The 144179-nt window shown below is 42.3% G+C and overlaps 1 protein-coding gene across 5 annotated transcripts; it reads left to right on the top strand.

The window, feature by feature from the left end:
- The first annotated feature begins 53808 nt into the window (after positions 1-53808).
- On the top strand, positions 53809-117496 carry TENT5A (terminal nucleotidyltransferase 5A). Of its 5 annotated transcripts, none has more exons than XM_075747571.1 (6): positions 53809-53897; positions 77716-77806; positions 79337-79449; positions 80676-80775; positions 111074-111591; positions 112589-117496. In XM_075747571.1, the coding sequence occupies exons 5-6, from the start codon at positions 111157-111159 to the stop codon at positions 113366-113368; spliced, it is 1215 nt and encodes a 404-aa protein (XP_075603686.1). In that variant the 5' UTR covers positions 53809-53897; positions 77716-77806; positions 79337-79449; positions 80676-80775; positions 111074-111156; the 3' UTR covers positions 113369-117496. The 5 variants fall into 5 exon arrangements, with proteins under 5 accessions (XP_075603686.1, XP_075603687.1, XP_075603689.1 ...); XM_075747572.1 differs by lacking the exon at positions 53809-53897 and adding an exon at positions 57776-57832; XM_075747574.1 differs by lacking the exons at positions 53809-53897; positions 77716-77806; positions 79337-79449; positions 80676-80775 and adding an exon at positions 110015-110146.
- Positions 117497-144179: the final 26683 nt, after the last annotated feature.

Here is a 144179-nt window from a genome sequence, read left to right as displayed (position 1 = left end):
TGATCTGTATTGTGACTACTGCTGTGTCCAGGATATGGACTCATCTGGAAGGACTCTAGCTGCTCTTCTGAGAGGCCTGTGGCCATCTCTGGGATGCTTGGCCCCTGCCTGGTCCTGCTCATGTCCGTTCCTGGGACACCTTTTTTCAGAGGTCTGCCCCATATCTGAGCAATCCTGTTAGTCCTGGGAGGGCCACATCCTCCCTCTCTACTTCAAGTGTGGCCTCTTCTGCTCTGGGCATGCAGCACTTCTCATCCTAGAAATGGTCTGAATTAGATAATGAACTTTTCAGGTGAGGACTGACTGGGCTCTTTTTTCACTCTTTTTCCAAACATTGCCATGAAGGAAGTGCAGTACAATACAGACAAGCAAAAAACCAAGAGACAATGGACCTGTATAGGGTGTGCAAAAGTCATGAATATACTGTTACTGGAAAAAAACACATTTCAAAGAGGAATCTGATGGGAAAGAAAATGGGTATTCAATCAACCACAGCTGTAGCATTCTTCCATTCCAGTGGGCTGTCTAATGGTCTGTTGTCAGAGCAGAGTGGACATGAAACAGGTACTAACACATTTTTCTGCATTTGTTGCTGCAAGGAGAGTAAGTTGTGCGTTTAAATGAGATTCTTGTAATAAAACGGAATGTTGCTGAAATTGAGATGCTGTTTGCATGGAGTGGAATTGCTCCTCAGACATGAAGAGCTGCTCTTCCTTTTTCTATTTCTACTGACTGTGCCTATGGGATATCATCTGGTGGATTCAGTTGAGTCTGTAATGCTTCAAAAGGCTTTCAAAACTAGTATCGTGAAAAGGGACTGTAAAGCACAGAATTGCGTGTGAAGAGACATGTAATGATCTCTGAATTTACATCAGATACTGGAACAAAGAAGCATGAACTTAAAAAGAATGTAGCAAAACCAAAGGAAATCTCTTTCTGATAAAGCACAGAAATTAGTTATGGGAAGATCTCTTATGTCTGCTCCCCACTGCTAAGGCTGTGCTGCCTTTGCAGCAAATGTTGTCCAGTCTTGTCTTAACTGCTTTGAGCGGTGATGCTTCTGTTGTTCTTTCTAGGAAATCATTCTAGCTTTAAGAAGCCTAAAAAAAATGACCATCAAAAAATGAGCTGAAACATCTGAAATGTTTTGCAGATAGACATAAACAATTTGCAGTAATTTCAATCTGGGTTAAAGTGTAATCTGTTAATTTTGCGTAGTTCAAGTGTCCACATGAACAGAGTTTTGCTCAATAGTTCACATTTTGTCTTTGAGCACCATGGATTGATCTCTTCTGAACAGCCTTTCTCATTTGCTTTCTGCACTTCAGATGCAGGGAGAGGGTGTGCCTGGAATCGACTCACCTGTACAGAAAATGCTGCTGCTTTACTTTGATTTGAGTTTTCCTGAGGTAATTAGTGGATGCTAGACCAATGCACTCCACAAAAATCTCTCTTCTCTCTCATGCTGCCCTACCATGTGTGAAATCGATTTTCTGACTCAAAGCCAGCATCCTCATCTTGTATACTGCACCCCTGAAGATTCACTATTTATATAATGTGTGAGGAAAACTAGCTGTCATGTTATTTGGTGAGTAATATAGTTGTATAGTACTTGTTTCTGTGGAGAGAGTGGACTCAATGCCAGAAGACTAGTGTGGAAGAAATACAGAGAAGAAAGACTGCAGGCAAGTAACCCTGTGTTCACCAAATGCCTTCAGGTGCTGAGATGCCCCTATGCTGAAATAGATTATAATTTATGTTAATATTAAAAGCCAAAGGGGCTCATTTCCTTTGACAAAGTCATGTTGGTTGGAGATAAACTGCATTTCAATGCATGGTTTGAGTTATTGAATGCACCCAGAGCAATACGACCTGACTACTCTGCCTCCCCTGGCAGTGTTTCTTATCCTGGTTGGCTCCACCTGAAATTTCATGCACATACATACCCAGAAAAGTGATTGGTACCTCTCCAGTCTTCACAGGCAGCTGCCCAAGAGCTGCCCCCATGTCAGACTGGGCTGTAGGCTGACATGATTTCATAGTGTGCATACAGCTACTTGGGCAACTGGTAAAAGTTTTTTTGGGGCCAGAAATACGAGTCCTTCCTCACTGGCTGCAGTCACTCATGACCAAAGTTATTATTTCTTATGCTAGAAAGTAAACTACTACAATTCATAACCTTTCTTCATTTTATATCCTTCAAATATTTACAGGGAAGATGATTATCATGCCTTTTTCATAATTTAATCCATGCTTAGTCAGACAAGTGTGTTGTATTTGTTTTATAAAACCTCTCTTTTTACAGTAAATCAGTCTCTCTAGCCCCTTAATCATGTGTGCTACTCTATTCTAAAATTCCCTCTCATTTGTCTGTGGGATGGATCTCTGCTTTATGCATGAGGTTCCTCAGGAGGTGAGTAGGAAGGACTAGCATTCTATGTGAAAGGGAAAAGAAGAAGGGAAGAACTTTGTGGGGTGAAAAAGCTGAGTGAAAGCAATGAGCACCCATTAGGTGGAATTCACTTCTCTCCATAGATCGACCCTTTTAGTGACCACTGCAATTATCAGTCTTTTCATTTGAGGGCTCAAGTGTGTGTGTGGGGAGTTTAGTTTAAGGGTGATCAGGATGTTATTTTATGTTGTACGCGGGCCTGTTGGCAGGTTACCTTTAAATCCCCCTTGTGGTCAGGGGAAAAGGGAAAAGGCTCCTGAAAACAGGCTAAGAGTGACAGATGGTTTTCAAGCCATGGTCTGATGACTACTAAGGAATTTCCAAAATGTAACTAACAAAAGTACAAGTCCAAATTTGCTATACAGGGATCTGTAGTTTCATTGGATAGCTTTGAACAGATCTGTACCTTGAAAAAGGTTGACCAAACAATGCTGTAGAGAATAATAAAAGCAATTTATTTTTTTTTAAAGGTAGAATATTGCAAGTACTGATCAGCTTTTATATGTACTAATTTAGCAAATTAGTACCTGCAAAGTGTATGGGAGTCAAGACTGGGTGATGGAGTGGATAACCCTGCACATGGATTGCTGCCTGCTACTCACCTGTCAAACATGAATGACATTTTACATGAAGAGCTGTCACTGTCTGAAAACATTTATGTGCCAAGAGGTAAAATTAATACTGTTGGACCTCTATCTAGCATCAGTTCAGGACGTCTGAATGACATTAATGGCTGGAAATTCAGCTGTTGAGGAAAGGATTATGAACTATAATGATATTAATCCTAGACAATAAGGTATGAGATATGAACTTAAGTACCTAAGTTGAAAACTGAGATTTACTTGCAATCTGTTCTACCATTTTAAACTGTGCATTATTGCCATGTAAGTAGTGTTTAGATCAACCCCGAACAGAAGCGCCCATTCAGATTAATATGGTTTGTACACTTCTATTCATGCAGCCTCCCTTTTATTTTTCTATAGCCAATTATAGCAATATGACAGATGAGAACACCCACATACACACCACAACTTTCATTTAGTCTTAACCTTAAAGTAAGGCAAGGACCATCTAGATGAGCTGGGAAAGACTGTTCAGGGCAAAAAAAAGGAGATCCACGTGCAGCAGGCTGGTGCTAGAAATGCCTGCTTTTGAAATAACGGAGAACAGTGAAATGCATGTCTCTAACTGGATGCCTAAGCTGTTCCCCACCACTAACTTTTTGTCCACTGTTGCTTGCACTGTTAATTAACTGCTTGGACAGCTTCTGCAGCTCTCCTGCACAGTAATTTTAATCTCTGTAATATTTTATTTTAGTTTGGCCAATATTAACTCAGCTTTCTGTAGAGTTAATATTGTGTAGTTCAAGGAGCAATCACGCATGCATGTGTGATATGTCTCTTTTCTCTGCAAGATGACCTTAAATACCTTCACTGGAAATATTACTATACTGGCAAGCAGCAGAAAGTTCATGTCAAGTAGCAATGTATCAGTTAGTGGATTCACCCTGCTTTTTGTGCATGTTGGCTGGGTGTGTAATGTTCTCCTCTGACATGCAATTTACGCATTAAAATCTCTTGGGATTAAGATAGTGAACTCGTTCTCAGGAGAAGGGAATATGCAAAAGAGATGCTGGATTTCAAAACCTGGCCAATGCATTACTACTTCTGGAATCTGAGAGGCTAACCCTTTATTCCCAGGCATGCAGAATGAGTTTGTAAAAGGCACTGAAGGCTCCCAGGGCAGGCAAGTCATGCAGGCAGGAGGAATGAGTGAGAGAGCAGGCCTCCTGCCGGCACGCTGTACTGCATGCGGATAAGAGCAGGGGAAAGACACTCTTAGGGAAAAGAGCCTGCTTTCCTTCTGGGTGCTTCCACTGAGGTTCTGCTCTATGGATCACTACAGACACATGAAATACTGGACGTCTCAGTCATAGCCCTGATTTGCTCACCATAGGCAAAAACGCTCCTATTTTAACTACTCAGGAGCCTTTAAGCAGGCTGATCCTGCAACATTTTAAGTGAAATAACTGTATTTGAAGGTTGAAAGGTACATCCATCGACAGCTAATCCACCATCCCCTTTGAACAGCTAATACCAAAACGGACAGGACAACACACCACCTGTGCAGGGACTGGAAGGCCCAGCAAATTTACCAGCAAACTCCCACAGGAGTTTGGTGACAACAGAATCCCCAAAGGAAGAGCTATTAAGGTGGTAACAGAGAAATCAGATTAAACCTGAAACAACACAATTTTAATACTTCTATTCATGTTTTACTCCAGTGTGTTGCATCAGTAAAATGTTAATGCAAGCTAGGAGGTCTAGGAGTGTAGAGCTAGAATTTTTTGAAATTTAGAACATCTGTTTTGCAAAAAACCTTAAAAACACAACCCTGTTTTCTATTGAAATAAGTCTGTTTCATTTCTTTATCTAAAAATATGTTCCCCTGCATAGAAAGCAAAGCACAGCATTGCTTATCTGCGCAAATCTGAACAAAAAGCAGCCAATGTCTTACAATTTCCCTCATTCTATTCGAGGAAAGCACAGCCCTACATTACTTTCTCCAGGCAGTGCTGCATGAAGATACATGAACAATTTCTCACTCCACCTTCCCCAAGGTCTAATGTGCCTTGCGAGAGATTCTGATTCATATTGATTATGAGAGAAAACTTAAAGATGGAAGATGATGCACCCAGCTAAAACTAGACAAGATTCTGCATTGTAAGGTAGATGAGAGGAAGAAGTAAGTAGCTAGCATGTGCCATGCTGTGGGTGTTCCTTGACATATCCTTGCTCATTTTTTAGGGACTGATAAAACTATTAATGCCCTCTTGGGCTCTGCTCTTTGAAGCTTATTGATATCCCTGAGTTTGCCCACTTCATTCTACTTCACAGAAGTATTTGCTGTATGATTTCAGTTGTCAGGCTAAAATCTAAAACAGGTGGGTAGAAAACTAACTGGAATTTGTACCCTTGCATTTTGCAGATGTAAAAAAAGCAAAATCCCTTTTTAGTACTGTCACAGGTGTACCTCAACTGTAAAAAAGTTCAGATTGTTTCTATGTCATGGGATAGTTCCTTTTTGAAACTATCTTATCTGGCATAAAGCCTGTTTAAGAGGTGCTGCCCTTCCCCAGGCATTTGTTCCTACCTCTATAATGCTGCTCACAGCTGCCTCAGTTTTGCTGGTGCAGCTGTATTTAGGATTGGGATAGAAATGGGCTTGGGGATGGAAGGAATGGCTAGTGAAAAGGGAGGTGGGTGAGGGTAGGAATGAGTGGTCATAGGAGATCTCATGCAAGTGAAGCTACTAGCAAAAATCTATCTATGACTATGCCTGTGGTCACTGGCATTTGTTTTGTTGAGCATGGCACGTATTAATTTGAATCCTTGTTCCCAGATTAGGAAAACTGGGAGGTCTGTGGAAAATGGATACTTAGGTCATGGGAAGGAAACAATTCTGGTGGCTTGGTTCTGCAGTGGTCCTGTTACTTGACATTCAGTGCATATGTGAATGAAGAAAGTGTACAGCATCCCTGTGAAAAGGAAGTTAAATCATCTGCTGGTAGATGTCAGCATTGGTCCTGGTATGTTGGCCTCTATCAGCTGTTCGTTGGTTTCGTCCTGTTGCAAATACTACCTGTGGAAATGGAGTCTGTCTGAATGATGCAGTGTAAAGTGGTCCCTGCGAGCCTTAATCTGGATGGTCCTACATGTTTTCAGTGAGTCAGTTTACTAGACTGTCAGACACAAAATTAGCACGTTTAACAATAATGTTCACTTGAACTGGAAAGCTCTGTAATATTCTCATCTGCCAATGTTTTAATTACAGGGTAGCGTTTGCTAGGGGAAACTAAAATTAGAAGTGGATGAATGGATTTTGATATGAAGGGGAAGATTTTCTTTCTTTTTTTTTTTTTTTTTTCTTTTTCTTTTTCCTTTTCCCAAGGAAATTACATTCTTGGGAGAACTGCAAAACCAGAAAGACCGAAATGGCCTCTCCTGAGCCATAGGGTGGAGAAGGCTTTGCAAACCAAAGGTCAGATACAAAAAGACATCTATTTATAAGTGAAAAAACATAACAATGAAAAAGAAAAAGGGATAATGTGCAAGTGGGGAAGGGACTGAGGAGAGAGGGCAAGGAAAGCAGGGAAAATGTGATTTGTAGTTCTGTCAGGGGTGAGTGAATGAATGTTTGTGCAAAGTAGGTCAGAAGAAAACTGTATCGGTGGAAGGGTCCAGAGAGGTAATGCAGGGAAGGGTGTCTCAGTCTGCAACTGATGGGATCGAGAGATGCCAGTGCTTCCACAGAGCTGGGTTCGGTGGGGAGGTCCCGGCATGCTGGAGTCTTCACCACCTCCTTCTGAGAGCTGTTCCTAAATGAGCGCCAAGTCTCACGTTAGCTTACAGGGTGAGGGCTGTAGCTTCCAAACCGCAGGCATATAAAGTGCTGTCATGGCGGGGAGGACTGAATAAATGTGAGTACTTCAAGATGAGGACTCAACATTGTTATGGCATACACCTCCAAAATGGGAAGAAGAATCTCCCTTGTGCACAGCTCATAAGCAATCTCTGGTCTCTGTCTATTTAGTTGATTAATCTTTATTTTCTCTTGCAATAATACTTAGTCCTCTTTTTTTGGATATGTATAGCTGCTCTGGGAAAGGGAATTAGAAATAAAGTTTGATTTACTAAAAGAAAGAAAGGTTTAAGATACTGGACAGTCATTTAATCAGACAGGATGTCTTAATGGATTAATAATATGTATAACATATGTTACTGTAGATATTCTGCTGTTGTGACATATTTTTAAATTACCAGGAGATAATATGGTATCAGTAGCATAAAGTGTTTCTGTGTGGTGAGCTACTGACTGTTTCCTAAAAGGAATTACTGTAAACATTCAGCAGAACTTGTGTGATTCTGCTGATGACAAAATCAGCTCCCAAGATAGTTTTCCAAGAGCAGTTTTTCTCTGCAGACTCTCATCAAGTCTATGCAGAAGCACCAGGAGCCAGTGGGAGTTTTGAGTGTGTGGGCAATGTGAGCTTGGACGCCATGTCTCTACAGCAATGAAGATGACAAACGTTGAAAACATTGCTCTTGTTTGACATCTCTCAAGTAGCTTAAGGTAACAATTTATGCCCACAACATGCCATATTCCTCCAGACATTTGATACCTCACTATGTTTAAATTAAGAGAGAGGCACGAATCCAGTTCCTGGATCCAACCTGTTCCCTGGACTGTGGGAAACATACCTTATGCAGAATATACAGCCTGAAAATCAAACTGACATGTGACTTTGGGGGCTGAGGAGTTAATGGCATTGGCTCTTGTACTTAGTATTTCAAAATTAGGCATGCCTAGCACTCTACAAAAACAAACAAAGACAAATGTGAGAGAAGCAAATAGTTCATACCCTGAAGAGTTTACCTTTTTAAGTTTCACAAGACTATTGAATAAATTTCTGCATAAATCTGAGCACTTACTGAAGAGGTAGGGGACAAAGAACCAAATGGAACTAACCATGAGGAGGAAAGCATGAAGAAAATGGTAAAGATAGATAATGTAGTTACACTGGAAATCAGTACAAATACCTAAGTGTATGTGCAGCCTGGTGCTTATGTTTGTCTATTTTTATAAATAATATAAGCCTATGATATTAAGGCGGGACACCAGAAGAAAGGAAAGTGCGAGGACTGTGTCTGGTAGTCCCAGAAAGTAGATGCTAGCAGGAAGCTACAAGGCAGACAGATGTATATTAAGGAAAATTTAGAGAAAATCAGAAGAATCTGTGAATCGAGAGAAGAAATCATTTGCAGATATGTAGGTGGCAGAAGTAAGAAAAGGCCTTGTTTGATGGAAGTGGTGAAGGCTGCTTATGACAAAAAGTTAATTTGGATACCAGGCAGCCATGGCTTGTGATTTATGCAAAATTAGAAGGAATGCTGAAGCTTAGTCCAAATACAGTAGCTGTCGTAATAGATGTACAACTCTGGAAAGACAGCAAAACATAAATATAAAAGAACTGAAATGAGGTTAAGCGCCGGCATAATTGTAACAGTATTTCTGCCTGCGGTTTTACTAGAAAGCAGCACCCACAGTCAAAAGCTCAGATGACTGACCCATGATATGTCTCACGTCATACTCATACACGTGACACACGATGTAGTAGTAAGCATACACAGATCAAGGGTACTTGCAGTGCTACTTTGAAAATTTCTCAGCAAATCTGGGTGGATGCATGGCTGCTAGAGTTATGGTTAGAGTCTAACTTCCAGTCCAATTTTTTTTTTTTTTTTTATTGCTTATAGCATTCACAAATAGATTGTTTTCAGCTGAAGCCTTCTCCATTGAATGTTTGTTTTGCCAGATCCTTTAAATTAAATCCATGAGCCTACTTAAGGAGTTTTCAATTATGGAAAAAAATGTCTTTTCTTTTATGATCTGCTAAGACATTTCAGCTTTAGAGGCAGAAGAACACGTACCCACTGAGACTTGCAAATGAATTGAATCTTAGAAAGTCAACTTATTAAAGCAGTTGACTAATACCTGTACTGCAATAGTACTCTGAGACTCCTGTGGATTTTCATTTAGTGGAATTTGCTGACTCTCACAGAAAAAAATCTGGATTTTGTATGTATTTCTTTACAGAAAAGTCAGTGACACAAATTGTTCTTATAACTGAAAGGTTATATTAGAATTTAACTTAGTGCAAAGCTGAAGGCTAAAAAAAAATTTTTCAATGTTTTTCTCCAGTAATGGACTTTGCTGACTTTTTCATTATACATATTATAATTAAAAAATCCCAACCAACCAACCAAACAAAAAAACAACCCACAAATAAACCTGAAAATAAGAAACAAGAAAATATAAAGAATAAAGAACTTCTATGATTTTCATTAACATTGCCTTTGTGAACTCGGGAGATTATCCTTATATTAACCTTTGCTGTAATACCTGTATCTATGAAAGGGAAAAGGTAACTCCATGTTCGTTAGCCTGACTTGAGTGATTTGCAGAGTATTAGAAGAAAGAATGAAAGCTATCGCAGTGAAAGAAAACCAAAAAATGCAATCTATTTACCAAAGGAAGACTGTGCCAAGCTAATATGATATCTTGATGAGATAACTTTATGTCAAAAGATATGTGCTAGTTATTGAAGATTTGCCATTAATAGTGCAAAGAGCTTTATCATTGACAGTGTCAACATATTGTAAAGAGATTTATTTTTTCCCAAGGCTGAGAGCGGGATAGACCTTTTCTCTGTAAACAGCAGAGGGGGAGCAGAGAGATTTCAGCAATGACAATGACGACTTGAGGAACAACGGTGTGCACTCGCTATGAATAACTTCAGTCTGAAAATTAGAAGAAGGTTTCTGACTGTCAGAAAGCAAAAATTCAAGAACATCTGTGTCTTGGAGGCAAATAACCTAGTTACGAAGAGGAAGCTTGATAAATGGCTGGAACCATATGGCATGGTCAGCTGTAGTTGCAGATAGCTGAAGCCAATGGTCCAGGAGATCCCTTCCACCCTTGAGTTTCTGTATATTGACTATTGCCATGTAAGATGCCTTTATCCTGTGGTTGTTTACATATGTATGCTGATAAGTGAAGCTGTTAAAGCCAGCTGTCTTGCCAATTATTTTACAAAATGCCTGTAGTTATTATAGAAGCAATATACCATGCAGTTTCCTAGCACCAATTTAAAAAAAAAAAATAAAAAAAATATATATAATTAGAAGAAATGGAGTTTTGAGAGCATCTTATGTCGTGGTGTCTCCATGGTTGCTGGTACCTGAAAAACAATTTATGTTTACAGAAACTTTTATTCCAGTTTCATAGCATTTAAACTAGGGTAAATGGGAGCAGATTTTTTTTTTCTCCTTACTTTGTTTAAAATGGCCACAGAATGCATAGTTTGCACAGGAACCTTTAAAGCCTCCCTGTTTATTTTGTTTGTAGCTTCTTTTCTTTCTTTTTTTTCTCTTTTTCTTTTTTTTTTTTTTTTTTTTTAATTTGTAAGTCGTCTCCTCACAAATCAGAGAAAACTAAAGGAGTGAAAACCATGCTCGCCACTATGGATATGATGCCCCAGCATCCCGAAGGCTGTTTGGCTTTAGATTACTCAGCTGAATACTTTCTATGGCTTGGCTAGTGCAAGCCTATTCCTCTGCACATCCATTGGTACCTGGGCTTGCCTGAGCTCCTCTAGAGCTCTGCCCACTGCAAAGATCTCCAAGTATTGCACATGCAGTGAGAAATATTAAAAATGGTACTTTCCTTTATCAATTCATTAGTATAGTTTCAAGTGCTCAGTTTGCAGTGCTCCCAGGATAAAGTAAGTAGTGTGCAGTTTGACTTCCAGAAGCTTTTTGATCTCTGAAGGCACTCTTAGGATGCAGTAGATGAGAAGCACTTTATGCCACTCTGAGAAAGAAGTATGCTTCATGAAAGCAGCAGCTTTTTTTTTTTTTTTTTTTTTTTTCTTCCAGTTGCAGGCTCTGACATTACACAGTGCCAGAAGACAGGCCCAGGCACTAACATCATTGTCTATACTGTTAAATTGTTTGAGCGGTCCCTGGAATGGTTTTTGCCTGGCCAGGCAGCCCAGGCCTCTTCCAAACAATTCCTGGGCATGTTTTGAGAATTAGCACGGACCAGGCACCATGCCCAACATGTAGTTTGGATGCGGGCACCCTTTTTTGGATGATAATGCACTTCACTAGTGCCAGATGGCCTCAGAGCCAGAGGGAATAAACATAGCCTGAGTGCCTATGCCATGTGCAAGGGCAGAGGATCTCTTGTGCTGTAAAATGATAGCTTAGCTTATGCGTACGTGAGTGTCTCCATGTTAACAAGCTGTAACCTGAAGGACTACATTTTTTTACAAAGGGTAACCTCAGACTAGGACTTTGTGGCATCCAGGAAGACAGAGTGGACATTAGGCAATGCCAGTGTCGCTGAAGAAATCACAGCCACAGGTCAAATCCTTGGACCAAATGTCCAAGGCAGTGGCTCAAATGGACCTTAAGCAGAAATTGGCTTTAATCTCCCCTGGGCTCGCTCTGGCCTGAAGACTTTTTTATGTTTCTTTGCAGTTCAGAGTGCCTGAAATAATACAGGGGCTGTTACAACCCACCAGACGGGTGTTTTTAGCATACAAATTAGAAGGTATATGTTGTATGCTTTAGGATGTGGTGTGTGTTCAAAGATGCAGCATCTACTGGGATGCTGTTACAAGGCTGTGTAGATGGCAGAGAGCCAAAACAAATGCACTCGTGTCCGTTATGAATTGGGAGCAGCTCCTGTTATCTTCAGGCAATGCCTCGCAGAGTGCTTGTTGAAGTGGTCCAAATTAGAGGCAAGGACTGACTTCACAAGAAGAGTGATCAGGGGGCCAGTGTGTGGTTCCCACACTGGTCCTGGCTTACTGGGAAGTGCAGCCATACCCCAAGATGCTGTGTCCGTGGGCACAAGACCCTAATCCCTTGAAAAAATCCTTGCAGATTTTAGGTTAACTGTGAAATCTGTGAGTGAAACTACTTTTTTCCATGCAGGTCAAACTGATAGCAGGATGAGACAAGATGTCTGCACTGAATTCCTTTGTTGTTTTCTATGATTACCAGTTAGTAGGGCTCAAGTAATAAAAATTTATTATTATAAGTTGAAGAAACTAAGCCTGCTGATAACACAGGTGTGTCCTGGCATGTAAGTATTTCTGCTGGGTTATAACAGTCCCAGTTCCACTGGGGAACACCAATAAACTCTGCTGAGAGTGGTTTTAGCCCCATAGTCTTTAGGTCAGACAGTGAGCCAGAAATGCTTTTATGTTCAAAATCTTCTCCCAGTTTGAAAATTTCGGATTAAATATAAAGTGGCTTCTCCTCAGCTTTTTTGCTTTCAAAATGATAAACCTGTGTGAAATAACAAAACTTCCTAGAGTATGTTAGCATTAAATAAAGAATACTTCAGGAAAAACTTCTTATTAAGGGAAATTAAGAAGTTAAAACATGCTCTAGATGTCAAAAAGTTACAGTAATGATTATTATAATTAGCATTAATGAGTGTTATTAGCCTTTTTTTTTTTTTTAAATAGTAGGTTTGGAAAATATGAAATTTTCAGGGGTAAACACTAAAACACTGACTGAGCTAAGACAGCATGTATCTGGGAGAAGCTTGTTACAATTAGAAGAGGCTGCTGAAATGCATTACAATATTGTGCATTGAGCAGCTCATTTCAATATTGAAGTTGTCACTGGAAATAGGCAAATCCTTTGCTGCTACAATTTTTGGTCTGGTTATTTAGATTCATCCTGATAGTGATGCTAGTTTAATACTGCTGTAGTTCAGGAGCTGATTTATGAGGTAGACTTCTCCACTTTTTTGGGGAAAGACAGGTGGCTGGAGATGGTAACTTACTTCTTCAGCCATGTGGTTTTTATCCACCAGACAAAGCTGCTGAAACTGAGATGACAAAGCCAACCGATGTGTGCAGAAAAGACTTGGCCAAAGAGAAAAATATAGGTAATAGTTATGTCAGAAGGAGATGTATTGATAATATGAGGTAAATTTTCAGTCCTTTTTTGGGGGGGTGTTACCTGTCAGCAAGAAAATAAAATTGCTACCTCTCCTGATAACAGAGGTGGTGGGGTTTTTTCCAAACTTTTCAGTTTGGCTTTGGACTATTCAACTTAATCTTCCTTCATAGAGAGAGATTGTGAAGAGCAAAGCCAGAAGCTCAAAGAGGATCCTTTTCAATGAAGCGGAAAAGTGCTGGCTACCTTGTGAAGAGATTTTCAGTTCAGAGGCAGTTGTAAAGTCCTGGAGACACTAGAAATTAAAAGCTGCTGTCTTCAACTATGTTAATTCAACTGAAGAAGGTCTACAGAATTTCAAGACAACTATTTAGCAGAGGAAAAAGTGCATACCTCTTCCATGTCATACACAGCATTTGCCAAATTTCTGTCACTTCTGCTGCAGAAGTGCTAGCAGTGCTCGTAAATGCCCTGGAAATGCTTGTTATAAATTTTTGTCACTGATTAGCAATAACACAGCATATATTAACTTTGACGGTTTGTTCATAGTCACAGTCATCTGGACATGCAAAAATGCAGTAATTTCTAGAGCTACTGGACAAAAGAAATGACTTTATGACCCAAATAAGTCTAACCTGTCAAGGCTTCTTCTTATGTACCCCTTTTTGCTATATCAAACAAAGAGGAAAATAGCCTTTGTCATCTTCTACAGATGGTTTATTTCTGTTTTCATGAAACAACATTATGAGATTGGTACAGTGGATATTTGAAGGTATGTCTGTGCGGGAGCGGTATGCTGTTGGCATACAGAACTAAGTATTCACTGGTGTGCTCTGTGATAACTCCTTGGCTGAGCAGTTGTAGTAAGCACTGCTGTAAGAAGAGAAGGCACCAGCCTTCCCACTGAACATAGTATAGGTATCATTTCAGATGCATATTTTACCCTCTAAATGCCTGCAATCCATGGTCACCAGAAATAACTGCTCCATGTGGGCAGTTGAGATGCAATCACATTATTTCCCAAGAACATGAAGAGGTAATTTCAAGTGCACAGCCTGCACACTCCTTTGGACATGTCAAAGCTACATACCTAAGTATTATCATTTTAAGGGTTTCATATGCAATGAAGTCACCACTTTCTCATAATTCACAGACAAATAAGAACAACCATCTTGTACTCAAACTATATGGTTTATCTCATTTTCTGTTTTATGACTCTGTTTTTACAATGGCCATGCATCAGCTCCCTCTGTGGTGACGGATCATAGATTTCAATCATTCTTTGGCTTACCACTTCCTTATTGTCCAACAAATTGAAGTCTTTAAAAGAAAAGACAGTTACTTAGGAAATCAAGTGGTTAAGCTTTGTGGACAGGCTCAGTTTTTATGTTGGTGCATACTGCAGTGCTCTTGTGAAAGAGGAGCCTAACTGTCACTTGCCATGGCTTTTATTTGTAATGTTTTGACCAAAAGATAATAAACAAATTTTAAACAATGTGATTGCATTTCTATTTCAAATTAGATTTTTTTTTTTTATATTTGCACTGGGTTTGGCTTCAACTTCTGAGACTTTGTTACACTTAGAAAATTCAGATCTTTATTTTCTTTAAAATCATATTCCTTTAAAAAAAAAAAAATCCCTTCCCTTTTCCAAGATAAACCTAATTATTTTTTTCTGAATAAAGAGGATAAATTCAGACAGTGATATTATACAGTAAGAGATGACAGAAAACAGTGCATGGGTTTATAATGTAATCCCACTTCAGCCATTAGAGTTGCAAAGAGGAAAAAATGGTAAACAGAAACTCCCCTTCATGGTTCTCCAGATATGAACAGAAAGTGTGAAAGAAGACCTTTCTGACTGCAGCTTTCCAAAAATTTGCTATGCCTCAAACTAGTATTGCAAGAGGAACCATATGCGAGTAGAGAAGGGTTAAAACCCATATTTTCATAACTTTAGCTAAGGTTTGTGCACACCATTGCTTTTAGCTGTCATGTTCCACACTTTGTCACATGAAGACACTATACCCCACTTCCTGTATGTTGAGTACTATAAAAGCACCAGTCATGATAACCTGTGTGAAACCATAATCGGTGGGCGGACCCGCAGCTTACTTTTCTCACGGAGAAAAAAATAAGAGGAGGTATAAAAAAAAAAATAAAAATAGAGGAGCTTTTAGAAAATTCCTGATATTGGGCAGGTCCACTTTAAAATGCTGGCTATGGCTAAGAGTAGCAAGCTGTCCTACATGGATGCAGGTGAAAGGTATTCGGTAATACACAATCAGGTGTTCATAATGGTAAGCATAAGACACATTTCAGTCACTAAACAGACCCTGTCATACTCAGACCCTGATTCCCCTTTCCTCCAGAAGAAGTAATGATTAGACCTAGTTTTTTGACCAGGAAACAGGTGAAGGGGCTTGACTTGTCCTGAAGTACTGGGGGAAAAGCTGTTGATGGAGGGGTGAGCATAACAACACTGATCGGAGTTCCTGGAGGTCGGCTGCTATGAGGTAATCAAAAGGGGGGGAATCATAAGGGTTTTGCCACAAAAGTCTTGGTATATGGTCTGAATCATGCTTAAGAAGATGACTAACATGATAAATGGAGGAATTGGGGAATTAAAGGGACAAAAATACTACTTCAGACAGGTGTATTATCATAAACTGTCATTGTCAGGTGGTTGTGAATTTGGCCTAGCACTTCCCCAGACTTTTTCTATACTGTATACCCTTAGTGCCCTGGTCTGTCTCTTCTTCATGCTGCTGTTTTCACTGTTTGATTGACACTCAAAATAAAGGGTGCTTGCACAAGGCTGATAAAACTTCCTCCTCCTAAAGCCACTGCTAGCTCCAGCTGTTGCATTGCTGGTTACTATGCTATCTTGAGTGCTACCTAAAGTATATATATCTAATCAGCCTCCTCCTCCTCTTATCTTGAACTGAAAGAGCTAGAGGTATGGGCCAAGTGGGCCAAAAGGAGAAATACTGCCAGTTTGGCAGTACCTCACCTTTGAACGTGGTTGTGGCTTTCTTGGTCTGGAGCTGTACACACCTTTCCATAGAGGCATAAAAGAGGGCAGCAACATCTGTCACCCCTGGCTGCCTGCCTGCAACTCTGGCACAATGCAGAAAGGTGAGAAGCGGTGAGTTAAATCCAGCTGATCTCCTTTAACTTACATCTGGGGAGAGAGCTGTGCACAGAGACTCACCCTCTGTGCACAGACACAGGCCTCCCATCAAGCAAACCAAAGTGTGACCGTTCCATGTAACGTTATTTGTTACATCTCTGCACAACCTGTGGCTAACCTCCAAGCTTCAAGGGTTATGGTGTTTTCATCATACATTGTTGTGAGGCAAGCTGGGGCCCTCTGTCTGTCAATGTCATTGCAGCCAGTTCTGCAACCTGGGCTGGTTTGCTGCAGATGGGCTGAGGCTTGCCTGGTTTTCTGTCACTTGTGCCAGTAAGTGCATGTGAAGCTGCTTTTGTGCCATCACTTCTCATTGATAAGGAGAGAAAACTCAGACCTGAACATGATCTCTTAGTCATGTTCAGACCATGACAAGACAGCTTATGAGTGTGCAGATGTGGGGGAAAGACCACCCTCCCTGCCGTCTCACTGCACCCTGGCCTCTTGCAAGCTTCCTCATCAAAAGCTTTCCTGTATCGTTCACAGTCATGTCTTGCTAATTGTTGTAGGAGTGCTTCGGTGTCTTTAAAGGGCTGTGGCGAGTGCTGACTGGGTATGGGGCTGCAGAAAGGGACAGGTAGTGCACTCATCAGGATCCTGGGCCAGCACCCACCTTCCCTGCAAAACTCAGCTCAAGGCTCATCCCTCCCTTGCTTCCTTGCTACACACTTTTGCCTTCATTGCCGGTGGAGCTTGAGCAGCCCCTGCCCCAGGGTGGTAATTGTAGGATTTCCTACAAGTCGTCTGTGTGGGCTAGGCAGGCTGTGCCTAGGAGGGGGCGGAAGGGTGCCTACTGCTAGGTGTGTACCCGTATGTCTCCCAGTATCTCTGTAGCTAGAAACTGCCCTTCATCCTGCAGCAGGAGGGATGTGATTTTAGGGGTACAATCCAGCCCTGACTTGTTCGGGTGTTAGAACTGGAAAGACTTCCAAAAGTAGCACCAAGCCCCCTTTGGTTGTAAGAGGTCAACGTTGTACTCTGGTATGGACATTTCTGGGATGGTGAAATGCACGTGAATGGGTACTCAATACATTTATGGCACGTACAAACACATTGACTGCATTTTCATTACCAGATTAAGAAATGTCAGGTAACTCTCAGGGTTCTGGAGCTTGACTTTTTTTCTTTGGTTACATTGTTAGAAAGACTCCCTAGCACAGATCTGGCTCACTTCAATTATTATTTCCTAACAATTTGTGATCACAGTCATAGTTAACAAGTTTGATTTACTAATACACATGTAATTATCATCAGATCCACAGGTAGATAGCACAATACCATTTAGAAGTGTTAATTGCAAAAGGGGTGTTTGTATACTTGAATAGTGATGGTAGTGTTGTTTGATTGGAGAGATATGCAGCTGGAATTACTGATATAAGAATTATTTCTCAAAATTTTTTAGAATGAGACAGATTAATTTGTTTGCAAACTTTATATGTTATTTACCCCAAGTTATTTATATCCTGAGGTTTTAATAGAAGTGAATGGGTGGGGGGTTTTGTTGTTTTTGTTTTTTTTTTTCCCAAATGTTAAGGTATAATACAGAACAGCCAAATTATACAGGAGAAGAATGTCACCCTGAGTTGCATGAGTGCTGGCAAGGCACAGAGCTGCAGGAGTGGGAAGATGGACTGGTTCAGGAACAGTTTTCCACCTCAGCAATGGGTGTACAACAAGGCACTCTTGCTGAGCTGAGATCTGTTCATTTCACCCTCTGGGATTATGCCTATTAACAGTATTGACCCTTATCAAAATGAGGTTTTTATTCACTGGCTGACATTTAGGCTTAAGTAATTTGTGCTCTCTTTATGTATGTGTCTACACAAGAGATGTAACAGTGTCTACAGCCAACCCCACAGTCCATAAGTACTTGTCACTTATTTGGCTGCTAATCTGAAGATTAGAATTGAAAAGAACCTAATAAAAATAAATTTTTGTTAATGAACCTGAGCTAGCTGGTTGGAAACAATCTTCTGTATTTAAACTGGGAGTGAAGACACTGGTCTGAAACTTGCCCTTGGAGCAGAAAGAAAAGGTGCTGGGAATAGTTGCCTGGCAGTGTGTGGGAGTTCTCACTGAGATGAGGAAAGCACAGCATAAACCCATGGGTTTTGCTATGGCAGAAAGCGGAGGTACAGAGTAAGCAGCTGCTAGAACTAATGCCAATGGATTTTGTTTGTGCTGTTCCCACATGAAGAATCATGGCTCAGTACCTTTCATGATATCTGTGGGAGCTCACTTTGGTGATCCAGCACTACCACCTCGTTCTCATGCTGTTCAAACCAGGCCTGTTTGTCAGTCCGTCAGAGAGGAACAGGAGAATTACATCTTTTGAAAGCAGAATTACTTTGTGGGTAATGCAAGACAGGGAGTAGCTGGTTAGTCAGCAGTATCACCCCTCTGCTATCACAAGGTGTAAGCAAGCTGCCCTGTTCTCCTGAGGTATAGGCAGTTCAGGGCCAGTGACCTACCTGATGTCTGTGGTAGCATATCAGTGTGTGATTTTGCTGTGTTAGTGTCACTGTCAGCTCTGCTGTGGCATCCAGGAAAGCTGAAAAACCTTCCCTTGCGATTCAGGGTAGCACACCAGGACAAATCCACCCCTGTGCCTCTCGCTCATATATTTTTTGAAAGACATGCTCTGCCAACTTTGACTTTTACAGAGGTGAGCCTGAATTCCAAAAAGATAGAATGGCAGAATTTGGCTGAAAAACTGAGCAAAGAGAAATACAGTCTGAGAAAGGGGCAGCTCTGCTTGGCAAGTGAAAGGAAAGCCACTTTTTCCTCTAATCTCGTTTTTAATGCAGTGATGCCTTGGCAGAAATTTTCCAATTCCCTTTAAGGTATTCCTGGAGGGCTGGGCTTGTGTAATAGTTTTGATCTCAGTGGGAGTTAAGAACTCTCGATAAATCATTAAATCATGTCCTTAGAAAGAGGAAAATACTCTATCTTACTAAGCATCCAGAAAGCAAAACCAAATACAGTTTTAAAGGCGAATCAGATCTGGGACATAAATGAAGCCATCATCCCATTTTCAGTATAATCCACTCCTTATCATAAATCAGAAAATGTATTTCAAGATAATTACAGCTTTTTTGAAAAGGTTAGGTTTAGTAAAATATAACACAGCATTCAACTAGCAAGGACACTTAAGAAAAACAAGTGGATCATTTTCATTTTTTTGAATAGGGAATTTAATTTTATTGGCCTTTGTGCGTCACTGTAACTACACACAACTCAAACAAGCATTTACCAAATTAGAGTGCAAATTTTATCTCTGCCTTCCAAGAAGGCTCCAATTCAGGAAGTATCTGAGCCTGGAGCTTTGGGTCAGCTCACTATAATGATAATGGGCATATGCAAAACTCTTTATCAAGGTCTGATTGTAATTACATGTACATTTTACACCTCCAGAGTAGATTAGTTAGGGTAAACCTGCCTTTGGACTGGCTGGCTGCAAGGTTGTTTATGTCACCCACGGTTAAGAGCATCTGAGGTGGTGACATTGATATCTCCCAACTGCCTGCTGCCCAAACCAAAGGTGCTCTACAGCTGTCTGGGAGACTCGTTACGCTGTGGTGGGTCAGACCTACTCATTCTCTGGTGCCATCCCTTTCTACACCTAATGGCCAAGTGGCACTTACTATTTCTTCAGCCCCAAGGAACCAGAAAAATAGGAATTAGTAGACACCACATAGGGGATGAATAGTAGTGAGAGTAGAGAAGGGAAAGAGGTAGAAAAAAAGGTGGCTGTGGGGACATCCAGGGAAAAAAGAGAGAGAAAGACAGTGGGGTTTCCAGGATGGACAGGTTTTTCTGAAGCATCTCAAGACCCATCCTTTCAACTGGGCTGTACAGCTCTGCTCTGAGGAGTCAAGCTTCCACGGCTTATGCTCATGGGTTTAGTGATGGCAAAGGATGATGTGTGCACTTGTGGTAAGCGGAATGCAGTTTCCAAGTAGTTTCACTGAAGCCATGAGAATTTGAATTAACTTGGGTTGCAGCTGGTTAAAGGTATATACTTAAATAGCTGCTGCCTACCAGCTGAGTCAAGCAGACTTGTAGCCACTTACCTGAGCTCTGGTGTGCTGTATGAGAGATTGAATTGGGAAGGGTTAGAGGCTCTTCTGGGTGCTCCTGTGAGTAAAGCTTCTTGTGGATGGACTGCTTTGAACGTGCCAGCACCTATTCTCTACTTTGGATTTTTCAATGGTTCCCAGTGAATTCTATTTTCTGGTTGTGACTGTATTTCTGTTCTGATCCTATCATGGGAAAGAAATATGTCTGAGACAGGGCTGCTGACAAAGATGAGTGAACAGTGAGATTGCTGGAGATAAAACTTCATTCAGTGAGCTAGTTCATCTGCAGAAGCTTCTGAAGGTCAAGACTCATCAAAATATGTTTCACCATGTGTTTGTACAATGTGAGATACCTTCATACCTTAATAAATGTTTGCTGCCCTGGTATGAGCAAAAATTCAGTTTTAATCTGAGGACTGTGAAGAAGACTCTCTTCCCATCTCTATGCCTGCCACTGAATGGAAAGAGGCTTTCAACTAACACTTGCAAGGGATCTTTGTCTACTTAGTCACAACTAATTAGCAAACAAAAAATGAGGATAAACTTTGGGAAAAGAATATCTACTTTTTTTTATAAGAGTCCCAGGTTTTAGATTTTTTTTTTTCCTTTCATTAATCATGAACTTTTCACACAGGTTATCCTGTAGGTAAAGGATAAGGAAGCTGAATTTCAGTTGGAAAGGTTTTTTGTTTGTTTGTTTTCTTTGCAAATCTTGGTCCATGTGTGAAGGCCTGTTTCCAAAACTGCATTTAGAATAAACACTCCATGTAGTCACTAGTGTAGACTTCTCATGAATGAAAGACACTGAGTTTAATCTCTGCCACATTAATAAGCTTCCTCTCATATGTTAACCCATGGAACTTTAAAATACAGCTTCTGTATATTAGAAACTGTAAATCTGGCAGCTGTGTTGCATCTCCAGGACTGAAAACGTAATTTGATTCCTAAACCTATGTTCTCTGTTTGATGAATTGTATTACCTACATGAGCTGGCTTTCCAGAATGAATTGGGTTTATTAGCTTGGGCACTGAATTGGCTCTGAACCTCACACTCTCAGTTCTTAAACACAGGCTCCCTGTAGCCCCCTGCCTTTCTTCAGTTTTGTAGAATTCTTCAGAGCTTCAGATTTGGAATGCCATAAAGCATTGATTTAAAGCTTTCCAGTTATTAGACATCATACTAAGACTTACTGAAGTAGAAGGTTAAGTGCTAGTAATTAATCAAGGCAACCTGGCTGTGCTGGTCCAATGGAAGTGAATGAGTTCCCAATAGGAGATTTAATTGAAAAACATTAAGTTTCAAAATGAACTGGATGAAATCAGGGGATTAGAGCATAATTCTTTCAATCCTGGCAATTTGAAGAAAGAGAAAACTCTTTCAGAGGGAGGAACTGCATAATGCATTGGTGGGCCATCAAACACTAATTGCAGGCTATCAGTTAAAAGTGACACCTGGATATTTAATATTGGCTATTTGGATACAGGCCACAGGATAAAGATATCTTCTTAAATGTGAGCAGAGGTGAATTTAAGCCAGCAATGCTTATTTGGTATGAATGACAGCCCAGCTATATTTCATTGGAAGTGAAAGATGGGCCTGAAAGTGCATTCAGGGCACTTTGTCTATTCAAAAGATCTAATCTTTGTCATTTCTTCATACAGTGAAGAAGTGCCACAGCCACTGAATGTTTCACTCTTCTCGGCTTATCACCTAGGTGGTGCTGCTCTCACTGGTGGATTTGAAAACTGTACAAATAATGCAAAGATGAAAGAACATTAGACAGTCATACACATTTTCAACCTCTTGCCCTTTTTCCTCTGCACAGCTCTTGCTTCTTGAGATCTCTGTGGGGACAGCAGGAGAAAGCATTGGCAAGAGGACCACTTTATTGTGACCCTACAAAATATAAATGACTGGAGACACTGTTATTAGTGACAGTAGAACACTTCCTTTTGGTTATTCTGTATAGCATTTATGTAAATGTTTTCAGCTACAGAAGTGGAGTTTTTCCATATTTCCTTTGTATTCTTTATAAGTTTGGTTGCATCATGTGAATTCCAGCAGCCAGTGAGGGTGATGTGAAACATATTTATTCTGCAAAGCCTAAAACTGGTCCTGTGTTTCACCATGTGGCCATTGTTATACAGCAATGCACATTATAGATGGAAACACAGGTGCTGGGAAATACCAAATAAGAGAATAGATGCTTCTGAGAGATGAAAATGAGCATTCAGCCTTGACCTTTTGGTTTGCTTACCATGAAAATGGAAATGTCTTTGTCTTGAGTATTTATAGAACACTGAAGTCTTGAACCTCTTTTATGCTTTTAGTGAGAAATTGTGAGCATCTTGTCACCTGTTGCTGAGGTTGAAACCGCAAAACCAAAAGGAAGGAAACAAGTATCTTTACATTAAACAAACTTCTTCCATCTTATTTTGACTGACTGACTGTCATGTGAGATTTTCAGTATCTTCAGTAGTAATGAGCTATCAGTTTTTGCGAGAATACCACCTGTGCACTTCAGTCACAACAACCCCATGCAAAACTACAGGCTTGGGGAAGAGTGGCTGGAAGGCTGCCTGGCAGAAAAGGACCTGGGGGTGCTGCTTGACAGCCAGATGAATATGAGCCAGCAGTGTGCGCAGGTGGTCAAGAAGGCCAACAGCATCCTGGCTTGTATCAGGAATAGTGTGGCCAGCAGCAATAGGGATGTGATTGTGCCCCTGTACTTGGCACTGGTGAGGCTACAGCTCCAGTACTGTGTTCAGTTTTGGGCCCCTCTGTACAAGAAGGACATTGAGGTGCTGGAGCGTGTCCAGAGAAGGGCAACGAAGCTGGTAAAGGGTCTAGAGCACAAGTCTTATGAGGAGTGGCTGAGGGAACTGGGCTTGTTTAGTCTGGAGAAGAGGAGGCTGAGGGGAGACCTTATCGCTCTCTACAGCTACCTCAAAGGAGGTTGTAGGGAGGTGGGTGTTGGTCTCTTCTCCCAAGTAACTAGCGAAACGACAAGAGGAAATGGTCTCAAGTTGCATCAGGGGAGATTTAGATTGGATATTAGGAGAAATTTCTTCACTGAAAGAGTGGTCAGGCTTTGGAACAGTCTGCCTAGAGAGGTGGTGGAGTCACCACCCCTGGAGGCGTTCGAAAACCGTGTAGATGTGGCACTTTGGGACATGATTTAGTAGACATGGTGGTGTTGGGTTGATGGTTGGACTTGGTGATCTTAGAGGTCTTTTCCAACCTTAAAGATTCTGTGATTCTATGATTCTGTTTTAGGTGGTTCAGGAGGTGCTTTTAGAGCTGCTCTGGGGTGAAGGTGCTGGGAAGGCTGAGTATCTAAAAGTCCTGGCCTTGTGGCAGAGCTTCGCAGTTGCTAGTAATTTGGAGGCTGGAAAATGAAGACCGAGTGTATTAAATTTCTGTAATTTAAAAATATTTGTATTCTGATCTTGATCACAAAGGGGTAAACTATTAAAGGGGAAACATGTTCTGTAACTGTCACAGGTGCTCAATATTGTAAAAGAAATGCTTTGAAATCATGACAGTGAGTTCTACATAAAAGCCGGTTGAGCAGAGGTTATATTGGAGAAAGAAGGATCAGCTATTTTCATCATTTCCTGCCATACACTTTAGCTCATCTGCCTGTAATTTTTTATCTTCGTGTCAGCCTTTTTGGGATAGCAGTGTAGTCCTTAGGACAAGAAGACCAAAGGTGTGTTTATTCCAGATTTCTGTCTCAGTGGCCAGGAATGTATGTGTAGAAAGAGTATAGAAGCTCATGTTATGTCATGTAACTCTTATGTAAAGACAGCTTTCATTTTTACTATCCTGGATAATTTTATATCACCTGTAAATTCATCACGTATCCCATTTATCAGTTCATATGTGAATATATTGAACAGTTTTCATTCAGAAACCTGCTGAATTCCTGAGGTAATTTCTTTATATATGCCCACTCTGGTTTCTGCGCTTAATTAATTATGAATATACAGTAAACCTTCCTTTCTTATGACATGACTGGTTAGTTTCTTACAATTTGATGGAGACGTGCCTTGTCAAAAGATTTCTGGGGATTCATGCAATCCTGTGACTCACACTGCCATTGTCAATATACCTGCTGACCCTTCAGTGAATCTTAATAGCTATGATTGTGAGCCTTGACTTTCTGCTGCAAAAGCTGCTCCAGTATAAGCAGGACATCAAGTGTTGAGCAGATCTATGATTTCTTATAGCTTCACCTGCACAGAAGTCAGACTTTCTGGTGTAGGTTACTTGCACCCTCTCTCAATTCCCTTTCAAAAAGGGGCTTTTCACTTGCTACTCTCCATTCCTGAGGAAGTTAATAGATTACCACCACAGCAGCAATTCAGTAGTCTCACACTTTGATTACTATACCACTTGGTGTTAAATGCAATGGAGCTCAAGTGATTCTTTAGGATTTATTTTATCAGTCTGTTCATAAATGTCCCTTACTCATCTTTGGTGGTTCCTCAAACTTGTCCCTTATAAAGAAAGTGACTGTGAATCTCTCTAAGCTCTTCTTAAGTGAACGTGGATAAAGAGAATTCATCTAACTTTTTTTTATGACTAACATTTTTTAGTTCTATTAGCTCTACAGACTGCACAAATTTTCTGCTAGGGAGCACAGAAGATCTTATTTACCCAAGTTAATCTTCAAAATCTGTTTTCATCTGCTTTTTGTAGTTTTACATTTGATTTATCTGAATTTATATTCTTTTTTGTATCCCTTCTTCAGATAAGACCTCCTTTTTGAAGTAAGTCTTTCTAACTTTAAATGTCTTCCTTTATTGTTGTTCAGTGGTTATGACTTTGGTGGGTCCTTTTTTGTTTCTCTTTGGTTAGAAGGTATTATTTACAGTAAGACTCCAGCTTAGTTGTCTTTAAATAATCCCAAGTCTGCCTGCAATAATTTTGTTCTTCTATGTGTTCCTTTTAATTTGTTTTTAACAAGCTTCTTCATTTTTATGTTGCTCTTTTTTTTTGAAATTAAATCTACTTCATTCTTGCAATTGCTAAATTTGAATATATAGTAGTCATAATTACAGAGCAACTCTTGAAAAGTAACGTTGCAAACCACATCTCATCCGCTCAAGACTAAGCCAAATTGCTTCTTTACTTGCAGGTTTTCTGACTAGCAAGTTTAACAAGTGGTCATTCATGATATTTAAAACTTGTATTTCTATGTCATTTCTCACTATCACATTCCTTCAGTCTACATGAGTGTAATTGAATTCTCACATTTTTATTACCTGTTCTGCTCTGGCAGCTTCTCTGATCTCTGTCTAAGCAAGTTAAATTCACATCACCATCCTCCTGGCTGGTAATACCAAACTTCCTATTAAGGTAAGACACTTGGAACTGTACAAATTGTTGTGTTCCTTCTGGATACACTTAAATTTTTTACCTTCTTTTTCTCATCTAACTTTGTCTTCTCCCCTTCTCTCACTTGTATTGCATTATAGCATCACTTTAACTTCGCATTCCCATTTCATTTCTGTCAGAGAGCAGCAAGTGTGCTGCTGCTCTATGACCCAGAGCTGGTGATGGTTACAGCTTCCATCAACAATGGTTATGGCTTCCATTTCAATAATTGGACAGGGCAAGACAATGACACAGATCTGATATGGAACAGCAGAGGACAAGGCTGGCTGCAAGACTACCTACAAGGCAGTTCAGGCCAGGACTGTGGACCAAATCCCGAGCTTAGCCAGAGCCCTGGGGTCCAAGGGCAGATGGTGAGGATGGGTGTCTCAGATGAGGCTGGTTGGGGCAATTAAAGCCTCTTGGGGCACTCAGGGCCATGGCAATTTTTACTCTGACATTATGATGTTCCACAGTTTGGCTTTCTTCTATTATACCTATAACCTCATTCAAAGCCAGAATTCCCCCATGTTGTTTTTTTCAGATATCTAGCATTTGTATAGAAATACATACATCCTTAATCTTGAAGGCCTACCAGTGGAGTTTGGCAGGGACCTCTCCTGGGACCTGTGCTGTAAAATTATTCATAAGTGGTCTGGAAAAGGGATGATTACTCAGATGCGAAAGTTTTTGGTAATACATTGTTAATTAGGGTATTATGGATGAGAGTTGACTCTGAAGAATTACAAATGGACCTTGTGAGGCTGGGCAGTAAAATGACAGATAAAATTCAATGTAGATAAGTCAAAAATGTTGCACATCTGTGAGGGAAATCATCCTAATTTCTCACATAGAGTTGTGAGCTGACCATTAATACTCAAAAGTGAGATTTTGGTACTATGATAAATAGTTCCATGAAAATGTCGGCTCAATGATCAGGAGTGGTCCAAAATAAAAGCAAAGCATATGGTAAGGGTCCTCAAAAAGAGAATTATAGATCAAAACCCAAAATATCATAACACCACTGTACATATCTGTGGTTTGCCTGCCTGTTGGTTACCTCATGTGGTTCTGGTTCTCACTTCTCATAAAATGCATGGTAGAGTTGGAAAAAACTTGGAGTAGGACAGTAAAGACAGAGCTGAGAAATGTGGACTGGATAAAGACATGAAACAAATGACTTGAGCAGGGGTGAGGAATGTCAGAGGCCTCCAAGATCACAGCTGTGGAGAGAGTGGACGTAGATCCACCATTCACTGTTTCTGCCAACAACAAGGATAAGAAAAAAAACATTGACTGAAGGTGGAGGAACTGAGTTCAAAGCAAACAAAATGAGGTGGTTCGTACAGAACAAGTAATAGGTTTGTGAAACTCCTTGCCAAAGGACGTTTTGGTTGTGGAAGCTTAAATGGGTCCAAAAGAATATCAGATAAACTCATGGAAGAGAAATTCATGGACTCTTCCCAAGTATATGGAAAACACTTCTAGCCCAGGAAATTTGGGGACTGAAATAACTGGTGATTGGGAAAGTATGTAGGGAGCACCACTTACGTTTGTTTTCATTCTTTATGTTGTTATTATTTCCTCGACATTATCAATCCACTCATGGCCAAGGATTATGCCAATTTATATTGGTTCACAATGAGTAACAAGAAGCAAAAGCAACAAAATCTCAGCAATATGTGTAGGTTTTCAAACATCCCTGTGTTTAGCAACAACAACAAAAAAATTCTCACCCTGCAGTTCAGCTCTGAGGGTCTGCCTAAACTAGTAAATTGAACAGGGTCAGTGCTTAAGCAATGGACCCTGATCATCCATATTGTTTAATTGCTAGCATGCTCTCTCTGACTGTTTTGACCCAGGCCAACCAAAGCTGTTGTCCCAGAGAGTGCTTGGCATTGGACCTGAGAGTGTTCCCAGCTGGGTAATGTGGATGTCACCACCCTCTTTTGCCAAGGAAGAACATTTAGTTGCAGGGACTAGTGCTCTACTGTAACCTGTGGTCTTCAGGATCAAAGGATGGTTTGTGGTCTGTTTTGTTTACTGGCACAGATGTAATCTCAGTGTCTGACAGCCGAGTCAGGCTCAGACTATACAAGTACATAAAATGGGCCTGGAGCTATTTTCTGACCCTGAGGCCACTGGGTACAGCACGCACGGCACCAAACTGCTCAACTCCCTTTCTCCTCATTTCACTTCCCCAAGCCGGGTGGCTCCATCCCAAATGTTTCCTAGGAAAGATCCCTTGCCTATGCCCATCCTGAACAATGCCCAGACATTGTCTGGAGGCATGCCTAATTGTGCTGGGTTTGTGCTAACAGTTTAAGAGTACGGATAATGATGAGTCATTGCATTTGTCTGCAGCCTGGACCTGTTTAGCTTTTAATACCCAATGTGCCAGCTGCAGAAAAGAAGCGGCATATGAAGGGTAATGGCTTTGTCTACTTTGTAGTAAACTGGGAATTAGCTGTCTCAGTGCTCTCCCAGCACCTGCAAGATCTGTACTTCTACCAGAATAGTACATGGCTCTGCCATGGCGATGTCAGGGCACAGCGGGGCTGGGAGCGGTGGTGACTCCTGGGGTGGCAGGGCAGGGCCGGGCAGCCAGGGCCCATCCTATGGCCCCAGCCAGAAGCAGGGCAGCCAGGGGGCACTGTGGCAACCCCAGCTTTGGGCATCTCCCTAGGGCCAGGGCCGGGCTGTGGGCCTGTGGGCGGAACTGACTTGGTGGGGCCCATGGCTGGGCTGGGCCGTGGGAAGCTAGGGACTGGCCCTGCTGTGATGCTAATGGAGCAGGGACCAATAGTCCTGGGGGCTGAAACATTGTCCTGGGCTCTGGACAGGGTAGGGAGATCCCCTGGGGTGGGCAGGGACAGGCAGGGCCCTCGGGGCTCTGACTTTTGGTCACAAGCAGTTTCATTTTGTTCTTCCTTCACTGGCCTTCTGGAGCAAGTGGCAGTAGTTTCTCAGTTGGTTGCACAACCCTAGCCCAGAAAAAAGACTTATAGCTAAGAAAGTAATGTACCTTGTTATACCTACAGTGAGATCTGAGTATCTACTGCCCTTTTATGTGGGTTGACTGCATTTATTTGCTTTGCTGATAACCATGAAACCTTCAACTTTGGCCTCCTCCATTCCCTATTGATTCCCTTGTTGAAACCAACAGTGGCCTGGGTCAATGTACGACACCCGCTGAAATCCTTAACAACTTTCAGTTCAGTACGTCTGTATCTTCCAGTGGACTGGAAGTGATAATTTTAACCTGTGGATCTTTGTTATATTTTTTTTATAGTTAAATTTCTGTATTGCTTTAATTTTTCCCTACTGGCACTTTAAAGATCAATAGCACTTTGCAAAGAGATTAATTCAAAATAGGAAGCTGGTGGAAGTCAGAGGTTTAGCAAGTGCACATAGTACTTTATATATCACCTCTGAATTTATAAATTGTTTGGGTATTGTTTCTAGAAAAAAACCCACTCTTTTTCCTTGCTCTCTGCCAGGTAGGAAGATCTAATCCAATTGTTTTATGGGAGCGTGAACAGCAAAATATATGCTGTTTAATGGGAAATTGCAGTTTTCACATGATGTAGGAAAATCAGGTTTTGTACTGTAAATTGACAATTAATTTGACAAAAATACAATTTTTTAGACATTAGGGAAATTTAACTGCCTTCTACTAACGTGTTAGAAAAGCATGCCCAGTGTAGTAAATGGGGTTGAGATTGTGTAAAAGATAATAATGTTTTTCTCTACATTTCAGAAAACATTTTTAAAAACGTAGGTTCTCTCACTGCTGTTTTTTGAAAGGTGATTAACTTAATTAATTGATAGGTTTCTTTTCTCAAATAGTGTATTTGAGTGGTAAACCATGAGATCCATGTTTGATTATGATCACACTTGTCCTCAGTTCTCTGCTTTTAACTTCTCCCTGAACATTCCTCCTTGAATCAGACTCCATTCAATACCTACAGGGTGACTGCTTTGGGGATTGTGCTGGACAAGTGAATGTACCACACATATGGCTCTTACTTTCACGTGGATGTTATAGCTCATCCTTCACGCCTCATCTTCCATTGATTCTTAGAGTGTTAGGTCGGGTTCACTAAAATATACAGTTAATATTAACATTATTTTAAAGCAGCCTATTTAAAAATACTGTGGTGAAGTTCTCATAGCATTTCCATTTGCTAGCAGCTGTCAGTGAACTGTACTGTCTCTTTCATAAGCAGCTATGATTTTCCTAGTTGCTCAGTGAAATTAATCTTCTGCTACTGTCACAGAATTGGTAGTGTTCTCCCAACATTTAAATAGGGTCTGTTAGATACTTTCCTCTAAGCCTATGATGAATTGTGAGTGTCATACAAAGAGTGCCTAGGTTTCCAGGGAGGAGGTTAGAGGCTGTTAGGGTGATTTTTTTTTTGCTTATATGGTAAAGAGCTAAAGGCATCCTTATAACTGAAGGAGAAGACAATGCCTTTTGGAATGCTCAGTTCTATTAACTGCTCCAACGGACTGTCTGACTTATTTCTGAAAACAATTAGCCTGTTCCGTAACACAGTGAATGTTTAAATATACTTAATTGGAGCATACTGCTGAGGCAAGAGGTGGCTTGAGGGTCTCTCAGGATCAAATTCAGTAGGACTTATAAACTGTGTTTATTACTACCCTTTGATAATTCTGTATGCTTAGCATATTGGACCCCCCCCCCCCCGCCCCAACCCACCACCCAACAGCAATAGCCTTGTCCTGGTGATATTTCAAATAGCACTCTGTCAATGTAGAAGTGCCTCTGGCACATGGGGGTACTGCATGGGTATGGAAAATGAGAGACTGAAAAGCTAACTTGATATCTTTCAGATAATTATTTTAGAAGAATTAACTATTTACTTATCTGCTACCTGAGGGTGGGATAGTCACTTCAGCACCCCCCAAAAGTCCCAAAGGCAAGACTCTCTCTGTAAGCTGACATTCTTACATACTATATACTAAACCTCTTGTTGACCTTTTCAAAGGAATCACAGATTCCTAATATCCTGATTCAGCTTTGAAAGGGCAAATACCTGTCAAAAGCCTGTATCATTTTCAAAGCGTTTGGAATAAAAAAATCATAACTTGAACTTCAGATAATATATTATCAGTAACAGTTAATTGAAGGAAAAAAATTGAAAATGGAATTTAACAGGACTAAGTTCTTGCTACAGTTGTACAAATTCAACAGGTAAATTTTTATTATTGCTTCTGCTGATGAAAAATAGTAAATACTTCCAAAAGTAGATCTCTTGTATTTATCAGAAGGGTTGGAAAAGGAAGGAAAATCTGACCTCGTACCTCAGAGCCTGTTGTCTGTGATCACTGGTGCAATCATTTCTCAAAAGCTAAGCCTATGAAGAACATAATATTTGGTGAACGTTTTCCAGACTTGTGCACATCTCCAGTTAAAAGCATTCATTCAATCATGAGAGTGCCATATGTGATGAATAGAATGTCACATCCTTTGCCAGTTCAGAGAATAAATTTTGCAAAATTAAATACTTTTGCTAATTGTTTTTTTTTCTTTCTTGCTTTTCATTGAATAATATTTTCACCCCATTTAGTTATTGAAGATGGAAACAGGGAAATAAATATGGTGCCAGTGAAATAATTTCCTGTCACGTCTCTCTGCTCTGGGTGGGCCAATTGAACATAGACCTCAAGAAGAACCAAAGCCTTGAGACAGAGATCAATCCTGATTTAGAAAATGAAACAGAAAAACCACTAAACTAAACAGGAAACAAGTCCCTAAAATTGGGTGTTTTAAGTACGAACTGTTTGATGGATTTGCTTCATTATAAAAATATAGACAAACAGTTCTATTTACTTGTCTTTTCTTTCTGGAATGTTTAAGGTGTTCCTATGTCATGCTTTGTAGTTTTACCTCAGAGCCATCCAGTTTCAAGTCTCTCCTTTGTATTTATAAAAGATGGGATTATCTCCTGGAGCTGAGCATTTTAAAAAAATATTATGAGAATCTTCATAACAACTGGTATATTCAGATGTCTAAAATTTATTATTATCTTACTGGTTTAAAGCAGCAGAGACACGAACAAGACTTTAAGACATAGTGGGGCATTGTCTGAGAGGCTTTGAGCCTTGCATTGCTGATTCTCGTAGTAAAACCTGAAGCTTCTTTATAAAGTAGATATGTGAGGGAGAAAACATATTTTTGTCTAGAAGTTTAATTATCACTGTTTGTGAAGAGATAGGGTACCTCCTTGGAACAGAAAGCGATAAAACACCCAAAACAACAGATCTCCAGAGTATGATACAGGCCAGACCCATGCATATGGAGGTAACAATCTTGCAATTGATCAACTTCAGTTTCTTTCCCCACTGGGGTTTGATATATGTAGCATGCTTTCCTAAAGGGCAAAGAGAGACCTCTATAATGGCCTGAAAAATTGGCCTAGAATTCACAGAGTAGATATGTGAACTTTCTCAGGGAAGCATCAGAGCTCCTCACCATCATTACTAGACTTCTTTCTGGCAATCCTCTCTTCATGTAAGAAATGAGGAACTGAGGCATAGTACTCAAGTGACATGACCATGGTCACTTTATCCAGATGTCTGATGAGCCAGGATCTTCTCTTTCAAATCTCTGCTCTGTTCATCAGACCACTCCATGGCCAGCCTGTTATCTAGAGATTGACTGTCTTTCTACAAAATAAGATGGCTCTTTGTGAGAATGAGTTTCTCTATGCCTGTGGATCTGACCAGCTCCCACTGATCACTGTTAAAACAAAGATGGAGAACAGCCACAAGTGGGACTTTTGGAGAGGACAGCAGAAAGCTTTAAAGACCTCCAGTGCCGATTTTTCTTCTTTAAAGCTTCATGTTCTATTGGGTTTTTCAGTAGTACCTGGTCATATATTCCTAAACAGTCTGTAAAACATGTGTAACGCTTTCAAGAAGGGAACGGAGATAGTTCATACCAAAGGTGGAGAAGCTTCATTTGTTTTCCTTTAGGAAGTAGTTGACCATTTTGTAAATTTTAGAGTGATCGTATCTTTCACTAAGAACTGAAGGATGTTAGTTCTTCATTTAGCAGTGGTCCAGTCCTGATTTCTGAGGCTGAATGGGGCCAGGGAATTCATCTGTTCTGGCTATGCACAGTAGATGACCCATGGCCTCACTCAAGCCAGGCAATTTGTATATGTTTAACATGCAAGATGTTTTCTAAACACAAAGAGTGTACTCCAGGAAAGATAAAGTAAGAAAATGTTATAGTCTGGAAGCAATGCAATCAGGTTAAGAGCCAGCTGATGCTTCTTCCTTTTTTTAATTTTTTTTTTTTCCTCCTTGGATTTGGGCAATTTTAATTAAACACCACAGTCTTCTGCACACTCTTCTTCTTCTGCCAACCGAGAGCATCTCCAGCTTTGGGATCCTGATTTGTGTGCTTTGGAGATTAAAAGCAGCCTGAAATGATGGATGTTTTTACTTACATGCAGCCATGATTAAAAATGAGGCAACCAACAATAACTTAGGTTACAAAGTTCAATGCATGATTCATGATGGTATGAAGAGTTGAAGTCTCAGATTTTCTCTTGATGTGGGGAGAATATAGGAAGATGAGGTGAAAGAAGGAAGTGGGACTTCTTTCAGCTTGCTGTTGCCATAGCTTCAGCATGATTTTATAGCAACAGTGCTGCAGTTTGTTCTCCCTCTCAAGGTATTTTGTTTATAAAAAATGCCATCCTGGAAAATCAAAGTGGAGGTATCTCTAGCGGTACTCTGGAATGTAGTCCTCAGTTTCCCTGCAAATCTGAAACTAAACATCTGCAGTGGAGACTTGACTCAGTGTGGGATTCCTTAGCATACAGCACCCTGTAAACTTTTCTAGAAACTCCATTTTATGATTCAGCATGTTGAGGTCAATATTTTACGGTAATAAGCACTAAGATGACACCAGTTTGTGTGGGCTGCATTAAATTTGGGCTAAAAAAAGTGAACAGTGAATCATATAATTACATAGGAATGGGATTCACTGTATGGTGGGGAAGGGTTGGTCAGACCTCCTGAAATGCAGTCATTATGAATGCTTTGGGGTTTTTTCCCTCCCCTTTCCCTTTCCTACAAGACCGTTTAGCTCCGCAAAGAAAGTTCTTCACTGACATATTTGCAAGGCTGAAGTTGGGTGTGTTCATTGGTAAAGATGCACTAAACTTCATATATGCAGTGGTAGCCAGCTCGTCTTTTATTTGTTTTTGACTATGGCATGGAGAAATGAGTTCTGAAGTGATGGAGAGGTGAGTGTTAATGTCTTGGCCGCAGCTGAGACTGCCTAGCGGTACGACAGCTTGTGGCAATTGCAATTTCCAAATATAGCTAGATGCTAGGCATGTGGCTGAGTATTGTGGCTTCACAAGTTATCACCATCAGAAGTGAACAGTGGCTACCAAACTGGCAGGACTGGTGTCATGTTTTGAAAGCATTAATTCACTTACAGCAATAGTTACTTCTGCAGTTCTTGTTTGCCTGGCTCTGGGTAATTGCTAGTTGGGATGGTTCCACCTATGTGCATTGTGTGTTCAGTTTCAAGATGAGCATTAACGTTTAAATCATTGACCTTGGCTTCAAATTAGAGGATGATTTTGTAAAATGTTCTCTCACTCCCTCACACATTGAACAACCTCCTTCACCTCTGGGGGTTTGATTTCCCTGAAATGCAGAGATAAATCTAACTTTGTTTCCTAATGGTGGGGTAATTTGTGTATTGTTTTAATATGATTTAAAATTATTTCTTCTCTCTATCACTGTTCATGGAAAACTTTAAAGTTTTTATTCTTTCTCACTACATTTTTTTGCCTTGTGCTCTTTAATAGGAAAAGCAGAAAATACTCTTAAAAAGATTAGAAAATATAAGCATCTGCTTTTTTTCTCTCTGACACAAGTCTCTATGAGAATCACTTGGAGTTATATCCCCTATCTTGCCCCCATCTTGTTGATCAACAGCTGGTCCTCCCCCTCCCCCAGTCTCTCTCTCACATCTGAAATAGTTTGTTTTGGACTTCTCTGAACCTTGAACATTAATGTGTTGTAAAACGAAGCAGAATACAGTGATTCTAAAGTTTCTGAGGGGTGAAAAGAACCTTTTCTACAGTGTCTGCTGAAGCTTTCCTGGTTTTGGCAGTGAGAAGAAATCAAAAGGTAGCAGTTCTGCTGGCACTGAAATTAACTACATGGAGTTTGTAAGCTTTCAGTATATCTATCCAAGACTACAAACTGCAGATTAAAGCTGGCTTATTCCACCACTCCCCCCCACCTCAGTATTTCTTATTGCACATATTGTTTGCCATTTATACATTTGCTCATATTGATAGCTACCTTTTTCTTTCAACTGTCATTTCCTTGTGGTTTGTTACTCGGAGATGAGAATCAAACCAAATGTTTTTGATAAACTATTACTGTTTGATCTACTGTCTCTTTTCTGGCCAAAACTTTAACTAGAGTAAGTTGGAACAGCTTGACCATTTCTGGTGAAGCCATGTTACTTCATGTTGGTCCTGATCACATTTTCAAGCTTGTTCCTCACTCCCCACCTAGTACTTGCTATTACCCCAGCATAAGAGGGAAAGAAACTTGTGGTCACGGCAAACTTTTTTAATAGTTCTCATTTAAGAGACGTTCTTATTATATGTATGTTTTCAACAGTACTTGATGCTACAAAGGAACACTTTGTAGGCTCTCATTGATGGCAAACATTGCTGCCAAGAGATAAGTTCTTCATATCACGGACTGCACTTCACTATCTATCTAGCCATAAAGCTAATTTGCATGCACAGGAATATTATTATTTAATTTTCAAAACTGTTGTTCCCTAACCAAATGCTAACTGTAGTATTCATACCTGTTAAACATGCTGAGAGTTTTTGTTTGTCAACTAAATATTTCACAGAATAACTGATAACTGAGTAACCAAAAATAAAAGGCAACCCTAACTTTAGTGTCAGCCCAAGGTGAATATTATTCTCTTCTACTTGGGAGTAACAAAGTCTCATCTGGAAGAATTTTCCCCACTGAGCTCTTAGAAATAGGGAGACAATTTGGATAACAGAAAAAATGAAAAACACAATTTAGGGAATGTCACATGAAGAAAAATGAAAGAATCGGGTTTCTTTGGTGGACTAACATGAACTTTCTGTTTGGAAGCAGCTATTAATGTTGCAATTTAAGAGTGGTGGGTTGTTTTCCATAGCTGCTGGGGAAGGATAAGTAGCCATTTGATTTAATATGCAACAAGAGTTTAAGTTGGATAATAGGAATAACTTTTTTAACTGTTAGGCAGGTGAACTGCTGTTCTGGAGAGTTTCTGAGCACCAGTTTGGATGAATGTCTCTCAGGAATGCTCCAAGTGTGCCTGATTATCTATCTCTGCTTGGACTAGATTAGAATAAAAAGCTAAAGTCCTGTGTTTTCTTTGTCATCCTAATACATATTTTTCCGTAAACATGTGAAAGGCTATATTATGTAAGAAGATGAACCTGTTGCCTTGCTACTAATATTCAGCATTCTCTCCTATGCATAAGTCCTTCAGTCCAGTGCTCATTTCTGAGCCATACCCTAAACTCATGTGTTTACAGTGCCAGGTTTTGTAGTATGGTCATGATTCTACTAAGACCAATAATTAAAGGTGATTTAGCTGTGTCTTTGTATCCATTAATGAGTTTGAGAGTGTACTTTATTGTCACCTGGAAGTTCACATTCAACATATATCCTTCCAGCTCTAAAGTAAACTTTGCTTTTGTTCTGCATCTGATTTTGTTAGTCCATCTGTCAGCATAATGACAGCAGGTCTAGAGGATGAGGAACAGGCAATAAAGAACAATTTTGGTAATCCTTCAGTTTTTATGGGAAGTGATTTTGCAAGGTGTTAGTGTTTACAGATTTTAGGAAACATGTATTTTAAATGCTGCCTTCCTTATTCATCCTCTTCTGTTTTCTGAATCTGTTCAAGGAGGTGCAGGCATATGTTATCATTTCTTATTCTTTCTGTTCATGCAGCAAAGATGAAACAAGTGAAGGTGTGCCTTTTTGTTCCTGTAATCCTTCCCAGCAAAGCTCAGTCCCGTTTTTCTAACTACAAGGCAAACCTGTCCTCTCACCTTCTTATATCGCTGTTTGTGCTGGGACAACCTTTTATACCCTAATCTACAAATAGCTCACCAAGCCTTGGAGCACTTGCTTTGACTTTGTTGTTCTGCAACCTTGCTGTGTTTCAAAAGCAGATCTCTCTGAGCCTCCCATCACTGCCTGTTGCTTCAGTCTGGTAGAGTACCTAGAAGTGAAGATGGCATGACACACAGGGTAGTGTGAGAGACTTGCTGTTGTCAACTACTGCTGTCTTTCTAGATTCGTGGCAATGAATACGATGTCACTTCTTTAAGCCAACAAGACCACAGAGATGCAGGAGGTATTTTGTCCTATATGCTTGGTACAGCGGGCAGCAATGAAGTGGTTAAATACACTTTGATATAATGGTCTAACAGCAGCAAGGGGATAACTTACAGTTTCAGCAATACAACTAGCAAAGCATAAGTGTCGGCACTATTGATGATTCAGAAGAATCTGTTCAGGTCCAGCCCTCAACCAATTCTTGTATTAAATATCTGTAAAGTATATGTCTGTCCACTGGACTACAAGGAACTAATTTCATATGTAATCTAAGTCCAGCAGAACCTCAAAAAGTGTCAGTAGGGATAAGCCTGACATGTTGCAATAGCCATAATGCATGGGATTGGGAGTATCTTGTCTATGCACTAAAATAATATTTTTATTTTCACTTTAAAATCATTAAATTCCCACTAAAATGGCATAGCAACTGAAAAGAAAAGAACAAAACTTGCATGAAATAACAACTCATCAAAAATAAAAGCAAGTATAGGTAAGTTGTTCTTTGTGTCTTAGTCTGGCTGTGCATGGGTTTAGCACAAGGACGTGGAACATAACAGCTCATTCTCAGCTGTGGTCCTTGCAGAACAAGGACACTGCAGCGTGAGTCATGGAGGCAACGAAGCAGCAGCAACACAGAAATGAATAGCCTCTGTTTTGTATGTTGTATCTGTCCTTTTGTCTTCTTTCATTTTAATAAGGAAATATTTACTGGTAGTTGGAATATCCTTGCTTGATTAACTGCACCTTTGCCATTTAAAAATTCCATATATCTCCATCTATTAATTTCTATTTGCTAGCTATGTTTTGTTTGTAAAAGTAGAAACTGAATGAAACCATAAAAAAAACCCCATACTTGAATAGGTTGAAAAGACTGTCAGCAGGTCTGAGTTCAATGCTCACCGTAAGAGAGCTGAGCACTGTTCAAGCACAGCTCCCTGACTCCATGCACTGGAACTATCACAACACTATAGTCAATAGTAATGATTTTTTCGGATTATGTATTTAGATAAATAAGGACAAATACTTATCTTTGGAAGGTGATGACATCCTTCCTGCAGTTGACAGTAGTGAAGGTTGTACATATTTGCTGCAGGGGAGTTGTCACTGAAATATGTTACTATGTTTCTCAAGGATAAACTTTCCATCAGTTATCCTTTGTTCTATATTTCTCCTCCCAAATCCTGCAACTGGTCTTGGTGGTACAATGCTTAGGCACATAGCATGGTGTTATTCAGGATATTCAGAGATACATACAGCTAATTGTTAGGAATTCACTGTACAGTGTTACTTATGTTTATCTCAAAGTTACTTCTTTTCATATATCATAGTATTTCCTTTGCTAATGCTTGGATCTTCATAGCAGGCAGAGAGAACTATTTTCTCATGATCTAATGTGCTGTCTTCCTTGGACTGAGTTTTCACTTCAGTTTTATAGCTGGTCCGAATGTATCATCCACTTGGGTTCATTATCCATTCACTGTCATTATTTGTGTTCTAATGTGTGGAGAGATTTGAGACATGAAAATGAACCTGTCTGAGGAGGGGGAGCAAGGCCTGTAGGAGGGCACATATAGGTTGTAAAAGAGTTCCATTTCCAAGTTCATGTTTCTGCAAGCTCCCAGTTTAATTCAGTGGTGGTTCAAAACTACACTCTTCATAGTGAAAGCCCCTCAGTTTGGCTCCCAGATGTTCTGGCACTGGCTTCCCATGAATATCCGGGCTGCCTCTACTTTCCTCTGATCCTCCGAAGTGAGGGTGTGCTCTTCACAACTCCTGCGTCTGACACAGCACTCCCAGTGCCTGCGACCTGTGAGTGCTTTTTACATGTCTTCCAAGAAATTTCCTCTGATCAGTGTTTTTGCCTCAGCTTGTTGTGGCTGCTGTTTGCATCTAAGTGCATTTTGTTCTATGGCCATGCTTTTCCTAAGCGCACAGACTAGTACGTGTGTGCAGTAGAGGGGTGGACTGAAAGTGGTGGGGTTGGGCTATTCTGAGTCACAGTAGTGTCAGCCACTGCCTTTTGCGGAAATGCTCGATCTCCTGAGGGAACCCATTTACTCTTAGCCAGGTCATAAAAGGGTCCCAAAGAACATCCAAAAAGTTGGATGGAGAAGGCCTCAAAGAGAAAATTTCACTCCTTGATAAGTTTTGGGCAAAAGTAAGGAGATGCTTCTCTCTTTTTCGTAGATAAACAATATTCACAGCACAAGAGAGTGTCTGAACCACATAGAGAAGTACCTTGCTGACCAATTTGGCACTGCATTAACACTAGGATTAGTGGGAGTTTGTATCCCCGTGGTGGTTACTAGTATTCTTCTGTAAGCTTGGAGCATTTTCTCTGCTCAAAAAAATTATACTGATGCAAGAAAAAAGGAAAAAAAAAATCATACTTCTAAATGGAACACACTACATATGCAAATCAATGTGTGGGACTGAGAGTAGCAGAGGTGGCAGCAGGTTGATGTTTGACTAATCAAGTCAGTCAGGTTAATCTCTTCTAAAGCAGCAGGCTTCAAGCCAGAGGAATGTCTACTGTTGATGCAGGCTAATTGTGAGTTTAATACAAAACAAATTTGGGGCAAAAAAGAGGTATCAGTTAGCATCCTATATGGTATTTATATGATTTTAACTTCTGTTGCAGGCATGTTATTCACCCTTCCAGGTTTGAATAACTTCCTGTGTAAGATTCCACATTGAGTACAATTTGAAAAAGCACTGGCTATCAGCTTAGCGTAGTTAAGTCCAGGTGTTTGAAAGCAGGGGGAATTAGCCTGCTTGCTAAAATGGCTGTGCTGTTTCTAGTATACTGACTTGGCTTGTTTTGAGTTTGGTCTCCCTATTCTGTGCTGCCTTTATATTTATAAAAATCTAAAAGTTTACGGGACAGTAAAGCAAGATGTAATAATAAGAATAGTCTTAGGATAGATTCTGTTTGAAGAGTGATGCTCATAGTGTAGAAATTCCCTAATATTGTAAATTGTGTGCATCTGCCTAAAGCTGCCTGAACAACCTCACCCACTCCAGGAAGATTTTAAACTCCATTTTGCTACACTTCTCTGTGAAGACTGTATTTAAGCATACAAAAATGACCTTTCCTGAATTAAGATAATGGTACATCAGGAGTAGCTATGCAACTTAATAGGAGACTAATAATATATGAAGAAGGGCATCTTTGCCTGTAAATGGTTATTTCTTTTTCCTAGAAGAGTGTGAAATGGTAAAACTAAGGATAGCATTTCAGAAAAAAATATTTTTAGAAAAAAATTCAAAATCAAAATGAAGGAATGCTGAATGGTTCTGAAGCTTCTGTTACTATAGAAAAGTGTTTAATTCCTGAAACGCCCTTGGCCAAAGCACCCTATACTTTTAAAGTTAAGTACACTTACTGCAGCGGGAACAGAGAAAGTGTGCTTATGTGTGTTTTTCTTTAAACCATGCCCTCAGCTGTACTGAAAACACAATGTATGTTTCTGGTAGAGTGACTGTTCCATTTCATTTTTATGGGTAAATCAGTACCCAAAACCAATGGCAAAAGCTAGTGATCTTGTAGATGAAGAAAACGCCCTGTAATTTGCTATTGGCATAGCAACTCTTGGGATTTTAATCTTTATTCAAAAAATATATGTATTTAAACACAGGATCTTCATAAAAATGTTCAGACCACATGTAGACAAACACTGACTAGACAATTTACCGCATCCTATGCAATTCACAACTCTAAAAAGAAATTTAGTCTTTTTTTTTCCTTCTTTTTTTTGTGAATATTTTTCAAAAAATGCTTTGCTTCTGGTTTTAGCAGCAAACAGTTTGTTTGGACATGAGTCTAGACATACTGTGATTTGAAGGGTACAGGTACATTCCACATCTGCTGCCAGAAAATCTATTGATTCCCTAGTTAGTGTCACTGCTGGAAAGAGCAGGCTGAACAGAACAACTCAGTGACTGAATGGCTTAGCTGTGCAGGGGAATCTGGCTTTTTGGATGAGACTGTGCTATTCAAATTATATTAAAAAATAGCAAAATCTGCTGAAGGAAGCATTTGGGTGTCTCTCTCTGGAGCCATTCTGCCTGAAGGCTAATGTTTTCAGTTTGACTGCCATTTATGCTCCAGCAGAGAGACACATACGTTGTACTTTGCCTTGGAGTCTTCATGTGTTTTATCAAATGACTGCTTAATGTAAAAAAAATAAACAGTCTCTTGGATCAGGGTTTGGAACCCAGGTTTTCCTATTTCCCAGAGAGTGCCCTAAATGGTTTGGCTGGAAAGTAGCATTCCTGGCCTACTAAATCTTGAATTCCTTTATGAAGGTGGAACAGCTCCAGTAGAAAGAACTAAAACCACCACATTTTCTTCTACCTCAAATAGTCTGTACATCTGCTGCTAGAGCACTCTTCCAGACAGTGAAGGAGGGCTTGAACTCCTTTTGCTGAACACACCCTAGGACCCAGGGTTCCCATGTCCTGTGTAAGTGTGCTAGTCATGGAGCTGTCAGTTTAAAAAACCACCCTAAAACTCAAATGGCTGTCCTGTCATGCTTTAAAGGAAGCCTAAGCTCTGAAGTCTCAGGACTGTCAAGGATTTAAGACATCATTTCTCACAGGCTCTGGTGGCCTTCTGTCGATGTTCTGCCTCTCTTGGGTCCCAGTCCTCCTGCATATTTATATACAACCACTGAGAGCTAGGATGAAGGGTCTGGGACTCAAGGTGATGTTCTCAGTCCTGCCAGTGAAGAACAAAGGTTTGAGTAGAATGGATGTATCCCACAGATCAAGGCCTGGCTATGTGACTGGTGTTCCAGGTATAGCTTTAGCCACAAGACCCTCTTGCAGAAATGAGGATTGCTGGGGAGAGATGAAATCCTTCTCACAAAGAGGGGCCAGAGCATCTTTGCCAACAGGCTTGCTAACCCAGCTAACAAGGACAGTTTTGAAGGATGTTCATTAAAGGATGGAGACTTTGGCCCATGGCTAAGTGAAAGAGCAGACAACAGAGGGGAAGTGTACATGGGGCATGGCAACCTGGAAAGTTCTTGTACTATACTTGAGAAGGCAGGGCAACTGGGGGCCTGTTGCAAGCACCTGTACGTAAGCACACTCAGCTTGGGAAACAAAGAGGAGATGCTGGAAGTCTGTGTACACTCACAGATCTCTTACATCTCTGAGATCACAGAGACATGGTGGGACAGCTCTCATGATTGCAAAGCTGCAGTGGGTGGGTGCAGGATGGTTAGGAGGGACATGCAGGGAAAATGAGTGTGGGGCTGCACTTGTAAGGAGCAGCTCAGTCGTGGGAAGCTCTTTAACAGAAGAAGGAAAGGGCCATTTGAGCTTACAGGTTGGGATCAGAGGGGAGGTCAATAAAAAGGATCATTGTGGTGGGAAACTGCTGCAGACTACCCAGTCAGGAAGAGGAGGCCTCACCTGTCTCTGGGAGATTGTGGAGCAAATCCTTCCAGAATTCATGTCCAGGCCCAAGACAGTGAGAGGGAAAAGCCAGCACAGATTCATCAAGGGAAAACTGTGGTTGACTTATATGAAGTCTTTGACATGAGGGGAGAGCAGTGGATGTCATTTCCATTGACTTTAGCAACAGAGTCAACACAGTCTCCATAGTATCCTTGCAGTTCAGCCAGGGACATATGGACTACATGTGGACTACAAGGTGGGTGAAACCTGGCTGGACCGTGCGCTCAAAGGGTTATGATTAGTGGTTTGAAATCCATCTGATTGCTGAGTACTAGTGACTTTCCTGAGGGTTTGTAACTGAGGCTGCTACTGCTTAGCATTCCTCATCAATGACCTGGGCAATGGGACTTCACGCTCAGAAAGTTTACAGACAGCACCAAACTGGGAGTAGTGATTTAAAAGCTGCAGATCAAAGCCAGCATGTAGTAAGACCTTGATAATTTGGAGGTCTGACCAGATGACCTCCAGAGGTTCTTACCATCCTAAACTACTCTATGACTCTTTTCCATGCCAGGAACCAGGTTCCCAAAAGTGAGATGCTGTGAAATGAGGGCAAGATCCTTCTCACATAACTGAGATGAGATTTATTTGCTTCTGAAGGGCTGCATTTGGCTGAGTGGCAATCTAATACTATGCTGAGGGGACCATGCAGGTCGTTGACAGAAAAAAAATTTACAATGAAAAATCTAATATTTCTTTATGTGCTCTGTTAACTCATTTGATAAAGAAAAGCATCTCAAAATCTATGTATATAGCCAGGCTACAAAAAGAAACCCATTCCCCATTCCCACAGATATTTTTGGAAGGAACTGCTTAAGAGAAAAGTCAATCTTGCACCATTTCTGAATATAATTGCCACAAAAAGTGTCTTAAATCAACCAGTGAGGTTTGTTTTTTTTTTTTAATCTTTCAACCCTTTATTGAACTAGTCATATTAAATTATTTCCAGAAGACATGTAATTCAAGAATGATCTGACCAATTTTGAAATATGTTTTATTTTAAATGCTATGAATAGATCATACTTAGATGCTCATAAATTATGTTGCTTTGAAAGGGGGACATGAAACAGAAAAAGATGGTTAGTAAAAAGATTATATTGTCTTGCAAATGAATAGCTGGCTACTTAATGTCAGGATACTGCAATGTAAGAAGTATTGACTATTCATTAAAATTAACGCTCATGGCCAAGTGAGTATTATTAAACTTTAGCAAATAATCTTTATAGTTTTTGAAACAGTCTCATTTTGAAAGATCATAATGTCTCAGTGGTTAAATGAAAATGAGATAGTAGCTATATAATGGCAAGCACTATTGAATTAACTTCTAAAAGAAACTCACTAAATGCTTAATACTAACATTGGGCTGAGAGAAACGCAGCTGCAAAGAATTCCATTAAAATGGCAATGCTCAATGTTTCATTTGATTTTAATGGAAAATTTATGAAAGACTGCTATTAAGGCTGGTTGGGGGAGGTGATAACTATCATTATTTTGTTAGTAGAATCGAGGGACTTAATTTTCCTTAGATCTTTAATTGTTCTTTCATCTTCCCCAGTCCCATCCCTTGCTTCCTAAGAGTATGTATTTCTAAAAAAAAATATTTAGATTTAAGCTGGAGGATAAGTTTAAAAAATGCAGTGATTTTGTTTTCAAATTAGAAGACCATTCATTTTTTAAATTAAAGGAACAAATTAATTCCTCAGTGGTCATGGTCAAATGTTATTCCCCCACTAGAAGTATGTATGCCAATTCTACCAAGAGGGTTATTTGTATCTTGAAGTTATGTCTGTTGTCTAGGATGTGAGGAATTGGCCACTGGCAACCAGTCAGAACCATTTAAGGGAAGGATTTTCTCATCAGTTTTGAACCTGGAAATGGTGGGGTTTGGACATCTCATTCATTAATTTTGTGAGTGATGACTCAGGACTCACCAAACCTTTTTCTTCCCAAATTTACTGAATTGTGCATTGTATTCTTTTTTAATGACTGTGCCAGACTGCAGGGAGACGTCTGCATGAAGTGTTCTAGACACTATTTTTTCCATGCTTAAAAAAAGGTAAAATTTTGAAAAGACATTTTTGTTCACTGATGTAAAAAAATGGTACAAGAACAGATATTTAGTATGAACAAGTTGTAGAAATGCGAAGAACAATATAAGATAAAGAACTGTTTTGACTTTAGTTTCACTCAAAGCTTAGCCAGCTCAAAGGTGAGTTGCGGTACCTGGAACTGTACTACAGAACTGTAGTTCAGTGTGGGACCGCAGTACATCATATGTACCAAGGGATTGCTGTGAGGTGGATGTGCTTGTCTGAGCTGGGGAATGCGGAAAAGACCTTCTGTTAATGTAAATAAGCAGCTGAAATAAATGCAGTTATGACATTTTATAGCAGGTAAGTAACTGAGGCATAGGTTTTTCTCTCTCCATTAATACTGGCTGACACAGAAGGTGCTCATGACTTCACATGCTTTGGATGAGCAGATGTTTAATCCTCCTTACCAAAAGGGTTTGAATTCCCTCATCCTTCTCCAGAGCTGGCCCATAGCCCTTGTTTCCTTAAAAAAACTATATAGGGTTGTTCTGTGCTTTGTGATTAGCGTGCAGCCTTATGAGATGGAGAACTGTACTCATTTGCAGTAATTTGTAATGTTTCAGTACACTGCATAAATTATGGAGTTTGTAATGCCTTGCTTTATTCTTGGACCTTTGTATTTCTTCTGACACTTCTACCTTCAGTAGTCTGCCTTTTCCAGAGGCCTAACCATACTCTGTCACATAAGAACTGTGAACAAGCATTACATTTAGCATATGATAGATTTCTGCTAAATAGCAATGTTCAAAGAACAAATAATGCTCAAAAAGGTCAGAGAACAATTTATGAGTTTCAGTACTTTAGACAGAAAAACCTTTAGGAAAAAAAGATTATTTACATCTATTAAAAAGTCCTCTGAACTTGCTGTTTAATGTAGCTCCTCACTTACATACATTTTGTCTGTAAAGTGGCAGGCATGACTATGGCAATGAATAAGGAGAATAGCTTCTATATCTTTCCCTGGGTAACTAAATTGTAATTATTCATAGAGATGAATTTATAGGTATTTATAAGCAATATTCAGAGTCTTTTCTACAGTTCTACTGTAGCATAAATATCTACATATGTGCAGCATGATTGGATTTACCTGGGTGTTGTTGACACCTTTCAGGTATGAACACAAATGGCTGCAATTGCATTTATTTGTAAATATCCTTGTTCTGAATGTAGCTGTCAGGAAGCAGTGTCAGCTCATATTGTAAAAGAAAGCAGGAGGGTTGAGTGCATGGTACGGTGCAGACAACTGAACACATACTTGTGGAAATTACTTACAACTTACAGAATGGAGACTCTTTAGCTATAGTTATAAAACGTACCATTTGAATTTCTGCATGAAATTCACAGACTCCAGCTACCAATAAATCAGTCTGCATTTCCATCTTCTTCCAAATAACCTTCGGTGAGGTCACCCAAAAAGAGATAAACAATGATGTTTCACACAAGTACATGCTTCTGTTGTTGCAATGGGAATTAGAAGATGAAGCATCTCTGAAAGATAACTTGAACATGGTATTTCTTTTTTATTTTCCAATAAATGATGAAAGAAGTCTTCTTGAAAGAAGACTTCTCAGCAGAAGCCAGAAGGGAACAGTAAATTATATTTTTTCCTTTATGTGCTGTACATGCTGGTTATGTGTTGGGGGAGGACTTGGGATTTTTAAAAGAACATTCGCAATATCATACTGCAAAGTTTGAGAGGAGGCCATTAAGCAAATTGGGAATCTTATATATGGAGGAAGTATAATGTTCAAGGCTTCAGTGCTTGCTATGATTAGAGTGCTCTTTGTGGGAGATTTGTTAAAATTTCTTCATCCTGGACACCTGCCAAGCTTAAGGCTTTAATGCTCTGAGACTGAGTCACGGAAGTGGGGACTGACTGCTCTCAGAGCTTGCTGACTTGCCAGGAGGTGGGTGTGGGAGGTAGTATGCATGTGAGAAAGAAGAGGGGCATGAAAAATAATCTTGACATTCTGCGCTAATCTTTTGTTTAGGAGAAATAAGTCCATGGTTTCAGGTTTTTGATCTATTTTCCAAACTTGCCAACAAAAATGGGACATTTTAGAGATATAATCTCTTTTCTTGTTTCAGGCTGATGGCAGAAAGAATGTCTAGGTGTTTGGTACAAAAAAGACTAGAAAAACAAGGATTAACATGGTACTGAACATAGATAGTTAAATATAGCATCAGTCCATTGCTGGAGTTCAAGATGGAAGGAGGGCGCACAGCAAGTTCACTACCCTGGACTTCAGGAGAGTAGACTTTGGCCTCTTCAGGGACCTGCTTGGCAGAGTACTGTGGGACAAAGCCCTGAAGGGAAGAAGGGCCCAGGATAGCTGGCTAGTATTCAAGGATCACCTCCTCCAAGCTCAAGAGCGATGCATCCCAGAAAAGAGGGACTGAGGCAGAAACACCAGGAGGCCTGCATGGATGGGAAAGGAGCTCCTGGGCAAGCTCAAATGCAAAAAGGAAGCCTACCAAGGCTGGAAGCAAGGGCAGGTAGCCTGGGAGGAATACAGAGAAACTGAGCAGCCAGGGATCAGGTTAGGAAAGCTAAAGCCTTCATAGAATTAAATCTGGCCAGGGACATCAAGGGCAACAAGAAAAGCTTCTATAGGTATGTCAGTGATAAAAGGAAGATGAGGAAAAATGTGGGCCCCCTCTGGAACGAAACAGTAGACCTGGTTACCTGGGATACGGAGAAGGCTGAGGTACTCAATGACTTTTTTGCCTAAGTCTTTACCAGCAAGAGCTCTAGCCACACTGCCCAAGTTGCAGAAGGGAAAGGCAGGGACTAGGAGAATGAAGAACCACCCACTGTAGGAGAAGATGAGATTCAAGACCATCTAAGGAACTTGAAGATGCACAACTCCAGGGAGACCTTATTGCAGCCTTCCAGTACCTGAAGGGGACCTACAGGAAAGCTGGAAAGGGACTGTTTACAAGGGCAAGTAGTGATAGGACAAGGGGTAATGGGTTTAAACTAAAAGAGGGTCGATTTAGATTAGGTATTAGGAAGAAATTCTTCACTATGGGGGTGGTGAGGCACTGGAACAGGTTGCCCAAAGAAGCTGTGGATGCCCCCTCCCTGGAAGTGTTCAAGGCCGGGTTGGATGGGGCTTTGGGCAACCTGGTCTAGTGGAGGGTGTCCCTGCCCATGGCAGGGGGGTTGGAACTAGATGATCTTTGAGGTCCTTTCCAACCCAAACCATTCTATGATTCTATGATTCCATGGTAATTATCAACTGAAATGAAGAATTTTGACACAGAAAATAACTTCTTTCAACTTCTTTCATTTGCTAACCACTAGAAATCTCTAGTGGGTCTCTGCATAACTGATTTAAGCTTGCTGAAAATAGACTAACTTTTCTGGATCATGTTTTATGGATCCTGACTGTACAGCCCCTGAGTCTCTTAGAAGCATATGCTGAAAATCATTAGATAAACAGAAATTGCACTGACAGTAAGAAATTACAGCATTTGTGAGTACTAGCTAACCAAATTAGATCAGTGTGATCAACTATTCAACCCTTTTTAAAGTATATGAGGGGGCTAATACACAAAGCTCAAATGCTTTTGGAGGGACCAATGGTAACTAGTGGGTTTTGAAAAAGCTGCTGAAAACTGGGATATGGCTGCAGGGTTATACAGAGAGCACTGAATCCTGAGTCAAGACAAGACAAATGCCTGGAACATACCCATCTTTGGTGTGTTAATGATCACAAAGCCTGGCTAGTGCAGGCTTCACAGATACTGCTTGTCAGCTGGGAGATGAAGACTGAAGTCGTGGGGGAGCTACTTCATCAGTCTCACATCAACTATAACTGAACACATCTGTGCTTCAAGTGAGCTGGGGTCAAAGAACCTCAGTTTAGCCTAAATTGTTCTCAGTGCTGGGTTTGCCTTTACCCTGGTATACAATGCCTGTGCTTATACATCAGCTGATTATCATCTTGCTCGGAAGTTGGAATGGAGAGCATAATCTAATAACCTCTTAGTGATAACTCTCTGCTCTTCCTGTCTCATGCATGCTTGTGTCTAATGTGCCACAACTACATGAGCTTCAGACATAGGCCTGGGAAGCCTGCACAGTTCCGACTACCCATCAGGCTTGCACCCAAATTGACCTGCATATGACATTTTTGTGTGTTTAGTTCCATGTTGAGGTTCAGAGGTGGATTTTTGCAACTCAGTAGGATGGGCCTGATTTTTGGCTATCGATTTTCCTGTACCTAAGTGAAAAGTGAGAAGATAGTGACATGGGAAAAAGAGTTTATCTGTGTAAATGGGTTCATATAAGGCTCCCTGTGATCTCTCATGGAAGGATTAATAAATATTGGGAGGAAATGGGACCATTAGCATTATAAATTTTTACCTCATCCAGAATGCAGACTGTAGATCCAGTCCATTACCACATCTACTCCATAAATGATCTATAAATGCCTGATATGTACAGGCATGGGAATTAACAGCACTGAGGAAAATAGCTTTTTCCTTCAGTGGAGAGAGGGAAAATAACTGGGTATGTCCAGAAAGAGCCAAGGAATAAGCTCAAGAACTAGACCCCAGGTCATTATACACAGATAGCTGTTAATTTCCTTTCTGGCTCTGCTCCAACCACCTCTCTTCTCAACAGGTTGAGGTGACATTACACCATAAGGAGTGTTCCCAATGGTTGGTATGAGTGAAATTGCAACAAATTTACCTTCTATGCTATTGAGTCCTCCATCTTTATCCCCAAAGCCTGTAACCATCAAACATGTCCTCTTGCCAGAGCCAGGTCATGCAAAATACTGACCACATCCCTCTCATTTCAGAGACTTTAAATGGAGAAAACAGAAAAAAATATAATTATTTGTTAAGAAGTCATAGTCCCAGCACTCTACCTCCCATATTTCATAGTCCCAGCAGAGCTGCATGTAGCGTGCTATGATGCAACATGTCTGTCAAGCTGTACTACAAGACCTCACCAGCTGCAGGAGTCTTCCCCTACCAGCCTCGCCAGCTGCCTTCTGGAAATATCCTTGTGCTTCATTTAGTTCCTGATGAGAAATGGTACAGCACATATGAAATACTGGGCTAGCTCTTGGACTGTTGTGGTGATTACCTCTCCAGCCACTGAGGGTACAGAAGTGTCTTTGCCACTGATGAAACTCTCTCAGGTCCTGACACAAGTCATAGCTGCTCTTCATGACATTGGCATTATCCACAGATCGTTTTCATGGGAAGTAAGCCCCTGGGGGGGTTTAACAGAGGATCTGGCAGGATAAATTGGTACTCTTCTTTGCTGATTTTAAGCTTCTAGAGCCTGCCTGTGCTGGCTGGCTGCCTTCCCAGGTGTTTTGCACTTAAAGGATAGAGAAGACTCCAAAGAAGCCCCTCAAAGTCCAACAGTTGTCATAATCCTATTAATATTCCTGAATTTGAGTGTTTGCTTCTCTGCCTGCCTGCCCGCTGCTGTTTAAAAAAAAAAAAAAAAAAAAAAGTATTTGTAATCCAGGTATTATTTCCTGTTGGGTTAGAAGTTTTAAGATAGGCTGACATGAGGCTTAATAGCAATAAAGGAAGTTATGGAAGGTTATGGGGTATTTCAGAGGAGAGGAAGGACAGCGATGTTCACAGATGTTATTGATTTTATTTTATTTATGCATTCTGGAGAATCAAAAGTAGAGCAGAAACAACTTGCTGGTTAAATAGAAAATTATATCTACCTAACCATCTGTTTCTATACTGCTGTAAATGACTTACAGTGAATCTGGAGGAATCTGTTCTTTGGTGAGGCAATGCAGCAATTCTGTCTTTTCCACCAGAGACTGAAGAATTGGGGACACACTGTTTCAGTCTCTCTTCTGGTGTTAATCCGCCAGCCCTTACCCCAAGGTAAATTCTCATTGTTCTCATTTCATTTCTGGAGACTTTGCAACTGAAATGCTGCGTTTCCCTTTTATGAGTCACATGTGATTACAGCTGCTCAGCATATATATGCATGAATTCACTCAATTTCAGTAGGGAATTTTTAGGCTAAAGCCTGCATATTATAGTTTAAAAAAAAAAAAAAAAAAAAAAGAGACAAAGGAAGGAATGGGAATGGAGGGAGAAGACCTAAATTTCCCCTGAAAGCCATTATAAGATACAGGTCTATTTGAAGGTTCTGTAGACAACAAAGAGGATGTTTATTTTCACTGCACCTTTTACCTTTTAATCTAAATAAACACTGCCCTAAAGCAGGAAAGGAAATGAGTCTTCCTTTTGATGGTGTCTGAGGTAAATCTTTCAGTATGTTCCCCAACTGTCTTTATTTCTTATTTTATCTGTCCAAGGCCAATATTTCTACCTCTTGGTTTCTTCAGGCTTTTTATTTGTCTGTTGTGTGATAATGTCCCGGCCTGGAGAGATCCATCAGCACTGGGACAAGGGCATTTAAAAGGAAGTTTTTTACAGTGTTAAGAACATGGACTCAAATGCTGGATTTCACAGTTAATCATATAAATGAGACAAAAATCTTTACTTGCAGGAATCTGATTAGCAGAAGAGATGTTAACATGTGTATGTACATGTGTGCGCATATGCATGTAAACAGGCACATTATATATATGCGTCAATACAAAATATAAAGGCCTATTCCATCTTTCATAGGAGTAAAGGGAATTCTCACATGGATTTTATTTTGTACAACAGGGGCACTGTTACAGCAACCTAAAAAAACCATTAAGGCCTTGACTGAAGTGCTTAAGCATCTGAGAAGCCTATTGAATTCATGGGGCTTCTTCACATACTTAGAGTTTGGCATGTGTGTAAATACTTCGCTGTAGCAGGGTCACAAGGCCTCAATTCAGCTCTTATAAAACAGTGGAAAGATTCCTTTTGCTTTTAAAAGCAGTTGGATGGGTTTGCAGTGTGTCTTTTTTATGCTAATGCAGAGTGAGCCAGCGGTGTAGCAGGAACATGTGGTACACGTTAAAAATCTTAGAAATTGCAAGCAGTAGTAACCTTACTCTGACAACATTTATCCAGATCGATTAAAAGATGTGAATAAAGAAGCATTCTCGGATGGGCAGAAGGCAGTGAGCGCCTTCCAGAAAGGGCAGCATGGAGTGAGCTCTGGGGAGCTGTCGGTGGCGGCAGGAGGGCGCTGGGGGAGCCCAGGAGGATGGCTGAAGATAAGCTCATTATTTGGACGTATTGGGGAGACAGCTGCATTGTCACACCCCATGTACACCTGGGAGTGTGGGGGGAACTCCTGCTGCGAGGAGCTGACGCCAGCCAGGGAGGAAGAGCAACATCCATCCGTCTCAGAGACTGGGACTTGGCACTCGTTGAGGCCAGATTTCTGGGGAAGAAACAACACACTGGGAGTTGCTGCAGCATAACTGCAAATGTAAAACAATTGCCGCTTTGACACGAAGCCTGCTGAAAAGGCTTTGTCTACAATTGTGCTGAATTATGTCAAGCAAACTATTCTGGTCTAAATTTCCATTACTCCAGAGCTGAAGGGCACCAGCAGAGGAGGTGCAATGGAAAGGCACGTGGAGAGGCACCCTGAGAGATACACAGTGCACATCTTTTCTACTGAGAAGTGCTCAGGGAGCTGGATGGGACCTATAAAAGTGAGGTGATGCTATTCTAGTTCACACTCAATTGCTCCTGGAATGCTACTTCCAGGCATTTCTTTAGCAAGAAAATTTGGAGGAAACCTGGAGAGAGCAATGCAGTTGTAATGGACATGGTTCAGTAAAAATGATAAAAGTCACAGTTAAATGATAACTCTGTTGGGAGACCTAATTACTTGTGGCATTTGCAGGAAATAGATTGCAAGGAGTCCCAGATGAGTAATCTAAGGAGATAAAAGGAGATAATTAGTAACTGGAACTACCTGAATATTTCCAAAATTCCAATATGGGGAAATGAAAAGAAGTCATTCTATTTTGACCTGTTTCATTGGTAAGGACAGATGTAAGAAAGGGGGATATTTAGCCTGGCTGACATACAGAAAGTCTGTTGCAAAGACACCGTATGACATTAAATAGGAGTGAACGGCAATCCCCTCACTTTCTGTTGCTTTCAAAGTGAGACTCAGCAAAACTGAAAATTACAATGTAGGGGTTGGCAAAGAACAAGGAATGAACCAAAAAATTTAAAGATGCTTGATATCTGTATTTCATTAGGGAATCATCTAGGGTTTTGTGCATTCATTTGAGTTAGTTCTAGATATCTGTCCCTTTAAATATGCTGGATAGTATAGTCAGTCTTTTTTTTTTTTTTTTTTTTTTTTTGTCTCCCTAGGTTGAAATTCAGCCTTAGGTAGTACTTGAGTCTCAGGTGTGTACAACACTCCTTTGGGCTGAGTATTTCCATCTTCTTATCCTATACAACCTTAGTTCACATTAGAGGAAAATCTGCCTTCTCTTCCTCTGATGGATAAGCTCCCTTTTCTACTGTCCTTTCATTTATGAAAATGTTCTTGGACTTTCATCCTGCCGTTTCCATAATCTCATCACTCTTGTACTTCAGCTGTTTCTCAGTACTTTATGACAGCCTAGCTCTGACTGATATAAAACTATGAGTTAGTTTCCTTAACAATCTTCCTAAACATTTTGTTTCAAAAGATACAATAACATATAATTTGATTCCTTTTTAGTTCAAGGCTCGAGATTTTTGCCTGCATAAGGGTGGAGCATAGGAAGGTCAAAAGACAAAAGGATATGGCTCTCACTTTCCTCTGGGCAATTTTTTAAAACCAGAAAACCTAACCCAAAATGTAGCCCTTACCAGAATCACAGGAAGACTTGGCACCAATGGCACCTGCTCCCTGCCTGTGTGTGCATCCCCTCCCATCCTCCTCCTTCTGTCATTGACATGGGGCATCCACAGTCAGCATCCATCTTTTGTCCTCATTTAGTGCTCCTTCTCACTTGTTCCTATCTACAGCTCAGGAGCCACTATTGTTCTATTTCCTAATTATTTCAAGTTTCAGTTAGATTAGCTGGGACAATTAGCTGATAGACTGGCAACCTCAGGTTGTGATATTGTGCAACGTTTACTTCATTGCCTTGGTAGAATTATGCTGTTTATTTTGTTACTCAACTAGAAATGATAGGCCGTTTAAAGTTTAGAAATTTGGTTGATAAGTGGGAAGATAAATGTAATAATATTGCCTACTAGAGAGGGTAATCTAAAACTGCATTGACTAAAGAACAGCTATGCTACATAATTGTGCTGAGTGGGAGGAGGAGCTGACACTTTTACTACCCAGATGTGATGAGGTAAGGAGGTCCAGTTTCACTTTGAGAGGGGCTGAGCGGGTTTTCCCATCCTTTCTCTCCTGGGTGTGTATGTTGCACATTTACATAAAGGTCTTACGCCAGCACTGCAAAGCACCACTACAGAATTGGTAAATAAAGCTCCTTAAAATTCTGTGAAGGTGGAGGTAGAGTTTACCCATTTCAAGCAATGGAAGCAGATGCGTGGACGTGGCCCTTGTTCAAGATGAGGCACAGAGGCCGTTGCAAAGGTGGGGCTGGAAACCTTGAGTCTTTAATCCCATGCCTGTGCCTGTGTTTGGCAAGGGAAGATTTCTTGTTGGATGTTCGATGCATGCTTAATCATTCCCAAGTGCCTGTTGTTCCAATCATACTTTCAGTTATTAGTATTTAAGTGATTAATATTTAAGTTTTGTGAACATGTACTCTTTTGGCAAAGAAAATGCTTTATAGCTTGATTGTGTACAAGTGAGGTTTATTCTTCTAGCATGAGGTACTAGTTAATTGGCTGTGGGGCTAGCTGTCTTCTTGGTAATGACACAATGATTGCTAAGTCCGACTACCTTGAAAAGAATAACAAACCCAACCTCAAAGTTTCTCCTGATGTTTCTGAAATCCCCAGGTGGATCCATTTATGCTTAGGATATGCAGTTCTCTCAAAGGTGGGCCATTAGGTGTGCTGCTACTAAGGCAGGATCAGAAGCTTTAGAGCTAAGCTGCAGCTTTTGAGCAAACTTTGAGCTCCTGCAGCATTGCTCTGCAAAGCAGATGGAGGCTCAGTGCTGAGAGCAGAGTCCATCCACGTGTGTGTGTTGCAGTCTGTCCTTGCATCTTGGCAAAATTGCATGGGGGGAAAATAAAGAAGAGAAGAAACATTTTATATTTTGACCCGTTTTATTAGGAATGACAGAAGAGAAGGAAGTTATTTATGCTGCTTGGTACAGAGCCAGCATCCTCTTGGCTAATGTCCTCCCACTCTGCCCTCAGGACAGCAGTGTAGCTGTACACTGGCTGGTGAACTAGTGAAAGCAATCAAACCCACCCTTGCCTGGGAGGAGAGACAGCAGAGACCTACAGGAGCCACACCATGGTCTGCTAAAGGTGCTTCGTTATGCTCCGTATGCAGTTGGGGTTATTTGGCCTTTTTTGTTTTCACAGCAGCTGTGCAGCTAGCTGACTTGTTTTAGGATGGGAGATCAGCTTCAGTACTGAACAAGAAGAAGCAGTACCCAGGAATCAGCAAGGCTCCTGCAGCTCCTGTGTGCGGAGGAAGGGGGAGAGTAGAAAATAGGGAGGGGAAAAAGTCCATTTCCAGATAAGCATGTGGAAAGGTTGAAAACAAGGAGAAGTCTGCTTTTCTGCTCAAAGTTTATTCATTGATAGGAACTCAGTTCTTGGCTGCTTTTGCTTCTTCGATGCATATGTTTAGAATTTGTAGAGCTTTACATTCTACTTTTTCAAATTATAATGTCAAGTGGGGAAAATGGTAAACTATCAGGACCATCACAGGAGATGACATCTGTTACGAGTATCTTATATGGGCTTTTATTCAATTTTGTCATCAGGACTCCTCATGATTGCTTCAATGTTGTCAACATGTACACACATAGACACACACACGGAGTCTATTTATTGATTTATCTGTCTTTATACACCAATTTCCTGTATGTTACTGACACTTGGTAGGAATCATGGAACTGATGCGGCTTCTTCTAATAAATGGCTAAAACTAAGTCTCACTTTACAAGAAGAAACTTCATGTTGAAGACCTTCCTGGTCTGCACTGTTGAAATTCCTTATCTTGTGTTTGTGAGATATTTTCATTTCTAAAAAATAGTCTTCAATTCTGTCAGGAAAAATTACCTTCCTCTCTTACAATTAGCTACACACACTTATGAAACAGCAATTAATATATTCCCCACTTTTTTCTCTCTCTTTTGTTTTTACTTCATGACGCCACAGTGCTTTGTACGATTGCTTTAGTGTTTTCCCTGGATGTTCAATTCCTCGCTTGTGCTGTTCTTTCACATACCAACAAGAATATCTTTCATAAAGGGGAGATGGGAATATGACTACTAAGCCACAAACACTACCAAGAGTAATACAGGGAGAGGTGTAGTACCTGAAATTGTTCAACCCTAAACTACAGTTCGGTGGCACTTTGAGTTTGTCTGACTTCAATACAATGTGATTTCAGTTCTTGTCATTGGAGAAGAAGAATGTGCAAAACCCTATCAGTGGAAGGTTATGACATTTCTTTCCCAGACTTATATTTTCCTAGACTAAAGGCACTGAACTTTAGGATGTCTATTAGTGCAGTTTCACACTGCTGTGCCTTCCCACATCAGATAGCAATTCTGGTCATGGATTCAGTAAATGTGAAGATGACTATTAAAAACCACATAAAAAAAAAAATCTTCTTTTGGACATAACAGGTTTGACTGATTACCCTTTATTTTAACAAACATCAGTGTGAGAGTATTGTTTGGTTTTAATCAGGATGGTTAGAATTATGTAGCGAGAAATTCATGCAAGTTTCCTTTATATGGGTTCCATAAGGGTAATAACATGATCCTTAATTCTTGTTTTTCCTCTCCTCCTCTGTAAGACTTCAGAGAGCTGAAAGTATACTAACTGCTGATAAACAGCACGTCATTCAGAACCAAGGCTAAAGTTTTAAAGTCTGATCCCTGAATAGCATTAGCGAAACATGAGACTGGTGTTCACTCTTCTCTCCTTGTTTTCAATTATAAAATTTGGGTAACAGACAAGTTTTAATTATGCTGCGCTATAGTTCTGAATAATACTTTCAGCTAGACTCTCAGACATCATAAATTGATGTTGTTCCATTGAAATCAGTGAAGCTGTGTGTCCTGGGGCCAGATTCAGTCACCCACATGTCTGGTGCCGTATGAGATGCCGTCAAGTAGCTCACCTGGCCTCTGACAGCCCTTGCGAAAGGGTACCTGCCTCCCTCCCATAGGTCCTGTGCTGTATCTGCCCGCTCAACAGGCGTCTCCAGTGGCACTACACACGTATGGCCAGACAACATGCCAGCCCTGCCTCCTCAGAGCTTAACTGATAGCTTTTTGAAATTGTAGAGAAGGAGTGAACAGATTAAAATACATGTCTTCCGGAGAATCTTTGGGGACAGTTCTTGCACTCATTTTAATTAAAGCCACTTGTGCCTCCAAGTTATATCCATTTCTATGTGACAGTCATTTCTCTTGCTTTTCTTACTCTTTTTAAGTGCACTTAGTGGGTAAGTGCTGGCAAAAAGCCTGACCTACAATCACCAAGTAATGCCATCAAGGCTGATGCATTAACTGTCTTGGTTAACCTGTGAGGTTAATAGGGAGATGCTCTTAGCTAACTGTGTCATATCCTCATTAATCCATAATGCTGGAACATAGTAAAGGTTTGGGAATATTCCTCAGTAGAGTGCAGAGAACATTGTAAGGATTTTCTTGCCTTCAGTGGAGCAAGAAGAATTAATAAGCTTTAAAACTGCTAGTCATCTTCTCCTCTGCTAATATATTTTCCCGATGCCTCCTCCTACTCTCTGTGTAAGTTTTAATGCTGGAATTGCCAATATAAGAGGATAGCTTTTTGTGTCTATTCTGAAGATGGCTAGAACCAGATAATTAAAAGAAAATATTAGTAATTAAAAAAAAGCAAGAACCTCATCTGAGGTTCATTCCTCTGTCCCCTGGGAAATGTTGAAGATTGGAATAAATTCTGAAAAATCATTTCATACCCTTTCCTATGCTTTTACGATATTAATATTAATTGCTACAATACTGGATATCTTTGTTCTTTCTGAAAATATGATTATTATTTCTGTTTATCTAGACTTTTGGCCTCACTTACATCCTGGAGCAATAAATTCCAAGATCAAATTGCATAACAAGATTTATACCTGTTACTTCCTGATATAGGTGAATGACTCTTTGCTCTTATTTCATATGACAGAGAATAGAAACGTAACTTCTCTGAAGCTTTTCTAAGACATATAGTTCCAAGCTTTGTAGCTGTTCCAGTTTTAAGAGTTTTTCTATTATTTCAGTGACTATTTTCTGTCATCTTTCTCCAAGTCTCCCCTAACTGCACATTCTCCAATCATGCTGCATGACCCACTAATGCTAAGTATTTGTTATATATTTCGCTGTTATTTTTTTGACTGGCTTGCACTCCGCTCTGTTTTTTATTCACTAGTTGAGTGGTTTATAGATTTCCATGGTACCTGGCTTTTGGTTTTGATCTCAGTTAGGGTCCTGGCAGTAGTGTAAAAACAGCATGCTGAATAATTGTTGGAAAGTTGTCACCAACAGATGCCATATGTTTTCTGGGTCTTTTCCAGTTGATTTGGTAAGATTATTGACTACGTTCAGATACTTGTTTATCTGTTTATGTATGCATGTCGGTATAACTCTGGAATGTGCATGAATAGGTATTTCAGCATTAGCTGAAGAGAATTGCTTATGAAAGAGTTAATAGATGGTGCATGGGAAAATTCTGCCTTTTACTTACAATATTTGAAAGCTAGTGGTCTTCATTTGTTTTAAGCACTTAAAATCACATAGCCTTTCAGTGCTCTGGCCATCTTTGCTAGCCAAATGAATACAGGTATCTTCGCCAACTTAATTACGGACTTTTTGTTCTCAGCTATAGATCAATATTACCAAATCCCCGCATTCATTGGCAGTTCGAAAGGGTTGAGCACTTTGCGGTTGCCGGAGGATGGCTGTGCTTGCCAGGAGGCCCCATGGGTCAGCAGCCTCGGGTCGTGCCAGGCTGGTGGTGGAGGGGGCTGAAGGGGAAAGTTGGTGCCCAGCAGCAAACGGCCAGCTCTGCGTCACCCTGCTCAGCAGAACCAGTGGGCATGCACGAGGAACAAATAATTATTTCAGGATTACACAGGTCTGACAGCAACATTTGGCTTCCAGTGGAGTCATATGGATCCAACTGGCTGTATTTGAGCACTTGCCTGAATCATATGAACTGCATTAGAGTGATTCCTTTATTTTCTCCATATCCTGCAGATGTTTTTTTCAGGCCTTGCAAATAGAGTTTAACAAATATTAAGTAGGATGACTAGAGAAGAGCTCCTGCATTTTCAAGCCCCATTTTATTCTATCACAGTAAACACCTTTTTGTCTCACTAATTAACGGCTCAAGCTCAAAACCAAACTGGTTTTCTGCTCTTATTATTTCTATAGAGTATCAGTCTAACAGTAAAAACTTTTCTTTAATTCCCAACGTTACTTTCTTCACAGCTAGTTTATGCCCAGTTGTTTTCATGCATGTGTGGCGAATGAGCTGAGATTATTCCTGTGACTCCCCTGTTTACTTTCTGGCGCTGACAGACAGCAGTCCTTATCTTGCTAGCTAACCTCCTGCAAATGGGTAAAATAATATCTATGGCCTTCTCCCATTGGATTCACTCTTCATTTTTCAGACATCTCAGTAGCTATCTCTGCACCTATCCCAGTTGGTATTCTTCTTTTCATGATCAAATTATTTCAGATGAGATCTTAATGAGGCTTATTAAGCATTCCGTAACTGAAACGCCCATTTGATTGCATTCTGGGATTGTATTTGGTTTTGGTTTGGGTTTTGAGAGTTGGTTTTTTGTCATGGTTGCCTTACATTAATAGCACAAAGCCGTTTTGAGATCAAATGATGTATTCTTTCTCACTCTCCACTTCAGGGCATAATTTGCACTTTGTTTATTCCCATTTACTTTACTTTCCTTTTCAAAAGAAGAAATCAAATTCCTTTTGTAGGGAACCTGTTCACATCCTTTCCTGATGATGCATCCCCTATTTGTGTAATTTATAGTTTGCATTCCTATATACCTTGAGACAGCTCACCAATGAAAACACTGTAAAAGACTAGTCCCAAAAGACATGATTTCTGAGTAATAAATAAGCTCACACAGCTGCCTGTGTGTTCTGGTATTCATTAGGCAAGAGGAATACATACTGAACTGCCTGGTCAACAAATGCTAAATGAATGACAGTCTACATTTGCATTACTTTCAATGATGATGTCATACCAGTATCACTGATCTCTCAGTCATGAACCACAGTTCTGGAATCCATCAAAATCACTAGGCAGGATATTAATATTAATAATTTAATGCTTTTCATTCAGCATCTGAATGACCCCCATTATAAAGGCAGGGACACTGAGGAAAGCCAACAAAGATGTTTTTCGCAAAGCTGTAGAGCATCAATGAAATATAGGCAGCGTTAGTGACTCTGTCAGGTGTGCTCGTCAGCCAGCATAAGCCTTGTGACTGCAGATTATGTACCCCATATTTGAGTGCAACAACAGCAACAACAACAGTAAAGATATTTACTCAAAATTGGTTGTTGACAAGTGAAAAGGAGTCAAATGATCTTTGGCCACGGCCAAAGAAATTACCTCTCGCACTTGATCAAAGATTATTTACGAGCAAGCAGAAAGGCAAGTCTAATGGTTGAAGATGATTGCTTGCTCACCCAAGAATGCTTTCCTTGAAGGAACTTTGACCCTGTCCCCAGATAACCTTTCCTATGTTCCAGTTCTTAACCCCGCTTCTGCACAACCACAGCAAGCAGTGTACCTCTTGGAGCCTCTGAGAGAGATGTTTACCCCAGCTGCACAGCCCGGGTTCCCCAAGGACTGACTACGCAGCAGGCTAATGCCTTCTTTGTCGCTTCTCAATCTCTGTAGCATAAGCAAATATTTTTCACATGTTTACATAATTATTTGCAAAGTAATCCACAAGATCTGTGAATGTTTTGCCAGAGTATTTCTACTAGATATTTCTATATAGTTTAGTTGTGAGAGGGAAAGACATTCTTTGTATCTGCTATCAGGAAAATGGGCCAATGCACAGGGCTATGGTCTGTGAACATGAAACTGAATATCGAAGGAAGTTGTCTAGAGAGCCTCTAAAGAACATATTCTGTTCATCCATCTAACCATCCACCAGATAGTCAGGTATAAGCTATTTATAGTGAATATTTGTCAGTCTTAGTCATTTGTCCCTTCTTTGCAAATTATCCAGAAAAGAATGATGATTTTTACTACTGGTGCATATTTGCTTTTTCTGGTTAGCATGTGGCTGAGTGCATGGTTTCTTTCTAAATCATAAATTATAAATACTGCTAACAGCATTGCTTCAAATGGTTGATAGTTTGAATAGCCAAACCAGAGAATATAACTGGTCCAATATAAAGGAATGAAGTTTTCCTTATTTCAGTTTCTCATATGAAGTTATCTTCCTCTTGCTTCAGAGTTCACACAGGTGGCAACATATGACTATTTTCTAGTAGTTCTGATTTCTAAGGAAAGAGTGAGTTGAGTATGAAAGTTTGCTAGCTATGAATAATGCCATGTGGTGGCAATTCTTCAGAAGGTGAAAGCACAGAGAAAGAGCAGGGACAGAATTATTTGCAGAAAAAATGGAATTGTAGAAGATGTGGGAATGGACTCACCTCACCAGCCAGAAGGAAGAGAGTGGCTGGAGTTGCTTTTTCCATAGGGTAAAAGAGAAGCAGGGTCTGAAGAGAAAGAGGCCTTTGGAAATCACAGGGAGCAGGACCTGGATCTCATAATGGAGCGTTTAAGAGGGAACATTGGGTGTGAGGGAAAAAAATGCTGAACTGCTATTGTATTTTAGTAGTCCAGATCTCAAAAAGGTATGTCACGCTATGTGAAAATCCTAGTAGCACTGCTCCAGTGGGGAGTGTGGTGAGGAGAAGGTGGAGCCTTGTGTGGGATTGGCTGCAGCATGGTCCAGCTTTGACAAGCAGTATGTATTACCTTCATTAGATGTCAAAGTCTGTAAAACTGGGCCAGTGCCGTGGCTGTTAATTCTATGGGTTTTTTCCACTGAAAGAAAGCGTGGGAGCATTTTAAGGAGAGAATGATGAGAAGGCTTTCTTCTCACTTCAAACACGTTCTTTTCTCTTTTTCCATAGAAAAAAAGCAATGTAATGTGCTATACACAAAGATCCAGGTAACAAAAAGGGGAAAATATCTGGATTCCTTCCTAACTGAGAGAGAAATTAGATTTATTGGCTGCTTACTAGAACTAGCATTCATTTTTTTCTACCCAGATCAGTATCATTCACGTGTGTGTGTACAGATGAGCAAAATGACCACCCATCTAATCAAACACATTTAATTTATTTTCTTCATATGACTATAGCTGGCTGATGGATGTTCAAGGATGTTTGATAACTTTTGTAAGCAACCAATTCTTCTTCACTGCAGTGGCCAGCTGCACTTATTTTGACTTCTGTTGGTGCAGTCGCAGCTGTCCTTGCAAACCACAGGGGGACTGTATGTGTTCCCACCTGTGATGGGGACCCCTGTGCAGCCTTGTCTTCATTTGTCCAAGGGCTCAGCCATTTCCTAATGCTTTTTCTCTTGAAACAAACTGCTCTCGCTCCTCACCTGTGCATGTCAGGATATCTGTTATGTGTGAGCACATGCTCTGATAGCGCCCACACAACTGCGTGTTTGGATAGGAAACGCTGTCTCAGCAGCAGCTGAGACTCTTATTTAAATGCTGCAGAGTCTTCAGGAGCGTGGTTTTTGCTTTGTTTGCTGAGCCATATTTAAGAACAAACTTTCCGAGACCTTGAGGAACGGCTAAAATTGGCAGCCCTTCCTGCAGCGCTCCTCGCCTGCGGCACACCATGGGTGCCACAGCCTTGGAGGCTCGCAGGGTGCCTGGGGACCCGGTGGCAGAGGCAGACCGGGGGGGACAAAGGGCAGTGCCGCTTTTGATTTTCCATGCTCAGCACCGTAGTCACGTGCTTCCTGCAAGCTTAGCAGCATCACATTATGAATGGAAAATAGAATGGGTTTTTTCTGTCTCTAAATGTAATTTTTTATATGTTTTAAAATAACTGTCTTCCTGGTTACCACTTTAATGGGCAGGTAATACGTCAGTGTACCAGAAGCTATTGTCTTGTAGTGAACTCTCTCTATCACTTATCCAAGCCTAAAAGCACATACAGTGTGATGTCAGCAGCCCAGTGACTCATAGACCAAGATACTATAGGTGTGTTCCTATATCCTGGAGATCAGAAAAATCCTACGCAGAAGACTTGGCTTGTTTTTCCTATCTTGTTATGGAAACTACGTGCATAGGCTCTAATAGCATTAAACAACTGTAAATGAAGTCTTTCTGCTTCTTATCAGAAGATAAACTGCCTGTTTAAAAAAGGTGGTGCCAAGCCTGCGAGAGCCTCTTAAAAGGGCACAGGCTGCTGATTGTAGCTGTCTGGGGAGAGATTTTGTATGTAAAATATTTTAATATTGTCACAGTGAACACCTGTGCTCCTGTTGTGAGGGAGAGTCCAACCAATCTGAAGCATCTGACACATCTGAAGCTTGAACAAGCTCAGTGGTTTGATATATAGGAAAAAATGCATAAAAAAGGATACAAGCTGCATATGTGCAGGGTGGCGCTACAGCTCCTCCCCCTTCTGCAAAAATAAATTTGTAGATAGAGTATTTATAGGCAGTTTACAACTTTCGTCCCTGATAAAAGGCAGCAGGTAGTTTTACTGAAGGCATTTAACAAAGCACTGGTTTCCTTCAATTCTCATTTATTCAAATAACTTCTTACACATCCCATTCCAATAAGTATGTAGGATTATGACTTTTGCCTGCTTGCCTCTTTGATCTCACTGATAACTTTTTCATGTACTGCTTGGTTCCTTTCCTCTTCCATAGCATACAGAGATGGAGGAGGCATTAGGGTGTCTGCTGAAGCAGGCTGGAATAACTCCACCCTAACAATATTGCAGAGAGAAAAACAGGGGGAAGAAAAGTTGAAGGTTGAGTGTTGTGGACAATTGGCTGCGCCTCAAAAGACTTGGTGGTTTAACAGAGAAAAGACTTGCTTGGTTTTCCAAAAACCTGGCTAAGAACCTTATAAAAACAGGCTCGCTCAAGAGGTTTCTGGAATTTTCTATTTCACATAAAAAAAAAAAAGAGAAAAAGTAAAACAACCTTTCGTATGGCATTTCAGTAATCCTGCTTTTATTCCCAGCTGGAACAGAGAAGGGCAGAGTCATGCATAAATGCAAAATAATGAGAGCATTACAGCAAGAGCATGCTGAATCTCACAGAAATGATCTGAACTTCAGGAAAAGTTTCAGAAAGGGGGCAGCAACTGAATTCCACTGTTACCTGAGCTCCTGGGTCTGTTACATGTTGTGCTCTACGGTGCCTTTGAGCTGTGAAGCACCAGAGCCTGTGGAAGCAGGAGGTGCTCTGTTTGTATTTGTATTTCCATGGCAATGCGGCTAAGGACTTGTTTGGTCTCTTTTCCTCAAGAGATCTGCCAAATCACTCCTCTTCATAGAGCGAGTTGGTAGAAGGAATTGGGTTGGCATTCCTGTGGAAAATTTAGCCTTGTTGCAGCTTCATGCATGGTTATGCTACTTGTAGGTATCATTCATGCATTTCATCAATATTTTCCATTACGAAGGATTTAGTGGGATTTTCTACTGATGCTTTAACTGCTCAGTTGTCTCAACTGGTTCTTGTTTCCTTAGGATGAACTTTCTGATTTTTATGATCTACTTGAATATAATTCTGAAGGTTCAGAAACTTAGTATTTTTAACACTGAGATTTCTGGATCTGAAAACCCTTTATAAGCCCTGCTATATACTTGCGAGGTAGGGCTTAGACTGGGAAACTGGAGCACCAGAGAGGCAAGGAAGACATTTGCAAGTCTCTAATCTTCAGGACCCTGCTAATGATAATTGTGTTGGGAGAGGCTTTACTGGGACCCATGGATCTGTACAACTCCTGCCCCCAAAAAACGGATCTGAGGGATGCAGAAGTGTCCATAGGTTTGTCCTCATCTCTCAGCAGTTCAGTAGCACAGTTCTGAAGAGCCAAAGAAATCCAGGAAAAAAATAAATCTACCAGCTCACTCCCATCCTTTAGCTGCAGGATACATTACATAAGTATAGTGATCATATAAGGCAGCATAGTGCTCTTGCAGAAGGAGAGGTCATACCCGGGTATTCGTTCTTTATCCAGGCATTTAACCGGAACAGCCAATTGAGCGCACTTGCTTCCTCGGCTGACTCAATGCAGAGTTACACTCTTGCTGTGACCTACCCTGCTTTTCCTCACAGGCTGCTGCTGTGGTTTTCTAGGATCCTAAGTTAGGTGTGTGTCTGCTCTGACACTTCCAGCTCTCATACAGTAATTGCTAGCTGCGTGTGCTAAGTGCAGATTTGCAGCATGATGAATAGCTGAGATTAATCTGGGACACTAATGTAGGAACACGTGGCTTATTTAACTGAGAATCTCCTGACGTACCTCTTCTGTTTTGATATTGAAACTAATTTGGGTTGGACTGAAAACCTACTGAAATAATCTGAAATCTTTCTGTGGGTTTCAGTGCATGTGAAAGTCTATATGAGAATAAAAGAAAGGGATTTAAAATACTATGTAATATTTAGCTGAGAGAGCTTTTGAAATCCAGAAGCTGAGGGTGTGAGTCAGTTAAGGGATAATAAGTCCTCTTCGTGCCTTGAATGATGGCGTTATACTCTATGGTGGCAGGGAGAACATGAGAAATGGGAAAAGCAAAATTATATCTGACGTGTGAAATGTCATGAGGGCAAGTATCACATACAATAGGTATGAGTGAAAAAATAGATTAACTGCCAGAAAGTCTCTATTTCTGGAACAAAAAGAATCGTGTTTTTGTACAAAACAAATATGAAATTACTTATGGTTTAGAAATATCCATGAATGGTCTAATCCCAGGCAAACTGTTTTATCCTTTCTTTTCCTGCATGCCAAGTTTTAAATAGAAAAGTATGGAAATTTATTCCTTTATGTCTGACACTAAATAATTCAACAAAATGCTGTAACTGCTGTGAGAGAGGATCCTGTGGACCATTATCTTGTAAAACTAGACCGATGAGCTAACAACTAACTGCTTGCAGGAGAACATCATATTTTCAGCATTTTGCTGCATATTTTGAGTGCTCACTGAGAATGCATTTAATTCATTATCAGTATTTTTCCACATGAAAAGACTTTATGCAGGATTTTTTAAAATCATAACTCAAAATTCCTCATGAGAGTTGTGAGAGCTTAGTAACAGAGAAAATGTTAGTTAATCAGGGTCACGGCCATTACATTTAGATGAGTACATCTGATTTTTTAATAGAGTTGTTTTCTACAGCCATTGTCTTGGCTTTTTATTCACCTCAATCGAGTTTTCGCACAGAAATTGATAATAATCGGGGGTGGGAGGGGATCCTAAATAATTTTAATGTGATTTTTGTTGGAGACAGTCCTTCAGACTTTCTGCCTTGTGTCTTTATGCATAAGCCGATTCTCCTGTACCTTTATCCTATGGAATAGCACTTGTGTGTGATAAATGGAGTAGGGAAGAAGGCTCATAGCCCTAATGGGTGATCAGAGGATGTTTGTGCTGGATGCTGTATGCACGTATAGCAGGAACACATTCCCAGCCCTGAATAAATTTCAGCTAGAGGTTACAAACATTTCCATAAGCTGTAACTTACTGCAGCACATAGTGCTACTGACATCAATAGGGTCATGCTATTGATTTTTGCGTATAAAGTTATGTAAAGGTCTTAGGACTTGTAGACACAGAAGAGGACCTGGTTTGGGTGTCCTAGTCGCTATATGTACTAAGCGGAGCATGCTGAGTTGGGCTGCATTTGTCCAAGGGTGATGCCGATGACCCGTTTGCTTTTCTTTTCTGGAGAACTAAAAAGATGAACCCGTTTATTTCCTGTCAGAATTTCATCCCTGCATTTTCAAACCTCTGGCGCTCGCTCGTACCAGCCCTCAGCCTGGCCAGTCATGAGGTTCACTGGTTAGCGAATTACTGACTTCTTATCAGTTTGTATTAGCATGAGGACAAATTGTATGAATCTTCCAAGGATCCTCAAGAGAAGTGATGTTTGGCCCTAAGTAGCCATATTGGTGGTAAAATAGGGTAGCTAGAAAGGTAAAAATACACAATTAGATCCCCATAAAAGCAAAGTAAGTGATTTATCTACCAAGCAGAAGTTCCCTCTTACTGCAGTGGTGGCACAGTACTGCCTAAATACTTTTCCTCAAAACAGACTTTTTCTATTTAATTTTACAGTAGATATTACATACATATGCAATATTTATTTTGTATATGTTCATGTATGTATTTCTTTCAAAGTCTAAAATAATAATGTCTGTCATATCTTGCTGTAGAAGTGATTAAGAAGGAGCAGTTTTATTTGATCAGATTACACTAAAGCGTTATGCTCATTTTGGTGAAAATATTATCAGATGATTTCCTATCCAGTATCTAGTTCATACATAGTGGAGTTTTAAAAAGTTTTTTTGAAGTTGTATGTTTTGCTTGTGAGCAGTTCCCACTAAATCAGATCCAAACCAAATGTATTTTTTCCCAAGAAATGGTTTTCTGGGTAACAATATATTTTGAATCTGGAGATTAGGCTTAAGATCTGATTGCAGGACTTGATATATTTTGCTGATAATGCAATTTGGCATTTTACAGTATTTTTAAGCTGTTAAAAATTGAAATAGGATATAATATAATAAATAGCTTCAAATGGGCTTACAGAAAATTTATGGGTGAACTTCATGAAGTATAATAGGAGAAAAATCTTAATTATTTTTAAATTGGTCTTTGAACTGAAAATTGAGCCAGCTTTTAATGCAGTCAAGTAGAGAAAGATAACACAGTAATTTTTTTTTTTTCTCCTTCTTAATAAACCTTGCTTCACTGATGCCCATGCAAGACATCCTATTTTTAGCTGTCAGGAAAGCAGCGAAGCATATGCAGTGCAGTGGAATGCCCTGTTCCCATGCCTGATTCTCCATATATAGGTACTGCACTGCTCTGTTCTCCCCTGGCTCCCACTCTGAGGGCTTAACTTGCATTTTCTTGGCAGAATTGCCTCGGCTGAGAGTGGTCCTCATGGTAAACAGGCAGCTACTCCTTCATTGCACCCACCTTCCCATCAGGACCCACAAAGGAAAAGATTTGCAAAAATCATGTGCAATGAATCTTCAGCCACACTTTCCCCACCCTCCCCTCCTTCATCTTAGTGTTGGTACTAAGTAAGTCTAATTTTCTTTTATTTTCTTGTTATTTTTGGAAACAACTTTCAGACTTGAAAGACTGCCATGCTCAGGAGATGTGTTTTGGCTCTTCTGCCAGTTGCATTCTGTGGATGATTAGATCAAACTGTGTGGCTGCCAGATGACTAATCAACTTGTTACAGAATAACAGGTCTCACTGGAGAATTAACAATGTCTTTATAGTCTCTCCTCAATGAGGTATCTGGAATTTTCTTAGCTAACAGGATAGATCAGTTTAAGATTTTCCAGTGCTACTTGAGTATGATTTATAAGAGAGCTTTAAAACAACAACAGCAACAACCCCCCCCCCCCCAACCCCTCCAGCATTTAAGTATTTTAATTTTACTTCATGGTTAAAGGCCATCATTTAAAGAACACTGTGCCTTGCACTGTGTGTCTTTTTATGCCTCTGTGTGTTAGTGGGGAATGAGAGCACTAGTAAAGAAATACTTTGAAGCCATGAATGCTGGACTTTGCACACTGGGAATTCAGAGCTCTCTGATACAATGTATAGCTGACCAAGAATCAGATTAGTTGCAATGAATTAGAGGCCTTTTCCAACCTTAAGATTCTATGATTCTATTCTATGAATTGTAGAAGGATCTAAAAATGTTGAGGGACTGGGAAAGACCATGTGTGGATTTCCCAAATCACCAGAGTTATTCTCTCTGCTCGCCTTCCAGCCATCTCAAGATTTTTTTGCGAAGGGATACTCCTTCATTGTGAAGCAGATACTCGTAGGTATTCATAAAACACTCAAAATTTGGCAGTGTTTGAAAAATGCAGAGAAAAACTTGCATTTTCAGTTAAAACCGTTGCCAACAACGGTGTTCTGTTCCCACTTCAATCTGTAGAGCTGAATATAAAGATGAGATTGAATTTGACTTTGATGAGTGTATATGTACATATATGTGTATAATCACATGAGGAAAACATGTCCAGTAGGAAAATGTTCTTTAACTTTGGAGTCACAGGCACAACATCTGGAATCTGGGTGTTGACAAAATCAAACATGGTGTAAGATGCAATATTTTAAGTAAGGGCCATTAACAGCTGTTACAAATAAAGTAAAATCTGCAAATAAAGTAAAGCCTATACTACGTTAAACCTTTTAAAATATATGCTCCATTTCAAGCACAAGTCATTGCATCAGATGCCAGAGTTGCTCGAGGAAATTGTATTGCCTCTGACAAACTCGCAGAAGGCTGGGCTTCTGGTGTTGGTTCCTTTTGGCCTTTTGACCTAAGAAAAAAAGATTGGGTGATTTACCTATACTCACCGAGCACATGTAGAGGTGGAAATATCGTTGGGATGGTTGGAAGCGTGCTGCATAGAGCACTGTGGCAATACAGTCTGAGACCTGTAGAAATCTACCGTTTTCTCTCCTGAGCAGGGCCAAAACTTATGTAAAACTATGTACATCGAAGCAAAAGGAGGATGATGACGCAGAGGTCACATGTTGAAATCAATGGTGCAGTTATCTACTCCCGGTGAGAGTTGTTATTGGTGCTACACCCTTACCTTTATCCAGCCCAAGACTGGAAGATATGGTTTGCATTTTTTGTGTCCTGTGGTGAATTCAGATTGGCTTCATCACACCTCTCTTCAGAAGTTAAAAATTAACTGTCTAAATCCAACCTTGCCATGCAGGTCTCCCTGTGTAGATAATGGAGAGAAGCGAGACACTGTGGGTTTCAATTCCTGATTCAATCACAGGCACAAGCTTCCCTGCCCTGCATTGTTGTCAAGAGCACTTGGTTTTCCAGGATTTCTGTGCTGCATTTGGGTGGGTGAGTGCAGCCGATTAGGCATGATTAACCTTGCTTATCGTGCTGTTCGAAGTGTCCCCCTGTGCACAAGCCAATCTTCTCCTGATACCAGGGCTGGAGCTGCTGTTTTATTGATGCTTTATGCTCATGGCATGCCTTGTCTGCAAAAAAGGAGGCCAGGCAAGGCAAGGAAGTATGGAAAAATCCTTGACTGTTAGGAACATATAAAAGGCAAAGGCTGGCACGTTCACCCACAAATCCAGGAAATAGCTGCATGGTTTTAGCTGCACTTGTTTTTGTATTTGGGTCAGTTCCAGTCATGATCTTGGCCAGGAACCGTGTCTGATTTTGACACATTTTTTGAGCCTCTGGAGTGTAAAATAAATATTTTAAATAATATTTGTCTCTGTGTTACAGATATCCGACCAAAATGATATCCACAACATACTACTTTCTGAAAACATAGGTTAGCAGCAATTAGATTTATTTAAACACTTTCAACAGCTGCACTAATGACTTATTTTAAATAAACCCCATACTTCACACAGAGAAAGTCAGTGTCTAGCTATGCCAAATTCAAGCCACTTTGCATGCACAGTTTTCTGTTTTTTATCTCAGAAGGCTGTGGGGGAAAATAAATGTATTTGGAAGTTTTCTTGTTAATAACTGGTATTATCATCCAGAGGGCACTGGTTGTTTGCATTTCTTTCTGATCACATAATGTATTTATATAATATCAATATTAACATGAGATTAGGTGGAAAAAAGTGTTGTTGAATGACTTTTAGTGCAAATTGAATTGTTTGTACTAGAACTGTATGAATAGCGTATTTGGTGTAGTGTTAAATTGGACTGCTGAGATAGGGGAGACATTAGCACAGATCTGTATGTGAAACTCAGCCAGAGTCTGCATTTGCAAAGGTCTTTAACTCACGCTGAGCACAAACTGGACTGTGCTTTGCATGTGAATGTTTGTTAGAAAACCTCCAGACATTACTACATGATGGTAATATTACTAATTTACATCCTTAAAAGAATCATAGAATCATAGAATTTATAGAATTTATCCATAGAAAAGGATTTAAGCATGCTTTAAACCAAATCAAACCATACAATGTAGCAGACCTAGATACTCTGGCCTTCAGTCCTCAACACAGATTTCACGTTACAATTCATACTCTGCCGCTAGAGCCCACAGAGACACTCATTGTCACTTAGAATCTGCTTTTCCTTTTCCACCCTAATGCTGCAATGGAAGTTGCTTTGTCATGTTTTTCATTTAATCGTGTTTAGGGAATGTGAAATCAAATAGGTGGTTTGTTTCTTTAAGTCAATTAATAGATCTAAATAGTCTTTTTGCTACAAAAGAGATTGCTAGTACCAATATGCTACACCATAGGGGTTTAATTAGGCATTCTAGGAAGAGTGGTTAAATATAGCTTTCTGGTTATTATCTGAGCAATGCCCTTTGTGTTGAATATTGTCTGGATTCTGTTTGTTTAGTTGGTTTTGGTTTCAGTTTTAATAATAGAGAGGCTAATTATCATTTAATGCTAATATTCACTTTCAGGTAGGTTGCTTTGCAGAGTAATGAAGTGATTTATAGTAAATGAGAATCAGGCTCACCATAGCATGTGCCTTATACTTGTCTTTCTTTAAAACACCTGATACTGGTGATGCTTTCCCTTTCAACTGGTGTCATGGGTAGGTAACATTACTGGGTTCCTCAGCATTTGGTTCTGCTGATATTCAATGTAGTTCTACCATTTTGCATTCCTCCCCCCAAAAAAGGAGAAGAAAAAAAAAAAAGATAAAAAGGAATCTTGTAATTTTAAAGTGTTCCACAAGTAACTTACTGCTTGACTTGATAAAACTACAAAAGATGCCAACAGCCTATTTTGCACCATTTTAAAGATGTTATTTTTTCACTATTTTGGGGTTTAGGCGATAAAATGTCATTTTTTAATGCTGATTTTGAATGTTAGTTTTAGATATCAAGTGTCTGTTGGAAGCCAGAGAACAAGAGCTATGAAGAATTCTTGTATAAAATACAAGAGTAAATAAAAGTGGTGGTTAAGTCAATATTTCCTTTTATTTTTCTAATTTGTTCAGTCTATAAACATAATCCATGAAAACCAGGCAAAAATCTTGCTCTTTTCACACAAGAGTTCCAGTTCATAGTTACGATTATTCTGTATCAACAGGAAATTAGGATAAGAGATCTGAGACCGATCATACAGATAAAATTTGGACCTATTCTGGGTAGAATTTTATTAAATAGTAGGCAGATGGAGATGAGGAGATCTTAAATTCATTTGAAAAGAATTCATTTTTAGTGACAAGGAAGCAGTGTTGTACTACATGTGTTCATGTTTAATTTCCTTTTCAGCGATGATAACCTGGAAGCACTCTATGGCATTAGAGAAACTTTACTTTTGCGTATCTTGGTTTCTGATATGTAGGTTTGGCATTGGTTGGTTGTTTCTCTCACTTTTTAACTCTAACGTTTGTGAAGGAACATTTTCTGTCGTGATGCTAGGAGCCGTTCACCAAAGCCCACCCACAACAGAACCCTTGGACAGTAATCTTCACCTCTTGATGACCGTACTCACAGAGGCATATGTATTTACGGCCTTGGACTAAAAGAGGGAAATTGCCTATGATACATATCATCTGTGTAGAGAAGAGAGGGAGTGAAAAATGAGCTGCTTAAGAGAAATGTAAGATGCAGGTATGGGCACTAGAACAAGATGGGGAACGTCTACATCTGAGACCCAGAAAATGGGTCTCAGTTGCAGGTTACTAAGGAAAAGAATACCCTGTTCTGAATTGACTATATGGCTCAAGGAGCTTAGATTTAAGATTTATTTGGCTTTTGAAGAAGAGATCTGACAAAACTGGAGGCTATACAGGGAGCAAGGGTAAGCTTTTTTCCTTACTCTCCACCTGAGTTAGGGGACATGCCTATGTCACACTCCTCCCTGGCCAAAAAAACAGCTCTGTGGGAACCAGGCTGGACCGCTGACTTCCAGGCAGGCAGAATTTCTCTACTTGAGCTTCTGCTTCCCTCCTCACGTTTTTTTCTTCTTTTCTTGCCTGTAGCTTTCAGCCTGACTAGGGCACCTACCTGAGGTGGTGCTGCACCGTGAGGACGGCACTGGCTGGCTTTTGCTCCCTGGGCTGCGCGCTGGGGTATGCTGCCTGCCGAGTGCTTGCAGTGAGCTAACACAACAGGGACCTCTGAATGGAGCCCTGAGGCTCTCCTGTAATATTAAACCTAAAAACAACTCATACCCAGATAAACTTTAAAAACAAACAAACAAACAGAAAAGTCATTTCCTTGGTTCTGCTTGAATCCTGCTTCCCGAAGGTGACAGAACATATGAAAGAGCCAGCAACACATGAGAAAAACATTCTGAGGAGGAACAGAAATCTCCTTTAAAAGCTTTGCATTCAGCAAGTTGCTGTTTAGTTCCTGTGTGAACAATTAATCTTAAAACAAATGTTTGGCCAAGAGGGATTGAGCTCCAGGAGGTTTCATAGCTAACTAAGGTTGAATGAAAACATGCACTGCCTGACTTCTTCAGGGCAGTTTTTCTTTTTGACTCTCTCCATAAAAATAACTAAGAAAAAGTATCTGTTACAATGACCCAGGTTTTGCCATTCAAACCTCCCTAAATTACAGGCTTTCCCTCAGAGACCATTTACAATGGGGTATATAATGCATGGCTGTGTTACACCCTACTACTCTTTGAATTCACTATAACTGGTTATTACTACGTTAAAATGTAGTGGTCTGGTTCAAAGGCTTTTCTATAAATAAATATCTTCCTAGCTGGGCAGACGACTGTCCCTGCCAGCAGCTCCTGTGTTATCGGCTCTCTAGTTTTCAGCTGTTCAGCTAGGCATGGCTTGGAGCTGCTTTGAAATGCCTGTGAATGGCTGGCAGCTGCAAGGTCTTGCAAAACCTGATTAAAATCAGATTGCAAATCAATAATGTTATTATATTGCTGGTTCTTATTCTGGTTAGTATTTCAATGGGGGAATTTTTTAATTTTCTGTTATCTATACTTCCTGAGTTGTATTTCTTTTTAAGGGAGAGGGGAGGAGAGAGGGCATGTCTGTTCTGCTTGGGACACAAAGGTTGTACGCTATGTTTGTGCCGTCACGGATGCCCTATCCAAACCAATGGAGAATCTCCCATTGGCTGTAGGAAGGCTAAGGTACTACCTCAGTAGCTGGTAGATGCCACCAGATCTTGGCTATGTTCTGGATTATGCTGTACATGTGTGTACTTAGGCCCTGGAGAATGGTAAAGAGCATAGCCAGCGAGTATATAAAGCACCCGTAAGTGTTGCTGTGCTGTGGCCCAGCAGCCAGCAGAGCCCTCTGCCTTCCCTGCCTATTGCCAGCTCCACCTGGAGCAAGAGCTCAGCCACCCCTGAGAGCCTTTTCCAGTGGAAGATGAGTGGTGGCTTCCTTCGCCTGCTTGAAATCATGCCCGCTCTGAGCCTCCTGGGCCATCTTTGGATAAAATGTAATTGATGCCCCTGCACTAGCAAAGATAAGTGAAACAAAAAGCCCCTTAATTGAACAAATTGACCAGGGCAATCCATTTAGACCATGGGGCCTTCAGGGAAGAGGCTCACTTGTGCTGTGTGTAGTAACTAATGAAACAGGCTTGTGATTACTGCAGGCTTCCCGGCTCTACAGTAATACAAATAATAAAGGGATATAAAAGTATAAACAATATGTGGCACTGTTGGCAAACAGTGCTTTCCATTTTCAAGGCACTGTAAAAGAAAAAAAAAAAAAACCTAATTACTCATTCAAGTGCTAACTAGCAGTAGTGCTCACCTCATGGGTCCAAACCCCATGAGCTTGCTCTCCACAAGACTGTAAGTATTGAGAGATTCTTAAAAAAAAAAAAAAAGTAGCACTTTTGTTTGGTTGGTTTTTGGTCTTCGCACCCTAATTTTTAGGCTTTATATTTTCAAGATTATGTCTGCAATGATGGGGAGGGGGAAGTAAAAAATTTTTCTTAAATTGCATAACTCCAAGGGCTGAGTCTTTATTGAAGCATAAAACATTGCATTTAAATAATGAGAAAGAGAAGCCACATCATAGTTAGGGAAAGAATACAGTACTACCAGCTGTGTAAAATCAAAACTCACGAAGCATATCCTAGGAAATCATGGGATTGCTTTAAGATTTCGTGAGAATCAAAATAATTTTTTCTTTTTTCATTGCCTCAAGGTTTCTGCAGTCACTTCAGACTCTCAAGTGTCCTTTCAAAACCATGAAAGCTGGCAATTTACCTCTTTTTAATGAAAGACAATTCCAGTAGAGGGTGCTTCTTGAAAAACATTGAGTATCGGAAAAATTAGTGACACTGAGATCACCATGCTTTGGTGGCTTCAGGCTGCTCATTCTGGGCCTCTTTTCCCATAAATCATGCTGCCTTTCAAGTTGTTATGAAAGAATATGATGGAAAAGAACCTATTTTTTCTTAAAAAAACAAGTTATTGCTTCAAAGGATGCTGAGAAAAATCATATATCACAAGTCTTCAGTGGGCTAGACAGCAACTGTCAAATTGACACTAGAGTTCAACGAGAGAGACAAAAATACAGTGGGGGTTTTTTAATTGAAATTTGAGTACGGTTCTGTATATTTCTTTTCCAGATTTTAACAGGCTGAGGTTTTTTAAATGCCAAGTAGGACCTTACAGCTAGTGACATCAACTTCTAACAGAGTAACTACCGTACTTCATTCCAGTTTGCATTGCTCCAGTGATGCTGCATAAACTCCTGCAGGACAGGCAGCTTCCAAGGAACGGGAGATTTTAGCTGCCCCTAAATTACTGGAAATGTTGTGCTTATATGCCATAATAAAAGGGTATGCATACAGGAGATGTTTCGGCAACTGCAATCTGCTGCAATTATAGCAGATACGAGTACACCAGGCGACCAATTTAAGTGAACGACATTCAAAACACAAAGCCAGACAGTCCTTGGGGAATTTAAACTCTTTTCTTCTGTAAGGACTAGTGTTCCCAGACATCCACGTCCCTCTCCCTCCTCTCTGGCATTTCATTTTGATCTTGGTGAACCTGTCCCGGCTTATGGATGAAATTTAAAACTAAGGACTTGACCACTTGCGGTCACTGAAAATCACAAGGCGTTTGTAGTAAGAGCAGGGTTCCAGCTCCAGTGTCATGGACACATTTTGCTTGGAATAGCAGTGTTTAGGGGGCTTGCGTGGGGGATCCCTTCAGGTCAGGGGTCCAGGCTGCCATGGCCTTACGGATGCAGGACAGAGGGGAGGGAGTCTCAGCCACGCACCCACCCACCTGGGGATGCTCCACTGAGCATGGGCCATGTGAATTTGACACAGGGATTGACAAAAGGTTATCTCTGTGCGGGTGCACATCCTGTGCTCGTAGCCACTAACATTTCCAGTTCTGCGGGAAGGAAAGGATCTGCCGTGCTTACAAGCTCCTTAAAGAAACTTTAATTTCAGTAACATCAACCAGAGCCTGTATTCAACAAATGGCATAATATTTTGTGACTAGGTTACCAGCAAAATATTTTTTCCAGTATTGACACTGCCTGAAAGCCTGCATATGTTTGTACATGACAGTGTTTTTGAAAAGTGATTTTCTTTTTTTATTATTGTTTTAAAAATGAGGTGTGATGTTCTGGGTTTTTTTCTGCTTATATTACCTACTTTTGCTTTACACATGAACAAAAATATTTCACTGTGGCCTCTCTGCATTGGTAAGCATCTGGAAAATGGATTTTCTAACACAGAAAAGTTCTAAAATTTCTAACTCTGTGTGGCAATCATAACCATCATTAGCTTTGAATATTTCTAATATACTACTGTGCTATACGTTTAAAAATTCATTTTCAAATCACTTATAAGGAGCTGATTTATTTGTCCATGAAAATGTATAGACATAGGAGAGAATTTTTTTGCAAAAAAATTTACCTTGTTTTAAGTTGTGAATAAGAAAATACAAGAGAGAAAACCTTAAAGAAATTTATGTTTTGACAGACATCTACACATAATTCAGAAATACTTGACAGCATCTTTGTCAAATTTTCAGAAATTTCTCTGGGCTGGGACCAGATTTAAAGAATTTTCAGTCCCCAAAGTAAATTGTTTTTCCAGAATGTTATGAGTATTTGAAAAAAAGGGATTATTATAACAGTCACTGTCAACAAGAAAAAGCTAAAGTATATTGGTCCCTTAGGGGGGAAAAAAGTCATATACTATGTGATTTTCCTACTGCGTTTAACAGGTGCAAGGAAGGTGCATAGTTCTTTATAGTTCTTCCTTCCTCAGAGATGCAAATATTTTTTCTTATTTTCTCTGCTTGTTTTTTTTTATTGCAGGATTATATTTTCATTACTGGAATTTCCTGCTTATATGGTGATGTGCAAGCCAGGATTTTCTTGGCTGTTACCGAACCATTTGATTTCTTGTTGGAGAAGCACAGAACACATAGCAGTTAGAGGCTGGCGATGGGCTGCTCATACCTTCGCAGTACTTCCCTTGTGAATTTCTCTCTCTTCAATACCATGATGTCTGAAGAATGTCAGACTTTTCCTGCTTTGAATTAGATGATTTTCTTCTTGTGAGATATACAGTTTCTAGGTAAACAGCCATGTTGCTTTGTATTTGAGTTTTCTTTTCCTCTTCTGGATAAAAATTAGCTCCAGTAAGATCAAAGACAACTTCAGCAGATCAGAGAAAAAGGTAGCGTTCCTCTTTTATTTTGTCCCATGTTTATTTTGCTGCTAGCTCTCTTTGAAAATGACCCTTTTTGCCAAAGGTACAATTTTGCAAAATGAATTAGTATTAATACTGTGTCTTGTTTCTTTGCACAAGTGGAACATGAAAGGTGGGAAATACTGAAGTGAAAAGAGAGCTGGAGATAAAAACCAGAGCAGTATCAAGAAAAACGTGAAGAGTGGCCGAGGTATGTACCACGCACGCTTCAGCCCTTCAGCAGCAGGTTGGTCCTCGAAAATCCTCCTAATAGACCTGTCAAGGTACCAGACCTTCAGGCTCTCCCTGCAGCCATCCTTGGCTCGACTCGGGGGATTTTGAGGAGTGAGTTTCACTGAGGATATTTCAGAAATGTGGTAAGTCAGGCTGGAGAGAGGTAAATGAGGCCTCGCAGGTGGCATCCAGAGCTTTGTGAGAGCAGGGCAGGGAACAAGTGGCACCTGTGTTTCTGTCTCTGTTCCTGAACGGGATGCTGAAGTAGCTGAATTTGCTTCTGAGGGGCATGACGCCAGCTCCCATTTCATGTGCCTCAGTGAGACTGCGAGAGCTACAAAAGCTTGGACCACTTCAGTCAGGTCCTCATCCTTCAGCCTGCTGCTTGCCAGAAAGTAATAAATTAGACATGGCTAAAGATGGGATTAGAGGACAACTGAGAATAGGAATCCTTTAGGATCCTTTGAAAGCTTAAAAGTATGCTAGCTCGTCACTTTTTAAATCCTAAAAGCCTGCCATAAAGGCTAGCGTGAACTACATGCTTGCTCCATGTGGTAACTAGCTGAAAATCACAGGCTTGTCCAAAAAAATGCAAGGTGGGCTAGTTTAGCCTCCTGCTTAAAGCAGGGGATTGCTTAGGGCCGTGCTGAGTCCAGTTTGAAAACTCTTGGGGATGGAAACTCTGCAGCCGCTCTGGGCAGCCTGCCACGTTGCTTGACCACCCTCGTGGCAAGGAATATGTTCAGTCAGGATTGTTTAATAACTGAAAAATGTACTTCTCGACTAAAGAACTTCTATGTAAAATGCCTTCTTTCCAAGTGTGACATTTTCTCAGAAAATGACAGTCTTAGAAAGACAGTTTACTTAAAGAGTCAAAAATAACTATTTTTAATCCAGTGGAAATCTCCTGGATGTGAATGTTAAACGGCTTTATGCTTCCGTGTTCTTCTACGCATCAAATTTTCTGGTCATCCTATAACAGCTATGATGCAATTCTTATTGTATATATACTCCTCTTATTTTAGGGGAAGAAAACAGTTCATGATGCCAGAGGAGTGGTCCATAGGTGGAAATTGGAACATAAACCACTCTATAACAAATCTCGCAAGAACTTCTTGCACCACTGTGAATTCAACTACTTTGGTTGTTGGCCTATATGTGAATGCGTGTATGTGTGTAAATCCACACATATATACGTGTAAGGATGCATACTCACATATCCATAGATTCACATACATATATTCACAAACATATATATACTGATATATATATATGTGCATGTATATGTGAAAACACATACACATATATAAAATGCTTCTTTTTTTTGAAAAAAAAACAGACAACAAAAACAAAAAAAAACCCGACCCAGAACACAATTTGCAGCTGTCTGTGAGTAGAAAGTCTGCTTTCTGACCTTTAGCATTATTTTCCCTACAATCCAGTCATCTGACTAGATGCAATGACACAGTTAATGATCTAACACCTCTAATGGTATGCATGCTGACAGACTTGTTGCAGCTTTAGTCTCAGCTATTCCAGGACAGCTTATTTTGGGCAGTAGAGGCCACCTGGGCAGACCCTGAGGCTACCAAGATTGCGGCCAGTGTCATTTGCCTGCAGGTAAGGGCAGGAGATGTTGCCAGGCAGATGATGAAGCACAGTGCTCCGCAGATTGGGGGAGGCTGTCTCTCTCTCATGTCGGCATGAGGGTTGTGGGAGATGCTTTTGGTATGAATCACTTTGGCAGGAAAAATGTCAGCCAAAGGGAATGTACTCAGAGAAGAGCCACATAATAATTAGAGGTGTGAGTGTAATGACCTTATGCAAATATATACAGAGAATAAAGACATCTTTGGTGTCATGTCAAACTTGGAAGTGTGTGGTGGCATGAGAGATTATTAATAGGAGCACTGGGATGAAAACAGAATGGTGCTGGGTTGAAAAGGCTCCTGACGCTGGGCACTGCTACCCAGGCATGTCCCACCACCCTCTGCCACCGCTCCTCCTTCTCCCATCCTCCCTCTCTTTGCAGCGCCAGCAGCATGTTTTGGGACTTGTCCATTCTGGGCTGCGGAACTAACCACCCTAAGAAAAAACAGGCTTTTCTTTTTTTGGCTGTGTTTAACCTGATCGGTTTGCCCACCTGGCCTGCCGGGGCAACCGCAGGAGCAGTTGTACTGGCAGAGGTGGCAGAGAAGCACGAAGCGGTGGGGGCAAAGTCTATGCCGGTCAGTCCTGCAGCCACACACATGCACCCGCATTCAGCTCTGCAGCTGTCTGCTGAGGAAGGTGGAAACCTGCCTTAAGCAAAGGAGAAGAGGATCTTGCACAGTGCTGCGCAGAGAGCAGTCCTGTCCTGGAAGGATGGAGATGAGCATGTAGATTCCGCTTCCATGCTTTCTTTTTTTCTCTTTGTGCATGAGCTGCTTTGAGCTTCCTGACCACCACCCTAAAAACTACAATTTATTCTTGACTGAAGAACAATGAAAGCAGCATCACCATTTCCCAATTTTATTATTTCTATCTGATAAACAAATGAGTATACATAATTTCTCTCCATGTCTTTCCATTGTTTCATCCAGAGAGCATGTGCCAGAAGTGGATGCTAGCCTTAAAGCACTGTTCACCTATAACTTGATCTCAAATGCCGCCTTCCTCTTCAAGTTTCGCAAAATGGAAACAAATCCTCATTTATCATCCATTGATAGCTCAGTTGGACATGAAACAAATTAAATTGAATAAGGACTGCTTGAATTCTGAACAACACTGTCTGCTCACTGTTTTAAAAAAGTTTTTCTATTCCACTGAAAATGCTTAGATTAACTGTCTTTATTTTTTCCATCCAGGCAAATCCTTTAATAAGGCTAATGAAACCCCCTCCATCGGTCTGAAAACAGTCACAACTTGATTTCATATGACCTACAATATCACAGTTGTCCAGGGAAGGTAAGTTGATTGATAGTTACTTTTGTGGTGTTATTGGATAATCCTGATATACTGAAATACTAAAAAAAAGTTCCTCACCTCTGCCTAAAAGGGTAGACAGTAACTTTCTGTAAAACTTGTCATTGATGACATGAAATAGTGTTGCTGCTTGTCAGGAAAGCTGCTATAGTTTAGTTTCTTTGGTTGTACATTATAATCCAAGGGCAAAATTCTGTGTTTCTAATGGGAATTAAAGCTGTGTAACTATGAGCACCAGGTGGTCCCTAACAACAGAATGTGGACTATTGTTTTTTTTAATTTATGTGGTGTTTTATGCCTATCCCAAATGCTGGCTGCTGGTAATTTCTGCTGCTATTGTTGCTTAAGGTCATCTATAAATGCAAAATGTTTCTCAGCGGGTACTTGAGAGCAGTAACCTAGATAAATATTTTCATTTACATAAGCATTGTCTTAACATTTCAGAAATTGTAGTAAATAGTCTCCAATCCCAGAAGCCATCTAGACATTGCAAGAATTAAATTGTTTTTTTGAAAAAGATTGATGTGCTGTATTATTTCATTGGTCACAGTCCAACGCAAGAGGGTGGACTGATGAAAGAGATGCTTAACACATCCAGGGTTTGTGTTGCTTTCTTTTTTCTAACTCTGCTAATAGATGAATTTCCATTTGTTTTTCAAATTTTTATGTACCCTTACGCAATAAAAGATAATCTAACTGGACAGGAGCAAACAGTGGAGACCAACTGGCTTTTAAGAGCAAATCCAAAGCCAAGAAACCTCTCTATAATTGCTACAAAGTACTAAAAAGAAATGAAATTACTTTCTGCCTACTTGAGAGCACAAACATTGGTATTTTATTAAAAATGGATGCCCCTCAGAGCTCAGTAAGTTTGCATGTGAGTAGCTGCAATCCTCTGTACTTTGTTGTACGTGCTCTCCATGGAGGAAATGTACTCCTACAAGACCTCTTGGACTCGGACGGGTTCTTCACCCGTGCAATGCAGCACACTGGCCTGTGCCAAAAACAACCAGGTTCCAGGCATCTCAGAGAGGCTGAAGCTAACAAAAAATACACTAAATATGGTGTGTGTTGTTTGCATTTGTTCTCTGTAAGTCGTATCTTGTAAGATCAAACAATAAAGAGACCCCTTCTGTACACAGGCGCTTTGACTCCAAGGATTTAGAAATTTAGGATTTCGAAAAAGCGCACGTATGTGAACAGATCCAGAGAGGCGTTGGGTCACCCCTGAGGCGATCCCTGCTTGTTGCTTATGCGGCATGAGGTGAGCACTGCTCTTTGCAGCTGGACAGGGATGCCTCCTGCTCACTGTCCAGTCTGAAGCCTTGTAGATAATGAGGTTTAGGTGGAGTAGGTGTGGCTGAATATATATATATCCAGTACAGGTTCACTGACATGCTGTTTTCCAGCGTTACCATACCAGCCTAAGAAAGAATTAAATACATGTGAGGAGGTGTATATCCCCTACTCGGGATACTGGTGTCCTGTTAGAAGAGAAATCCAGCATCCAGCCATGGATTGCTATTGCCTCTGCATGCATTTTCCAGACCTTGTGCTCTGCGTACATTTTGCAGCCACAGCATGAGTGTGTGTTGGAGCGAAGCCCTCTGAGCAATTGCATTGTTACTGTGATCTGTTTATACTGAATCTCAACAGATAATCCTTCTAATCCTCAAACAATTATTTTAGCCAGTACTGTAGCTGTTCAGAATTAGCTGACAGTGGTTGTGTAGTTTACACTTAATTTAAAACACCATTGTCTTATTATGAGTCTCCCATATGACCAAATGACTTGACTCCATATGAACACATTAAAAATTTCCTCTAAGTATGGGTCTGCAAGCACATGCACAAATATATGTAGCCATCTGTTTTACATGTTTGCATTATAATTTAGAGCTGACTAATGGTCTTTGGTGTTCAGCTTGGGGCACTTGAAAAATAGTTTCTTTTCAGGAAGAACAGATCACCCGACAAAAATAAAGCTCCCTGATAAGGGACTCAGATTTTGCATCTGGATCCATTAGTCACTTCTAAAAATCTAGGGCAGATTTCCTTACAGTCAGGATTCTTCTGTGCTCTGTCACGGGCCACAAACTAGGATTAAGCAGGGACCTTCAGGAGTTAGAGGTGTCTTGGCTCTTTTCTTCCTACTGGGCAGATGTTTGTTAGCTGGTGTTTATCAGTTGTGATGTGATTACAGGTCTCAGGAGCCCAGACAACCATTTTATAGATACATATTTTGCCAGCAGAAAGAAGCAACACACATTTGTTTTTACTTTCTTAATCTATACTATTAAGTGGATGACTACTGACCTAAATCTCCTACAGTCTTTTGGAGGAGGTGCTTCTCTGTGCTTCGTTTCCTCTCTCTGTGTGGGAGTGTGGCAATTCCTGCCATCAACTGCAGAAACTCCTGCCTCCCAGTTACGATTTCACTGGTTTGAAAGTGCAGCTTATGAGTTAGCTCCCAAACTTGCACCCAGCCATGAGCACGTAGCTTCCCCCAAAGCCGCCGGACTTTCATATTCCTCAGTTTTAACTGCGCTTTGTCCACCGACTAAGATGTTCAGACAATACAATTGTGACTTTTCTGAGTGTTCTGGGATTACCGCAGGGTTTTCAAGATACTGACTGTCCAGGTGCTATAAGCTTATATGTATATTAAAATGCTAGGAAATAGATTAAATACCACAATGCTCTTTAACCCTGGTTTTGTCAGTGTCCCCAGCTAGTGATGGAGTTCAGGCCCAATTGCAAAGTTACACTGGTACAACTTGGTGATGACAACACTGCCAAGTAACTAAACTTCCTGGGGTGTAATCTGTCTTTCACAGAGTTATTTCCATTAAATTCAATTTCCTGCATCATTATATTGTAAAGAGAAAGGAATCTATTTATTCACAAATTGCTTTGAAGACTGAGTGCAGAGGCAGTGAATTATAGTCATTTGATTGCTAAAGCTCAGCAGATAGAGAAAGCCCTTAATCATCCTTAAAAATATTTTACCGGGTTTTATTTTGTATAGTAGTCCTTCCAGGTATCTGACATATTGTACAAGGTAAACCAATAAAATAAATATTTAAGAAAATAAATATTTAAGCAGAATTAGCCTAGGTGGGACAAGAAAAACTATAATTAAGTACAGAAAAGGAACAAAGAAAGGAGGATTTGTTTCAAAAACAGGTGCAGGGATTAAAACCTAGGAAGGTCCTGCACTGAGTTTTTACAAGTTAAATAATCTTATGCCTTTCTGTGTAGATGTCAGCGTCCATGCTTAGCGAGCAGCTGGGATGAGATCAATTCTCTCTGTGGCTGAAAGGGAGCCTAAGCAAAGAACTGTATTTTCTTGCCCTATTTGCACATGTCGGCAGCCGTGCTGAAAGCGTCCTCTGTCCGTGTCTCCGTGCGGGGTGAGACACCGATCACCAGTCCTTTTGGCTTCTCCACAAGCAAACTGGGAAGCGGAAAGCGAAACTGCTCAGGGCTGACCCACGCCAAAGAGGAGGAGACTGCTGCTCTGCGCTTTCATTTCCCGAGGCTCTCCCTGAGTGCCGCTGGATATCTGCACGAGAAAAGGCAGCTGGTTATTTTTAGATACCAGTTGTATTTTCTCCAGCCTGCTTCTGTGGCACACTTTATATCACTGCCAAATTTGAAAAAAGGGTGACAAAGCAGGTTTAGGGGACAGCATGCTGAAGTGTAGAAATTCATTTGGGAACAGTAAAATGCTTTTCAGCTTGAGGCTGTTGTGTTATTTCAGAGATGAGCTGGTGCCTTATATTCCCAGCACTGCTTATCTGTCAGTGTCAAACAAATATTCAGAAAGGCCTCTTGGGTCTGCTGTCTTGCTAACACACCACACATACAGCTCAAGCAATCTCGAGCTTGCTGAAACCACTTCTGCTTGATCATCTGTTGCACCACCCCTGACCAAAATACTTAAATACTGATTCAGAAGCGTCACAACTAAACTGCCATGTCGCTTGATGAGGCTACATTACCTAGATTTGTCAGGCTTTCTTAGAGTTGTTTATCAGGCAGACTTATCTCTTGGGCTTTTTAGAATTACCCAGATTAATATTTGTAATGGAGAGAGAAAAAGGGAAGTTAATTTATGACAGCAAAGAATCAGTTGTGAAGGGGCACTGCTGTTCTACACACTGACATTGCCTATCTGTTCCAAAAGAAATTTTGCCAACTACAGTCAAAATGTTTGTACATTTACTGAAATGTGTGGATTTTTATTAAGACTGAATTATCTCATGGTTCTCATTTCTACAGTGTCAGTATATCCTTGCAATGAAAACAATTTCAGACACCCAACCCCTCTGACCCCTGTTACAAACTGCACTGTTACACCAAGGGGAAAATGCTGGAGAGATGCTTCCTTGAAGGCGCCAAGAAGGCCATTACAAGAAGAACTCCCTGATACACCTCAAAATTTTATTTGCAGCTTTGCTTATACAAGAGGCACCTAAACCATTGACTGAAGGCATGCTGCCTCCAGTGCATGGCAACACCATAGGCCCTTTCTCCATTAGGATGAAAGAAGTTTAAGTAATTTGTTAAGAGATCAAACTCATCAATAGTGAGAGTTTTGGCCTCGCATAGGATGTATGAAATCCCACCAAGCCTGTTCTCTGCCTGGTGAGGAGCAGAAACCTATGGTTTCCAGCACTGAAGTTCAAGGCTCCTGGTGCCAGTCTGTTCCCATGGTCCAGGTGGTTTGTCCTCTCTTTTCTGACCATAAATGATGCCTTGGAGCTTCCTTTCCTTTTCAAATTGAGGCATGTATCTTCTGACGAGAGACCCCTTAGCAAGCTCATTCTCAGCCAGCTCTGCTGGTGACCACAACTTACCCTATGAAGACTGCTCTGCCCTGTGACCTGAGAGGATCCTCACACTCTGTCCTGAATCCTTGCTTAGCAAAATCTCCCAGGGAACGGTAGTAGTTTTGACTGAACGAGGTTTCTCGGATCAAGCCACAAATAAATGATGTTTGTTGCCTTGCAGTCATATGGAACTTGTCTGATCATTGTAAAAATAAGAGTTAAGACTGAAGCTGAGAATGAACAGGACACTAAATTATTAGTGTAGTATACAGAAAACCACCAAGTGTTCAGATTTCCATTGCAAAACTGCTCTTTTTATGCTAGTGTTTTCACAATGGATCAGCCTGAAACTTGGCTCTGAATGGGAAAATGTGCCCCTTCGAGCTAATGAGCTTCTAGTCTGTATGCTTGTTTGTTAAACTTGGCAAGCAGGGGAGCCTAAAGCCTTAATTAATGTCACTTGTGATATTAAGAGGCAAATAATAGATCAGCAAGTCAATTTGCAAAAGTGAAGACAAAAAGCCAATGGGGAGCATTAAAACAGTTGTGTCAGTTCCTATGGATTTCCCTAAGACTCACAAGGAATGCTTTGAAAAAGCAGGGAAAGGAGAAAGTAATTTTGCCCCCTTTTTTTGTTGTTGTTGTTTTGTTTGCAGAGTCTCAGGCTAATTGTCCCATACAAACAGTTCATTTGATAGAGGAGGAAGTTAAGTCTATTAAGTTGCTCAACAACTTCAGTGTTGAATTTATTGCAATGTTTGTTTTAAAACAGATCTGCATGTTTCATATAAAACACTTTCAGATTTGAGATTGTTACTTTCCAAACCATCCAAGACTCAGCTGGTTTGTTACACATTTAAAATTCGGCTAGGTTTTATTGAAAAGTTTATGAGCTCTACTTTGTTCTCTAAATAAAGCTGAGCATCCGAGTGAGAACTGAGGCTTCTGACTTGGCCTGAGTACGTATCCAAAGGCTTTATCTGTCTATATCTCAGACAATAGAGAACTATGAACCCTGGAATACAAAACTGATGGGACTCTCACAGCACAAGGTGCTTCCTCATTTCTGACCTTCCTCTCACTGAGTTAGACACAGTATTTTCCAAGCAGGGCTTAGTTCAGGTCAAACACAGCCACCATTAGCTTCAAGAGAAGTGGCCAAGTCCAAATTCCCAATAGAAAGGCTGTTGTCTACCTGATGGTTCGTATTCCCTAAAAACCCATATAATCTTTCTCTATTTCCCAATTTAAAAAAATGACCGTGGGTGCAAACGCTCAGGGCTGTTTGACTGCCTGGGAATTTGGATCTTAGAGGAAGTTAATGGGATTAACCAAGTGGCAAGGGACTTACCCATGTGAGCAGAGGTTTAGGAGGGCTATCCCTTAACTCGGCAATGACGTTCTGCATGTGCATGGGGAATGATTCAGTTTGCATTACTCCTCCTCAGCTGGTCTACACTGTTAAACAGGCTATTCTTGGAGAAAAGGAGTGCCTAAAATGGCAGTGGTTTTTGCTCTGGTCATGTATCGCTTGGCTTTGTCGGAGCGCTGGTGTAGTGTCAGTCCTGGAATCCCACTAAGCAGAAGCAGTTGTCCTCTTTTTTATCCCCCAGACATCTGGTCACACTGCGGCTACAGCTGTAGATCTGGCACCCACAGAAACTTCTCAGGCTGAAATGTAGAGTGTTTATTTTAATATTTTAAAAAGTAAACCTTTCTCTCTGAAGGACTCTAAAAATTAAAAGGAAGATGTGGATTTTTCCTCAAGAGTCAGCATGAAATGTCTTAGAAAAGAAAGGCAGAAAAAATTCTGTATCTGACATAAATAAGTTTTGTAAAAGCAAAGCAAAAATGAATCCGAACTTTAGCCAGGTGTAAGTATTCCCATATCAATGATCTCCTTAAGCACTGATGTTAAAAAGCAAAACAGAGGAGTGTCTCTGATTTGGTGCCTGAGTCATTATTCTCTCTACTACAAGCATAGCCATGCATTTTGCTGCCAACATGGTTTTTTTTTTCAAATCTCTGAAGTGCTAGAGTACTACTATGTAAAAGCAAATATTAGCATTTTAGATAGATGGATCTATCTATTTAATAAGTTTCTGCTGTGCAAATATTTGCGTTACTTGGGATTTTAAGTATTTTAATTTTTTCGTAAGTTTTATTTTCTTTTTAAAGTAACATAGTGGCAACCAACCATTCTGGTAATATTAGGTAAGTGTAAACTAGTACAAAGCCAAAGTCATGAGCTAAAAATGCCAGACACCTGGGTTTGGTCCAGGCAGTCCGTGTTTCTGCACATCTCAGGGTGCTGGTCAGATGTCGAAGGCAGAATGCAACTCAGCCCACTAACAAGGTGGCCGTACCTCGAGCATAGCTCAGAGGCAAGCTGGAAACTTCACTCCGCTCTGAATGTCTCTCCAACCCATCTTCCCAGATGCAGAGGGGACAAATCACTGCTTGAGGCTTAGCTGAAGCCAGGCTCCTCATAGGGAGGCCAGGACTGCAGTTACATTCCCTAAGAGTTTACTCAGATTACTAGTGGATACCCATTATCTCACAGACTGGTCAACGTTATTCATGCTGAAGTCTATAGGGATGCCAACAGGTATTTGACTGAACTGTGGGGGCAGAGGAGATATTAAATTTCTAACATCCTCCAAATTTGTATCTTGGCTACAATTCAGCCTCTGAGCAGACAAAGAGATGCATAACCTAAGCGCTAGTCCTTTCCTCGTTTTGTTATCCCATTAGACACCACTGCTGTCAGCTGTGCAGTCAGCCTCGGCACAGACACCAAGACAGTAAACAAGGGAAAAAGGTGTGGAGAATGACTAAAATACAGCAGTTGTTGTACTGAATGATCCCATTGCCATGGTTTCCCAAGTAAGATGAGGCTGCGTCATGGCAGGAGGAGGCAAGGGAAAAGAAGTAGGGGAGGCTTAGCAGAGAACCTCCTCTTAAAGCAGTGCTCTGTGCAGATTCGTAGTACAATTCATCTCTTTGAAGAGTGATGTCCCTTTGATAAGCTGCACGGGAGAGGAGGAGGGTGCTGAGATAGGGCTACCTGGGCTGTGAGCAAAGCCCTGCAGCTGGCCACCCATCTTGAGCTGGGGGCTATCACCACTGCTTCATCAGCGCCTGCAGCCAGGTCCCAAACAGGGCTCTAGTGCCAGCACCCCACGGTGTGATCCTCGCCTGGTCTGAAGCCGTTTCTGTAATACTTTGTTCAGTCATTTTCAAGAAACTGCTTTAAAATTGTTTCAGAAAACCAAAGTAAACACCCCTCTGGAGTGAGTGGTTTCGTTCTCCTGGATCCTGGGGAACGCAGGGAGAAAGAGAAGGAGTTGGCTGCAGTGCAGGGGCTGCGGTGCCGCTGGCCAGGCGCTGGCCTCGTGGCGGCCCCCAGCCCTGCTGTGCAGCCCTTCTGCATTGCTTTGCAACCGAGAACTGAAAAAATCCTCAGCCAGACTCCACAGTCGTGGGATGGATGAAGAATTTGTTTGTCTGCCTAAGATCTGACAGAGTTACAAACCCTAGGGTACATCTCTCTCCAAGCTGATAAAGCCTCTATTTGATTTTTTTTTTTTTTAAAGGGATTATCCTTACCATTAAGCAAAATACACACCAGTCAACCTGTTTATGTCTGATTATAGCTTTGCTTAGACCACCTGAAGCATGCAATAATTGATCTGAAGTGCATTTCTTGATGAACCATTTATTGCGTTTCTAAAATACAAAATACTTATGCAGGAAAAACCAACAACAAAATCCAAGAAAAAATGGACAGTAGAGTTCTTTTTTTGTGCTGGCACTCTTTAATATACAGAGTTTGCCATTCTAACATCCAGTCCAAAAGCTCCCGCTCCACCAAAAAGCTTTTAAGGCATTTTAGCTTTTTTGGTTAAAGACTGAGCACATTGATTTCTACTTCACAGCTCCTTTTTTTTTTTAAAAAAAAAAAAAAAAAGATATGATGCAAACATGTGGTTCTACAACCTTCATTATGACTGTCTCTGTTTTGGCATACCGTTTGATTTATGTGTTATCTTTTCCCGTCTGTAAAGTATGTTGTTTCCCTGACACACACATTCATATTAGAGAAAACAGAAGAATGAAGTATGGTTTCGTGAGGCAGGATGTCAAGGCACAGTAAACATTAAAAAAAAAAAGGGGGGGGGAAGGACTTAGCAGAATAAAAGCAAGAGGGTTTTTTTTTTGTCTTTGGTGACAATAAAGGGTTTTGACATATGGCCTCTGTCCATGGGAACAGAAATACTTACCCTGAAAAATCCCATAGAGGTCTGTGTGACCAATTTCAAGTCAGATGAAAAAAAATATCTTCCAGAAAATAAGCAAATGAGCTGTTTGCAGTGCAACAAATGCCTACAGTACTAACATGAATTGTGAAATCACTGGCTGTGACTGATCAGAGTTCATTAAAAATAAATCTTGGCCCAGCAGTTTTAATAAACGGAATGAGCAATAAAGGCAGCAATGATTCGCTTTTTCTCATGCAGAAAACTGTCTGATTTTGCATTTTTCACTCAGCCAAAGGATTTCTGCTGAATAAAACTGATTCTGGCATCCAATGCAAAAATTCAGGTCTCGCCTTTCTAGGGGTGAGGAGATGGGAGACAGCAGCTTTGTCAACCCTTCAGAGCCTTTCAAATTTAACTTTTTCTAGAATTTATTTTGGCATTTAAGACTTTGTGGGGGGAAAAAAAAAATCAAAGCCACATTTTCTGTTCTGCCTGCCGAGGAAAGGTGGAGAACACAGGCGTAAAAGAGGGCTCTGCTCGCTCCCATGAAGGACAGCTCTGCCTGATGGTGGAGGGACCGCTCACATGGGACCGAGTATTACCTTGGCTGGAAAACTCACCATGGAGACCAAAGGCAAAGCAGTTTTGGAAACACAGATACTGTAATGGCATTATGTATGCACCTCACCGGGCCAAGGAAGGAGTGGATTAATGACCTGGCCTGGACATACGGTCTGCATTTGACTTCCCTCCATCACATGTGGAGGCTAAGAAAATGTGATGGAAAAGGCATAAGAGTTACCAGTGCTGTGTGGCTCGGAGGCGCGAGCACCAAGGTGCTAATGCTGCCCCAGAAGACGGCTGCTGAAGTGCTCGAACCTCCGCCCGGGGAGGGGTGGAGCGGCACTCACCAGCGCCGGGCGCAGCCGAGGACCTGCAGTCGTGCTACAGATCTGATCTGGCACCTCCACCAGCATCCCGTTGAAGCTTGCTGCTTTCTGGTTCGGGAAAAAGGGAGCAAGCGACGCATAGGCACAGCCCAAGGGTGAAATGGTAGCGTGCTTCCTCTGCATTTTTGCTGTTATTTTGATTTTATTCCTCATACAACAGCAACAGCAAATTGACAGACTCAGTCCCAGAACATGGTAACATGTCTTTGTATTATTTATGGCATGCACATTGCAAAACAAATACGTCATCTACTAATGCTAGCACTTCTCTGGCACTGGGACACAGAGAGCAGTGAGAGTGGGTGGACCTCGCTGGTATGACAGAACTCCAGTTACAGAAAAGCTGTCCAGAAAGCAACAAGCGAGAATGGGAATTAAAATGGTTGGGATTATTCTTTCCCTCCCTGTCATCCCTCCTTCATTCCCTGCCACTTTCCTTCCCCATTCCTGTCTCCACATAGTCCCAAGTCTGGTTGCAGCAATCCCTATTAGAGCTCCTCTGACCCTGCGGATGTTTCGTAGCTCAGGAAACCAGCTCCTGAGATTCAGGCTGTTCATGACAGCAAACATTGATCAGTAAAAACACCATCAGCAGCAAACTCCCCCATTAAACTAAGCATACAGAACAAGTTGAATATTGGCCCGGCAAAGATGACTGCCCTAAGCCAGGATCACTCGAGCTCCTATATCAGGCAATTCCCCCTTCTGGGTAGGGCTAGTGCTGAATTCCGTGGGGAGTCAAAGAAACAAAGGTGTAGTTGTCCTGGTGTAAAGCCCAACGGAGTGGGTGGAAAGTCACACACTGGTTTCAGTGTGCTTTGGATCGTATCTGCAAGTGGGGAGGAGCAGGCACACAGTACTCTGTGGACCTGCCATAGTGGACCTGGATTTTGGGGAAATCTCTCTTTTAAATCAAAACACTTTCTATGCAAGTGCAAACTCCTCGATGCCGGGAGGGTATGGGTCATTTACACCCTAAGGAAGGACACTCTCTAGAATAAATGGTTTTAATAAAGTTACAATGTTTACTTTTCCTTTGCTGCAGCAGAACACAGAGCACCTTCATGAAAGGTCCTTGAGGTTAAATAAACTATACTTAGTCAAATACCTTACAGTTAAAAACCAGGGCTGCTCCTGCCCATGAGATCGGGTCTTTGTTATTTTCCTGGGTCTAATAACTTGTGCAGCTTATTTCTTTGCACCTCGTATCTCTAATTAAAAAAGGCAAGTAAAAAAAAGGCTAAAGTAAGATTGACACACGTCAGCAGACGTGTTAAGGGTTTGTATGTTGTGACAATCTGTCATCACTGGGGTTTCTCACGTACAAGGTGTTGGGTGAGAACTGATCCTACAAGCTGCCGGCACATGCCCGGAGGGGTAGGTCACACACGCTTATTTTCAGGACTTCTCTTCTGAAACTTGATTTTGTTTACTATTTTCATTCATTTTCTCATAAGTGGCAACATGACTAATAAATGAGGTTATGTCCTGTAGATTTGATAGTAGCAGCCTGCTGCAATAATTTCTGTGCTTTAAGCTAGCCAGAGCGGGGGTGGGTGTGTGGGGGGGTGGTGTTTGCCTGCAGTCCTTTTAGCTGTACAGCCTACTCCCTAAAATGTTCCCTCTCGTTTTGATTTGATAAAGATCCCTGTTTACCCATTTTATAGGCCTTAGATGAAGGACAGTCCTGGTTTATGAAATCCAAGGAAGATTGTGGGGAGGGGAAAGCAGCACTGCTGTGTTTTTCCACACAACCTGTTACGGTAACAAGCACTCCCCCGCAATGTTTGCTGACAGATGTTCAAGGCTCAGAAAAAAAAAAAAAAATTGCTTTCAGTTGATGGCTGTACCATCACTTTTGAAATAAGTGTTAGTTCTGGGCTCCTGAGTTCACGAGGGCAAAGAAACAACAGGAGGAAAACAGATGAACTGGGTAACAAGGGGGAAGAACAAAATGGCAAAATAAAACCTTGGTGCTGACAGAGCCAACAAACGTAGTATCGCCTGGGCAGCAGGGAAGAAAAAAAAACAACAAACCAGAGCTGGATGTGAAAGAGCTGGAGCAATGGCCTTCAAATGACTGTGTGTGTCTCTGAAGTTAAACCACCACAGAGGTCCAAACTTCCCACCAGGTCTTCTTGGACATTGAGCACTTAGTTACCACATGCGCACCCTGACAGTGCCTGGGAGCAGTTGGGGGTGGATATCCCTTCCCAGGGCACCTGTGAGGCACAGGCCATGCCCGGGGAGGACAGGGACCTGTGCTTTTGTGGAGCCTGTGCAGCTGTTGGAGCACAGAGAGAAGTGTCCAAGCAGTCTGGGTGACACCAGCAGGTGCTCTCCCTTACGTCATCCGGTTTACCAGTCCTGGCTGTAGCTTGGGGCACAATCCTGCCCTGGATGACAGAAATTGAGTGTGAAAGGCCCAGATCATCATGGACGAACGTGCTGGGATGGACAAAATCACCAAGCTGTTTGAGTCCTGCTGATGCCAGTGGGAATCTGGCAAGCGATCGGTTTGAACGTGAGGTGCTGCATGAACTAGGCACGTCAACAGTCTTCAGTTGCTTCTGAATTCCTGGTCCTCAGCTGGGATTGGTTTTGCAACTGGCATAGCCTGGATTTTCTCTGAGGCTACTAAAGCTTATCCAGCTATAGCCCGAGCAACTGGAGCATACTGGGGAGGTTTAATCTAGAGCAGTGAGACTTCTTGTCATTGCCAGTTTGTTTGACTTTGGTTTTTTTATTAGGATGACAGAGGTCTGTGTGTAGGAACTGGAAATCCTGGGAGTGTATCCATTTCAACACACTGTTTGTTGGAAGGGGTTTCTCTGCTCATGGGCAGACTGTAACAACATGAGGATAATCTCTTTCTGTCTTCACTTCCTTCTTCCCCTGTCCCAAGCAGGCAGGAGTGACTGGAAAGTCTATTCACAATCTTTCTCAAAATTTCCCTTCCCTTGCCTTGCCTTGCCTTCTTTCCCCTCATTTTGCCAGCTCAGATATCTATTAAACAGTAAAAAAGCTTATTTAATTTGACGTTCAAAGTAAACTAGCTGTGCTATCACCTTGTACATATCCCTATCTTCTCTCGCAGCGTGGGAGTACTTGTTTACTCACTGTGAATGTTGCAGTCATTTGCATGTCTACTTTCAAAAAAAAAATTGAATCAAAGAATTAATAATTTACCACCAAGTAGCATTCATTTTTGCAGAGTTGCAGCCATACCTCAAAATGTTGTACGAGCAGCAGATTGCTGAAGATACGAATTTCAATATAAGACTAACAAGCAATGTCAATTTTGAGTTCTAATAACCATTGACATTACCTGTTTAAAGGTGCAGATATGTAGTTTCTATTGTGTTATTCTGGAAGATGGATTAATTCAATTAAAGTTAGCGACATGTAGGTTGGTTTTTTTCTATGCGCAACACTTTTTAGAAATAATGTTCCCTAAAAGACAGGCGAAGTTTAGATGTTTTCCTTTTCTACCAATGAATCATCTGGCTGTTTCGATAGACTGAACTAATGGGAATTCCAGTAGCCCGAGCCCTGTATACCAGAGAGAAAGAGAGAGGTGCGTAATGTGAGGGAGAGTGGATCGTGTGTGTGTGCGTGCATCCCTCCATCCACACACACATCCAGTTTTGACATATTAAACAATACTAGACAGGAGAGAAAAACCCTCGACGAGAAACTCTTCATCCCGTTGTCTCTGTGGCTGTGGAGGTAATTGTGATGAATGGTGCTAGAAAAGTTTTTGAGTTGTATGGAAGCACTTTGGCCCTACTTTTTTTTTAATTGAATCCTTAGCACTTTAGTAAAGGCAGCAATATTTTCCCAGGGTGAACTGGAGGAAGAATGTCTCAAAATGGAAAAAATAAGTACAGTTTCCATGATTTATGCCATTTACTCTGCAAACATAATATGTAGAGCAGAACTTTGGCAGGTGTTAATCAGTATATTTTTCTTCGCACCAGTAGAGCTGCTTCAGCTTATACCAGCTGAGAATCTGGCTCCGTGTATTAAATAAAAAAGCGGGTCTGGCTTCCTGATCTTTTGTAGTAGACACACAAAACTGTTCGTTATTGAGCTGTGGGCTTGAAAAGCAATCTCACTTCTCAGTATTGGCAGCAGGCTGGAGAAATGGGGACATGGTGTGCTGAGCTCCTGGGTCGAAGAAATGTTTTCTTTCAAACCATAACGACCTTTTTGGCCATCTGAAGGAATATGTTCAAGCTTCCTTGGCAAGCAAAGGTGGGACACTAGCCAGTTACTACATGAAGGCTTTGAAGATGGAGGGAATAATAAAATGGGGAAAAAAAAATAAAGAGGAAAATCTTTTTGTTCCCAGATGGGTAGCTAAGGGGTAACCATTCATCCCTCTGCTTTGGAAGCAGAAACACAAGTTGACCCGATACATCAAAATCAAAACTTTTTTTTTTTTTTTTACTGTTCCATACCTCAGATGTTGTGTCTCGTTTTTATATGACCACAAGGTTTTAAAAGGTCCAGTTAGCTCCTGAGGGTGGCTTCAGGTGGTATTTCTGATCTGCAAATGGTTGTAGACGGAGCTCTTTGGAAGATGGTGTACACGATAGTAGGTAAATCAATTGAAACCCTGCCTGATATCCCTGACCTAATGTAGGGAAGAGACAGGACATAATTTTGGGGAAGAAATCAGAGATTCCTGGGGGAAAACAGGAACATTGTTTTGGCAGAAATGATACAGATGCACATGTGTATTAGTAATAGAAACTGTCATTTGCAAACAGCTGCTGTCAGAAAAAAACAAGTGAAAAAGTAGGTAGAAGCTGGAGGGAAATCGAGGAGTTACAGAAATGTATGCGCACTATTTATTTTTTCTGATCCTTAAACAAACTTCATTTAATCAAGACAATTACTCAGGATATGCACAGACAAGTGCTGGTTGTTATGCACTGAGGCATGAAACAAGATTGTCATAATGGGAAGATCCTGTGAGATCTTAAGGTCACAAAAAAGTGAGCTTTATATAACAAATTTTGGGGGAAAGGATACGAAAGCTTGATGGGTTTGAATGTCAAAGTCTGCTGTCCACTGACTGAATGCTTAGATGTTGCAATTGTTTGTTTTGGAAGGAATACACTTTTGAGTACAGAGCACACTATTTTAAAGTTTAGATCTCTCCTTAATAAGCAATATTTTCTTACCCCAAAATTCCATTATAACAGAGTGATCTTTAAATGATGTTTTCTGTTATTACAGTTTGACCTAAACTCCTAAATAGCTCTATTATGTCCAGCGACCTCATTCTTACCAGGTTTTACAGGTCAGTGGTGAATTAAGCAGCCAGTTTCCTGCTAATTAATCCTATTTAGCTAAAGAACTGTTAGAGTGCATTATCTTATCTCTGTTAAAAGGAAGTTTTTACAGGATTGGCACCAGATTACTGTTATGAATGACAACCCTCCATCCAACTCTGACATACGGTACATGAGTAGGAAGGTAGAAAAGCAGAAAAAGAGGTCGGCACACAAATGCCGTATTGTTCTTCGGTGTTTCCCCACGACATGAACGACCAGAGTTATTCTGGCACCCAGATGGCTTTGAAATCACACATCCCCCAAATCTTCCTGCCCGGCAAGGCACTGTGTTTTGGTATGCCAGAGTCCAAGTGTCATGTCAGAAACCCAAACCCCCAATTGGTGTGGCTGCAGATGGGAGAGACAGACAAAGCCAACGGTGTATTTGCGTAAGCGGTCCTTGTTTTACTCCAGAATAGCAGCGGCCTGACAGAACTGAAACCGGCTGCGTGGCAGAAAGCCTCTATCAAAATAGCTGATACTGAGATTTGCACAGCTTGCTATAATTGTGAGGCCCCAGAGGGGCCTTTTCTATGACATGTTTTGAAATCAATGGTTTACGGTAAATATAATGGAAGGTGAGCCCTTATGGAAAATACCTGTGAGTACATAAAGGGTAGGGCACTCAATAAATGGAAACCGGATAGCAGAAATGTATTTGGTGGTTCTAGTGCATGTTGGGTGAGCTATACATGCACTGACGAGTTTATAGCTGCTTCTCTTCAATTTTTCTTTTTCTTTTAGCCTTTAACTGCTCACCACCATTATGCCTTTCACTACTTTATTGTTTGGTCGGGAGTGAAGTGGACAAAGGCTACAACAGGCAGGGTTCAGCCTGCCAACAGGCATATCTTGGGAGCAGGGCAGCGGGGGGGAGAGGAGGAAGGAGAAAGAGATGTTTGTAAATGGCCTTATTCTTACCGATATTTTCATATCACATGAAATTTGCGGAGCTATGTCTATGAAAAATACACATTTACTAGAACAGCTGTTGGCGTGGGGGAACAAGATTAGCTGTTGAGCTACGGATGTATTTTCACTTGATCTGCTTGAAATAACCCACCCGTGTGTCTCCTGTGTCACCCCACCCAGCGTGCTTTTCTGCCGGGAGCTGCTAGCGCCGCGGCACCGGCAGTGCCCGGCCACCCCAGCTGCCGTACCTGGCTTCGATCGAAGGTCGGGCAGATGCTGCTTCCAGGATGCTGGCAGGAACAGGTGGGGGATGTAAAGATGGGTGTTCACTCTGCTCAGGGTGGGGAGGACCAGGGTTAGGGGAAGCCCTTTAAAACCAAAGAATTAGAAGTGAAAACATCTGTGCAGAAAGTTTATGAAATCCTGGGTTCTCTCTTAGAGGCACTGAGACATTTTTGTCTGTTGGATACCGTCGACAAACACAACCACTTGCTGTTTGTGCCTCTCCTTAGTATCAGCATAACAAATCCTTGGTGGATATTTCAGATGTAGCGGGGAAAAAACTGCCAGATATTTAATGGTAACTGCTGCATTTGTACAATTCAAGGTGAGTAGGAGGTTTAGTTTTAACACTTTGGGCATCTTACCCACCAAAAGGAGACATATGTTTGCTAGCAAGAGGAACAAAAGCGGCAATTGTTAAGTAAGACGGACTAAGTTCGCTCCACTAAAAACTGTTTTGAACAGCTAAACAGCAGGCTGACCATAATGTAGCAATTCTTTTAATGTGAAGAAAAACTACCGATATCTGAATGCAAAATGATATGTTAAATTACACATGCCTTGTGATAAATTGCTAATGTATTCCAAAGTGTCCAAAATTAATTTAAAGAGCCTCTTTTCAATAGCACAAGAGATACGTGAAGTAAATCTCTGTCTGCACTAAATTCACACTGAAAGACCATAGAAAGTCCCATTTCTTTATGTAGAAATAAACACACATACACAAGAAGAAGAGGTGATGAATAGGAGGGGCTTAGGCTACGTGAACAGCTTCTGCTGTCGTGTGACCGTATTTTGTCTGACCTGTGGTGTGAGAGCTGCAAACGTCATCCTCATTAGGAGGTACAGAAGGATTATAGACTGCACTTAAATGTATGGCATTTGCCCAGCAATAAAAGGGAAGAATCACATATATTCTGGAAAAAGTAAGAAATAGTTTGAGAAATTGTTTTCATGTTAAAAATTACAAGTTTTGGAAGGAAGAACATGCTCTTTTTTTTACCCTGGAACTTTACTTTCTTCCTCTTGGACAGCTGATTAAAGATCTCTCCTTTCTTAATTCCTTAGCCAAAAATGCTCACATTTAAAAAATGCATTTCACAAAAATAAGTAGGAGATTAGATTTTTGAAATTTCACCTGCATCTTCTCTACGTAGCTGGATTCAATCACTTCTGCCTTTGTGGACCACGCGTTTGCTGTGCTGCACTGTATGACAGAGCCCAACACGTGCACAATACAATTACTTTGAGCTAAGCTGAGCTAAGTATATCCAAATACACTACTGGCTTTCATCACGTGCAGTTAAAGCACTGACCTATTCAGTTCTAAAATGAGTGCCTGGGTGTTTTTTCATGCTTCTATATCCTAAGCTGACCTGTGAAAAGCAAAGGAGTCAGATCTGTACTGCGTGGGTCCCTACAGCACAGACGTACTGAACAGCCTATTCTGGAACTCAAGTACTTACGAATGACACATAAACCTCTAACTAAGCCTTAAACCAACTGACTTCATATCTACCGGCATGGTTATTTTTAATTCTCTGCCTCATTTTACACACCAGCAATAATCTCATGCCTAGCAAATTGGGATGATCTGGCTTAAAAGTTCAGCTGCAGCCATGTTAAAAAGACCAGAGGAAATGGATAGCTCATCTCTGGAAAATGCAGCCCTTTGGAGCAACGCCAGAACTCCTTAAAAACAAATCAGCTCGGGATTACAGTTTATTAGAGGCAAAATGGCGAAATAATTTCCAGGCTATTTTTTGACCCACCACTTCCATGCTGTCGTTAGCGGAGAGCAGTTTTGCTCATCCCTAGTTTTGTGCATTCGGCAGGTGTGCTGTTTTAAAGGGCATGTGATAATCCTGTGCTTTTAGTACGTGAGCACATAAGCAATCAGAGGCGACTACCGTTAAGCGGAGTAGCTGCTGGAAGTGCTGCGAGAAGCCTCCTGGCACTTCCCTCCCAGTCCCCGGCACGTCGCCCATGGGAGAGAAAACGGAGGAGGAGGCAGCCAGAGACTAAAGCTGGCAGAGCAGTTGCAGCCGCCGTCGAAGCAGAAACGGCCTTGGCATTTTCCTCAGTTAGATCTGGGTTTCCTCTGTTCCTGGAGACCGCCTCTTTGGTCAGCCCGCTCTCCTGAGCTTCTCCCTCTGCCTGCTCACCTGCCCTGCTGCCTGGCATCAGGCTTTCTGTTTGACTTGCCCTGAGGTCAGTGGGGATGCGATGGGGGATGCCTGTGCCCCTGCCCCTTCACAGGGCTGGCGTGGCAGGGCTCGGGGCTTGTTTGGTCTCTGGGCACATCCGGGGTGAGTGTGGTTTGTAATAAAATGCTAAGCTTCTGTGAGACTGAAATTTAGGTGAAGAAGGTAGTGAGCGATGAAAAGCTGCACACTTCAATTAATAGGACAACAAAGTCACTTTGCCTGCAGGGGATCAGCTGCTTTTAAAACATTACTGGTTTACTTACAGAGATGATATAATCTAAGACAGATGCTGGAAGAATGCATGCAACAAAAACATTCATTGGGCATGTGCTACTTAGCAGCAATCAAGGTGCAATTTTTCAAAGCAATAAAGTGTCTTAAATTATGTGGTGGATACTTGCCATGCTAGAAAGATAGACATGTATTACCCTCCTCAAGTGGGCACACAGTGTGATGTAATCGGCAAAAAAGGGATAATGCATCTCTCCTTCCTTGCTTTGAAATACCATGTTGGATGGCTGGTGGAGCAATGCCTAGCATGGGAAGCTTTTTCATAAGAAGTTGCCTTATCAGTGGACTGGTCAGAGACACACAGCTCCTACCAAAATGATACCCTGGGATCGTTGGGAAGAGACTGATGGGGAATCAACCCTCTTGAATAGGGGACTTCTGCACACCACCTCAAGGAATAATCCAGTGTTGTTTGTGCGGCCTTCTGTGTAAAAGCACAGATTGTCTTTTCATAACATTCTGTATATCTAGAGCCAAAATCCTTCCTCTGATATTCTAGTAGGAATGATACCAGTATTTGGCGTGTGGAATATAAATCTTTCTTTGAAGCTCTGCATTTGGACAACAGGTCTCCTGGGGAAAGCATTATTTGGAATTCAGTGGCAAATTAAACAAATATTATGCTGGCAAATAAGAACCTCTGGGGGTTAATTTTGAAAAGCAAGACTGGTCCTCAGCAGAGGAACAAGAAATGGACTAATAATATTAGTGTGCCATTCACTCTGATTTCATTTACCAGGTCACCTGACAGGACTGTAACACGTTCAGTTGCAGAGTGGTACAACCACAAATTCCTTAATGTCGGGGAAAGACTTGATGAGGAGATGGGGTCCAAGTCTGGACTGGGAGGCAGCTGAGGCTGTTGCTCACGATAAGATTAGGTTTGGGTATGAGGAGGAGACAAGCTCAGGGCTCTATTTCAAAAGGATGAAATTTCACAAACTGTTCTCCACATTTTGGCTCAGATGAGCTGTCTGAGAAGATTTCCACTGTGTTGGGGAACATATAAACATCAGAGCTGGAAAGGAAGGCTCCAGTCTCAGTTCGACTCCTTCCTACAATCCTAGTGGTGGGCTGAGGTTACACTCTGGGATGCCTTCTTCTTGTTCCTTAGCAGAGTCCACCTGAAACTTTGCCTGTCCAAGAACAAATGAGAGCTAAAAGGGCCATGTAGTGCTGTGGCTAAGGGAGCTTTTGTACTTGGACTTCTAGTCTCTGCCCCTTTAGCCTTGTGAGGGCTTCAAGGTAAAAAAAGAACAGAAATGCGAGTTGCCCCTATTTCGGTGTTAATGTTATTCGTGCCTTACTATTTTTATCCATGCACAAAACCAGCTTACGGTTCAGGGCTCATCTGGGCTACTGCTGAGCTCAGCAGGACTGAGCTGAAGCTGCTGCTCTGAAGAAGAGGCTGCTTCTGCCTCTCGAGTAGGGGGGGCAGCAGCTGAGCTCCAAACTCAGCAGGGGCTGGGAGCAGGAGCTGGTCTGGCCCTTTCCCAGTCAGGAAAAAGCTTCCAGCTCCCAGGTCTTGCTGATTTCTAAGGTCTTCAAAAGCAGCGAGACCCATACCTCAGTGGCAGAGCTCAGTGAAGATTGTTGTGCTCTGGCAACTGCTCCTCAGGGAAGCAACAACTTCCCTCCCTGCACAGCAAGAGTTTGTAGCTTGCTCTGAGCTAAAACGGGGTTGTGACTGGTGCTGTGCAGCTGCCCATCCCTTCCAGCAGTGCTGGCGACGCTCCAGTGATGCTCAGGACGGGCTGGAGCCCCAGGGTCCCTTGCCTTACTTCGCACAAAGACCGGTGGTAACTTGCAGCTGTGGGAGGCGATGGCCCTTGATGCATTTGGTTCCGTTTGGGTCTCAGTGAGAGCAGTGGCAGCACAGATTGAAGTCTTCTCCTCATCAGAAGTGGCTCTCTGCCCTTCCCAGTGAGGTGGAGGCAGGGCATACTGCTACATAATAACCCGCTTCAGGTACCAATCTGTATAATTTTTGTGTTCCTGGAAGAAAAATCTTGCATGGGAAAAAATGCCTTACTTTTTTTGCGCTCATGACATGCTCCTCCTTTCTACCTTGGGAAAAAAAAAAAAAAAAAAGGTTCTTTGCAAAATATCCTACTTTTGCTTTGAAATGCAGTTGATAAATTTCCTAGTTCCTTTTTTCTCCGTACTCCGACGAAACACTCTGCTCTGACAGGGTTTTACTCTTTGAATCTCGCATACCAAAGCAGTGCAGGGTGTGGAGGAGCAGGGTTTCCCATGCAGGAAAAGGAGATCCATGAAGTAAAAAAGTAGTGGTGTGGGTGGGCATTTTAGCAAAATACATCACTGCGTTCTTGTTTGTGACAGCAGCGCGGTTCCGAACCAGGTTCTTGCTCCAGCTGCCATTCTTAGTACACGGACAGCAGGAAATGATCAGCAGTAGGGAAAAAAAAGGATTAAGGAAACAAAAAAGAAAGGGGTGACCTGTGATTTTTTGGGTGACAGTTTGGCTGGAGACAGAGAAACATACAAAGCAGATTAAGATTAAGAACAGATCCCTGTTGACTTCTTGCAATTTTGGAAATGCCAAGGCAACACCAGGATTCAGGTGGGATAGCTGTACACATCAGCCCAGCGTGATGGCATCCCATGGACACCAGAAAAGTTATTGCTTGCTAAGATTTCTGACACAAACTGTGATTTTCAAATGGTGGCATACTGGGGCCATCAGAAACTCTATTCGTCTCTCCTAATATTCACAAATGGACTGTGGTACTTATCAACTCTCTGCTTCCTTGGATGAGGGCTCTCACATCCTTTTGGTCCATTGCTGCACCGAGTTTTGATTGTGTCCCCACTTGCACAGCCCTAAAATGATGAGTTTTATTCTTTCATCTTCAAGGCACTTTGATTCTTTGCCTCTAGGCCAAAGGCCCAGAGCACCTATACAACTACAGATGACCAAAATCTGTTCTAGTATGTATAATGGTTATATATCGGCTGTTGATGTATGCGCAGCTGTAAATGAACCGATTTTGCCTCCCTGGGAGCAGCCAGAGCTAGGTAACCACCTTTCACAGCAACCCGCTATCTTCAATAGTCTTGGGTGAGATGCAAAGCAGTGGGGGATGCCAGCTGAGGAATTTACACTGTGCCTCTGCCCAGACATTTGTACGTATTACTTCAACAAGCAGTTTTAAACAGGAGGAGCACCAAATGTGTATATCTCACTTTTTGATAGTTGCTAAGAATTGCATCCTCAGAACATACATGTCATTTCAGTGTACGGCTACTAAATTCAGTGCAAACACTCCCGTTCTGTGCAGACATGCCCTCCAACTAGGAACATTATACACATTTTTAACAGTGAGGGTGATTAGGTAACGGAACAAATTTTCTGTAGTAATCCAGTTAATTTCCAGCATTTATAGACTTGAATCAAGACTGAAAGATGCCCTGACTCCATCAGGAGTCGTAGTCTTCATAGTGAAAGTACCTGGTAAAATGGCTTTTGTTTTGTTGTAGGTGAAACTAAATTATGTCTTTGAATCCCTGCAACCAATTCTGTTTGAGCGAACAGTAACCCAATTTCTGTTAGTTCACGTTGTGTATCTTCACATTGTAGTTCACTGTTCCAAAAGCAGGACAGCTTGTTTAAATCTGAAATGATGAGTTTCTCCAGCTCTCCTGAATAAAAGGCAGAATGCTGAAATCCACCGGAGTATTCCCACATGAGCTTAATGCATTGTAGGATAAACAAAACATGGAAAAGTAAAATCGGGGTAAAATCCTATCAGTCATAAGCAACTGGGATTGTATGAATGCGTGAGTCATGAAACATTGGGGGTTTGCCTTTCCTATGTGGTTAGAAAGACTGAAACTTTAAAGTCTCCTACATACCAATGAAAAATGTGGCCTCTTCAGGGAAAAAAACCTAAAAAAAAAAATTGTCTTATTCTTGGCTTCTTGGCTGCTGTATGAGTACCTGGATCGTGTATAGTTTGTTTTAATTGCATTTAGATCCCATGGGCCAATATAGGCTAAACCACAACAGAATCTGAGAGCACGGCTATTTTTTGTGCAGGTGAACTAGGGAAGAGGGGTTTGCCAGGACCGCACCGTCCCGCGCCTCGCGGGGTGGCATGGCTGCCGGCCTGGCACGGAGGAGAGGAGAGGCTTGCTGGTGCCTCTGCCGTCTCCTGCATCCGTCTCCTACAGCCCCAGCTCTGAAAAATCCCACTCAAGAGGTGACCTAACACTCCCTCCTCTGGGGGCAAATGCTGGTGGGTTTATCTAATGGAAGATATTACTATTTACTGGTGTATTTAGGCTACGAACTCCCCAGATGAGGCAGGGATATGTCTGTTGATGAACCGTTCGGTGCCCTGATCTCTGATTTGGCCTGTAGTTGTTGCAGCAACGTGCACGTTGGATGCCACTATTTCATTTAACACACACTTTCTCTGCAGAATTGCAAAAAGCTACTGGCAGGCTTGTCAGAAAATTCTGATAATTTGAACTACTTTAGACTGTACCTTTTCAAAACAACAGAGCATTTAGTCCAAATGTTGACATTTTTCCCAGGATGAGTAAAACATCTTTCCAGTAAAAACTGGCAGAAGGAAAATAAAACTAATAGAACAGTAGTATTTTGAAGGCACAAAGATTTCTTTTATTTATCTTTGAAAGATAATTTTCTAGATATCTTCGATTTTCATTTTATTCAAAGAACTTTAGTATTGACTACTCCAGCAGTCAATGCTAATTCCAGTACTAATTCCTAGTATAGACTATTCCATCACCAAATGTAATAATTTTTGATAGGGTCAAGCAAGGAAGTAAATTTTGGAAATACATCAGTGTCAACTATAGAATATCAAGGTATCAGAAAACTACTTTGTGCATGTATGCAAGAGAAAGACAAGGTCTTTGAAAACAGTTTTAAAATCAGGCTTGAGTACTCTTGTGGGAAAAAAAGAAACAAGCTCAAAAAAACCCAACAAAACCAGCCTTTGAGCTCTGCTTCCACACCCAAGTTCAAACTTTGCCCAGACTAGTTCCAAGGAAAGATATGAATGAATCAAGATTTGGAAAGGATTGCAAGTATGTCTGGAATAGACAAGGTCTTAGAGTTGATTTTGAAGGTACTTTGGTTTGTGCTATTGTCTATAGCAATACTAGTCATTTTGGTGCTCACAGTTACTTCCAGCGAGTCTCCATTTACCGTGGGCTGTTTTCATGAAACTCAGGTTTTGGGATGTGTATATGCGTGTACACGCGTGCGTGCAAGGGTGAGGTTGGGCTGTGTTTGAATCTGAGTGATGACACTATATTAATTCACAGCGTTTCCCATCCAAGTCCAGCCTTCTCTGAACTTCTGTCCTGTTGGCTGATGCCTCCTCCGGCATCTCCCCGCTCTCTGGCCGGGGGTAGCACCCCACAGAGAAGGGTCTGCCATAACACACCCAGCGCACCGCGGGTCGCCCAGCTGTGGCAGCGGGGGGGGGGGGGGGGGGCGAGGAGCGGGACGGAGCCATCGGCTGCCCAAAGCAGCTGCCAGCAGCTGTGCACGAGGTGACGTGGAGGGCAAAAGAGCAAAACGGCCTAAATTCTCCAGAATCTGGAGACAAGCTGATACATTCATGTGCTATCTGGGTGGAGAACAGCTAGGAATATTCTTCAGTCATATAACTGCTGTTTCCAGCAAGATAATTGTGTAGCAACACAGTGAATAATATAAAGAAGTTTTCCGGTGATTGCTGCCCAGCGGTGTCTTTCCATCTCTAGCAGGCAGAGAACAAAAAATTAGGTCAAGATCTCATTTTTAATGTTTTAGTTTCCCTTGGACTCTGTATGAGAATAGGCCAAGCCAGCCACACTAAGGCATTTTTAAGCAGAGAAGGAGAGAGCTGCTCTGCCAGAGGTGGGAGGATGAGGGGCTGCCGTCCTCCAGCGCGGTCGCCAGCACTCCCATTGCGGCCGGGACTGCCGAGAGGGCCCCGGAGCTCCCCTCGCCCAGCCTGTTCCTCCGGGCTTGGTACGCTGCGCATCCAGCCACCTGGAAGTGGTGCCCTTGATGTCCGTCTTGCTACAGCCTATTGGTTTTTTTTAGTATATTGAACATCTAGTTTCATTTTTAACATTGTCAAGAGGAAAAAGGTAAAACCACCAAGGTGGTACCTGCCATTTCTCTCTGTGAAATAGTAATCCTAATTTCTAATCCTCTTAATAGCAGGATTAGAAAGAAATGGAAGAGAGGAGAAATGATATTACTAAACTTTTCATGACACAATTGTGATAAAATTGTGCTGTATCTTTTTTCCAAATTTCTTCTGAAGGAGTTTTTTAGACTTCCTAGACCCCTCCTAGACTTCTTGGTTTCTGCCAAGTCATTCCGAGACAGAAGGCTGCTGCTTTTAATACCTAGCGATGATAGCGGCATTGATGTTTATTATGTTTTTAACAAAACCAAACGCCTCTGGCTGAGTCAACACTAGCTTTTGGACTGAAGTAGCACTGCTGCTCAGAAGTGAATCCTCTGATTGTCCAGAGGTACCACACGTTGGCTGGGTTGGCAGAGCAGCTGTGGCACACAAACTTGATTCCTCTTGGAAAAGAAACTAAACTGGAAGTTTTGCTTCAGCTGGGCACCAAATGGGCACCAATTCTTAGCGTAGACAGAGCTAAAGAGTCACAGGTTTTTTGCTTTTGTTCTCTGCAAAAGAGAGCACGTTCCTGTTCTAGGCACCATGTCATGGACACAAGGGAGGCAGAATGACATTACAGTCAAGGTACGTGTAGTTCAGTCAAGAAAATACTGACAATTCTTAAATTCAGCATAATTCACGCAGAGAGTGCGCTCTCTGCTATGCGGCCGAGCTGAATGAACAGCTCACACCAAGGACTTTATTAGACAAATATACATAAATGCATACAGAAGCACTTTTATTGCTATTCATCTTCATTTGTTCTAGAGCAGGACTGAGAGTAGGGGTGAGGTGAAGGGACTAATTGAACAATATTGGGCAAACATACAGAAAGACTCTCAGATTCGCATTGCGCATCTCGCGCTCCTATTAATTGCTTGAGCAGTACAAACAACCTGTGTGAGTAATACGATCAAAATTCTGTCAAAGAATTACTGCTCACATTGACAAGTTAAAAACCCCCAACTTTTCCTTCCAAATATATGTATTTGTCATTAAGGGACAGAGCATGTTCATGAGCTGAATTAATGCTTCTATTAGCAGCAGCATTACCAGTATCAGTCATAATTAGAATGATCTCTGTAACTCATGCAAATATTTCTGAATTTCTCGCAGTGTAATTCACCCTAATTCAATTTCTTTCTACAGTTCTTAATGATTTCTACTGATTCAAAGCAATGTCAGCTTTCACATTTGAGTAGGGCAGAAGAGCAACAAATACAGAGGACACATGTATGCTAGATAAAGCACTGCACTAATAAAGTTCTATTTCCCCCATATTTAGACAGTTTATATAAAAAATTGCACCCTCTACCTAGTGTCCATTAATTAAGGTAAGAGAAGATTGCATATCGATGCAAATCATTCTTAATTTATCCAAAGAGTGTTGATGATTAATATCCTGTCTACCTTTCTGAACTGAGAAAGTGTAAATGCAATGATTCTGACTGGAAACAATTTCCCCTCTTCTTTCAGGTGAGTGGGAGGGGATTTGCAGGTGCTTACACTGAGAAAGGGACGGTGAGCTGAGGGCAAGGTTTGGCTGGCCTGGCTCCTTTAGCAAAGCCCTGCAGTGTAAATGCCTTCCTTCCGAACCTCATTCACCTTCTCGTGAGCTGATCAGTGTTCTCCAGATTGAACTTCTTCCCATTTTTCTTCTTAAGTGTGCAAGTAATAACAACTTAGGAGAGGTTAAAAATCACAGTTCATGGGGAAACGAAACAAGATGCATGTAAAATAGCATTAAATCCTACTGGCCAGAGTAAATGCACCAATACATTCTGCAGTATCTGAAATCCTGATAAAATTTCATTGCAACATGCTGAAAAACACAAGTTAAACAAAATGTTGGCTACTTCTAGCCAGGGTTTTCTCAGTTTCTTGGGGATGGTGTAGCTTAATATGGGATAAGCCAGCAGGTCCGATCTTCACCCTTGTTCTAGAAATCAATGAGCTGGCTGCAGTGATATTGATAATTTGCTTATAAATAAGGAAGTAGATTTTCCCTTTGAAAGATTAAATCATGTGCCCTAGGGAGCTGTGGTTCATGTGAGTGAAGCAAGACTGGGAATGGGAGTTGCTCAGCTTGGTTGTGTTTTAACCTCCCCGAGTTTCCTAAATGTGCATTGAGGGCAGCGATGCCTCAGCGTTGCAGGCAGGCAGTCCCCCCCCCCACGGCGAGACCCCCGTGAGCCCCCTGCCCTCAGCCCCGACCCTGCTCAGCCCGGGGAGCCTCGGGCACCGGCTCTGCCCCGCAGGGAGATGGGCACCGCATGGCACCGTCCTCTCGGGATGGGATGCGTGGCCGGTTTGAGGAGATGCTGCTCCCCTATCCAGGTGGAGAGTTGGGGCTCCCTGTGCCGAGCAGCGGCGGGCAGTTGCTCAGGCCCCTCAGCAGCAGGCAGCAGGCTCCCTTCGCAGACCAGCTGCTGCACCTTTTGGTCTGAATATTTACTTTAAATAAAGGAATAAGCTGGCAAACCCATGCCGGCGGAGGCACGATACTCTGCTTCTGCTTTCAAGCAGCATTCACATGTGCACAGTCAGACTTTAGAAGCTTCCTGCTTTTTTTTTTTTTTTTTTTTTTAATAAATGCATCGGCACAGAACTCTACGAACCCTTTTTTCCTGGCCAGCTGGGTCGCCTTTCCAGCAGGTACGCTCAGGCTCACCCGGCCATCACACGCGTGGGCACCCCGCGAGTGGCACACGGGGTGGGATGGAGGTGTTTGTTTCGCGAGGGAGGCACAGGGTGAAGTCACCCCCGCTCCTTGTCCCGCAGGGCTGCCGAGCAGCTGGGGCCAACCCGTGCTCCTGCCCCGGCGTTATACTGTAATAACGAAGTAACGGAATTTTGGGCGGTCAGTCAAAGCTTAACCTCCCCCCGCCCTCAAAAAAAAAAAAAAAGACCCCCCCCACCCGTCACCATCAAGCGAAGTACCGGCCCGGCCCCACGCCGCACGGCCGTTTGTGCCCCCCCCCGCCCCGCCACGGGAGCGCGCCCGGCGCCCGGCAGGGGGCGCCCTTGCTACACGACTGCGACCAGCGGCGGGGGCGGGGGGGGGCGGGGGGGGCTTCCCCGCCTGACCCGCCCTGCGCCCCGACGGGGGGGGGGCACCGAGCGCAACTGCGGGACCCCAGGGTTGGTTTGGCTTTTTTTTTGGGGGGGGGGGAGGGGGGGCGGAAGGTGGGAGAATAAACCGTGCCAGGTCGCCTGGGTCAGGGATTTCCCCGTGCCGGGCGGGGCAGAGCCTCCCCCCCAGCCCCATCCTACGGCGGGAGGTAATAGGGGAGGTTGCTAAAAATGGGGGAGGGGGCGACAAACTCCGTCGAGATCCTTCATACACCGTCGTCCGTCCGTCCCCCCCCCCGCCTTTGGCGAAGAGCCCAGTTGAGGAAGCTGCGCGTCATGCCGCTGTGCGCCCCCGTTGGCTCCTCCCGCCGCGCGTCATAAAGCTTCGAGCGGTGACGCAACGCCGACCGTCGCTCCGTCTGCCCCCCCCCCCCCCCTTATCTGCGCGCAACTTGCTCTTTGCAGCCCGGCGCTGCGCGGGATGCGCACCGGGGCGGCGGGGAACCCTTCCCGCTGTGCCCGCCCGTCCTGGAGTACGGGGATTCTGCGGCATACGGGGGGGGGGGGGGGCTGCGCTTCGTCTGTTTTAAATAATGTTTATACGTCTATTTGGTACTTTAACAGGTGAAAAACAAGCAGATACAGCCATTGTCATTAAACATTAAAAAAATTAAAATGTAATTATAATGTATATGTTTATATAATATGTCTATATTATACATGTTATTTTTGCCGCTCCGCAGTTACCGAAGTTGTACTTCATAGGCAGGATGGTCCCCTGGAAGGCACTGCCTCATTCGTGCTCTTCGGGATTTCTTTTTCCCCCCCCTCGCCGGCGAGGAGGGAGGCAGGGAAAGAGGGAGGGAAAGAGGGACGGGCAGGCACGTCGTGGTGCCCCTGCGCTGCCGCAGGCGGCTTTGAAAATCTCGGTCAGGAGCTGAGCAGCTCAAACCACACGGTCCGGGATCCTCGGCATCTGCTCGGAGCGGGGCCCTTGCCAAATTCCGGCGCTCTGGTATGAAGTTTGGCTGTGCCTGGGATGACCGGGAATGTCGGGGGGGGGGGGGGGGGGTGAGGCGAGTGGTAAAAAAAAAGGCAGGGAAGAAAAAGGGAATGAATGGCAGCGCGGAGCTGGGTGCCTCCGGGCGCGCATCTTGGCACGGCAGGAGCCGGGGGGGGGGGGCCCGCACCCGCCGCGGGTGCAGGGAGGGGGGGGTTGCACTTGTTGCCTCTCCCCTCGGCGAGCGGCCAAAGCCGTGCGGGGGGAGGCTGCGCTGCGCGGGTTTTCCAGCGGGGCCGCGCGTGGGGCGGGGCGGCCGCGCTGTGCCGCGCTGGGCGCTCCGCCGGCGCGGAGGGGCGGGCTACACCGTGCCGTGCCGTGCCGTGCCGTGCCGTGCTTTGCCGTGGCGCGGCGGCGGGGAGCCGGCGGGGCGGCCTGTGGGTGCGCAGGGCGTGGGCGTGCCGGGGGCACCGCCGAGGCCGGCCATGCAGATGGAGGGGGCGGGACGCGGGCGCCGTGACTCGGAGCCCCGGAAGAGCGGAGAAACCCCGTATAAAAACTACTGGGGACCTTTCCCGGGCAGAACTACGAAAGCTCCGGAGACGGCGGCAGCCCGCGGCGACAGCGAGTGGGGCGGCGGGCGGTGCGGGGCGGCCTCTGCCCCGGCGGCGGCGCGGAGAGCGGCGCAGGCGGCGGCTCTGCAGGTCGGGCGCTTTCCCCAGCCCTGCAGCACCGCCTGGCTCCGGGGGGCTTTTTGCTCTCACTGCCCCCCCCCCCCCTTTTTTGTTTTTTAATTTACTCAATAGGTGTGTCTCCCCCTCTTTCCCGCTGGAAGGGGCGGTGGGCGCCGTCCGGCGGTGCGGGGCGGCTGCAGGGGGAGCGGAGCTCCGGCGCCGGGTGCGCGCCGCTGCTGACCGTTCGCTTTTCCTCCTCTTTTGCTAGGCGCGGAGGGAGAGGGGCCCCGGGGGGGCAGTGAGGAGCCCGGAGCGGTGCCATCCAGCCCGGGGAGGCGGCGGCCGCGCACCATGGCAGACGATGAGAAGGCCGGCGGCAGCCCCGGCGGGAGTTACGCGGGCGGCTGCGAGAACGCGCACTGCAACGTGCTGAGCTGGGAGCAAGTGCAGCGACTGGACCGCATCCTCAGCGAGACCATCCCCATCCACGGCCGCGGCAACTTCCCCACTCTGGCCATGCAGCCCCGCCAGATCGTCAAGGTGGTGCGGAGCCGGCTGGAGGAGAAGGGCATCGGCCTGCGGGACGTGCGACTCAACGGCTCGGCCGCCAGCCACGTCCTGCACCAGGACAGCGGCCTGGGCTACAAGGACTTGGACCTCATCTTCTGCGCCGACCTCAAAGGGGAAGCAGAGTTTCAGACTGTGAAGGACGTGGTCTTGGACTGCCTCTTGGATTTCTTACCCGAGGGGGTGAACAAGGAGAAGATCACGCCGCTCACCCTCAAGGTAAACCTGCCCTGTGCCCGGGCGCCCAGGGCGGGCAGGTGTAAGCGCCTGCCTGCGGGGAACGGGGCACCGTCCCCTCCGGGGATGGAGGGTGCACTGAGGGACGCGGCTCCCCTCCACACCCCGAGACCCACAGGGACCATGAGTGGTTGCCCCCCCCCCCCCGCCTTGTAACCGAGGAGGAGTTTGCGGTAAAGCGTCCTGGCCGGGGCTCCTCGGGATTAATTAGTCTTTCCTCCCTCTCTCTCGTTGGATTTGCTGGGAGCATTGATTTACCTGGGGCGTGTGTGTTTGTGCAAGGCGCTGCAAATCTCCCGGCCCGGCTCTGCGGCAGCTTGGATGCCAGACCCGGTTCCCGGGGTGGCTGGAGGGGCGGGGGAGAGCTTAGGTGGCTTTAATATCTGCGAGAAGGAAACACCGTCTGCAAGGCATGCTTTCTTTTGTGCTGAGACACTTGGCTCAAGTTAATTAGGCTGAATGCCAAATGCCTAGGAGATTTTTTAGAGAGATTTTTTGGAATATGGGGCAGATTTGTGGAACCTGCACTGAAAGAGCAGGATTGAGGGGAGTGAACACTCTGTAAGTTTGGTTTTTTTGTGGGGAGGAGAGAGAGAAGTGGAAACCGATAAAAAAAGAGTACTTATCTGATTGCAGCAGTGACCTTTTGTGTGCGGGTGCATGGATATTTGGCATGTGTGCCATGGGCTTCATGTGTAGATGTATTTAGAAGCGATTGAAAGAAGCAGTGTTGCCATATGTTTCCCTTGCACGACACAGTCCCAGCAGAACACCGTCCTCTATCATCCCCTTGCAATGACAGCGCTCCAAGCTCTCACATTAAGCATTTCTTCTCTGGTTTGGATCTGCAGGCTCCGTGAAATCTTTTATGAAATGCAAGAATGGGGTGGAGGGGGGGGTGGTGTGCAAACCAATGCAGCGAAGGGGCAATTTTTTGCATCTATGTCTTCATCTGCTCATTTTGTCTTTCCGATTATAGGAGGCTTATGTGCAGAAAATGGTAAAAGTATGCAATGATTCAGACCGATGGAGTCTCATTTCCCTGTCCAACAACAGTGGCAAAAATGTGGAGCTGAAATTTGTGGACTCTCTGAGGCGGCAGTTTGAATTCAGTGTCGATTCCTTTCAAATCAAGCTGGACTCCCTGCTGCTTTTTTATGAGTGCTCAGAGAATCCGATGACTGAAACTTTTCACCCGACTATCATCGGTGAGAGCGTCTATGGGGATTTCCAGGAAGCCTTTGATCACCTCTGCAACAAGATAATTGCCACCAGAAACCCAGAAGAAATCAGAGGAGGTGGTCTTCTGAAGTACTGCAACCTTTTGGTAAGGGGCTTTAGGGCTGCCTCCGAATCCGAGATTAAGTCCCTGCAGAGATACATGTGTTCGAGGTTTTTCATTGACTTCTCAGACATTGGAGAACAGCAGAGAAAGCTGGAGTCCTACTTGCAGAACCACTTTGTGGGATTAGAGGACCGCAAGTATGACTATCTCATGACCCTTCACGGTGTGGTGAATGAAAGCACAGTGTGCCTGATGGGACATGAGAGGAGACAGACTCTGAATCTGATCACCATGCTGGCCATCCGGGTCCTAGCCGAGCAAAATATCATCCCCAATGTGGCCAATGTCACCTGCTATTACCAGCCAGCCCCATACGTAGCAGATGCCAACTTCAGCAATTACTATATTGCCCAGGTTCAGACGGTGTTCCCTTGCCAGCAGCACACATACTCGACTTGGCTGCCCTGTAATTAAGGACCGAAATTAGTAGCCCCGGTGGGGAGAACGTTTTCTAAGATGTAGGAAGGGGCGACGCGTCCCTTTGAAATGGGGTGTTTTGTGCAATGATGATCTGCTCTAGTTTTCAAGCTTGGGAAAAGCTTGTGGTTCTTCTAATAAATAATGGGAGCACGATCAAGAAAGAACCCCAAAATAATTGGATCCTACCCCAGAGCACAAGAGGCCTGTCATTAAAAGCAACCAGCTTCCCCTGAAATAAGTGAGGGAGGAATGCTTGATGACAATATGGGTTGGCAATATCTGCTCCCATAGCTTTGGCATAGAGAAGGTGGGAAAGCCTTATTTTCTTTTATTTTTATTCTTACTCTAGAATGGGATCTGCAAAAGGGAGAATATGAAAGAAACAAAACAAAAAAAAAAAAACAACAAAAAGAAAAAAATTCACAAAAAACAATTCTATATATATTCAGGAATTAAAAGTTAGAGGCATAAAGCAGAGATAAGCTGAATAAAAATGTATATTGGAATTACTGCATTTGGGGCTTGCAGCAAGTGCCGACTATGGATTGACGGTATAGAATGTATAGCTTGCTTGACTAGAACGCTTTACCAGAAACAGCTTGCTCCAAATGAACAGTAGTGGATTGGTACAGTTACAAAACAGAAACACGTACGATGACAAAGTCCATCATTTCCAGCTGTGTGCATGCCTCACATTTTAAAAATGTGAGAATGCAGGACAACCAGCTGTGGCAAACAGAATATACTCAAGGACCAAAGATTTCACAAATAAGTTATCCAAGCAAAGAAGATACAGTATATATATATATATATATATAAAAGAAAAGAAAGATGTTGCTATATTTGTACACACCAACAGTAATCAAAAGTGCCTGATGCCTTCATAAAATTTGAAGTGAGAAAAAAAATATAGTTTTGTGGTTTAACCATGCATTTTGTTTTATCAGGGACACAAGGATTAAAAACAACAAAAAAAAAACCATAAGCTTGTGAATAAGTGGTGGAGGAAATGCCCTATTTTTTTCCTTGGCAAATATCTGTATAGAGTTAATGTTATGTCGGTGTGCTATTATCCTAGGTACGTGTGTGTATGTGTGTATATATGTTTGTGTGTGTATATATGTACATGTTATAGGTGTATATCTATATATATACACACACAATATACATTAATGTGGTCTAGGAAAATGTAGCAAATAAGGAATGTTTAAATAAAGTACTATGTGTTTTCCAGTTTGCAACAGGATGTCATAGGACAGTGGGCACCTTGCAGTGAATTTTTAACCCACACCTGAGAAATTTGGAGTAAATGAACCAGTCAGGATTAAGGTGGGATTCAGATAATGTCTTTGGTTGCAAGAACAAGGATTACAGTAATTCAGTGGGTTGCTTGTGAGCCATAATAATTCCACAGATGGAGAAACATATGACTAGCTGATTTTTTTTAAACTATTTTGTACTGTAATGCCATTTTGACATTTAACCCACTAATGTTGTGACTGCATACCTCCATGATGTGTAATTCAGTGGAACGTGGATCAAAGATAGGTTTATTTAAACCCCCTGACAGCTAAAGAATATTGTATTAGTTGGTGATTTGAACACTAATTGTTAATATTTAAAGGAGTATTTTTAATAGAATGCATTATGCATTCCAGGACCACTAGAATTTAGCAAATGTGAAATGAACCCTTTTTAAGAGTGTTGCACGATTGCTTAAAATTATATTTTATATATATATTATATATATATATTTTTATGCAAATATTAAACATCTTTGATCTGGTTGTCACACTGCATTTACAATTTCAGTACTGTACTTTATTTAAATGGAATCACTTTACATTGGAACAATAACTATTCACTTTCATTTCCTCTCCCAAAAGACCAGCAGGGGGGAAAAAAAAAAAAAACCAACCTCCGCTGTTGTTTTCACTTCAGTGCCATCTCTGAAGGTGTTAAATTCTTTGTCGGGCTTTGAAAACCTAATGACTAAGTGACACTTGACTCTAATATTTTGCTTTTTTCTTATGGAGGAGAAAAAAAAAAAAAGAAAAAAAAAAAAGAAAAGGGAATTCAGGCTTTTGAACGAAAACTCCCAGTGCCGGGTTGCTGGAGGAGGCAGGGGCAGGGGAGAGGGAGAGGACTCGTGTCCTGTCCTGGCAGTGTGTTTTCCCTGCGGAGCGAGTAAGGTACATCTATTTCTGTCGCGCTTTGTACTTTTCGCTCTGGAGGCGATTTAACAGGAACCCGATTTGTTTACTGAAGCACCTTCCCTGCAGAGCCCTTCAGGAAACGTAAAAGCTGGTTCATTGCCGTTCCCGGCGTTGACTCGCAGACCTCGTCCCCACCTTCCCTTCCTCCAGCGCTGGCTGCAGCCTCCGCCGGCGGCTTCTCGTCCCCCGGTGCCCCGAGGTGCCCGCAGCCCTCCCGGAGGGGCCGGGGGGATCTTCCTGGCTATTTCCCCTGGCCCTCAGCTCCTGGGAGGGTTTGCTAGCGGAAGCTACGGGGAGGGCTGGGGAAATAGGATCAGCTGGTAATGTGGTATGTCTTCTCTGCCACAACTATTTGCAGCAAATAAATGAGTCATCCGCTTTTTAAAAGGGTTTGAGAATCTATAGCTGTGCCACAACCGCAGAACGTTGATAGTACAAGACACGATGTATTTTTACTTTGAAGGACCTTTTTTTTTTTTTCCATTGCTTGAAAGAAAGTTTTGATTTACTTCCTCTCAGCTCAAATTTTATTGTGTTGTTTGTTTTTTTTTTATGATTGACAGCAGCTAGTTACCTTATTAGTGCATGCAGCAGGGCTCTGAGCTAAACTGCACCTTTCAGCGTTTGCATTTTGATACATATATAATATGTTTTTATATATATTATATAGGTATTCTGGATCTGTTTTGCATATGTTAATGATCAAGTGGTGGAACTGATGGAGCTTTGTTTTATCTGTGACTGGTAGCTTAAAAGGTGCCTGGTGTTAGAGGTGGGAAGAAGGCATGAGTTCAGGCCAAGAGTAAAATAAGAACCCCTTTTCAAAGCTGGTTTATTTCTGCGGTTTGCACACCTTCCCCTCCATAAAGTCTGACTTTTTTTAAACTGCTTTTCCCCTCCTCTTCAGCACACTGGTACTTTTAAAGTTAACGACCGCGTTCTTGCTTTGTAGACTTCATTTTTCCCATCCAATCAGATGTAAGGTTAGAACTGGTGCTACAAGAGACAGTGCCCCTTTTAAAGAGTTGAACTGATTAAAAACATTGACCTGATTACAGTAAAACTGTTTGTGCCACAGCTGAATTTACTGCTAACCAACAGGGCGCTAAACTTGGTTAAATGTAGCAACAGTGAAACAACTGAGAGCTTTGAAATGGGATTATTTTTTTTTTTCTTCCTTAAATGTAGCTGTCCTCCCAAATGCAAGAACATTTCTTCTAAAAATAGAAGGGCAATTAGAAGACCAAAAAGACGATATTTTTCTAGTTTCTCTTATTGCACTTAAATTATTTTTTATCTTGCACAAAGGCCTTCACACAAATCTTCTAAACACCTCTTATTAAATGCTTGGTTTGCATCATGTCAGAAGCTCCCACCAGTTCAAAAAAAAGCTTTTTTTTAATTGAGAAAATGAAGTGTGTTTGTTAGATAAAACTGCACAGAAAAGGAAAAACTGTAATTGCATATTCAGCTCCTATTTGAATATATTCTTTTGTATGGTTTTCTTTATGCAGAGAGTTTCCCTTGCAACAAAGAAAATCAGTGTACTGTTTTGCTGTTGTAATAATGGTTTGCTAACAAAATAAATAGTAAAAAAAAAAAAAGCCTGCAAATTTCAAGACAGCTTGGCTAAAGCACTGCAGGCTCCTGCAGTCTGTAGGAGTCTGTGCAGATTTGCTTTCCCTCAGATTTCCTTACAACTGTTGCCTTCTCTGCAAGGCATCCCGTTGCAGCAAACTGCTCCTTGGATTGCTCTTTTGGAACATTTTGACTATAGGCTTTGTCACAGATAGAAAAAGAGCTGATGGAAAACAGACTCTAGAGGGAACAGATTGTGAATTTTGTTTACAGCATCCAATATTTGGATTTTTTTTGTAAATAAAAAGAAGTTATTTTTTTCTATTGATTTGTGTCTGCTGTCTTCCATGTCTGAAATAGCTCTGGCCTGCTCCTACTGAATACCAAGTTCGCTTTCATTAGAAAAGGACAAGGGCAGCACTTTTCTGAGAAGAGCAGCGTTCGGCCGCTTTCCGATTGGAGCACACGACGTTTTGAAAAGCCCTGCCTCGTGCCAGCCAACTTTGACTGGCTGCACTCTGCTGCAGAGGAGCCTCCCCAGCCAGTGCCAAAAATACTCGCCCTAGCGCTGGTCGGGCTCTGCACGTGGTCCGAAATCCGAAAACCGAAACGGCGCCGCAGCAGCCCCGTGCTCTTGCTGCCTTCCCAATTTAGATCCTGGAACTGGGATCTTTTTGCGATGCCCATGACTTGTGCATCGAGAACCACCGCGTTGGCAGTAACGTGAGGGTCTTGATGCCCTCGAGATGTATTTGGTAGGGGCCGACGCCTCCACCTTACCGTTTCGGTAGGTGCCGGGGGCAACGGGGTGCTGGTCCCTGGGTGTAAAAGGGGGACCATCTGTAGCAGACGGGTGCTGCAGGTGCTGCAGCTCGGGGAGATGCTGGGGAGCGGGGATGCACACGCCCGTTCTATTCAGCTGCTGAATCGGTCCAGTTCCTCCCACAGATTCAACGTTTGCTCTCCTTCCCTGCCCTACAATGCTAGCCTTGTCAGCAGAGGTATTTTCTGTTTGCTGTGTTTACAGGGGAGATGCCTCTGTAATGAAGGCTAATTTCCTCAAAGGCACTTCAAGGGAATATAAAATATTCATTTACAATGCTCGTGGCAATACTTTTTCAACCAGAGTGCCTCAGACTGACCCAAATTTGAAAAACATTGACTAAGAGTCTGCAGTATGTAGCTCTTACTAGGCTCATTCATACCCAGCGCTGGGTTTGGAAGGCTCAGGCTGGCTACGCGCGAGCGTGAATGTGCTTATTGTAATGATGAGTGAACCTGTATTCCCCTGTAATAACAAACAAACAAACAAGCTGCTGGGACCGCTCATTTTTCCAGGTGCAGGAGCAGCCCCCTTGCCGAACGCCGGGCGCCTTCTGCACAGTGCCTCTTTTGAAACCTGCCGGGCACGGGACGGGACCGTCGGTCAGCCTGGCTGGGAGAGGGGGATGCGCTCGGCATCCCTGCCCGTGCGGCATCGCCGTCCCTCCCACGTTACTGCCAGGAAAGGGAGAGGGACGTTGCCTAACATTTCCTCCTGTTAACTTGCTCACTTTTAAAATATTTTGGGCAGTCTGACAAAGGCAGCTGCAATGCCCGAAGACACAGATGGAAATCGGGGGATTGGAAACCATCTAAATCCAAATGCCTTTGCTTGTCTCTCAAAATCAAGCTTGAATGGATGCTCTTATGCTTTGGAGTGAGTTAATTCCAGTTTCTCTGCTTAAATTTTGGGGAAGTTTTTTGAGAGATGAACACCAGCTGAGTATCTGGATCGTTGTGAGTCCTCCCTCCCAAACTGAGGAGGAGTATGATGGGGATGGAGCCAGCTGAATGCCGTGCTTTAGTAGGTTGTGTTTTTAAGGAGGGAGGAGTGTTCAGGACTGTGGAAGAGGCAGGGCAAAAGCAAGGTGTGAGAGTGGGAATCACGTAAGAGACAACACCGTGGAAAGCTGGAGGACATGCTGATAGATTAAAGTGAGGGGGGGGAGAAATGGCTCAAATCTTTAACTTGTGTTCACCCTGCTAAAATGAGTCTGATCAGGGAAGCTGTCACTTGTAAAGATAAGTAAGTCTGCAGTTTCTCTTGGCCACAGCAGCAGATTTTCATTTTATTGTGTTAAAAAAAAAAAAAAAAAAAAAAAAAAAAGAATTCCCAGGAACCCCTTTGCCCAGGAATGAAGCTGAGTTTAGACTAAACTGATCCTACATCCTGTAGTAAAGGAATCTGCAGTCCCTGAAAGGCAATAGATTAATAATGCTGAGTTCAACATTATAAACCTGCTCTTGGGAAACCCCCATGAAACCTCTGCGGAGACTTTTGTAGCAGTTGTGTGCACTTTGTTCCCAAGCATTTGTGTGGATCTGGTCATGCCTTCCCGAAACTGCCACCAAGCATCCTCCTTTATTATTTTTGTTTTTAGTAAAATTCAGTGCATGCGGCCATATGCACTTAGGTAAAGCACAGATTGTGGTTATGCACCATGGCACTGGAGCTGATGTAGCTTTGCAGTAGTCCCCTAAATACCTATAGAAGTGTGTCAGAAGCAACTCTGCACATGGGACACCAGTCCGCACGTAAGGAGCAGGAGCACAAAATCAAAATACACACTTTAGAGAAGAAATACTAAGCCTTCAAAGGCCTGGTAAAACATGATGAACAGACTCATCTCCTACACACCTACATAGCTTTAGGCTATTCAGAATGATTGTTTTGTGGATGCACAATTCCACCATTTCATGTGGCTGCTGTCTCATCAGGATGTGCAATGCCAGTACATGCCAGAAAATCTTTCCTTTGCATTGTTTTGGGCGAAAAACTATGTCCCAAATACACACCTAAATATTGTGTGCAGAACGCAGGTATTCTCCAGGGTAAACCCATCCCTTAGATTCCTGTAATGGCTTGGAGGGCATAAATTCCTGCTTTTTGAGTGGATAGTATGCCTAAACATACTTTGCCTTCTGTTGGACTTGGGGGTGAACAAGTCTTCTGGGTGAGCAACTCTCCTGATAATTAAGTTTGCCTTCCTGAAAATACAGAAATCCAGAACAGCCAGTGACTTTAAAAAATGAAATTATCCCTATATCTAAGCTACACAGGCTTTCTTCTCTCTGGCTTCTCTCTTGCAGGGTGTAGAACAGAGTCACCTCTTAAATCACAACTAAAGTAAAGACAGTAGACAATGAACATGTTTTGGAGACGTCTAGCTCATCCCTGTCAGTGTGCATGTCTGGTTACCTCTCTGTCATTTGAACAAAGGTGATGAGAGGTGCCAGGAGCAGGAAGGCAGGCCTTCCTGAGGCAGACAAACGCAGCTCTGTGATGATTTTTCTCTCAGGGATGTGTTCCTTAGAGGAGGCGTCCTTGAAGAGCACTCTGGAGTCTGCAGTGGCGGCATGGCCCTTATCTTAACTGTGATTCCCTTGCTTGGATATTCCCTCAATCCAAGACATCCATGAAGTTCCTGCAGCACATTCTGATGTGGAAAAGTAATTGCAAGGAAATCTTTTTGTAATCGCAACCATTTTTCATCTAACTCATGCTTTGAGGAAAAAGTAAAGCCACAACCTTTTTTTAAAAAAAACTTTTGTTCTTGAGTAATTTCTCTCACTCTCACTTCTGCATTGCTGTTCTGTGCTTGATTCTCTGCTGCCTTCTCATCCTGATTCTTGCAGCAGAAGCACCACGTGCATTTCAGACTATCAGTAATCCTGCTGGTCCCTGCTGTTGGAGAGCCGCTGATGTAAGGTCTGTGCTAGATGGGTCATTAGTTGAGGCCCAGCAAGAGGTGTGTAACGGCTCTGCGTAAACAGGGGTTCTTGATGTCCTGTGAAATGCTCTTCAGAATTATTTCAAACCAAGTTCTCCACTAGTAGTGAGTTCTTCATGACAGGGGAAATTCTGCATACAAGCTCGTACAGTTACTTGGATGTCTCAAGAAGTGCAGAATAACAGTTAAATGAATTAAAAATTTAGCAGAATAACAATTATGATTAACTCAAGGAAAAAAAAAATCGACTGCAAGGTACTTATTAAAAATGTCAGCATCCAAACCAGTAGAGAAGCTCTTCCTCAGCTTGAAGGCTTCTCTTTGGGTTGTGGTAGGTTGTTCATACTCTTTGCAAACCAGACACTTGGCTTTGGGCTAAATTACCTACTGGAGAAGCATATACATCTCATGTTCCTCACTTCAGGCTTTCTCATTTAGGAAACAACAAATACATGATAGTTGTCTGCTTTGTGATAGTGGTGTGAACTGTGACTTGACTGATTTATGTAAGTGCTGTTTACAAGTAAACCTATAAATGTCAGCCAGTGGTGGAAGTGAAACTAAGAGCTTGGGCCTTCCTCTCACCAGCTGTAAACTGCTTTCTTGCCATTTTTATGGAACTGTAAAATTGAATCACACATATTTTTTTTTAGATTGAGCTTTCCAACATGCTTTTCATCTCTTCCCAACCCTCTCTCACCAATAATGTCAAGTATTTAAGGCGGGATTTTCTAGTCTGCCAAACTCTTCCTGTGCCAGTGTGAGCTGAAGTCACAGTTCCCTGTGGGGGCACACGGAGGCATTCGTGCTGTGTGTCAGATGCTTGGGGAGCAGCATCTGCTTTCTTGCAGCCATCATGGCTCTTTACATATGCCTCATTTCATAAAGTTATTAAAAAATCACAGAAGTCCTAAGAACCGGAAACTATCCAAATTTCGCCCAAAAACCTAGACAGCCGCAGGTTTGTCTCCAGAGTCTTACAGACGGTGCTTGTCACCTGCTATTCTCTGACCCCAGGAAGAATATCTGTATTTTATACGCAAATGAGGAACACAGCATCTGCCTTGGATCAGGCAATTGATGTCACATATGTAACCAGCCCATTATGCAGCAAAGCCTCTGCAGGGCCGGTCTGGTGGCCATCCCAAAGGTAATCTACTAAGAAGAGAGAAAAAAGGGCTTCAGGTGCTGGTGAGGAAGTATTGGAAATCTTTCTGTGAAATGTACACTCAGTATTGGCTCAACACTGAACATGATACATTTTTTTTTTGGAGTTTTGTGGGCAGTTGTCATATTTGCTACAGATGACCTGGGCTGTCATAGGTGCACATTAGTGAGCAATACACATGGAAGTACTCTTTGAACTGTGCTCCTTGACTGATCAGAGGGTGTTCCGTATAAGCAGAACAAAGGTGTCTCGCAGATATTCTCCTCTGCCAAGAGCTTGTTCTTTGGACTCTGAAGATATTTGCATGGGAGCCTTTCCTAGCAGGTGACAATGTTCCATCTTCCCAGAAATGCCCTGCCACAGCAGTGGGAACGTCCATGAATGACGGGAAGCATCTGATGAAATTCTGGCCGATGCACCAGACACCTGAGCAAAAGCCGGTGGGGCCAAGAGGAGAGTTATCCTTTGGCTTTAGCAGGCCTTTGGATGTGGCGATAGCAGCTACCTCAGTGCTCGAGGAGCCACGCAGGGAACACACAGTGCAGATTCAGTACCTGAGCTTGACCCTAGCGTTACTTGCTGGTTCTTTGTTGTCGAATGTTTGCTCTGCAATAGCAACCAAAGGGCATGAGCAGGTTAGGACCCATTGTACCAGGCACTGTGCAAACACCCCTGTGCGAGTCCCTTCCCTTAGAGCTTCTCTGGGTGGGGATTTCAATGAGCTTATTCTTTTCCTTTAGCTGTTTCGCAGTAAGTCAACTCGTTTGCTTAAGGCAAGCTCTTGCTTTTCTAAGAAATGGGATATACACTGGAAGAAGTGTTCCCAAAGAAGCAATTTTCATGAAATCTTATTGAATTCTGTAAATTTGTTCACTTGCTAAGACTGTCATGTCAAAATCTCAGCTTGCCTTCATGAATAACTGAATCCACTTGCTCTCTTAAAAAGCTATGTGCTTGATGTGATACATTTTTGTCACTGAGAACTGTATAAGACCTCTTTCTCTGCAGTCAATGCAGAAACAGTTGCATTTCTCTCCCCCCCATCTTGAACTGCAATCACTTCAGGAGGTGAAATGAAACAACTGTGGAGTAACATGCAGCAACATTAAATGACTGCAGACTCAGAAGCTGCAAACATGCTGAAGAAGCTGAGCCCATACTTTGCATCTCTTAAAACTGAGCTTCCTCAAAATGAGAGGGTGACCTGACTGGGTGTATTGCTTTTTACTTCTATGAAGGTGATACCACACTTCCCTTTTTTTTTTTTTTTTTTTTTTTTTGGTTTTGTTTGGGTTTTTTGAGATAGACTGACTACCAGACAAATGCATCAGGTTCAGGAATTTTTCTAAAAAGCAAAGATTAACTCCACCCTGCAAGGCTCCTTGGATGGTGAAGGCACCTCCCCAAAATACTCACTGTCATAAATCCACAATGTCTCAGCCCTAAACTGACAGAAGGAAATCATTATCCTGGGACACACAGTCTCACTAAAAGTGTATTACCTCCTGAATATATCAAATTGCAGTGTTCAGAAAAATCTTGATATGCTAAGAAGTCTATAGACAAAAGTTGTTAGAAAGTGGGTTTAACTATGCCAAACCACTGTATATAATGAGGTCAAGGGGAGGAGACCCTAATAACAGCCCTTTCTGTAATTCAATGGAATAATTTGAAACTCAGCTGTAAGCCTGTGACTATGGTGTCGCCCATGAGAGCCGTGTACTGTGGTTATGGGGTAGTTGGTGTTTCCATCATCATTCCTTGTTTTCAGGGTTTGTAGTTTGGCTGTAAAACACCCATCAGAAACTCGGTAAGTCCACATATGGATTAAGCCAACAAAAGGCAAGAAATTCAGAATTAGGGCTGGAACTCCGTGTTCTGCTCGCCCTCCCCTTCCCCCTCGCCAGGCTATTGCACTGTGCCGTGCTGCCCATCAGGAGGGACGATGGCCTGTGGGTGATCTCCTCCATGCAGCTCTTCACAGTACAATTGCTGGCTAATATGAGCTATTTCTTTAATATATAATTCCACTCACCCCCCCAAAAAAAAAGTATGATGTAGTGCATTGGCAAAAGTTTGGCTCATGTCTCTGATGTTGTGATAAACATTAGCGGACATTTCCCCTGAGAGCTTGGCAACAAATGTAGGAACTTATTCAAATAAGAACTTTATTTAGTCTCTGAAAGACATATGGATTTCTAAATGAATCCATTTGTTAGGTACAATTTAAATAACATGCCAAGAAAGACCACGATGATAACCTTTTTTTGAAAAGTATTTTAAATATTGCTCATTTTGGTTGTGCAATAGGCAGAAACATTCTTATTTGGAAAGGTTGGGATCAGATGTATTTATTTTGCACCAGTAATTTTAGATCCAGTTTTTCCTAGACATAGTAAAAGTAAAAATTGGCAAATCTAAAAAAAAACCAAACCAAAACAAAAACCCAAAACCCAAACCCACTGATTTCTTGGGAAGCAACTGCTTCACTAATCAGAGGTCTGGCCAGTCCACCACAAGAATATCCTTTTCATACTGGTCTAAGCTGACTTTCCCGAAGACCAGTGATAGCTGATGGCGCAGACCCCTTCCTACATAGTATGGAGTTTCTACTTTCTTCTTTGGACAGATGAGAGTAAAAAACATGTGGGCTGGGGCAAGCCTCCTGCCCTGTCCCCTTGGGTCCAAAGGAGCCTTGCGATAGAGAGTACAGCTTGCTTTTTTGTTATTTACTTCTGGTCACCCCAAAGCTTTGTGGGCAGAGCCCATCCTCAGTGTCTACAGCCCTTGCAGGACACTGGCAACAAGAGCCTGGAATGAACGTGGCCAGTCAAAGGGTCACCATGCAGTTGGCCTTGACCTGTGCGGTAGCTGTGGTGCACACTTAATTTGCTGGGCATGTACCAGAGAAAAGTGACTTATGAAATCTTTTTTACAATAGAGCTGCATTATGCCAACTTTCTGCTTATGAAGGAGAGCTGGATTTTGGTGGAGCTGTAGGATGAAACCAGGTGTTACTGCTTGGGAATGCAGGATCTGGTATTTCATATACAGGAGCTAAGGCTTATTCAGTCACAGTTTAGTGGCTTCTGTGCAAAACCAACTCCTCTTCATTGCTTGTCTCATGGCTGAAGGAAGGAAGCATGTGCCAAAAGCTGTCTGTAGGGACTTCCTCTGCTCATCACCAAAATCTGCGGAGTTAGCATATTGTCTGCAGAGTTAGCAAATACAGCCTTTTGTGTCTCTGAGGGAAAGAGTTCCAGGAGGGCTATGAGTGAAAATTCTTTGGAAACTTCCTTTGCTGTTCTGTCACTTTCTATTCACCTTGAGAGCCATAAAATACAATTTGGCTCATATGTCTGGGGGCAAAGCAAGAGCAAGTGTATGTTCCTCATTAATCTCTTATGCCCCAAACTTCTTCCTTATTTCCTCCTCATATATTAATCCTATTTATTTTTTCATTAATCTCCAGTGGCCTTCCTTTTTGCAGTAGGATGCCTGCATGAAACACCCTTTTTCCTTCTGTGCTAAATCAAAGCTTTTTGATGCTGAAATTTAATTTTGTGTGCCAAATTGATTTTTTTTTCCCCAGTGTGCCTTTCATTCATAAACGCTTGATTATCTATTTTTAAGGAAAAAAACCAAACCACAAATAGGAAAAATGTATCTCCAATAAATAATCTGGCACTGCTTCCATAAGAGAAAGGTAATCCTCGCAGCCGTTATTATGTCTTCAGATTTTTTCTCTGACATTTATTAACTTTTCATGAAAGACAGGGGGATTTCTTTCCCCAGTGGACGCTTCCGGGTTTGCTTTACAGGCATCTAATTTTTGGCAATAATCCAGAAAAGGATGTCTGTTATCAGAGCCCCGCTGTCACAAAGACCTCCTGGAAATTTTTAGCTTCCTAGCAAGAAATCATTGTGTCTGTGAAAGCATTTCCAGGGAAGTACCTCAGGCTTTGGTCCCATCCCGCACGATGCTGCGGACCTGCTGCCGACCAGCTTCTTTCCCGCTGATGAACTGGGTGGTTTGGGGAGCACCCAGAAACCACATCAAACCCTGAGAGTACCTGGCACGGCTGCTGGATTGCTCAGCTCCTCCCGGTGGTCCCAGCCTGTTCTTGGGAATATCTGAATCTGCTGGAGCACAGTGGGATGAGGAGGAGGTGAAGCGGCAAAGGGCCTTTGTATAGGCTGTTTCTAGGGCTGGGGGGCTGCTCGGTGCTATTAGTGTGCAACTCTAAGACTGTCAGTCTGCATAATCCCCTTATCAGAGAAAATGGGGTGGGAAGAGCCGGGAAGAGTATTCTGCATCATCCCCTTGCCCAAAGGCAGGATCAGCTGTCCTTAATCTCTTCCTTATTGTGCACTCGCAGCCAGAGCAAACAAATATCTAACATATTTTCTTGTAGCAAGCCCTTCAAGTGGTGTGGGAGAAAGTTGGTTCATGTTAGATCCTCCACCCCTAGAGTCCTCTGCACTCCATGGCTGGTCGGGCAGCTGTGAGCAAATGTCTCACACCTCCTTGCCAGGACCAGGCTGAAGCAGATCATAATCCAAAGCTGACAGATGATTAGCATTTCATATCTCAAACTAGTAGTGAACAATGTGTGCCAAGGATGGGTACAGGCAAGGGATCAGTATATCTCATCAGGATTTGGCCAGCAGGGGAAGAATGGAAAGATATCTGTTTAAAAACTTTGTGCGGCAGACGCAGAGAGAAAGGCTCTGCAGAATGAAGACTTCTTCAAGCCAGCAGATCTGTTTGCCCCATGAAATTTTAGTGCTTCTGTGCCTTTGAGGTGGCTCAACACTGAAACTGGACGAGGCTGTTTTAAGGCACAGGTATTTTTCTTAAGGCACCGAGAAAAAAATAATGGGAGAAGTGACATCAAACATTGCCATGGTTTTGTTTCCTGATGCCTCTATCTTGTGACTCTTGGTGTATAGCTTTCTGCTTGGCGTGGCTGCAGCAATTAGCATCTGGCTGCGAGGAGGGAGGCTGTGCATGTGTGCAGCGTTGCAGCACATACCGCCTCGAGCTCATTCTTGCCCAGGAGAAGACGATGAGGTGATGTAAAATCCAGAAGCAGAGGATTGAGCAAGGGAGGCCAGGTCTGGGGAAGGCTGCAGGGATGAGGCTTGGACAGATAACATCAAGGCGGCTCATTCCTTGTCTGGGTTTTTGTTCTTTCTTTTGAACTATGTCGGTGTGAGAATTGGTGTATTGGAGCCTAATCCTGCTGGCTTGCTTCATGTGTGCAGTTACTGGAGATAGGTAGGGAGGATTTGCTTCCTGCACCGTATCCTGCTTTTGAAACTGCTTTCCTATCTCCCCTATATGGCTTCGCGTATGTTGCACTGTGGACTGCTTCCTAAAACAGTAGATCCTCAGATACATGCCCTGTCCAGTCCTGACCATTAGCTCTCCCAAAACAGTGCGATAAGATTCTGTCTCTTCCTTTTTCTCCCACTCCTTGCACTCCTTTTTGTCTTTCTGCCTTGAAATAAGTTTTAGCCTCTTCACATCATCCCCACGCTGCCTGGCATAGCTCAATAACAAACCCTTGTCCTCCTGCTCTATTGCCATGTTCCTCATAGTATCTCCTGATGGTTTTGGTGTGCCTAGTAGCTAAGTGTTCCACTCTCATTTATTTTGGGGGGGCCACAGCTGTCTCAAACAGAACTTGAAGTGGTTTTTTTTTTTCACTTTTGCACTGTTATTCTGTGTTTCAAGGTGTCTGTTGCTGAAAAAGACTGTGCAGAAAGAAAAATTATTAGGATCCTGTGAACAAAATATTCAGGCTGCTACACTGGGGAGTGGGTGCAGTTTATGGGGTGCTGCAGACACTCATCTGGGACATGCATTTCACGTTGCATTTTTACTCTTAGCTGTGCCAGGAGCCCTGGTCACTCAATGGATTTTTCCTCCTTAAATGCCTGAGCAGAGTTCAAAATCTGGTATTTATTGGAGCAGAATTAGTTCACTTCTGATATGTGCAATACACGTTTGATCTGTCGTTTCCCTCACAGCCTTTGACTCCAAGAACTAATAACCAACTACCTGTTAAAAAAAAATAGTGCTGCAGAGTCCTGTGACCTGACAGAGCAGGACTAAAGGATTGAAACTGTTGGGAGGACATCTCACTCCCATAAAAGCTTTTTTCAAGATCTGGGCACTCTTTGCAGATGACCCTGGGTTTAGTAGAGGGAGCAGAAGATGGGATGAAGGAATGCCAGATTTTTATTGATATGCATTTAATCTTGAGAGCCTGTCCTGATCATGTGATATCTGTAGTCTTGTCCTTTTTCTAAGAGGCTTGATGGAGACTGTCTTCCAGTGTTCGCTTCCCTTCGGCCTGGTTAATGGGTGGCAGTTCATATTTTACCTGAACCGTCGCGGTTCCCAGTCACTCTCCTCCTGTTAGCATCTGGGGTCAGATTACCCTTTCACCACTTTTAACTCCTCAGAGATTTGCTCTCATCTTTAGGCTTTGGCTGCAAACAGTGCAGATTATACGTAAGTTGTAATGAGAACCACAGAAGTTCGCTCAGGGCAATACAAATGCAAAATCCAATAGGACATGAGACACCAAAAAGCCTCACAAAAAAACCTTTGGGAGTTGCCCACTTGTCTGGAGTTTCTACCAATAAAGGATGGCTTAAATCCCCTATTCCTTTCAAAGGTGATTACTTGGCAAAATCTATTAACGCTTTGATGTACTTTGTGTCAGGGAGTCTGAGTGCCAGACTTTGTCACATCTGGAATTGCATGTGCTATCCAGAAAATTCTTTTCTTCACAGTGAAAACTGAGCTGAAAATTTCCTTTAGCCAGCTGAGTGTACTGGAGAGTATGATATAATCCTGAGGTCTTACTGGTAAACTGATAATGGCAGCAGCTGGCTTTACGTAGGAAGACATGAAAAACTAACTGAGCATCACTACGAGCTATGAGTATAAGCAGTGAGAAATCTGAAAGATAATAAACACAAAACTGAAAATTGCACCAAGGCCAATATTTGATTCTGTAAATCAAATCATACGTGGTTGTAGAATTGCCTAGAAATAGCAAGTAACAATAGCATGTTGATGAGACATTAGAATATTGCTAAAAGCAATCTCCATTTTCTGAAAAGCGAGGAGAACTCTATAGTGAGAAAAGTAGACCTGTAGGGCCAAAGCCAATGATTTACCATTGGCTTCAGTGGGACCTGGACTTGTTTCTTGCTCTGTAATTGGAGAAATTAAAACCAGTTGTGGTAACAGCACAGTGCCCTCGGCATCCTCTGCTTCATCTTTGCCAGTGCTGGGCATCCAGCGTTCCAGGGCACGATTACTTGCAGACTCCTGGTAATTTCAGCCCCTCCAAGATACCCACAGTTTCTACTGAGACAAAAAAAAAAAGTCTGCAAGCAGCCCTGCATTCCAGATCTCAGTGTATTTGGTGCACAATTGTTTCTGTTTAGTTGCCACAAAGGTTTTGTGTTCTTCTAGCCCCCAGAGTAGTATGCATTTAATTTCACCACTCTTGCTAACCAGGAGTTGGCAGAATCCACAGGATCCAAATATGTGACCCAAAAACCTACTGAAGTCAATTGGATTTGACTGTTAGTTACAAAGTAGGATTGCTGGTTGGACTCCACTCTCACTTACAATGTTCACGCTGTATAGAGCACATACTCTCTTACGTGAGGTCAGAACATCTGGCATTTCTTCTGAGACTGTTGGGAAATAAAATCAAAGAAAATCTGTGGACTTTCTTCTGGTGATTTATTGGGTGAGATACTGACTGTCACCTGCCTCATGGATGGATGTGAGAAGGTTTGGATTTGGCTTGCCATCTCAAAATCTGGATCTTAATCTAGGGTTTATCTAAATATCTGAATCTTGACCATGCCCCAAAGATACTGTTATCTCACTTTCCTTGGGATTTCAATGACCTTAAAATCCTGCTATAAAGAAAGGAAGAAAACAAAAAAGCAAGTAGTTTTTATGTTTCCCTAGGCTAGTCTTTTTAAACAGTAGCATTTTGAGGCTGAATTTTCCAGTGGTGTGCTCCACTGCAGTACCTAAAGTTCCACATTCTGAGACACTGAAATATAAAGTTAAAGACTGCTCGTATAGACATTATTTTTACCCGTTAAATCACTGTTTTTCCACATTAATCACAGGGTAAAGATATCGGGCTTCATTTCAGATTATGACACTATCTAATGTCTTTTCCACATACAGCCTCAAACTAGGAGAAGACTTCCTCTCTCATTTTCATGGGAATTTTGTGAATTCCAGTATGTATATTTTTCCAGCTGTAGTATTTTACTTGCAATTGGAAATTGCCAATTGAAATATCACCTTTCCTATGGAAAAGTTGCTAATACTAAATTTTAGAAACTTAAGTTTCTTTCAAGTACTCAGGTTAGATGATAGTCTCTACGCATAAAGCAGTGCCCTGTAATGCTCTGAACTTGTTCTCTATAGGTGTCAACGCCTGGATCTTGGCTTGTTTACTCATATAGAAATCTGCTGCTACGAAGCTGAAGGACAGAGCGGAGTGGGTTACATCTTTAGTCTGAGGTCATCTGAGGTAAATCTTTCCTTTGTAAATCTGTCTTCTGACAAAAAATAGTCTGGTTAAAGCACCCACCTGTTTTCCTTGGGAAAGACTGAATAAAAGCAGCTAATGCTACATTTGCAGGGTTGACTTTTTATCCTCAGGTCCAAAACTGCATCTGGTGAAGCAGAGGACAAGGGAAAATCATGGCCTATATGATGTACTACATATACTATATGCACTAATGTTCCTGTTATAGAAAAAGTGTTTTACAAACCCACAAAGAGTAACCTAGCACGAATAAAAACTCTTATTTCGCATTAAGCATCTTCCCTCTCCAGGGAATCTAAAAGCATGAGATTCTTGACAGTTGGCCTCTCCTGTGCTCCCATCGTGGGGTTTTCTCGTTTTCCAGCTCCTCTTGTCCCACAACAGTAACTCAGCCTTGCCTACTGTCCTAGCCTGAAGCCTCTGGCTAGGCTGACAAGTTTCCTCCCACTTGCCAGGCTGTTCAGCTGGTCCAGTCTTGGCTCCCCATGGCTTTGAAGTCTTCCAGATTTCAGAGGTTGGTTGGTGCAGCCCACCACAAAGTGGGATATTGGCCCCAGAAGCAGGATTCTCAGGCCAAAAGCAGTTCAGTTCCTGAGCTGCTCGATGCAGAGATCCAGTCTCTCAGGAGGGTGAAACAGGAGTGTGTGCACTGCCACCATGGGAACTGCACCTCCACCAAAATGGTGGCAGCCCAGGCTCAGTCGAACCACGTGTCACCTCCTAAGCTAAGCAGCAAAGGACCCAGTCCAGAGGTTCTGCTGAATAAGACGTACTGTGTGTTGATGACTGATGGTTTTAAACATTGACGTGATCCTGGTAAGCGTTAAAAGTTGATGGGTGCAGTGAAGTGAAGGGACAGGCTTGGTTTAACTGGAGGAACTAGTTTGAGGGTTTGTGACTGCTTAGGAGGAGTGTGGTTTTCCTCTGGGTTCAAGCTGGGCTATTTGGTTGCATTCAGCAGAGCAGGTGCTCTCAGATGTGCTCTGCCTTCATCTGAGAGGCAATAAATTCAAGAAGCTGAGGGCTTTGAAAGTTGGGTGTCTTCTTGACAATAAATGCATTCCCAACAAAGGACACATTGACAAACTCCACTGCCAAAGGTAGGAAAAATAATGTCAGATTTCCTATTTTATGGCTGTTTCAGCACAGAAACACTTTCCATCTATGACTTGTCCAGATGGCAGATATTTTTTGCTCATTCAGTGCAGCATGTATGTGCAGCATCTCTCTCTCTCTCTCTCTCTCTATATATATATATATATATATCTGCTGCAGCTTTTATTCTCATTGGCCACATCTCTAATTGTTCAAACTTCACATTTGCTAAGCATGCACAGCACAGACTCTCCAAATGCTCTTTTGTTTTTTTCTAAGGTTTTGCTGAGTGTGCATACAGAGCAGAGAAATCTGACAAAATTTTGTCACCACCATCTGTAGCTACTATACACAACATCAAATTTAGTAAGTAATCCTACCTATCAGTTTTCATTCTGTTTGCCACACACACACAAATCCTGAACAGAGAGGTTTTAGTAAATCTTTGAAGACTGTATATCACTTGTTTTTCTCCCTCTCAGTTTCCTGTCTAAAGGCCCATTTACCATGAAAGTTACAATTTCATCAGTTGCCCTCTGCAAGGATAATCAACTTTTTTTCCACCTCCTTTTGCCTACATAAGAAAAAGAAATACCCAAATGGGCACTTCGCTTTGCCCATAAAGCTGGCCAGTCATATTTTGTTTATTAATCCCTGTGCTGTTGCTGGCCTCTGTTTAAATATTTTGGAATTTTACATGATCAGCAACTTGGACAAGATCTAATGGACTCCAAAAGGATTATGTTAAATGCTAAGAATAAGATAATGTCTCATTTAAACAAACAAAGATGACAGTCTTGGGGACCTTTTGCTATGACATAAAGCGCCTTTGACTATTTTGGAATGAAAAGCAATCCCTACATATAAGACTTTAAAAACAGATAATCTAAAACTCCAAAATAAGCTCACCCCTCCTATTGGAAACAGTATCTGTCTTTATTCAAGCTAGACAATTTCGTAAGTCATCTTCATTTTTTGAAAAAGACATCCTAGAATGGTTGGCAAATCTGGTGATCGAATGGAAAGAATTTCTGGATGTTCAGCCAGTCTGATCCATGTTTTGACATTTTATGCAAGAGAATAAATGCTGGTTTCCCCCCTGCGATTACTCCAGGCTGCTATTACAAATCATTTCACACAGATCTGGTTACACACTCACAGAAAAGTCATCAATGTATTGGAAGAAAGTGAAGAGAGAAAACTGTTTCTGTTTACGCAAAACTTCTGGAGGCGTAGTGCAGGTGATTTGCCATGGATCCAAGTCAGCAGTCCAGCTCTGTGCAGCGAAGCCCTCATTGATGGCTGTGGCTGTTAGCCTGGAAGTCCAAATAACGCCAGTCCTATCTAACTTGTCCCTAGAAGAAGTACATCCCCACACTAACCAGCTTAGGGAACAGTGGACGTGTTGAACAGTCTAACTAAAAAAGAAGTAGAAAGACGGCACATGCTCTTCTAGAGACATTCCAGAAACTGCTTCTTTAGGTGAGCTCTCAGAAAATCTATTGGGTAAGAGTTGGGGTGAAAAGAGTGTTTTGTTTAAGTGGTGTTTTGTTGTGTTCTCATCTCTGGAAATACACACATTTAGGGTTGCATTTTTTTTTTTTTCCAGAAGCCTTCGTGCCAGTGGGACCCATGATTCAACACATGAACCTGAAATGTCTGCACCATCATGGTCAGTGACTCTCCTTCTGGTGCCTTCTCTGCTAGCTTCTGACTCACCTTGCTGTAAGACCCATGAAATGGCTGCAGTGAGATGTGAAAAAAGCCCATCATGCACTTAAACTGCACAGTGTCTTGGGGGAAAACCCCCTTTTCTTTACTTGTTTTCATCTCCAATCTTTTGAGGTGAAATTGTATGAGTTGGAGGTAGCTGATCCTGTCAGACTGAAGACTGAGGCTCTTAGTCACAACTTGGGTGTCACTCCCAGCCCACAAAGAACAGCTTGGCTATTTTGGCAGACGGAGGGAATGTGGAGAAACAGACTGGGAAGCAGCAGATGTTCCTGGGTGCTGAACAGCCCTGGCTCCTCCTCGCAGCTGAGGGAAAATCCATGATGCTGAGAGCATTGGCAAGTTGGATACCTTGGGCATACTACACCTCAGCCTCATCAGCACTGCCCAATGAATGCAGTGGATGGATGCAAACATTTGTGTGTTCGTTCTCCACTGCCTTGTGTGGTCTTCCTGCTCTGTGCCCGCAGCTCTGTCCTCCTCAAGATTAAAATGCTGCTGACTCTCCTCTTCTGACTTCTTTTTCTACTTGGCCTTTTAAAAACACTAGTTAAAGATCTTTCCTCTATGTCATGCAGGTTGGATTATATTTTAGGAAAAAATAATGACAGGGTCATCTCCACTTCCAAATCTCCAAAAAGACCCCACATGGGTCCTCCCTTTCCCCATGCGGAGCTGAGAGTACCTCTCAGCTATACACCCTGATACATGTGGTTATACTATCCATCATAGTGTAACCACACCAGTAGACATCCAGACTTCAGCCAAGTCCTCACACTAGAGGAGAGAGACTGCTAGTTAACAGAAAAAATGCTTTTATGTGTATTAGTGTTTCTTGGGTCAAAGGTTTTAAAGACCAACTCAACAAGGCTTTTCTATTTTCACAAATAACTTCAAAGTAGCTGTACTAAAACCTGAATACCAATTTTAAAACATGAATTTGGTTGTTGCTGCGGTTTACAAGGCCTCTGTCTGGGTTTAAACCTCTGAGAGTGACAGAAGCAGAAAGGCACTTGAATGTCCTTGATAGCCTGTGTTCGCTTACAGAGGTTTTTCCATCTGTTAATGAAAGGAATATGTACCAATTTAGATAATTGAGGTAGTTTAGATAGGCTTTGGTTAAGGTAACCATACATTACATCCAAACATGCAATTCAACTGAGTTGGTAACATGACCTTTTATAGAAATATCAAGGCTTTTGTAGATATGATTCTGATTAATTGTAAAGCAAATATCAGATTAATATAGGCTCATTGTTTTTTTAAGTGTTGGTTACTTGAAAAGAATGTCTAAGGTTGACTTAAGCAGACCAAAAAAAGAGTAATAGAGAAAAAGTGATAAAGCCTGTCTTCATTAGCATGCTTTTTTTTTTTTTTTTTTATTTTTTATTGCCCAATCTTGAAAAGAACTAACAAAGCAGCTAGAAAGGGCCTTAATGCTGAAGACCATCACTTCTTCCAGGCAGATCTGCTGTCTTCTGCTTCTCCAGAGGAATGGCTGTATCTCTGACATCTCTTCTTGATCTGTTGCTATTCTTTGTGCACTGCTTTCTCACCCTCAGGCTGAAGAAACCCCACCTCCAGGCCCCAGGGACCTCAGTAGCCCTCTGAGGGACTTCTCCCAGAGCAGCAGCCCAGTGGAAACCACATTGTCTTGTCCCCTTTTCTTGGGGCTCAGAGCAGAGGAGATGGCACCCCTTCAGAAGGGGTGGGGGTAGGGGAGTGGGTGGGGTACGGGAAGGAAGGGCTCGCAAGAACCATGGCCATCAACAAAACAATTGTCGATGCCGGGGAGATGGAATATGTGAGCCTGCAGGCTAGCCAGGCACAGAGGGCAGGCCTCCCAACTAGTGCCAGCTGTGGAGGCTGGGATGATGGTAGGGCACCGGCTGGGCGCTCCTGCGGCACCATGTTGATGGTGTCGTGGAGGGGAGCCCTGGCATGGTGTAGTGGTGCCAGGGGAGCCATCCTGGAGGTTGATCCACCTCCATCAGCCCTTCTTCATCTTCGAGTGAATCCACCTCCGTTGGCTCCACACCATCAGCTACATGACCGATGGCTATCGCTACCATGCAGCTGATGGTGCCTCCCCTCTGACACCACCATCGTTTCCTCCATGCCAATTGTGATCACTTGTCTGCCTGCCCACACAGAGGTGGGCAACCACTTGCTTTGCTGCCACGGCACCACTTTCTTCCAACTGTTATGGAGTTCGAGGGCCCAGAAACTCAGTGAATCTAGGCCAGCTGCTGGGGCCCGGTATTTATAGGGTTCAGAGCAAAAGGCTCATCACATCAGGAGGCCATTGTGATTGCTATGCAATTAACTACATACAGCTATTCTGGCAGGTGGGGGGGCCTATGACCTTAAAGGTACCCTACTGTGGGAGGAGGAGCAGACTCAGGGCTGGGGGGGAGGAGCTGAGGACCCCTTTCATGGAGATCACTCCTGCGTCCATTCCTAATGGAGGGACATTTCAGAGTCTGGGTCTGAGACGTGGGCAAAGATTTTCTGAGGAAGGCCAGAATTGTTTGGACTTTACCCACCCATACTTTTCAGCATTTTAATGGCCGAGGGATTGTTAAAAATCTACATGAGATTTTCCACTGACTTTGGTGGAATTTGGATCATGCCCAAAGCAAGTGGGTCCTTACAGAGCTCAGGGAGAAGAGGGGGAAACTTTGCAAGGTCTAACTGGTCTAAAGAAGCAAGGACCGCTCAGCTGACATCCCCTTGGAATGAACACATGGTTATTTCATGCAAATGCAATCTGTTATTTCCACTCCTGAACATTTATTTAGGTCAGGGTGGGAAAATCTGATTTATTTGCCAAAGTCCCACTGGGGTGGTAAAAATATAAATACCACTATTATTATGTGTGTATTCTGAAAACTTATTAGTGACTGTGTTTATTACATTTGGCCACTCGGAGGGAGTTATTCTCTTTCTGCCCCCTCCCCTAAATTCATACACTTACACTGAATACAAGTCCTGCTGGGACCTGTAAAACTGCTGCAGGGAGAGGGAGCCAGAGCAATCCTGTACCCAGATCCTTGCAGGGCTTCTCACAACACAGCCTGCAGAGGGGCAATGTCTTTCTATGCTGTGGGCCCCATGTGACCAAGCCACTGCCTAGACGTGTTGCGATGCTTTCCCAGTGCTAAACCTACATCATCTGTTCGGGGCCCCGTTTCACGCCTCATCTACCAAGGGTGTGAGTTGTTCACAGCATCATCCTTGGACCTTTATCTCCAACAGGAGCAGACCATGTATTTCATCCAGGCAGTGCTGGGTTTGACCTCTGATGGATCAAGTAAGACAAAGGACAAAGAAGATGAGCATGATGGAGATGCTGCTACCTTTGCATTTCATTAGTAGGATACGTTGCTGATTTCTCAGGGTGGATGGCAATAGAGCCCTGGATGTGATTCACATTTGACTACTGAGAAAATGAAGAGGAACATTACCAACTGTATGTGTGAAGCCACACAATGTCTTAAATCGCAGGAGCTATCAATCCATCCCAAAACCCAAGTGCTTTGTTCCAAGCACTGCTTACAGACTCAATTCTCAGCCTCTCCCAGCCCTGGCCAGACAGGGAACAGCAAGAATCTATTGTAATTTTGGCAGTCCTAGGTATGGATCAGATCCATGCTGCTCCAGCCCTAGAATGCATCATCTCCATCCAAGAGCTACAACTGCCCATCCCAGCGCTGTTCCTGGATGCGTCTTTCCACTAGAGAAAACTTCAGATGGAAAACCCTTCTCTCATTTACCACTTATTGCAGGGGGCTTTGGTTGGGTGTGTGTCAGCATCAGGACACTGTGAGTTCAAGGCTCCTGCTTTACTTTGGCTGAACTCTGCTGCCTCTGCAGATTGGTTCTGGCCTGTCATTTTTCAGGCAGGAGAAAGGTTGTTCTGATACTCTGGCGCTATCAAAAAACATCAGCATTTGTATTATAGCAACACCTAACAGTCCTGCACGAATGGTCTGGAACTTCATTCCCAAACAACTGCAGGATCCCGATGAAGTGATAGAATGTTTGAAAAAAAGTGCCGTGACAGAACTTACCACACTGTGATGGACCCTGGCCAGCATTTGTCAATCACTGCTCAATATTATGGAGCATCCTCAAGGAGAAGAAAGGGAAAACATACCAACAGACACTATGTCTAAACCAGACACTATATCAGTCACTCCTATAACTAAAAAGAAACAATGGAAGCAGAAGGCAACTCGTTTAGTAAGGGATGAAGAAGCTTCTCCTAAGAGGGAGCAGGAACAAGAATCAGAAGAGGTAGCAGCAGACCAGTCACAGGAACAGGAGGAGGAAGAGACTAGAATCATAAATGAAACAGAAACCACCTGATGCCTGTCCATAAGTGAGCTGCAAGATATGCGAAAATATTTTAGCTGTCAACCAGGTGAGCTAATTCTTAGCTGGTTATTCTGATACTGGGATATTGGGGCCAGCAGTCAGGAATTAGAAGGTAAGGAAGCCCAGCAGCTGGGATCCCCTGCTAACAATAAGACCATTGACAAAGGCATTTGAAAAGAGATTGGGAGTGCTCAGTCTTTTGTGGCGACTCCTGTCAAGTGTGAAGGACAGGTATCCCTTCAAGGAAGAACATGCAAATTTCCAAAGCAAATGGACCAATATTGAGGGAGGCAGCCAGTATCTGGGGGAATTCACTGTGTTGGCGGTGATCTATAACAACCTGGATGACGCTGAGGAGTCAGAGACCTGGATGAAATCTAGTGCACATGGTACACGTGGCAAAAGTTTGTATGAAATGCAATGACATCATACACTCACACACTGGCAATAATGAGCTGGACAGATACAGAGGCACCAGCTATAGACGAACTGACCAGACAACCCCAAAAATGAGAAGATAATCTTGCTTCCTCCATGTGGGCCTGTGTCTCAGCTGTGGACAGATTGACCCCAGAAATATCTGAGCAACCTGAGAAGGATAGGTCTTCCTCACGCACACCAACCAAGTTTTCAGCTATTAAGTCTGTTTCTGTTCAAGGGAAACGGTATTGGTGGTGCACACCATGCACAACCCTGTGGTTCTTCCTGCATGACCAGGGGGAGGACATGGAGAGGTGGGATGGTGGACCTACCTGGAGACTAGAAGCTCGGGTACAGGAACTGTAAGGAAAAAAAACAGCCAAAAAGCATCTGTTCAGGAAAATTACTGCTCCAGTAGTTGGGCAGAGTAGAAGGGCTGATCATACTTTTGACCCTGATGAAGGGACTTACATTTTGCAGTTACAAAAAGAAGACTCTGACCAGGAATAGAGGGGCCCTGCCTTTGGCCAGGCAGAAGAAAGGGACAACTGACTTTACTGGACTGTGTGGATTTGATAGCGTGGCACATCAGCCCCATGGGAGTACAAAGCTCTAGTGGACACGGGTGCACAGTGTACTCTAATACCATCAGGTTACAAAGGGGCAGAACACATCTGTATTTCTGTAGTGATGGGAGGATCCCAAGAACTATCTGTGTTGGAGGCTGAAGTAAGCCTAACTGGGAATGAGAGGCAAAAAGTATCTTATTGTGACTTGCATGAAGGCTCCATGTATCCTTTGTATAGACTGCCTCAGGAGAGGGTACTTCAAAGACCCAGAAGGGTACCGGTGGGCTTTTGGTATAGCTGCCTTGAGTACAGAGAAGATTAAACAGGTCTCTAGCTTTCCTGGTCTCTCAGAGGATTCAGCTATGGTGGGGTTGCTGCGGGTTAAAGAACAACAGGTGCCAATTGCTTCCATGACAGTGCATCGGCGAAAATATCGCACCAATCGAAACTCCCTGGTTCCCATCCATAAGCTGATTTGGTGACTGGAGACTCAAGCAGTGATCAGTAAGACTCATTCACCCTTTAGTAGTCCCAGGTGGTTAGTGCTAAAATCTAACAGAGTGGAGGCTAACAGTGGACAAAGTAACACCACCACTGAGTGCTGCCATACCAGACCTGCTAGAAAGCCGTATCCTGGGCTGCATCAGAAGAGGTGTGACCAGCAGGTCGAGGGAGGTGATTCTACCCCTCTACTCCACTCTCATGAGACCCCACCTGGAGTACTGTGTCCAGCTCTGGGGGCCCCAACATAAATAGGACATGGAGCTGTTGGAGCGAGTCCAGAGGGGGGCCACAAAGATGATCAGAGGGATGGAGCACCTCTACTATGAGGACAGGCTGAGAGAGCTGGGGTTGTTCAGCCTGGAGAAGAGAAGGCTCCGGGGAGACCTTATTGCAGCCTTTCAATACTTAAAGGGGGCTATAAGAAAGATGGGAACAGACTTTTTAGTAGGGCCTGTAGCGATACGACAAGGGGTAGTAGTTTTAAATTAAAAGAGGGTAGATTCAGTCTAGATATAAGAAGATTTTTTTTACAACAAAGGTGGTGAAACACTGGAACAGGTTGCCCAGAGAGGTGGTAGATGCCCCATCCCTTGAAACATTCAAGGTCAAGCTGGACGGGGCTTTGAGCAACCTGATCAAGTTGAAGATGTCCCTGCTTATTGCAGGGGAGGTTAAACTAGATGACCTTTAAAGGTCCCTTCCAACCCAAACCATTCTATGATGATTCTATTTCCTGTTTTCCTTATGTAATTCAATGCACTTTCCTTGTCCTTAATAACTAGAGTATTAAAAATAGCTAGTAACAGCAACTTCATACAAAGTGAATTGAAACTCAGGTGGAATGATTTGTGGGGAGAAGGGGGGTTTCCTAGGTAGGTCTTATGTGTGGCGGTGATGTGAGTCTGACATATCCCAATGGTCTGTGGGAGTAGTACGGAGAACTGCAATGAGACAGGGTTGAGTTACTGCTCCTTTGCACACTATCGGTGCATGTGCTGCAGGTTTGAGATGCCCTGGACATGCAGGACCTTGTGTTAACTGCAGTGATCTGTGCAAACTGAAGGGTATGTCTAGGACACCTGGGACTAAAGTCCACAGTCCTCTCCTTCAATATAGAAGAATTTTCCAGGTGACAAAAAAAGACACGGGTGGGAGAATCCAAATAAGCAGTTGCCTGATGGAGACAGTAGTTTATGTAAACTTCCAGCACAGCAGCCAAAGCTTGTGTCCACTTATCTTGGGAGATGTGAGTCTACTAGACAAATCTCTTTGGAAAAAGCCTCATTGATGTGTAAACAACTTTCTGGTAGCCTCTTTCCCAGTGTTGCTTATTAGTTCATGGATGTTAGTAGACCCTAGTGCCTTGTGCAGACTTTCCTGATTCATTCTGCTTCATGCAATCTTTGCAAGGGATCTTACGGTCAGTTTACTGTTCATTTGGAAGCAAGAACAAAAATGTAGAAATGCAGTCTCCCTTCCAATTATGCTGTCTTCCCTCTGTGTGCCCATGTACCTTCATGCTTCATTTGGAGTCCTATGTGTCCACAGGGACTAGGAGTACAAGCAGGGATGCAGATGACACGTTACTTGTTTTGATGAAGGATTCTTCTTGCCATCTGTGAGCCTGCAATGGGGCTTCCTTGGCTGACTTCAGTGGGAAGCAGATGGACCAGTGAGGCCACGACTGCAGCATGTATTTGAGAGCAAGAGCCACGATGGGAATGCTGAATGACATGCTGCCAAAGCCTTCTCATTAGCCACAGCACATCATGGCACTACTCATTGCCACTGCAGTGAAATGGGTCTTGGAGGGAAAAACCCAAGCACCTCAACATTAGCAGGAACTGCAGTGTGCTACCTCCTGGCATTTTCAGTTATCTCCCTGAAGTCTGCCAAGTATCTTCCAACTAGCTGCAACATAACTACTATGAGAATTAAGATGTAATTCTGACCCTGGGCTTCCTGACTGGTGTGACTCCAAAAAAGTACACTGAGTAGAGCCACCGAGTAATGATGTGTAGGATGTGATGTGCCAGTGGCACAACCTCTTTGCAGACACCTACCTAAGAGCCTTAGAAAGCCAGACACAGCAGTTTTCCAGCCCCTTTTCCCCTGAAAGTGGATAAGAAGAGAGCGCAGAACCTCGGGTTGTCTGTGTGGCAGCAGTCAGGAAGCGCTGGATCGACAGAGGAAATTACAGGGAATGAAAGCAACTGTGTGATTTTGTCTTACAAAGGGATACATTTGATTTCCTTTCTTTATACACACTTGTTTGTTTCTGTTTTGTCTGCAGCCCTGGTTTTCTGCTCCTTCCTTTAATTCATGCGTTTCACATTTGTTTCTTTGCTGATCTGATGCTGTGTAACTAACTTTACCTCTGATTTTTTTTTAGGAGGTTTGGGCCTGATTTTGTAAGGATGTCTACAGGCTTGAACATATTTGATGGTGTTTTCAAAAGTGTTAAATGGTTTTGAAAATCTACTGAGGGCCTGACAGTCTTCAGTCACTCAAATCCTAATGGAAATTTGGCCCTTCTATGACAAATGATATGCAATGTAATAAAAAGCAGCATGTTAGTCTTGATTAAATTATAAGATAAATTACATGCTCTGGAAAAATGAGAACTTTGATTTTTCATCGTTGACCTCTATTCTTGATTAAAATGTGCAAAGTTAGAGAGCCTTCAGGCAAGGCTACCCTCATTACTCAGTTCAGTGGCAAAACAGTGGACTATTTAACAATAATCTGCCATCTCTCATACTAATGTTTATCTGGTTTAGGGCAGAAAGCAAAGTGGAGGAGAATTTGTGTCTGATTGCCTGTGAATGCAGAGGTGGGGTGAAGTTAGCTTGGGTGTTACACTGGGAAGGCATTGTGGCTGCTTAACTTTTATGGAGATAAGGTGATGATCAAACAGTACTGTGGGGAAAAATATTCCGAACGTGTGCAGGTATCAAGTGAGCTGGTTATAACTGGAAATGTGCTCCTGCCACAATGCTGGTGGTCACAGGTAAAAATCCTCATTCCCGTTGAGTTGTACTTTTGGAGTTGCTGTGGCTTCGCTGCTTGGCAGTGCTTGAAGTCGTTCTCTGCTCCTCCAAAATCTGCTATCCCAGGTGTTCCCTCTGGCTGGGCTGGCTGGGAGGGGCTGGGCTGATCCCCCAGGCCAGTGCTTGGGGGCTGCGGGCACAGCCAGGTCTGCCCGCTCCAGGCAGCACAGCGCTTTGTGCCCCTACCTAATTTACCTTTTACCCTGTGGTTCACCTGGCTGAACCGGATTGACCTGAAAGTTTGGCATCCAGTCGCCCCATGCCTTCTTTAACGTATGAAGGGAAATAGGTGTCTACAGAGGCAACCCAATCCTTTCCAGGAGGGCAGGTGAGAGCAGGGGGAGGATGCAGAACTGGAGGTTTCTGTGTGTCTCCCCTTTGGCTACAGAGACCCTTGCTGTGCAGCTGAGACTAGACATTTGACTTTTAGGTAGCTAAAATAGTGAGATGAATCTAGTCCTCTGATGTTTTTCATAGGTTATCTTGGGACTGCTTGAACCCTAAGTAATACTTGCTTACATGAGCAATGTTTCATGTTAAACATAGCTTCATTTCTGCTTCACAGATGATTCCTCTTTTGCTAATCTGACATAAAGTATTTTGGGGATTTTTTTTTTGAGTAAAGTTGGACTTTTTTATTTGGTGTTTCCAAGGACCGTTTTCAATTCATAGGATACTTTGGCCCCCCCATTCAGACTGAATTTAAGTACCCAGCCCTACTGTATCATCATGACACCTCCTCCCATCTACTTGGGTACCTACATATCTACCTTCAGCCTTATTTAGACAGCTCTAATGACACTTGGGTTTGCATACTAATGTTGTGCTAAATAGAGATGATTTCCTGAACTGTGGCAGAGGAAAAGAGGAGGCTGTAATGGATGCACTGAGCATTTGACCCTGTTGGGTAATAATTGGAAGAATGGTGCAGATCGAGAATCAGGCTACCAGATTGCAGCTACTGCGTGGGTGTGTTATCCTTCTTCCCCCTACACTGCTTGAATCAGCCCTTGTCAGATTCCTCTGGGAGTCTGAAGGTGTGTTTATGCTGGAGGAGAAAAGCTGGCTCTGCCTGCCCGGGCTCTGGAGAAGAGGTGCAGGAGAGACGGGCAGGGTGACAGTGGATGTGCGGTCGTGCTGTGGGGTTCAGCTGAACAGCACCAGGAGCTCTGCTCTGCTCTCCCGTCTGCAGTGCCTGTGTGTAGACACCACTCTGCAATTTATAATGTTAATGTGTAACTACTACAAGCATTTTAAAAATGCTTATCTTTGGTTTTTGTTTTGTTTGTTTTTTTTTTCAAGTACTCTACTATGAAAGTACGGTACAGGACAAGTAAACCAGAAGTCTTCACATATGCCTCCTATAGAAATAAAATCAGCTAAACACTGCCTCATTTGTGAGGAATAAATAGCAGCCTGTGTCTTACATTTGCTATTCCTGTAAATGAAATTTGTCTTGAAAGTGAACAGATGATACAAAATATTGCAGTTCAAACAAGTGGAATAAATTGCAAAGCCAAGGGGCCATCACAAAATCATGATGGCAAGTCACCTTAAACTGCGGGGACTTCAGCTCCTATGGCCACACTAGGCAGTGCAGTGGTGGCACCTCAGCAGAAGATGTAACCAGAATCCAAGCTGTCCAGCTTTTAGAGAACAAAATGGCAGTTTATGTTGTCTCTGGATGTCAGGCAATCAAAGCAGATGCTAAACAC

This window comes from Balearica regulorum, chromosome 3 (assembly GCF_011004875.1).
Source record: "Balearica regulorum gibbericeps isolate bBalReg1 chromosome 3, bBalReg1.pri, whole genome shotgun sequence".
NCBI lineage: Eukaryota > Metazoa > Chordata > Aves > Gruiformes > Gruidae > Balearica > Balearica regulorum.
This window is presented reverse-complemented; position numbering and strand designations above follow the sequence as displayed.

Coding starts and splice junctions, on each gene's coding strand:
- TENT5A (XM_075747571.1), top strand. CDS start 111,157: ATGGCAGACGATGAGAAGGCCGGCGGCAGCCCCGGCGGGAGTTACGCG. Junction 111,592..112,588: donor TCACGCCGCTCACCCTCAAG/GTAAACCTGCCC, acceptor TTCCGATTATAG/GAGGCTTATGTGCAGAAAAT.